Source organism: Coregonus lavaretus (assembly GCF_964263955.1).
Source record: "Coregonus lavaretus genome assembly, chromosome: 20".
Lineage (NCBI taxonomy): Eukaryota > Metazoa > Chordata > Actinopteri > Salmoniformes > Salmonidae > Coregonus > Coregonus lavaretus.
The window spans coordinates 30,922,669-31,055,267 of NC_140007.1; the positions used below are offsets into that span (position 1 = coordinate 30,922,669).

The following is a 132,599-nucleotide window of genomic DNA, read 5'->3' on the forward strand; positions in this document are numbered from 1 at the left end:
GTATTTTTATCTGTTTTTAAAAATCTGATTCTACTGCTTGCATCAGTTACCTGATGTGGAATAGAGTTCCATGTAGCCATGGCTCTATGTAGTACTGTGCGCCTCCCATAGTCTGTTCTGGACTTTGGGATTGTGAAGAGACCTCTGGTGACATGTCTTGTGGGGTATGCATGGGTGTCTGAACTGTGTGCTAGTAGTTTAAACAGACAGCTTGGTGCATTAAGCATGTCAATACTTCTTAAAAAAACAAGTAGTGATGAAGTCAATCTCTCATCTACTTTGAGCCATGAGAGATTTACATTAACGTTAGCTCTCCGTGTACATTTAAGGGCCAGCCGTGCTGCCCTGTTCTGAGCCAATTGTAAGTCCCTCTTTGTGGCACCTGACCACACGACTGGACAGTAGTGCAGGTGCGATAAAACTAGGGCCTATAGGACCTGCATTGTTCATAGTGTTGTTACACCCACCAGAAGGCAGAGTGGCGCTTTATTATAGACAGACTTCTCCCCATCTTAGCTACTGTTGCATGAACATGTTTTGACCATGACAGTTTACAATCCAGGGTTACTCCAAGCAGTTTACATTTTTACATTTACATTTTAGTCATTTAGCAGACGCTCTTATCCAGAGCGACTTACAGTTAGTGAGTGCATACATTTTCATACTGGTCCCCCGTGGGAAACGAACCCACAACCCTGGCATTGCAAGGGCCATGCTCTACCAACTGAGCTACTTGCTAAATTTCCACATTCATTACCAGATTTAGTTGAGGTTTAGGGTTTAGTGAATGATTTGTCCCGAATACAATGCTTTTAGTTTTTGAAATATTTAGGACTAACTTACTTCTTGCCAGCCATTCTGAAACTGACTGCAGCTCTTTGTTAAGTGTTGCAGTGATTTCACTGTAGCAGCTGACGTGTAGTGTTGAGTCATACATAGACACACAGGCTTTACTCAGAGCCAGTGACAGGTCATTAGTAAATATTGAAAAAATAAGGGGCCAGGACAGCTGCCCTGGGGAATTCCTGATTCTACCTGTATTATGTTGGAGAGGCTTCCATTAAAGAACACCCTCTGTGTTCTGTTAGACAGGTAACTCTTTATCCACAATATAGCAGGGGGTGTAAACCCATAAAACATTTTTCCAGCAGCAAACTATGATCGATAATGTCAAAAGCCGCACTGAAGTCTAACAAAACAGCTTTTTATCGTCAATTTCTCTCAGCCAATCATCAGAAATGTGTGTAAGTGCCGTGCATGTTGAATGTCTTTCCTTATAACCAGGCTGAAAGTCTGTTGCCAATTTGTTTACTGTAAAATAGCATTGTATCTGGTCAGACACAATTTTTCCCAAACGTTTACTAAGGGTTGATAAAAGGCTGATTGGCCGGCTATTTGAGCCAGTAAAGGGGGCTTAACTATTCTTGGGTAGCGGAATGACTTTTGCTTCCCTCCAGGTCTGGGGGCACACACTTTCTTGTCGGCTTAGATTGAAGATATGGCAAATAGGAGTGGCAATATCGTCCGCTATTATCCTCAGTAATTTTCCATCCCAGGTGGCTTGTCATTGTTGATAGACAACAATAATTGTTTCACCTCTTCCACACTCACTTTTCGGAAATCAAAATTACAATGCTTATCTTTCATAATTTGGTTTGTTATACTTGGATGTGTAGTGTCGGCATTTGTTGCTGGCATGTCATACCTAAATTTGCTAATCTTGCCGATTAAAAAAATCATTAAAGTAGTTGGCAGGATCAGTGCGTTTTGTGATGAATTAGCTATCTGATTCAATGAATGATGGAGCTGAGTTTGCCTTTTTGCCGTAAATTTCATTGAAGGTGCTCCAAAGCTTTTTACGATCATTCTTTATATAATTTATCTTCGTTTCATAGTATAGTTTCTTATTTTTATTCAGTTTAGTCACATTATTTCTCAATTTGCAGTACGTTTGCCAATCGGACATGCAGCCAGACTTTTGCCTCATCCCTCTCAACCATACAATTGTTTAATTCCTCATCAATCCACGGGGATTTAACCGTTTTTACAGTCATTTTCTTAATGGGTGCATGCTTATTAGTAACTAGAAAAAGCAATTTCACAAATGTGTCAAGTGCAGCATCTGGTTGCTCCTCAGTACACAGCACAGACCAGCAAATATTCTTATCATCAACATAGGAATCACTACATAACGTATTGTATGACCTCTTATACACTATATTAGGCCCAGCCTTTGGAACTTTGGTTTTCCTAGATAAGGCTACTATATTGTGATCACTACATCCGATGGATTTGGATACAGCTTTAAAGCAGATTTCGGCAGCATTAGTAAAGATGTGATCAACACGTTGATGATTTCATTCCTGTGCTTTTTGTAAATACCCTGGTGCTGGCACTGGTTACAGCTAGAAGCTTTTTCATGAGTGGGCTCCTTGATGAAAGCCAGTCAATATTAAAGGTCACCCAGAAAATATACCTCTGTTGATATCACATTCATTATCAAGCATTTCACACATATTATCCAGATACTGACTGTTAGCACTTGGTGGTCTATAGCAGCTTCCCACAAGAATGGGCTTTAGGTGAGGCAGGTGAACCTGTAGCCATATTACTTCAACAGTACTTAACATGAGATCCTCTCTAAGCTTTACAGAAATGTGGCTCTGTATATAGGCCGCAACACCGCCCCCATTGGCATTTCTGTATTTTCTGTAGATGTTATAGCCATGTATTGCTACCACTCAAAGGTATTATCTAAGTGAGTTTCAGAGATAGTCAGAATATGAATGTCATCTGTTACTAGGAAGTTATTGAGGTCATGAACCACGTTTCTTAGGCTACATCTGTTAATGTAGGCTATTTTTCGCACTTTTCTGGGATGCTTGATTGTTTTTATTGCTTTACTGGGAAGCTTATCAGAAGTAGACATGACAATGTTATTTATGTTTGAGCTGATAGTGCAGGGTGAGCTGCACACAGTGGACTTTCTACGAGGGCACACCACCTCAGTGCTAACAGTATAACTCTGGTTCATAAGCACATGATTACTGTATACAATAGCTGTAGGATCGACAGAGGCATTCAGGGGAGTTAGAGGGACATAAATTAGGTTATTTACATTGTGACTGCCAACGCCCCTGGGATAATGTACATTTTCTGCAGCATTACTACAACTCAGTGACACAATGGTATCCGAGCTAGGCTTGCGTCATTGATAAGTCATTGTCTCAACGCAGTCTTGAAATGTGTGGACAGAGTCCAGGAGCCAAGATGATTTGGATGTACTCCGTCATTCCCGTAGAGCATCTTATCTATAAAAGTTATTCCAACAGAGACCCAGAATGAGATCCCTAACAGTTGGTGATGGTAATAACCCACTTTTAGCACTGCTGAAGCATATAAAATGTTATGTTTTACATAAGCACAATTGAGTGTTTACATCTTGTTGCAAGACAAGCATGATATATATAGAGCAGAGATGGGTGCCTCTTTAACCCTTTTTAATAGTGAAGATAAAATGTGATAGACATGTTTGCTGTAATACAGAGCCTGATACAAAGTACTTTAAAGTATTCATCACAACCAGTTAGGTCAGGTATTTTATGTTAGCTGAGCCAATATATTTATATGCATGCCTATAATCACTTTAAGAGGAGTCTCTGGTGACATGATGAAAAATAAATACACTACATGACCAAAAGTATGTGGACACCTGCTCGTCGAACATCTCATTCCAAAATAATGTGCATTAATAGGGAGTTGGTCCTCCCTTTGCTGCTATAACAGACTCCACTCTTCTGGGAAGGCTTTCCACTAGATGTTGGAACATTGCTGCGGGGACATGCTTCCATTCAGCCACAAGACCATTAGTGAGGTCGGGCACTAATGTTGGGCGATTAGGCCTGGCTCGCAGTCGGCGTTCCAATCCATCCCAAAGGTGTTCGATGGGGTTGAGGTCAGGGCTCAGTGCAGACCAGTCAAGTTCTTCCACACCAATCTCAACAAACCATTTCTGTATGGAACTCGCTTTGTACACGGGGGCATTCTCATGCTGAAACAGGAAAGGACCTTCCCCAAACTATTGCCACAAAGTTGGAAGCACAGAATAGTCTAGAATGTCATTGTATGCTGTAGCGTTAAGATTTCCCTTCAATGGAACTAAGGGCTTAGCCCGAACCATGAAAAACAGTCCCAGACCATTATTCCTCCTCCACCAAACTTTACAGTTGGCACTTTGCAATGGGGCAGGTAGCGTTCTCCTGGCATCCGCCAAACCCAGATTTGTCCGTCGGACTGCCAGATGGTGAAGCGTGATTCATCACGCCAGAGAACGCATTTCCACTGCTCCAGAGTCCAATGGCGGCAAGCTTTACACCACTCCAGCCAACACTTTGCATTGCGCATGGTGATCTTATGCTTGTGTGCGGCTGCTCGGCCATGGAAACAAATTTCATGACGCTCCCAATGAACAGTTCTCGTGCTGACGTTGCTTCCAGAGGCAGTTTGGAACTCGGTAGTAAGTGTTGCAACTGAAGATCTTTACGCGCTATGCGCTTTAGCATGCGGCTGCCCCGTTCTGTGAGTTTGTGTGGCCTACCACTTCACTGCTGAGCCATTGTTGCTCCTAGACATTTCCATTCCACAATAACAACACTTAAAGTTGACCGGGAAGCTCTAGCTGGGCAGAAATTTGACGAACTGACTTGTTGGAAAGGTGGCATCCTATGATGGTGCCACATTGAAGTCAATGAGCTCTTCAATAAGGCCATTCTACTGCCAATGTTTGTCTATAGAGATTGCATGGCTGTGTGCTCGAATTTATACACCTGTCAGCAACGGTGTGGCTGAAATAGACAAATCCACTAATTTGAAGGGGTGTCCACATACTTTTGTATATATAGTGTATCTGGAAAGTGTCAACAGTCAAGACAAAGGCAAGAAGTTAGTACCCATTATCAATTAAAAAAATACACATTTACAATCTACAGCCTGAGGTAGTTATGCAGAATTCAATCTGAGACAATATATACATTTCATAGCAGTTTGACATTCAGACTCTGGAACTTTAATAGTTACCCCAATTTAACAGCATTATTCCCTTAACACAGACTACAGATATTCCTATGTCAGGTACATTTAGTAATTAATAATCAACAAAAAAATGTATCATGATTATTTACACGTACATACATTGGTGAGGGCAATTTCTGGACGATTTAATGGTTGAGGCCAAGCAAGAAACCCTACAGGCCTCTATGATCGTAATCTAAAAAGCGGATGAACATGATTTGATATGGAAATTAGTTTTGAATGTGTACCATCAGAAGAGTAAGCTGGTTTAACAGCAAGTAATTTCATAATGTATGGACACAGTCTAATTAGCCCTTTCTTCGCAATGGATCAAATATAATTGAATTAATCAATCATAACAACTGAAAAATATATATACTAAAGTAATACAAAAAAAATTGTCACGATCTCAAAGGTAAAACCATAACATTTCAGAGGACTGTTAACCATTTTAAATGCTTGACAGAATATTTTCTAATCATTATCACTGGTGGAGAGAAAGTTCCTATTTTCTCGAACTCAATTAAGGAATAAATACCAAAATCATGATGTGATGCAAGACAAGTGTTTTGAGGTATAACTCCTTTTATGAAACAGTACGTCCACATGGGTGGAGACGCACTTATTATTATAAGAAACAGAACAACATTCATCTTTTTTTCTTTCTTATCATGATCTAACTGATTATCCCATTTGTTTCATCATCATGTGGGATCAAAGAATAACCTCAATGTCATAAGCAACTTTTTGCAATTTTTCTCCTCTAGTTAACAACACAGGCCAAAGTTCCTCTTGAGGCACAGAATGTACTTTCTCTGCTGGGCCTGGATGCTTGACTCTCCTCTTTTTCTTCTTCTTAGAATGATCATGTTTGGTTGAGAGATCATGGCTTTTCTTCTTCTTGTTGTTGTTAAGCTTCTTAATCTGCTTGGGTGTGAGTGTGACCTGAATAGGAGGTGTGGGTTGCATCATGGACATGGACTCGAACCCAGGTCGAGGCTCGAGGTCGGGTCGAGGTATGCCGCTGGGGTACTCGTGGCGCTGGCAGAAGAGCACACCACACTTCCGGCAGCGGTATGCCTCCTCTTTGGCATGGATGGTGTGGTGACGCTTTAGGTTGTGGTGTGTGGTGAACGAGCGCTCACACTGGTCGCAGGGAAAGGGGCGCTCCCCAGTGTGAACCCGCTGGTGCTCAGTGTAATGGCTGCGGCTCAGGAAACGTTTCCCACACACACCACAGGGAAAGGGCCTTTCTTCGTCGTGGAACTGTTTGTGTCTCACCATCTGAGGAAAAGAGAAGAAGTTCTGGCCGCACACCTCACAGGTAAAACCTCCAACTGGGTTATCGTGGTGCGAAGGTGGCAATAGCAGAGTGGGGGGCCTTAGGGAAGGTTCTGGTACGATGAAAGGAGTCGATGGGACACTCCGTTTTTGTACTTTCAGGTTACCAGTAGATTCTGTTTGAAGAATAGCCATTGCAGCCTCACGCACTTTGAAAACTGCAGCACCTGCTGCAGCCCTCTTGCCCAACCCAATGGGCCCAGTTTCTTGGTCAGCCATGTATACCTACTCCACTCAACACCCTGGCAAAAAGATGAGTCAGACAAAATAAATTAGAGGTAAAAGGCCAGAAAACTCTGAAGTACAGTAAAAAGTGTTTTGATTGGCTTGATGTTAGCAGTGAAACGTGCCCATACCATAGGATATATACATAGTTGAAGTCGGAAGTTTACATACACCTTAGCCAAATACATTTAAACTCAGTTTTTCACAATTCCTGACATTTAATCCTAGCAAGAATTCCCTGTTTTAGGTCAGTTAGGATCACCACATTATTTTAAGAATGTGAAGTGTCAGAATAATAGTAGAGAGAATTATTTATTTCATCCCATTCCCAGTGAGTCAGAAGTTTACATAGACTCAATTAGTATTTGGTAGCATTGCCTTTAAAATCTTGTGTAGCTCAGTTGGTAGAGCATGGCGTTTGCAACGCCAGGGTTGTGGGTTCGTTTCCCACGGGGGACCAGTATGAAAAAAAAAATATGTATGCACTCACTAACTGTAAGTCGCTCTGGATAAGAGCGTCTGCTAAATGACTAAAATGTAAAATTGTTTAACTTGGGTCAAACGTTTCGGGTAGGCTTCCACAAGTTTAACACAATAAATTGGGTGAATTTTGGCCCATTCCTCCTGACAGAGCTGGTGTAACTGAGTCAGGTTTGTAGGCCTCCTTGCTCGCTTTTTCAGTTCTGCCCACACATTTTCTATAGGATTGAGGGCAGGGCTTTGTGATGGCCACTCCAATACCTTGACTGTTGTCCTTAAGCCATTTTGCCACAACTTTGGAAGTATGCTTGGGGTCATTGTCCATTTGGAAGACCCATTTGCGACCAAGCTTTAACTTCCTGACTGATGTCTTGAGATGTTGCTTCAATATATCCACATAATTTTCCTTCCTCATGATGCCATCTATTTTGTGAAGTGCACCAGTCCCTCCTGCAGCAAAGCACCCCCACAGCATGATGCTGCCACCCCCGTGCTTCACGGTTGGGATGGTGTTCTTCCTCAAGTCCCCCCTTTTTCCTCCAAACATAGCGATGGTCATTATGGCCAAACAGTTCTATTTTTGTTTCATCAGACCAGAGGACATATCTCCAAAAAGTACGATCATTGTCCCCATGTGCAGTTGCAAACGGTAGTCTGCTGAGCGGCCTTTCAGGTTATGTCGATATAGGACTCGTTTTACTGTGGATATAGATACTTTTGTACCCATTTCCTCCAGCTTCTTCACAAGGTCCTTTGCTGTTGTTCTGGGATTGATTTGCACTTTTCGCACCAAAGTACGTTCATCTCTAGGAGACAGAACGCGTCTCCTTCCTGAGCGGTATGACGGCTGCGTGGTCCCATGGTGTTCATACTTGCGTACTATTGTTTGTACAGATGAACGTGGTACCTTCAGGCATTTGGAAATTGCTCCCAAGGATGAACCAGCCTTGTGGTGGTCTACAATTTCTTTTCTGAGGTCTTGGCTGATTTCTTTTGATTTTCCCATGATGTCAAGCAAAGAGGCACTGCGTTTGAAGGTAGGCCTTGAATTACATCCACAGGTACACCTCCAATTGACTCAAATGATGTCAATTAGCCTATCAGAAACTTCTAAAGCTGTTTAAAAGCACAGTCAACTTAATGTATGTAAACTTCTGACCCACTGGAATTGTGATACAGTGAATTATAGGTTAAATAATCTGTCTGTAAACAATTGTTGGAAAAATTGTCCTAACCGACTTGCCAAAACTATAGTTTGTTAACAAGAAATTTGTGGAGTGGTTGAAAAACGAGTTTTAATGACTCCAACCTAAGTGTATGTAAACTTCCGACTTCAACTGTATGTATGTATGTATGTATATATATATATATATATATATATATATATATATATATATATATATATATATATATATATATATAGATATATATTTAGCAATTTGTTATACTAACGGTATTAAGCCATTGTTCACCTAGCTAGCTAGCTACCCAGTACATCTTCGTACCTTAAGACAAACAAACATGCTGTAAACTGAAATGCGTGCCAAGTACATTAAGACACAGCGATTGGTTGTAACTAGCTATCAAGGAAATTAGTGGGTTGTAGCTAGCTTGCTAGAATAGCTAATAACATTCGTGTTGGCTCGTTCTAGCTAATCGTTAGTTAGCAAGCAGCTCACGCGACGAGGCAGATGTTTCAAGAGGGTTGCTGGACCATCAATATTTGCACGTCTGCAATTCATATACACAAATATTATACGAAGAGGTGGCAGTTAATTGAAAAATACTTACAGAAAATAACGTTTAACACTATAAAGGTGTCAGATGAAATTGCACAAACGACAGCAAACTAGGCAACTTTCATGGCAGTCTCGAGCGCTTTATGCACGTTAGGTGCATCACTAACACACTCCCCCAGAAACTTAAGCACCCAATTTTGGTCCCCGTGAATGGCTGTAATGGTTCAGTTCCTACAGTACATGCATACGCCTTTACAAATGTCGATGTGGATCTATATAACAAATTACAATATGATGATATCTATATAACAGGTTTTACGTTTTTTTGTTTTTTTTTACACATGAACACACCTGCAACTAGCCTGAACAGCCGATAGTGGTCGCTATTTACCTGTTTTTAGACGGATCACTATAAAAAAAAATAAAAAAAATAAGGTAAATAGTGACCACTAGCGGCTGTTCAGGCTAGCCTGCAACCTGGCCGTGAAAGTGTACTTTGTCTTTGCTGTGTTTGAGAGCATCAACTCTGCTCAGGCGCGGAAGTAAGTATGATGGATTTGAGTATTATCACCGCGATGTTCTGAAATTACATCTGTGTGTAGGCTAATTTAATTGAAAATATAATTTAATCAAAATGTTAACATTTTCAGTCTTTCGCTCACAAGTTGGTGCTTGATGCAGATCTTCAAACATTGTCTGCAGAATACCAATGGTTGGGAAAAGACTTGAAATGCATTTATACTCCCTACTATTTAGGATTACACAAATTGCTTAATCTGACCCAAATAAAGCAGTGACGTAAATAGGCCTAGAGGAAGCAGTGGTGGGCACTAATAAAGTGTATATAAACATAGACATAACCTATCACTGGGTATTTCAGATGGTATAGTCATAACCAGGACTGCACAACAGAAAACATCAGAAGGCAGTATTGTTCACACATTTGTTTGTGTGTGTGTGTGTGTGTGTGTGTGTGTGTGTGTGTGTGTGTGCGCGTGTGTGCTTGAGTGAGTGTGTGCATGTGTGTGTGAATGAGACAGATACAGTACAGTGACATTATGTAGAGAGACATTATTTTTTTGAGTGGCCAATTGCTATTATATGTGAGAAGGAGAGAGGTCAATGATGAATGATAGGAGTAGTTTAACACCACCCCTCTGCACCTATGCCCCTGGGTGAGCTTCACAGTACTGTTCTGGGTGAATGCTACTAGGACTTCTAATAGACTGCACTCCAGACACAAGTGTGAAAATTGATCTATCAAATCAAATTGTATTTGTCACATATAGCGGGTGTAGCGAAATGCTTGTGCTTCTAGCTCCGACAGTGCAGTAATATCTAACAATTACACAAAATATACCCAATACATACAAAAAAGTAAGGAATGGGATTTAAGAATATATACATATATGGACAAGCAATGACAGAGCGGCATGGACTAAGATACAGAAGAATATTATAGAATAGAATGCAGTATATACATATGAGATGAGTAGTGCAAGATATGTAAACATTATTAAAGTGACTAGTGTTCCATTTCTTAAAGTGGCCAGTGATTTCAATAGGCAGCAGCAGCCTGTAATGTGCTAGTGATGGCTATTTAACAGTCTGATGGCCTTGAGATAGAAGCTGTTTTTCATTCTCTCGGTCCCAGCTTTGATGCACCTGTACTGACCTCGCCTTCTGGATGATAGCGGGGTGACCAGGCAGTGGCTCGGGTGGTTGATGTCCTTGATTATCTTTTTGGCCTTCCTGTGACATCGGGTGCTGTATGTGTCTTGGAGGGCGGGTAGTTTGCCCCCTGGTAATGCGTTTGGCAGACCGCACCACCCTCTGGAGAGCCCTGCGGTTGTGGGCGGTGCAGTTGCCGTACCAGGCGGTGATACAGTCCGACAGGATGCTCTCAATTGTGCATCTGTAAAAGTTTGTGACGGTTTTAGGTGATAAGCCACATTTATTCAGCCTCCTGAGGTTGAAGAGGCTCTGTTGCGCCTTCTTCACCACAATGTCTGCGTGGGTGGACCATTTCAGTTTGTCGGTGATGTGTACGCCAAGGAACTTGAAGCTTTCCACCTTCTTCACTGCGGTCCCGTCGAGGTGGATAGGGGGGTGCACCCTCTGCTGTTTCCCGAAGTCCACGATCATCTCCTTTGTGTTGTTGATGTTGAGTGAGAGGTTATTTTCCTGGCACCACACTCCCAGAGCCCTCACCTCCTCCCTGTAGGCGGTCTCGTCATTGTTGGTAATCATGCTGCTTCTGAAAGTTAAATCAATATCAGTTTCATTTTTTTCTCATTCTCATGCTGAGAGAAACAGCAGACCCCCACTGACACTAGTCTAGTACAAAACTGTATCTTACACTACTGTAACATTCTGTGTAATATATGATCTATTGAATGTGTTAGCTGTGGAGACACTTGATGAGATGCATAGATAATCTGCATCTTGTAGAGTATGGTGTGTGTGTGTAAATATTTATTCAATTGTGTTTACATAACAATCCAAACCAGAATTTGGTTCAGTGGCTCATTGAAAAAATGACTGTTGTATCAGCTTGTATCTGAAGATACCCCCCCCCCCCCCACCCCCCATCCCAAGTTGACACTCTTCCATCTGCCGCTTCCTCTTCTTGCCAATCTCAAAATTCCCTCAATAACCATGACTCTGTTATTTTTATTTTTGTACTGTGATTCTCTTTCTCCAACTCTCTATCTATCTCTTCCTTTCAAATCCCCCATCACCATCTGTACCTCAATACCTGTTTGGCTCAAGCATTCTGTGTTTTGAGCATGGAAAAAGGTTATTTATTGTTGTGGCAAGCAATCATAGTTGCCTGTGTGTGTGTGGGTGGGAGTGGTGGCTGGGTGGGTGGGTGGGTGGGTGGCTGGGTGTGTGTGTGTGTGTACTAGAGAGAGAAAGAGGTAGAGAGAGGTAGAGGTAGAGAGAGGTAGAGGTAGACTGTTTACATAAACAGTGGTCTGAAAGGTATTTCAAATAACCAATATTTTATCACCATCTCCCATCTGGCCAGATGGCACCCTGAATCTGTTGTTTTATTGTGGCATCATTCATGCCATAGTCAATCATTCATGCCATAGTCAAGGTGATTGGCCGTCTTTCTTTTCTCTTCCAAGTGTGATCATTCATATATGGTGTTTCCCTCCATTGCTCGCTCCATCTCTCACTACAGCCTGGTCTCATATACTAGACATAACATAGTAAATGTAAATCCGGGACACTCAAATAGTATGATATGTTAGGTTTGGTGTGGTTACATAAGACAGAAGGTTACTTAAGGTAAAAAAGAATGTAGGGTGGTTGGTCGGGTGTAAAAAAGAAAGTAGGTTGGTTAGTCGGCTTGGATGGGTGAGCGTATAACGCGAATGTCACGCTAGCAACCTAAAGGTTGCATGTTCGAATCTCATCACGGACAACTTTAACATTTTATCTAATTAGCAACTTTGCAACTACTTACTACTTTTTAGCCACTTTACTACTACTTAGCATGTTAGCTAACCCTTCCCCTAACCCTAACATTAACCCTTTAACCTAACTCCTAACCTTAACCTTAACCCTGACCTTAACCCTAATTCCTAGCCTAGCTAACATTAGCCACCTAGCTAACGTTAGCCTTAGCCACCTAGCTAACAAATCAAATCAAATCAAATCACATTTTATTTGTCACATACACGTGTTTAGCAGATGTTATTGCGGGTGTAGCGAAATGCTTGTGCTTCTAGCTACGACAGTGCAGTAATATCTAACAAGTAATATCTAACAATTTCACAACATATACCCAATACACACAAATCTAGTAAGGAATGGAATTTAAGAGTATATACATATATGGACAAGCAATGACAGAGCGGCATGGACTAAGATACAGTAGAATATTATAGAATAGAATACAGTATATACATATGAGATGAGTAGTGCAAGATATGTAAACATTATTAAAGTGACTAGTGTTCCATTTCTTAAAGTGGCCAGTGATTTCAATAGGCAGCAGCAGCCTCTAATGTGCTAGTGATGGCTATTTAACAGTCTGATGGCCTTGAGATAGAAGCTGTTTTTCATTCTCTCGGTCCCAGCTTTGATGCACCTGTACTGACCTCGCCTTCTGGATGATAGCGGGGTGAACAGGCAGTGGCTCGGGTGGTTGATGTCCTTGATTATCTTTTTGGCCTTCCTTTGACATCGGGTGCTGTAGGTGTCTTGGAGGGCGGGTAGTTTGCCCCCTGGTAATGCGTTCGGCAGACCACACCACCCTCTGGAGATCCCTGCGGTTGCGGGCGGTGCAGTTGCCATACCAGGTGGTGATACAGCCCGACAGGATGCTCTCAATTGTGCATCTGTAAAAGTTTGTGAGGGTTTTAGGTGCCAAACCAAATTTCTTCAGCCTCCTGAGGTAGAAGAGGCTCTGTTGCGCCTTCTTCCCCACACTGTCTGCGTGGGTGGACCATTTCAGTTTGTCAGTGATGTGTACACCAAGGAACTTGAAGCTTTCCACCTTCTCCACTGCAGTCCTGTCGATGTGGATAGGGGGGGTGCACCCTCTGCTGTTTCCTGAAGTCCACAAACATCTCCATTGTTTTGTTTACATTGAGTGAGAGGTTATTTTCCTGGCACCACACTCCCAAATTAGATTTCATAACATATCATACGTTTGCAAATTTGTAACATATTGTACGAATTGCAATTCGTAACATATCATACAAAATGGATGATGGACATCCACAAATAAATACATACCATACGAAACGTAACATATCATACTAATTAGAGTGTTCGGATTTACATTTACTATGTTACGTCTACCCGTGAGTCCAGGTTGCTCACCATCCAGCATCCCCATTTTAATCACCCTCATCCTCACCCCTCCTTGCCTCATCCCATAAGGATGGCTTAGGGGTGGAGGGGTGAAGGTAGTGGCAAACATGAGAAAAAATAGGAAAAGGGTGTGGTGTGTGTGATTTGATTTGATTTATTAGGATCCCCAGTAGCCGACGCCAATGGCGACAGCTAGTCTTACTGGGGTCCGACATATAACAAAAAAACATTACAGACAAAATACTTTACAATTGACATACATTTAAAAACATTAATATGTAGTGTGTGTGCATCTATCAGTTACACATACACTACCAGTCAAAAGTTTGGACACACCTACGCATTCAAGGGTTTTTCTTAATTTTTTATATTTTTCACATTGTAGAATAATAGTGAAGACATCAAAACTATGTAATAACACATATGGCCTCCCGAGTGGCGCAGTGGTCTAAGGCACTGCATCGCAGTGCTAGCTGTGCCACTAGAGATCCTGGTTCGAATCCAGGCTCTGTCATAGCCGGTCGCGACCGGGAGACCCATGGGGCGGCGCACAATTGGCCCAGGGTAGGGGAGGGAATGGCCGGCAGGGATGTGGCTCAGTTGGTAGAGCATGGCATTTGCAACGCCAGGGTTGTGGGTTCGATTCCAGTATAAAAAATAAAAATGTATGCACTCACTAACTGTAAGTCGCTCTGGATAAGAGCGTCTGCTAAATGACTAAAATGTAAATGTATATGGAATCATGTAGTAACCAAAAAAGTGTTAAATAAATCAAAATATATTTTATATTTGAGATTCTTCAAATTGCCACCCTTTGCCTTGATGACAGCTTTGCACACTCTTGGCATTCTCTCCACCAGCTTCATGAGGTAGTCACCTGGAATGCATTTCAATTAACAGGTGTGTCACGCCCTGACTCTAGGGACTTGTATTTGTTGAGTCAGGGTGTGTATTTTCTGTGTTGGGTGTCTGTTAGTTTCTAGATCGTTTAGATCTATGTTGGCCAGGGTGGTTCCCAATCAGAGGCAGCTGTAGCTCGTTGTCTCTGATTGGGGACCATACATAGGCAGCCTGTTGGCACAAGTTAGTTGTGGGATCTTGTTCCGTATAGGTATGTTATTAGTCTACCTTGGACTTCACGTATCGTTTGTTTGTTGTTTTGTTCGTGTTCAGTACGTTAATAAATATGTACGCTTATCACACTGCGCCTTGGTCCGTCTCATCCGTAAACGATCGTGACAGAAGATCCCACCAAGCCTGGATCAAGCAGCGTGACGAGGAGAGAGGATGGACTTGGGAGGAGATGAGTGAGAGTCTGGCAAGAGGGATGGAGGCCATGATCACGGGGGAGAGACAAGCCCAAACATTTTTTAGGGGGGGGGCTCACGCCGTGGACGACAAGGCAACAGGAGGCCGCGATAGAGCGGTTCAGCCGTTTAGCAGAGGAGGCCGCCAGATTAAGGGGGTCATTGGTTCAGAGGGAACAGAAGGAAAGTGTAGAGGCACGGCGAGAGGAGCTGGTTAGGCAGCAGAAGGAGCGGGGGTTAATGAAGGAACCCAGTCCTGCTCCTCGCACCAATCAAGTGGTGCGTGTCGCCAGTCCGGTCCGGCCCGTTCCTGATTCCCGCACAAAGCCAGTGGTGGGTGTTCCCAGTATGGTTCGGCCCGTTCCTGCTCCTCGCATCAAGCCAGTGGTGCGCATCGCCAGCCCGGTCCGGCGTGTTCCTGTCCCTCGCACCAAGTCAGTGGTGCGCGTCGCCAGCCCGGCCCGGCCTGTTCCTGCCCCGTGCACCAAGCCAGTGGTGCGCGTCGTCAGCCCAGTCCGGCCCATTCCTGCTCCCCGTACCAGGCCAGTGGTGCGCGTCGCCAGTCCGGTATGGCCCGTTCCTGCTCCCCGCACCAAGCCAGTGGTGCGCGTCGTCAGCCCAGTCCGGCCCGTTCCTGCTCCCCGCACCAAGCCAGGGGTGCGCGTCATCAGCCAGGTCTGGCCCGTTCCTGCTCCCCGCACCAAGCCAGTGGTGCGTGTGTCCAGTCCGGCACGGCCCGTGCCTGTTCCACCGGTGCCTGGTCCAGCACCGGTCAGCTGCTCCACTCCGGAGCCAGAGCAATCCGCTACACCGGGGTCCAGTCCATCCCCGGTCAGCGGCTCCACTCCGGAGCCAGAGCAGTCCGCTCCACCGGTGCCTGATCCAGCTCCGGTCAGCGGCTCCACCCCGGAGACAGAGCAGTTCGATCCACCGTCGTCGGGTCCAGCTCCAGTCAGCGCGCCGAGGTCCAGACCAGACCAGGGGCGCAACGGGGAGGTGGAGAGTAAGTGGTGGTCACACCCGGAGCCGGATCCGCCTCCGAGGCGGAATGCCCACCCGGCCCCTACCCTGTTAGGTTTATGTGGCGCAGTCGGAGTCCGCACCTTTGGGGGGGGGGGTACTGTCACGCCCTGACTCTAGGGACTTGTATTTGTTGAGTCAGGGTGTGTAGTTTCTGTGTTGGGTGTCTGTTAGTTTCTAGATCGTTTAGATCTATGTTGGCCAGGGTGGTTCCCAATCAGAGGCAGCTGTAGCTCGTTGTCTCTGATTGGGGACCATACTTAGGCAGCCTGTTGGCACCAGTTAGTTGTGGGATCTTGTTCCGTATAGGTATGTTATTAGTCTACCTTGGACTTCACGTATCGTTTGTTTGTTGTTTTGTTCGTGTTCAGTACGTTAATAAATATGTACGCTTATCACGCTGCGCCTTGGTCCGTCTCATCCGTAAACGATCGTGACAAGGTGTGCCTTCTTAAAAGTGAATTTGAGGAATTTCTTTCCTTCTTGCGTTTGAGCCAAATCAGTTGTGTTGTGACAAGGTAGGGGGGGGGGGGGGTATACAAAATATAGCCCTATTTGGTAAAAGACCAAGTCCATATTATGGCAAGAACAGCTCAAATAAGCAAAGAGAAACGACAGTCCATCATTACGTTAAGACATGAAGGTCAGTCAATTAAACATTTCAAGAACTTTGAAAGTTTCTTCAAGTGTAGTTGCAAAAACCATCCAGCGCTATGATGAAACTGGCTCTCATGAGGACCGCCAAAGGAATGGAAGACCCAGAGTTACCTCTGCTGCAGAGGATAAGTTCATTAGAGTTACCAGTCTCAGAAATTACAGGCCAAATAAATGCTTCACAGAGTTCAAGTCACAAGACACATCTCAACATCAACTGTTCAGAGGGGACCCTGTGAATCAGGCCTTCATGGTCGAATTGCTGCAAAGAAAACACTACTAAAGGACACCAATAAGATGAAGAGACCTGCTTGGGCCTTTGGTCTGGAGTCCAAATTGGAGATTTGTGAGACGCGGTGTGGGTGAACGGATGATCTCCGCATGTGTAGAACCCACCGTAAAGCATGGAGGAGGAGGTGTTATGGTGTGGGGGTGCTTTGCTGGTGACTCTGTCTGTGATTTATTTAGAATTCAAGGCATACTTAACCATCATGGCTACCACAGCATTCTACAGTGATACGCCATCCCATCTGGTTTGGGCTTAGTGGGACTATCATTTGTTTTTCAACAGGACAATGACCCAACACACCTCCAGGCTGTGTAAGGGCTATTTTACCAAGAAGGAGAGTGAAGGAGGGCTGCATCAAATGACCTGGCCTCCACAATCCCCCGACCTCAAACCAATTGAGATGGTTTGGGATGAGTCGGACGGCAGAGGGAAGGAAAAGCAGCCAACAAGTGCTCAGCATATGTGGGAACTCCTTCAAGACTGTTGGAAAAGCATTCCAGGTGAAGCTGGTTGAGAGAATGCCAAGCGTGTGCAAAGCTGTCATAAAGGCAAAGGGTGGCTATTTGAAGAATCTCAAATATAAAATATGTTTAACACTATTTTGGTTACTACATGATTCCAAATGTGTTATTTCATAGTTTTGATGTCTTCACTATTATTCTACAATGTAGAAAAAAGTAAAAATTAAGAAAAACCCTTGAATGAGTAGGTGTGTCCAAACTTTTGACTGGTACTGTACATGTCAGTACATACACACAACAAGTAGGTCACATGGGGGAGAGGCATTGTGCAGTGAGGGGTTGCTTTATTAGTTTTTTGAAACCAAGATTGCTGTTAACTTGCGCTATATAAGATGGAAGGGAGTCCATGCATTCACGGCTCTGTATAATACTGTATGTTTCCTTGAATTTGTTCTGGACCTGGGGACTGTGAAAAGACCCCTGGTGGCATGTCTGGTGGGGTAAGTGTGTGTGTAATTTGACTATGCAAACAATTTGGAATTTCCAACACATTCATGTTTCGTATAAAAACAAGAATTGACTCACTCAAGACAGACTAGCATGCATAGTATTAATTTTAGCCCTCTGATTACAATGAAGAGCAAGACGTGCCGCTCTGTTCTGGGCCAGCTGCAGCTTAGCTAGGTCTATCTTTGCAGCACTTGACCATATGACTGGACAGTAGTCAAGATAAGATCAAACTAGAGCCTGCAGGACTTGCTTTGTGGAGTGTATGTGTGTGTGTGTGTGTGTGTGTGTGTGTGTGTGTGTGTGTGTGTGTGTGTGTGTGTGTGTGGTAATGTGTAAGGTAAAGATGAGGGAGGACGATCATCCTCTCCATGTTATTGTTCCCTCATTGCCGCCACAGTCCCCACTCGCCTGGCTGATTAAGTCAATATTTCCCTTCTCTCTTGTGCTTTACGGTTAATTACATCAACCTTACTCTTTTCAGTCATTGACCGAAAGGACCCCAATTTATATTACACCTCTGCCTATTAGCCATCAATGACCTTTGTGCTTATTCTCCCATTACCTATCTGACATCCAGTCTGGATATGTTGTTACCTTGTTATATTAAGGTATGTTGACAGGCTGTTGTGTTTACAGAGGCAGTCCCACACAGCCCACAGGCTCAGCCTCAGCCATGTCTGCCACGCCATCAGTCAGCCGTGTGCTGAAGGGTTGAGCCACTACAATACAATTACAATTCATTTCACCCAGGAAAGGCAGGCAGTCTTCCCTCCCCCTCCACCTCTCCATCACTCTCCTCCATCTCCCTCCCTACCTCCTCTGGCACCCCCTGTCTTCCTCCACTGCACACAGAAATCCTCTCCATATTCTCTCCCTCTCTTTCTGCCCTCTCATCCTCTTCCCCTCTGCTCCCTCGTCTCTCATTTTCCCTCTTTCTTTCTTGTTACCCTGTCCCCCTGTCAACTGTAGGTTCAGAGAAATCCACTTAATGCAGCACAAAGGCCAACAGAGGAAAGGAGAGGTAGAGCATGCAAAGAGGAATAGAGAGGATATCAAAGGAGAGGGGGGGCAATAGAAAGAAAGGACCCTGAATAAACATAAACTGCGAGGGGAGGAAAGACTTGGAGAGGAACGAGCGAGGAAAAGAAGGGGTTTGATATTGCTGAGCTATCTGTGGTCCCCTAAATGAGGAATGAAGGGTGAAGCAGAGACTGGCGCTAATGATATATTGATCTGACACAGCCTGGGGTCACATAACTCTGATTGTGGGACTGGCTGAGAGAGAGAGAGATGTTTATTCCTTTTGTACTTTAACTATTTGCACATAATATGACATTTGAAATGTCTTTATTCTTTTGGAACTTTTGTGAGTTTAATGTTTACTGTAATTTTTTATTGTTTATTTCACTTTTGTTTATTATCTCTTTCACTTGCTTTGGCAATATAAACATATGTTTCCCATGCCAATAAAGCCCTTAAATTGAATTGAATTGAATCGAGAGAGAGAGAGAAGTAAAGCTACCCTTAAGAAAAACAGAATGTGTCATTTAGCCAATTAAACAAAAAAAAACTATATTTCAAGTGATAATTAGGCAGGTCTGATGCCGAAAATGAAATGAAATTCTTGCCTACTTCACCCATATTTTATTTTATTTTTGTACCGCTACATGGAAAAAAAGTAATTAACTACTGAAAACACTACAAAGATTTTAATTTAGTTCAACAACCACCAAGCTACTGCAAAATGTAGTTAAATTACTAGTTGAAGTACATGTAGTTCACTACACCCCAACACTGCAATTAACATCCCATCATGTGGTCCTCTGTAGCTCAGCTGGTAGAGCACGGCGCTTGTAATGCCAAGGTAGTGGGTTCGATCCCCGGGACCACCCATACACAAAAAATGTATGCACGCATGACTGTAAGTCGCTTTGGATAAAAGCGTCTGCTAAATGGCATATTATTATTATTATTATTATCATGCTTTGGGTCATGTATAAAAATGCCCAGGTGTCTGTTATTTTGGTTACCATGGCTAGAAGAAGAGATCTGTGACTTTGAAAAAGGGGTCTCAAAGGAGCATAGAGGGTTTAAAGAGTGTGTGTGTGTGTGTGTGTGTGTTTGTGTGCGTCTCAGTCACCAGATCTCAACCCAATTGAACACTTATGGGAGATTCTGGAGCGATGCCTGAAACAGCGTTTTCCACCACCATCAACAAAACACCAAATTATGGAATTTCTCGTGGAAGAATGTTGTCACATCCCTCCAATAGAGTTCCAGACACTTGTAGAATCTATGTCAAGGTGCATTGACGCGGTTCTGACGGCTTGTGGTGGCCCAACGCCCTATTAAGACACTTTATGTTGGTGTTTCCTTTATTTTGGCAGTTACCTGTATGAAGATAATAGAGCTAAACCTTTTACCCTGTCAAACATTCAAACACCCATTGGGTTAATAACAGCCTGCTGTTTGACTGAGAGCTGAATTACTCTGGTGTTCTGTTGTCATGCTGTCAAGAGCTCCAGCTCTTATGTTACACTAGCAATCTATACTAATAATATGGACCCTCAGTTTGACAGCTCCTCAGTCTCCACCCCCACCATGCATTTGGCTCAAGCTGATAGTAGAGCTTTTCAAATAACAGTGAAATGTTGTCTGAGGCATGTGTTCATTGAAAATGACTGAGAAGATCACATTGTGTATGAAGTACGTGTGTGTTTGGTCTAGGCCTATGTTGCAGTGAATTGAAATGAGTTCAGGGTCCAGATCTGTGTTCAGTATCATTACAGTTTTTGCCCATTGCTTACACACTAAAACCGAATGCTTAGACCAAAGCCTCAATACCTAAACTTCTTGTAGCATACCTTAAACACAGTGTAACCATAGCTTAAACACAATGTCAACTTTGCACTTTGTTTGCAATTCTGTAACACACTTATTGTGAAACACTACACACGTTTTCTTACATTAGACACTTTGTTCAAAAACAAAATCACCTGTTATCATTGGGAAAACACTCTGTTCAAAATGCAAAACTCATCTGGCAATTGTATGCACTTACATACACACCTGAAAACACTTACACTGAAAACAGAACACCAATCAGTCTGAGCCTTAGCACTACAAATAGGCCTCAGGTAAGCCATTTTTAGAACTTTGCAAGCATGGAGGCAATGAGAGTCAGAGTAAGAGGAGGACAAAGAGAGAGAGGAAGAGGATGTGGAAGAGGACGAGGACCAGTGCGGAGACGTATATCAGATGACATCAGGGCTACTCTGGTGGACCATGTGATAAATCATGGCCTGTCCATGAGGGAGGCTGGGCAAAGAGTCCACCCTAACCTCAGTCGCTACACAGTAGCATCGATAATAAGGACATTCCGACTGGAGAACAGGTATATCTTCAAATGTCTACTCCAGACTGTACCTACTGTATGTGTCACATGATTCTGTATCATATTACAGTATTACTGTACTAACTATACTATACAAAAATGGGTAGTGCTGTGAAGTACTGTATATGTAAAGGAATACCATTGTGATGTTGCAGTACTGTGTACAGTTTGAAAGTACAGTATGTGAAAAATAACCTAACCAATGACATCTTGTGGTGGCATTTTCTACAGAATGGTTGGACGACCTCCTCAAGGTGGAAGGGAACGGCTCTTCACTCAACAACAAGAGCTTGCCATCATTGAAATGGTGCGAGAAAACAATGCAATCTGACTTCGTGAGTTGCAACAACGCATAATTGCAAATGGAAATGAATTCAACAATATCAACAGGGTCAGCATTTCTACACTAAGTTGCATCCTACAGAAACATAACTTCAGAATGAAGCAGCTGTACAGGGTGTCATTTGAGAGGAACAGTGTCAGGGTCAAGGATCTGCGCCATGATTATGTGCAGGTATGTGTCACTTTACTTTACATACTATATATTGTGATGTGGGAATGAGGGTTTATGCTGCCACCTGCCCTGCCTGTAGCTTGTAGTTTTTGTCTATACTCACCCAACCCAGCCCCTACTTGTGTGAAAATATAGACATTATAGTTACTGTATGTGTTTTCAGTAACACTATTCAATATTTTCTGTTACAGACAGTTCTGGAGTTTGATGCCGCCGAACTGCCGCATGAGTTCATCTACGTGGATGAGGCAGGCTTCAATCTGGCCAAAACCAGGCGTCGGGCCGTAACGTAGTTGGACAAAGGGCTGTTGTAAATGTCCCTGGGCAGCGTGGGGGAAATATCACCTTGTGTGCTGCAATTAGTGTCCAAGGATCATGCCACTCTAGGTCCCTACAATACAGGAAAGGTCATTGCATTTCTAGATGCACTACATGCAGTTGTGCAGGACAGACCACAGCAGCCCAGGTTTGTTGTCATCTGGGATAATGTTAGTTTTCACCGGGCTGCTCTGGTCCGAGATTGGTTCAACAACCATAATCATTTCACAGTTTTATACCTGCCCCCTTACAGCCCCTTTCTAAATGCAATCGAGGAATTATTTTCAGCGTGGCGGTGGAAAGTATATGATCGGCAACCACATGCCCGCATGACTCTTCTGCAAGCAATGGAAGAGGCATGTGGAGACATTGAGGTGGGATCAATCCAAGGGTGGATTCGGCACACAAGGCGATATTTTCCCTGATGCCTAGCCCGTGAGGACATCGCCTGTGACGTTGACGAGGTCTTGTGGCCAGATCCGAACAGAAGGCGTGATCCATAAGCCCCCCCGACCCCCACCACACACACGCACACACACACACACACACACAAAACAAGTATATGTTTTTTCCCCCAATAGCAATTTATCCAGTAATTGTCTTGTTTTTTTACTTTTGTTTTGTTGCTAAATTTGATGTTAAACATTTCTGTAAGAATGTTAGTTTTTTTGTAAAAACCTTTTTGTAAATACTGTTTGATTACTGCAGAAATTCTACTTTTGAGTTTTACAGAAGACAATGACAATAAAATGACAATAAAAATAGAAACACAAAGACTGCAGTGTTTTATATAAAGCCCATCAGTGTGTTGCTGGTGATATGAAAGAGTAATTCAAATGTTGCTTGTGTGTATGGTTTTGTTGCAAGAATTACATTTTTAGAAAGGAGTGTTAAGTTTTGATTGCAGTGTTTCATTTTGGCATATATGTGAGTTGTTAATCTCCAAGTGCTATGTCTGATTGGCTTGTGTGTTGAGTTTTGACATAATGAGCCAAATTCTGCAAAAAGTGTGTAAGCAATAGGCAAAAACTGTAATATCAGAGCAACTCCCTGCAAGAGCTGGAGATCAGGCATTTAGTAGGGGAAGAGCCTCTGGGGAGCACATTAAGGTGAGATCACTGAGGAGGGAGAGAGGGAGAGAGGGAGGGGGAGAGGGGATTAATGGTGTTTTCTCAAGGTTCCCTCTTCATGTGTCGAGGTGTGTGTACACGTGTGCGTGTGCGTGTGTGTGTGTGTGTGTGTGTGTGTGTGTGAGTGTGTGAGTGTGTGAGTGTGTGAGTGTGTGAGTGTGTGAGTGTGTGAGTGTGTGAGTGTGAGAGCGAGAGAGCGAGAACAGCAAATGTATTCACCAGCAGAGGTGTTGCCATCAGAGTATTGATTCTGGAACACTTTGCTGAAATACAAATGAAACAAACAGATTGGAAAAATACATCAATTTACAGACGTGATGAAGAGAGAGACTCTTTAAGAGAAGATGTCTGGGGAGTTCCTGGAGTCTTAGACATGTTTATGCACTTAGAAGAGTCTGGGGTCACAGGGTTTTAGTATTCGTCTCCCTTGGAAATCTAATGAGCTATCAATTTAAATAGAGGTGTCTTGTGTCTTTGTTGTAAAATGAAATGGATGTACCCCCTCCGAGATAATAGCTGTAGTTCATTTCATAAAATGATCCCCTCCTATCCTCCCATTGGGTCCAGGCCTCTACAGTCTATAGAACCTGACGTGGTTGTACCTGTGGCTGTTTCTTAGGGTCTATGTGGTTCTGGACACTGTGGACAGGGGTCAGAGTAGGGATTAATCCAAGCGTAGGAGTTAAAGACTCTTGCATGTTGTGGTCCATTTTAGCACTTGAATTAATTAGTAAATTCTCTTTAAGCCCTCTTCCTTTTGCCTGCTACTAGTAATCTCTATCCCCACCGGAAGGACAACTCTAAAGCTGCCACCCCCCTACTTTCTACTTTCCACTTTCCTCTCTCCGTCTCTTAGTTTTTTCATGCTGTGCTGTCTTTGCCCTCCACAATCATTCTCTCACCCCGCTACTTCCGTCTCTCCCAGCTCTTGTCCACCCACCTCTCTTCCCCTCTCTCATGGTCTCTCTCTCCGCCCTCTGAATTCCCCTCTCTCATGTCTTCTCACAGTTATTTTTCCTCTCTGTGCTAAGATGCCACCAGCAGTGTTCGCAGCTGGGTTCTAATTCAAGGAAATTTAGTCATATGTACTACATATTGGATATTACTCATTTAAAAACTCTGAAAACCATCTTTCTCTCACCTCTCTCTCACTCTCTTTATCTCTCTCTTTCTATCTCTCTGTCAGAATCTTGATGAAGTCGTAAAAGGCCCATCCATCCCTCTTCCCTCATTTTTCCTGTCTACCCTCCCCCTCCTCCCCCTCCTCCCTCCTCCCTCCTGTGTCCTGTAACCATGTTACATCTGTTGTGACGCGATTATTCAAATGAGATGGGAATAGGGGATAGGGTAGAGTAGTGATGAACAAGGAATGGAGGATAGTGTTGTGTTGGCAACAGGGAATAGTCTCCCCCTCTGTTTTGTCTCTCAGACTAATTCAATTGACTTGATGGGCATGCAAAGCTATTAAGTGGAGCAAAAGCATTTACATGACCCAAACAACAGTCTCTTCATTCTGCAGTGATACACACAAATAATCCCATTTCTCTCTGTTTGATGCCACTCTACTGTGCTCTCTCTCACACACTATCTCTATAGTATCATCTGTCCTCTTTCCCCCTCTCATCTCCCCCTCTATATCAACAGCGTGACTCTGAAAAAGATCACTATCTCTGTCTCAGGGAAGTAGCTGTTCTTAGACCTTTGCTAGGCCCTCTTAGAAATTAATGACATCGTAAAAACTGTAACCATTGAACTGAATCCGATTGAATAACTTAGCATTTTTGCACTGCTCTCATACTGAAACTTTTTTGAAAATGTGTCCCTTGCCTGGCATGAATATATCACATTGTCCTCCTTTCCCCACTTCCCATATTTACTGACTGACTGGGGCTTTGGCCTGCTCTTCTCTCTTAAACTATTAATCAATAATAGATCCTATTTCCCTCTTTTTCTAGCCAATTAATTACTGTGAATCCTCCCATCTTCTGACCAAAGCTTCCTCTATTCAAGGTGGATTAAACCCATACACTCTGGGCCCCCATCTAAAAGGTAGATTTCCTCTCCTTTGCACTTCACCATTCATCATGAGTCTCTCACATCACCATTCCTCATGAGTCTCTCACTTCACCATTCCTCTCTTTCTTTTTCTCTCTCTGTCTTTCTCTCGATCTATCTCTCCGCCTCTCTCTTTCTGTCCCTGGCTGTCACAGAGCTCTCTGCCCCACATCTCCTTTTTCCTCTGTGAAATCTCTCTCTATAAATGACTCCCCCAGAATGTAACTGATTCAGTTTCAGGGGGACAGAAGCTCCGGCACACCTCGCTACTCTCACCCCCCTCAACTAGACACTATGACTGGGATACACAGGAGGTTGGTGGCTCCTTAATTGGGGAGAACGGGCTCGTGGTAATGGCTGGAGTGGAATAAGTGGAATGGTATTAAATACATCAAACACATGGTTTCCATGTGTTTGATGCCATTCCATTTGCACCGTTCCAGCCATTATTATGAGCCGCTCTCCCCTCAGCAGCCTCCTGTGCTGGGATCTCAGATGACAGGTCACTTCTCACACACACCACACACATGCAGACACAGACGCACACACCGGCACGTGCACTCACAGGCCGGGCACGCACACACACACACTGGCACACACACACGCGCACATGCCCACCTCAAACACACACTCAGACACAAATTGCACCTAGACACAATCACATCCTTAGAGACACAATAACATCTGACCTCTACTTTTTGTATTCCCTTTAGTCCCTATAATCAGTTTGTATTATTACACACACACCTCATGGTTCCCAGTAAAGTGTATTATTTACTGGCAGCCCTATCCTCCAAGTAGTAAATAAGTAATGAGAACATTGTTAAAATTCTGCTGGGATTCCATCGCGCTCTACATCCCAACCATCTCCTTTGCTCCTCTCAAAAAAGCAAGAGCAGGCTTTACTAGAAAGGTAGAAAAATCTCCTTAACATATTCCTCTCCCTCCCTCCCCTTCTCTAATCTCTCCTCCTTTACTACATCCACCCATTCATGCTTCTCAGACCTTTTATCCCTCACTCACCCAACAACACAGAAACTCTCTCTGTTTGAATCTCTCTCAAGTACTGTTCTCTCTCAGCTTTTCATTTACCACTCATGCATACATAATGATTTCAATTAGCATTTTCAAAGACAAGAGCTTATTAGTCCTTTCTTCCTCCAATAATGCGTTACAGTAATGGGCAAGAGTACAATTCTCATTCTGGATTTCAGTCAGGACAAACCTCATATTGTCAGTGTAAATTTAAAGGGGAAATCCGCAGTTGAAACAATAACAAAGCATACTCCCTGACACTGTTTCGTTAAAAAGCTGAGGGATGGGGCTGGAGAAATGTAACCGCTCTCAAATTCATAGACAGAGCTATGGAAGCAAGGACTGACCATCCATGACATCAACATTATAGTTTTAACCATGTTTTGAGGCTATGCAGTGTATGTTTATATTTATTTTGTTTACAAACATTTCAGTAAAATAAGAGTACAATTTGGGTTATGATGGGGTACGTCAGTTGAACTAACCTCATGAGGCATTTATACGTTATATTGTTCAAGGTACAATGGGTACATATAATTAGTTTATAAGTCCAAAAAGGGATGTAGCAACTGCAGATTTCCCTTTTAAAGAGTGTTAGAAGAAGGTTGAGATATATGCATATTAGCATTTGTGTTATATTACCTATTCAACATTGAGATTGAGTCTGGTCTGTATGTACACACTATATTTGGTCTGTATATGTACACAAGTACTGCATGTACAAATTCAGAAATGCTTCCATTATAGTTGGTTTCATTATGTGCATATTTGCAGATTGTAAGGCACAATGCACAGCAATGTCGAGACACCACACTAAAATTGCACTCCACTGGAGAGCAATAGAATGCAGACACACATACAGGACTGGTAAAGTGCCCCCATATGGATCATAACATACCGGTGGACAGAATGCTGACAGATATAGGGGGTGTAGCTCAATTGGTAGAGCATGGCGTTTGCAACGCCAGGGTTGTGGGTTCGATAAAAATAATGTATGCACTAACTGTAAGTCGCTCTGGATAAGAGCGTCTGCTAAATGACTAAAATGTAAATGTAAATATACAGAACACAGAGATAATGTTGACAAAATGCAGATATGGTACCAACAGACAAACTGTAGACATACAGACTGAACAAAAACACAGTGTGAGCATCGCCAGAGCAGAAGAACTGAATTCATGAATACATCCAGTCAGAATAGAGAAAGAGATGAACCACAGACAGAGGTCAGAGCTGCAGAACAAACAAGGTCCCATTTTCTACACCTGCCCTTCAGATAGACGAGGGACCATCGAAGTCCAAGGACGCACTATGATGATATAGAACCCCTCTATTTTTTCTGTTTTGCAGAATAGGCAGTTGATATTTTAGACATTTTTGTCTGCTGTTATTTTGACATTTTCTGTCAAGATAGAAATCTTCAGCAGCCTCTCATTTTGGAGAGGGTGACGCATGAGGATAACCAAGTCTGACTGAGGTCTGAGTGTAAGTGTGTGTGTGTGTGTGTGTGCTCAGTAAAATGTGGGGATCTCTGCAGCTTACTCAGACACGCTGAACTGAACTGTCTGTAAGCCTGTTGGGTCAGTCAGACAGACACAGACAGCGTGAAATCCTGTTTCAAACTGGCTCAGACAGACAGAGAGGGTCTATAGCTCCATATACCAAATACATAGCCAGTCAATGAGAATATTTCTATGTGTGGTCTGTATAGGGCAATGGTTTGTGACGGTGTTGCATTGTTATGGACAAATATGTGCTTTGATATATGCATTTTTATAAGAGTAAGAGTACTGAGGTGTGTGTGTGTGTGTGCGTGTGTGTGTGTGTGTGCGTGTTTGTGTGTAAGATTAACAGAGTGCCCTGAATATTGACAGTGTGCTGACGTTGGTCAAATAACTCACTCTGGTGAGAGAGGGGCAAAAAGAGAGAGAGGAAGACAGGAGAGAGGAAGAGAAGAGAGAAGAAGACAGGAGAGATGAAGACAGGAGAGAGGAAGAGAGGAGAGAGGAAGACAGGAGAGAGGAAGACAGGAGAGACGAAGAGAGGAGAGAGGAAGACAGGAGAGAGGAAGAGAGGAGATAGGAAGACATGAGAGAGGAAGACAGGAGAGAGGAAGAGAGGAGAGAGGAAGACAGGAGAGAGGAAGACAGGAGAGAGGAAGAGAGGAGATAGGAAGACATGAGAGAGGAAGACAGGAGAGAGGAAGAGAGGAGAGAGGAAGACAGGAGAGAGGAAGACAGGAGAGAGGGAGAGAGGAAGACAGGAAAGATGAAGACAGGAGAGAGGAGAGAGGAAGAGAGGAGAGAGGAATACAGGAGAGAGGAAGACAGGAGAGAGGAAGACAGGAGAGAGGAAGAGAGGAGAGAGAAAGAGAGAAGAGAGGAAGACAGGAGAGAGGAAGAGAGGAGAGAGGAAAACAGGAGAGAGGAAGACAGGAGATAGGAAGAGAGGAGAGAGGAAGAGAGGAGAGAGGAAGACAGGAGAGAGGAAGACAGGAGAGAGGAAGACAGGAAGACAGGAGAGAGGAAGAGAGGAAAGATGAAGACAGGAAAGATGAAGACAGGAGAGAGGAAGAGAGGAGAGAGGGAGACAGGAGAGAGGAAGAAAGGAGAGAGGAAGACAGGAGAGAGGAAGACAGGAGAGAGGAAGAGAGGAGAGAGGAAGAAAGGAGAGAGGAAGACAGGAGAGAGGAAGACAGGAGAGAGGAAGAGAGGAGAGAGGAAGAGAGAAGATAGGAAGACAGGAGAGAGGAAGAGAGGAGAGAGGAAAATAGGAGAGGGGGAGAGAGGAAGACAGGAGAGAGGAAGACAGGAGAGAGGAAGACAGGAGAGAGGAAGACAGGAGAGAGTAAGACATGAGAGAGGAGAGAGGAAGAGAGGAGAGAGGAAGAGAGGAGAGAGGAAGACAGGAGAGAGGAAGACAGGAGAGAGGAAGACATGAGAGAGGAAGAGAGGATAGAGGAAGACATGAGAGAGGAAGACAGGAGAGAGGAGGAGAGGAGAGAGGAAGACAGGAGAGAGGAAGACAGGAGAGAGGAAGAGATGAGAGAGGAAGAGATGAGAGAGGAAGACAGGAGAGAGGAAGACAGGAGAGAGGAAGACAGGAGAGAGGAAGACAGGAGAGAGAGGAAGAGAGAAGACAGGAGAGAGGAAGAGAGGAGAGAGAGAGGAAGAGAGGGAGAGAGGAGAGAGGAAGAGGGGAGAGAGGAAGACAGGAGAGGAAGACAGGAGAGAGTAAGACAGGAGAGAGGAAGAGAGGAAGACAGGAGAGAGGAAGAGAGGAGAGAGGAAGATAGGAAGACAGGAGAGAGGAAGAGAGGAGAGAGGAAAATAGGAGAGGGGGAGAGAGGAAGACAGGAGAGAGGAAGACAGGAGAGAGGAAGAGATGAGAGAGGAAGACAGGAAGACAGGAGAGAGGAAGAGAGGAGAGAGGAAGACAGGAGAGAGGAAGACAGGAGAGAGGAAGACAGGAGAGAGGAATAGAGGAGAGAGGAAGAGAGAAGAGAGGAAGACAGGAGAGAGGAAGAGAGGAGAGAGGAAGACAGGAGAGAGGAAGACATGAGAGAGGAAGAGAGGAGAGAGGAAGAGAGAAGAGAGGAAGACAGGAGAGAGGAAGAGAGGAGAGAGGAAGACAGGATAGAGGAAGACAGGAGAGAGGAAGACAGGAGAGAGGAAGAGATGAGAGAGGAAGACAGGAAGACAGGAGAGAGGAAGAGAGGAGAGAGGAAGACAGGAGAGAGGAAGACAGGAGAGAGGAAGACAGGAGAGAGGAAGACAGGAGAGAGGAAGAGAGAAGAGAGGAAGACAGGAGAGAGGAAGAGAGGAGAGAGGAAGACAGGAGAGAGGAAGACATGAGATAGGAAGAGAGGAGAGAGGAAGAGAGGAGAGAGGAAGACAGGAGAGAGGAAGACAGGAGAGAGGAAGAGATGAGAGAGGAAGAGAGGAAGACAGGAGAGAGGAAGAGAGGAGAGAGGAAGACAGGAAAGATGAAGACAGGAGAGAGGAAGAGAGGAGAGATGAAGACAGGAGAGAGGAAGACAGAAGAGAGGAAGAGAGGAGAGAGGAAGAGAGGAGAGAGGAAGATAGGAAGACAGGAGAGAGGAAGAGAGGAGAGAGGAAGACAGGAAAGATGAAGACAGGAGAGAGGAAGAGAGGAGAGAGGAAGACAGGAGAGAGGAAGACAGGAGAGAGGAAGAGAGGAGAGAGGAAGACAGGAGAGAGGAAGACAGGAGATAGGAAGAGAGGAGAGAGGAAGAGAGGAGAGAGGAAGACAGGAGAGAGGAAGACAGGAGAGAGGAAGAGATGAGAGAGGAAGAGAGGAAGACAGGAGAGAGAGAGGAAGAGAGGGAGAGAGGAGAGAGGAAGAGGGGAGAGAGGAAGACAGGAGAGGAAGACAGGAGAGAGGAAGACAGGAAAGAGTAAGACAGGAGAGAGGAAGAGAGGAAGACAGGAGAGAGGAAGAGAGGAGAGAGGAAGAGAGGAGAGAGGAAGATAGGAAGACAGGAGAGAGGAAGAGAGGAGAGAGGAAAATAGGAGAGGGAGAGAGAGGAAGACAGGAGAGAGGAAGACAGGAGAGAGGAAGACAGGAGAGAGGAAGACAGGAGAGAGGAAGACATGAGAGAGGAAGAGAGGAAGACAGGAGAGAGGAAGAGAGGAGAGAGGAAGACAGGAGCGAGGAAGACAGGAGAGAGGAAGAGAGGAGAGAGGAAGAGAGGAGAGAGGAAGACAGGAGAGAGGAAGAGAGGAAGAGAGGAAGAGAGGAGAGAGGAAGACAGGAGAGAGGAAGACAGGAGAGAGGAAGAGAGGAGAGAGGAAGAGAGGAGAGAGGAAGACACAGACAGCGTGAAATCCTGTTTCAAACTGGCTCAGACAGACAGAGATGTTCTATAGCTCCATATACCAAATACATAGCCAGTCAATGAGAATATTTCTGTGTGGTCTGTATAGGGCAATGGTTTGTGACGGTGTTGCATTGTTATGGACAAATATGTGCTTTGATATATGCATTTTTATAAGAGTAAGAGTACTGAGGTGTGTGTGTGTGCGTGTGTGTGTGTGTGCGTGTTTGTGTGTAAGATTAACACAGAGTGTCCTGAATATTGACAGTGTGCTGACGTTGGTCAAATAACTCACTCTGGTGAGAGAGGGGCAAAAAGAGAGAGAGGAAGACAGGAGAGAGGAAGAGAAGAGAGAAGAAGACAGGAGAGATGAAGACAGGAGAGAGGAAGAGAGGAGAGAGGAAGACAGGAGAGAGGAAGACAGGAGAGATGAAGAGAGGAGAGAGGAAGACAGGAGAGAGGAAGAGAGGAGATAGGAAGACATGAGAGAGGAAGACAGAAGAGAGGAGAGAGGAAGAGAGGAGAGAGGAAGACAGGAGAGAGGAAGAGAGGAGATAGGAAGACATGAGAGAGGAAGACAGGAGAGAGGAAGAGAGGAGAGAGGAAGACGGGAGAGAGGAAGACAGGAGAGAGGAAGAGAGGAGAGAGGAAGACAGGAAAGATGAAGACAGGAGAGAGGAAGAGAGGAGAGAGGAAGACAGGAGAGAGGAAGACAGGAGAGAGGAAGACAGGAGAGAGGAAGACAGGAGACAGGAAGAGAGGAGAGAGGAAGACATGAGAGAGGAAGACAGGAGAGAGGAAGATAGGAGAGAGGAAGAGAGGAAGAGAGGAGAGAGGAAGAGAGGAGAGAGGAAGACAGGAGAAAGGAAGACAGGATATAGGAAGAGAGGGGAGAGGAAGAGAGGAAGACAGGAGAGATGAAGACAGGAGAGAGGAAGAGATGAGAGAGGAAGAGAGGAAGGCAGGAGGGAGGAAGAGAGGAGAGAGGAAGACAGGAGAGAGGAAGACAGGAGTGAGGAAGACAGGAGAGAGGAAGAGAGGAGAGAGAAAGAAAGGAGAGAGGAAGACAGGAGAGAGGAAGAGAGTAGAGGAAGAGAGGAGAGAGGAAGACAGGAGAGAGGAAGACAGGAGAGAGGAAGACAGGAGAGAGGAAGAGAGGAAGAGAGGAAGATAGGAAGACAGGAGAGAGGAAGAGAGGAGAGAGGAAGATAGGAGAGAGGAAGACAGGAGAGAGGAAGACAGGAGAGAGGAAGAGAGGAAGACAGGAGAGAGGAAGAGAGGATAGAGGAAGACAGGAGAGAGGAAGAGAGGATAGAGGAAGACATTAGAGAGGAAGACAGGAGAGAGGAGGAGAGGAGAGAGGAAGACAGGAGAGAGGAAGACAGGAGAGAGGATGACAGGAGAGAGGAAGACAGGAGAGAGGAAGAGAGGAGAGAGGAAGACAGGAGAGAGGAAGACAGGAGAGAGGAAGAGATGAGAGAGGAATACAAGAGAGAGGAAGAGAGGAGAGAGGAAGACAGGAGAGAGGAAGACAGGAGAGAGGAAGCCATGTGAGAGGAAGAGAGGAGATATGAAAAGAGGAGAGAGGAAGACAGGAGAGAGGAAGAGAGGAGAGAGGAATACAAGAGAGAGGAAGAGAGGAGAGAGGAAGACAGGAGAGAGGAAGACAGGAGAGAGGAAGCCATGTGAGAGGAAGAGGGGAGATAAGAAGAGAGGAGAGAGGAAGACAGGAGAGAGGAAAACAGGAGAGAGGAAGACAGGAGAGAGGAAGAGAGGATAGAGGAAGACAGGAGAGAGGAAGACAGGAAAGATGAAGACAGGAGAGAGGAGAGAGGAAGACAGGAGAGTGGAAGACAGGAGAGAGGAAGACAGGAGAGAGGAAGAGAGGAGAGAGGAAGACAGGAGAGAGGAAGACAGGAGAGAGGAAGACAGGAGAGAGGAAGAGAGGATAGAGGAAGACAGGAGAGAGGAAGAGAGGATAGAGGAAGACATGAGAGAGGAAGACAGGAGAGAGGAGGAGAGGAGAGAGAAAGACAGGAGAGAGGAAGGCGAGAGAGGAAGACAGGAGAGAGGAAGAGATGAGAGAGGAAGACAGGAAGACAGGAGAGAGGAAGAGAGGAGAGAGGAAGACAGGAGAGAGGAAGACAGGAGAGAGGAAGAGAGAAGAGAGGAAGACAGGAGAGAGGAAGAGAGGAGAGAGGAAGACAGGAGAGAGGAAGACAGGAGATAGGAAGAGAGGGGAGAGGAAGACAGGAGAGAGGAAGACAGGAGAGAGGAAGACAGGAGAGAGGAAGAGATGAGAGAGGAAGAGAGGAAGAGATGAGAGAGGAAGAGAGGAGAGAGGAAGACAGGAGAGAGGAAGACAGGAGCGAGGAAGACAGGAGAGAGGAAGAGAGGAGAGAGTAAGAGAGGAGAGAGTAGGAGAGGAGAGAGGAAGAGAGGAGACAGGATAGAGGAAGAGAGGAATAGAGGAAGAGAGGAGAGAGGAAGAGAGGAGAGAGGAAGACAGGAGAGGAAGACAGGAGAGAGGAAGACAGGAGAGAGGAAGACAGAAGAGAGGAAGACAGGATAGAGGAAGAGAGGAGAGAGGAAGAGAGGAGAGAGGAAGATAGGAGGACAGGAGAGAGGAAGAGAGGAGAGAGGAAGACATGAGAGAGGAAGACAGGAGAGAGGAAGACAGGAGAGAGGAAGAGAGGAAGACAGGAGAGAGGAAGAGAGGATAGAGGAAGACAGGAGAGAGGAAGACAGGAGAGAGGAAGACAGGAGAGAGGAAGAGAGGAAGACAGGAGAGAGGAAGAGAGGATAGAGGAAGACGGGAGAGAGGAAGAGAGGATAGAGGAAGACGGGAGAGAGGAAGAGAGGATAGAGGAAGACATGAGAGAGGAAGACAGGAGAGAGGAGGAGAGGAGAGAGGAAGACAGGAGAGAGGAAGACAGGAGAGAGGAAGAGATGAGAGAGGAAGACAGGAAGACAGGAGAGAGGAAGAGAGGAGAGAGGAAGACAGGAGAGAGGAAGACAGGAGAGAGGAAGACAGGAGAGAGAAAGACAGGAGAGAGGAAGAGAGGAGAGAGGAAGAGAGAAGAGAGGAAGACAGGAGAGAGGAAGAGAGGAGAGAGGAAGACAGGAGAGAGGAAGACATGAGATAGGAAGAGAGGAGAGAGGAAGAGAGGAGAGAGGAAGACAGGAGAGAGGAAGACAGGAGAGAGGAAGAGATGAGAGAGGAAGAGAGGAAGAGAGGAGAGAGGAAGACAGGAAAGATGAAGACAGGAGAGAGGAAGAGAGGAGAGAGGAAGACAGGAGAGAGGAAGACAGAAGAGAGGAAGAGAGGAGAGAGGAAGAGAGGAGAGAGGAAGATAGGAAGACAGGAGAGAGGAAGAGAGGAGAGAGGAAAATAGGAGAGGGGGAGAGAGGAAGACAGGAGAGAGGAAGACAGGAGAGAGGAAGAGAGGAGAGAGGAAGACAGGAGAGAGGAAGACAGGAGAGAGGAAGAGACGTTGGTCAAATAACTCACTCTGGTGAGAGAGGGGCAAAAAGAGAGAGAGGAAGACAGGAGAGAGGAAGAGAAGAGAGAGGAAGACAGGAGAAATGAAGAGAGGAGAGAGGAAGAGAGGAGAGAGGAGGACTGGAGAGAGGAAGACAGGAGAGAGGAAGACAGGAGAGAGGAAGAGAGGAGAGAGGAAGACAGGAGAGAGGAAGACAGGAGAGAGGAAGACAGGAGAGAGAAGACAGGAGAGAGGAAGAGAGAAGAGAGGAAAACAGGAGAGAGGAAGAGTGGAGAGAGGAAGAGTGGAGAGAGCAAGACAGGAGAGAGGAAGACAGGAGAGAGGAAGAGATGAGAGAGGAATACAAGAGAGAGGAAGAGAGGAGAGAGGAAGACAGGAGAGAGGAAGACAGGAGAGAGGAAGCCATGTGAGAGGAAGAGAGGAGATATGAAAAGAGGAGAGAGGAAGACAGGAGAGAGGAAGAGAGGAGAGAGGAATACAAGAGAGAGGAAGAGAGGAGAGAGGAAGACAGGAGAGAGGAAGACAGGAGAGAGGAAGCAATGTGAGAGGAAGAGGGGAGATAAGAAGAGAGGAGAGAGGAAGACAGGAGAGAGGAAAACAGGAGAGAGGAAGACAGGAGAGAGGAAGAGAGGATAGAGGAAGACAGGAGAGAGGAAGACAGGAAAGATGAAGACAGGAGAGAGGAGAGAGGAAGACGGGAGAGTGGAAGACAGGAGAGAGGAAGACAGGAGAGAGGAAGAGAGGAGAGAGGAAGACAGGAGAGAGGAAGACAGGAGAGAGGAAGACAGGAGAGAGGAAGAGAGGATAGAGGAAGACAGGAGAGAGGAAGAGAGGATAGAGGAAGACATGAGAGAGGAAGACAGGAGAGAGGAGGAGAGGAGAGAGAAAGACAGGAGAGAGGAAGGCGAGAGAGGAAGACAGGAGAGAGGAAGAGATGAGAGAGGAAGACAGGAAGACAGGAGAGAGGAAGAGAGGAGAGAGGAAGACAGGAGAGAGGAAGACAGGAGAGAGGAAGAGAGAAGAGAGGAAGACAGGAGAGAGGAAGAGAGGAGAGAGGAAGACAGGAGAGAGGAAGACAGGAGATAGGAAGAGAGGGGAGAGGAAGACAGGAGAGAGGAAGACAGGAGGGAGGAAGACAGGAGAGAGGAAGACAGGAGAGAGGAAGAGAGGAAGAGATGAGAGAGGAAGAGAGGAGAGAGGAAGACAGGAGAGAGGAAGACAGGAGCGAGGAAGACAGGAGCGAGGAAGAGAGGAGAGAGTAAGAGAGGAGAGAGGAAGAGAGGAGAGAGGAAGACAGGAGAGAGGAAGACAGGAGATAGGAAGAGAGGGGAGAGGAAGACAGGAGAGAGGAAGACAGGAGAGAGGAAGACAGGAGAGAGGAAGAGATGAGAGAGGAAGAGAGGAAGAGATGAGAGAGGAAGAGAGGAGAGAGGAAGACAGGAGAGAGGAAGACAGGAGCGAGGAAGACAGGAGAGAGGAAGAGAGGAGAGAGTAAGAGAGGAGAGAGTAGGAGAGGAGAGAGGAAGAGAGGAGACAGGATAGAGGAAGAGAGGAATAGAGGAAGAGAGGAGAGAGGAAGAGAGGAGAGAGGAAGACAGGAGAGGAAGACAGGAGAGAGGAAGACAGGAGAGAGGAAGACAGAAGAGAGGAAGACAGGATAGAGGAAGAGAGGAGAGAGGAAGAGAGGAGAGAGGAAGATAGGAGGACAGGAGAGAGGAAGAGAGGAGAGAGGAAGACATGAGAGAGGAAGACAGGAGAGAGGAAGACAGGAGAGAGGAAGAGAGGAAGACAGGAGAGAGGAAGAGAGGATAGAGGAAGACAGGAGAGAGGAAGACAGGAGAGAGGAAGACAGGAGAGAGGAAGAGAGGAAGACAGGAGAGAGGAAGAGAGGATAGAGGAAGACGGGAGAGAGGAAGAGAGGATAGAGGAAGACGGGAGAGAGGAAGAGAGGATAGAGGAAGACATGAGAGAGGAAGAGAGGATAGAGGAAGACGGGAGAGAGGAAGAGAGGATAGAGGAAGACATGAGAGAGGAAGACAGGAGAGAGGAAGACAGGAAGACAGGAGAGAGGAAGAGAGGAGAGAGGAAGACAGGAGAGAGGAAGACAGGAGAGAGAAAGACAGGAGAGAGGAAGAGAGGAGAGAGGAAGAGAGAAGAGAGGAAGACAGGAGAGAGGAAGAGAGGAGAGAGGAAGACAGGAGAGAGGAAGACATGAGATAGGAAGAGAGGAGAGAGGAAGAGAGGAGAGAGGAAGACAGGAGAGAGGAAGACAGGAGAGAGGAAGAGATGAGAGAGGAAGAGAGGAAGAGAGGAGAGAGGAAGACAGGAAAGATGAAGACAGGAGAGAGGAAGAGAGGAGAGAGGAAGACAGGAGAGAGGAAGACAGAAGAGAGGAAGAGAGGAGAGAGGAAGAGAGGAGAGAGGAAGATAGGAAGACAGGAGAGAGGAAGAGAGGAGAGAGGAAAATAGGAGAGGGGGAGAGAGGAAGACAGGAGAGAGGAAGACAGGAGAGAGGAAGAGAGGAGAGAGGAAGACAGGAGAGAGGAAGACAGGAGAGAGGAAGAGAGGAGAGAGGAAGACAGGAGAGAGGAAGACAGGAGAGAGGAAGAGACGTTGGTCAAATAACTCACTCTGGTGAGAGAGGGGCAAAAAGAGAGAGAGGAAGACAGGAGAGAGGAAGAGAAGAGAGAGGAAGACAGGAGAAATGAAGAGAGGAGAGAGGAAGAGAGGAGAGAGGAAGAGAGGAGAGAGGAGGACTGGAGAGAGGAAGACAGGAGAGAGGAAGACAGGAGAGAGGAAGAGAGGAGAGAGGAAGACAGGAGAGAGGAAGACAGGAGAGAGGAAGACAGGAGAGAGAAGACAGGAGAGAGGAAGAGAGAAGAGAGGAAAACAGGAGAGAGGAAGAGTGGAGAGAGGAAGAGTGGAGAGAGCAAGACAGGAGAGAGGAAGACAGGAGAGAGGAAGAGATGAGAGAGGAATACAAGAGAGAGGAAGAGAGGAGAGAGGAAGACAAGAGAGAGGAAGACAGGAGAGAGGAAGCCATGTGAGAGGAAGAGAGGAGATATGAAAAGAGGAGAGAGGAAGACAGGAGAGAGGAAGAGAGGAGAGAGGAATACAAGAGAGAGGAAGAGAGGAGAGAGGAAGACAGGAGAGAGGAAGACAGGAGAGAGGAAGCAATGTGAGAGGAAGAGGGGAGATAAGAAGAGAGGAGAGAGGAAGACAGGAGAGAGGAAAACAGGAGAGAGGAAGACAGGAGAGAGGAAGAGAGGATAGAGGAAGACAGGAGAGAGGAAGACAGGAAAGATGAAGACAGGAGAGAGGAGAGAGGAAGACGGGAGAGTGGAAGACAGGAGAGAGGAAGACAGGAGAGAGGAAGAGAGGAGAGAGGAAGACAGGAGAGAGGAAGACAGGAGAGAGGAAGACAGGAGAGAGGAAGAGAGGATAGAGGAAGACAGGAGAGAGGAAGAGAGGATAGAGGAAGACATGAGAGAGGAAGACAGGAGAGAGGAGGAGAGGAGAGAGAAAGACAGGAGAGAGGAAGGCGAGAGAGGAAGACAGGAGAGAGGAAGAGATGAGAGAGGAAGACAGGAAGACAGGAGAGAGGAAGAGAGGAGAGAGGAAGACAGGAGAGAGGAAGACAGGAGAGAGGAAGAGAGAAGAGAGGAAGACAGGAGAGAGGAAGAGAGGAGAGAGGAAGACAGGAGAGAGGAAGACAGGAGATAGGAAGAGAGGGGAGAGGAAGACAGGAGAGAGGAAGACAGGAGAGAGGAAGACAGGAGAGAGGAAGAGAGGAAGAGATGAGAGAGGAAGAGAGGAGAGAGGAAGACAGGAGAGAGGAAGACAGGAGCGAGGAAGACAGGAGAGAGGAAGAGAGGAGAGAGTAAGAGAGGAGAGAGTAGGAGAGGAGAGAGGAAGAGAGGAGACAGGATAGAGGAAGAGAGGAAGAGAGGAAGAGAGGAGAGAGGAAGAGAGGAGAGAGGAAGACAGGAGAGGAAGACAGGAGAGAGGAAGACAGGAGAGAGGAAGACAGAAGAGAGGAAGACAGGATAGAGGAAGAGAGGAGAGAGGAAGAGAGGAGAGAGGAAGACATGAGAGAGGAAGACAGGAGAGAGGAAGACAGGAGAGAGGAAGAGAGGATAGAGGAAGACAGGAGAGAGGAAGACAGGAGAGAGGAAGACAGGAGAGAGGAAGAGAGGAAGACAGGAGAGAGGAAGACAGGAGAGAGGAAGACGGGAGAGAGGAAGAGAGGATAGAGGAAGACGGGAGAGAGGAAGAGAGGATAGAGGAAGACATGAGAGAGGAAGACAGGAGAGAGGAGGAGAGGAGAGAGGAAGACAGGAGAGAGGAAGACAGGAGAGAGGAAGAGATGAGAGAGGAAGACAGGAAGACAGGAGAGAGGAAGAGAGGAGAGAGGAAGACAGGAGAGAGGAAGACAGGAGAGAGAAAGACAGGAGAGAGGAAGAGAGGAGAGAGGAAGAGAGAAGAGAGGAAGACAGGAGAGAGGAAGAGAGGAGAGAGGAAGACAGGAGAGAGGAAGACATGAGATAGGAAGAGAGGAGAGAGGAAGAGAGGAGAGAGGAAGACAGGAGAGAGGAAGACAGGAGAGAGGAAGAGATGAGAGAGGAAGAGAGGAAGAGAGGAGAGAGGAAGACAGGAAAGATGAAGACAGGAGAGAGGAAGAGAGGAGAGAGGAAGACAGGAGAGAGGAAGACTGAAGAGAGGAAGAGAGGAGAGAGGAAGAGAGGAGAGAGGAAGATAGGAAGACAGGAGAGAGGAAGAGAGGAGAGAGGAAAATAGGAGAGGGGGAGAGAGGAAGACAGGAGAGAGGAAGACAGGAGAGAGGAAGAGAGGAGAGAGGAAGACAGGAGAGAGGAAGACAGGAGAGAGGAAGACAGGAGAGAGGAAGAGACGTTGGTCAAATAACTCACTCTGGTGAGAGAGGGGCAAAAAGAGAGAGAGGAAGACAGGAGAGAGGAAGAGAAGAGAGAGGAAGACAGGAGAAATTAAGAGAGGAGAGATGAAGAGAGGAGAGAGGAGGACTGGAGAGAGGAAGACAGGAGAGAGGAAGACAGGAGAGAGGAAGAGAGGAGAGAGGAAGACAGGAGAGAGGAAGACAGGAGAGAGGAAGACAGGAGAGAGAAGACAGGAGAGAGGAAGAGAGAAGAGAGGAAAACAGGAGAGAGGAAGAGTGGAGAGAGGAAGAGTGGAGAGAGCAAGACAGGAGAGAGGAAGACAGGAGAGAGGAAGAGATGAGAGAGGAATACAAGAGAGAGGAAGAGAGGAGAGAGGAAGACAGGAGAGAGGAAGACAGGAGAGAGGAAGCCATGTGAGAGGAAGAGAGGAGATAAGAAGAGAGGAGAGAGGAAGACAGGAGAGAGGAAAACAGGAGAGAGGAAGACAGGAGAGAGGAAGACAGGAGAGAGGAATACAGGATAGAGGAAGAGATGAGAGGGGAAGAGAGGAGAGAGGAAGACAGGAGAGAGGAAGAGAGGAGAGAGGAAGACAGGAGAGAGGAAGACAGGAGAGAGGAAGAGAGAAAGAGAGGAAGAGAGGAAGAGATGAGAGAGGATGACAGGAGAGAGGAAGACAGGAGAGTGGAAGACAGGAGAGAGGAAGAGAGGAGAGAGGAAGACAGGAGAGAGGAAGACAGGAGAGAGGAAGACAGGAGAGAGGAAGACAGGAGAGAGGCAGAGAGGAGAGAGGAAGAGAGGAGAGAGGAAGAGAGGAGAGAGAAGACAGGAGAGAGGAAGAGAGGAGAGAGGGAGAGAGGAAGACAGGAGAGAGGAAGACAGGAGAGAGGAAGAGAGGGGAGAGGAAGACAGGAGAGAGGAAGAGACGAGAGTGGAAGAGAGGAAGACAGAAGAGGAAAGGAGAGAGGAAGAGAGGAGAGAGAAAGACAGGAGAGAGGAAGACAGGAGAGGGGAAGAGAGGAAGACAGGAGAGAGGAAGAGAGGAGAGAGGAAGACAGGGGAGAGGATGACAGAAGAGAGGAAGAGAGGAGAGAGGAAGACAGGAGAGAGGAAGACAAGAGAGAGGAAGAGAGGAAGACAGGAGAGAGGAAGAGAGGAGAGAGGGCGACAGGAGAGAGGAAGACAGGAGAGAGGAAGACAGGAGAGAGGCAGAGAGGAGAGAGGAAGAGAGGAGAGAGGAAGAGAGGAGAGAGAAGACAGGAGAGAGGAAGAGAGGAGAGAGGAAGAGAGGAAGACAGGAGAGAGGAAGAGAGGAGAGTGGAAGACAGGAGAGAGGAAGACAGGAGAGAGGAAGAGAGGAGAGAGGAAGACAGGAGAGAGGAAGAGAGGAGAGAGAGGAAGAGAGGAAGAGAGGAGAGAGGAAGAGAGGAGAGAGGAAGACAGGAGAGAGGAAGACAGGAGAGAGGAAGAGAGGAAGACAGGAGAGAGGAAGAGAGGAGAGAGGAAGACAGGAGAGAGGAAGACAGGAAGACAGGAGAGAGGAGAGAGGAAGACAGGAGAGAGGAAGCCAGGTGAGAGGAAGAGAGGAGAGAAGAAGAGAGGAGAGAGGAAGAGAGGAAGAGAGGGGAGAGGAAGACAGGAGAGAGGAAGACAGGAGAGAGGAAGAGACGAGAGTGGAAGAGAGGAAGACAGGAGAGGTAAGGAGAGAGGAAGAGAGGAGAGAGAAAGACAGGAGAGAGGCAGAGAGGAGAGAGGAAGACAGGAGAGAGGAAGACAGGAGAGGGGAAGAGAGGAAGAGAGGAGAGAGGAAGACACAGACAGCGTGAAATCCTGTTTCCAACTGGCTCAGACAGACAGAGAGGGTCTATAGCTCCATATACCAAATACATAGCCAGTCAATGAGAATATTTATATGTGTGTTCTGTATTGAGCAATGGTTTGTGACGGTGTTGCATTGTTATGGACAAATATGTGCTTTGATATATGCATTTTTATAAGAGTAAGAGTACTGAGGTGTGTGTGTGTGCGTGTGTGTGTGTGCGTGTTTGTGTGTAAGATTTACACAGAGTGTCCTGAATATTGACAGTGTGCTGACGTTGGTCAAATAACTCACTCTGGTGAGAGAGGGGCAAAAAGAGAGAGAGGAAGACAGGAGAGAGGAAGAGAAGAGAGAGGAAGACAGGAGAAATGAAGAGAGGAGAGAGGAGAGAGGAGGACTGGAGAGAGGAAGACAGGAGAGAGGAAGACAGGAGAGAGGAAGAGAGGAGAGAGGAAGACAGGAGAGAGGAAGACAGGAGAGAGGAAGACAGGAGAGAGGAAGACAGGAGAGAGAAGACAGGAGAGAGGAAGAGAGAAGAGAGGAAGACAGGAGAGAGGAAGAGTGGAGAGACGAAGACAGGAGAGAGGAAGACAGGAGAGAGGAAGAGGAAGACAGGAGAGAGGAAGAGATGAGAGAGGAAAGACAGGCAAGACAGGAAAGATGAAGACAGCGAGAGGAAGAGAGGAGAGAGGGAAGAGAAGGAGAGAGGAAGACATGAGAGAGGAAGACAGGAGAGAGAGACAGGAGAGAGGAAGAGAGGAGAGAGGAAGACAGGAGAGAGGAAGACAGGAGAGAGGAAGAGAGGATAGAGGAAGACATGTGAGAGGAAGAGGGGAGATAAGAAGAGAGGAGAGAGGAAGACAGGAGAGAGGAAAACAGGATAGAGGAAGACAGGAGAGAGGAAGAGAGGATAGAGGAAGACAGGAGAGAGGAAGACAGGAAAGATGAAGACAGGAGAGAGGAAGAGAGGAGAGAGGAAGAGAGGAGAGAGGAAGACATGAGAGTGGAAGACAGGAGAGAGGAAGACAGGAGAGAGGAAGAGAGGAGAGAGGAAGACAGGAGAGAGGAAGACAGGAGAGAGGAAGAGAGGATAGAGGAAGACAGGAGAGAGGAAGAGAGGATAGAGGAAGACATGAGAGAGGAAGACAGGAGAGAGGAGGAGAGGAGAGAGAAAGACAGGAGAGAGGAAGGCGAGAGAGGAAGACAGGAGAGAGGAAGAGATGAGAGAGGAAGACAGGAAGACAGGAGAGAGGAAGAGAGGAGAGAGGAAGACAGGAGAGAGGAAGACAGGAGAGAGGAAGAGAGAAGAGAGGAAGACAGGAGAGAGGAAGAGAGGAGAGAGGAAGACAGGAGAGAGGAAGACAGGAGATAGGAAGAGAGGGGAGAGGAAGACAGGAGAGAGGAAGACAGGAGAGAGGAAGACAGGAGAGAGGAAGAGATGAGAGAGGAAGAGAGGAAGAGATGAGAGAGGAAGAGAGGAGAGAGGAAGACAGGAGAGAGGAAGACAGGAGAGAGTAAGAGAGGAGAGAGTAGGAGAGGAGAGAGGAAGAGAGGAGACAGGATAGAGGAAGAGAGGAAGAGAGGAGAGAGGAAGAGAGGAGAGAGGAAGACAGGAGAGGAAGACAGGAGAGAGGAAGACAGGAGAGAGGAAGACAGAAGAGAGGAAGACAGGATAGAGGAAGAGAGGAGAGAGGAAGAGAGGAGAGAGGAAGATAGGAAGACAGGAGAGAGGAAGAGAGGAGAGAGGAAGACATGAGAGAGGAAGACAGGAGAGAGGAAGACAGGAGAGAGGAAGAGAGGAAGACAGGAGAGAGGAAGAGAGGATAGAGGAAGACAGGAGAGAGGAAGACAGGAGAGAGGAAGACAGGAGAGAGGAAGAGAGGAAGACAGGAGAGAGGAAGAGAGGATAGAGGAAGACGGGAGAGAGGAAGAGAGGATAGAGGAAGACGGGAGAGAGGAAGAGAGGATAGAGGAAGACATGAGAGAGGAAGACAGGAGAGAGGAGGAGAGGAGAGAGGAAGACAGGAGAGAGGAAGACAGGAGAGAGGAAGAGATGAGAGAGGAAGACAGGAAGACAGGAGAGAGGAAGAGAGGAGAGAGGAAGACAGGAGAGAGGAAGACAGGAGAGAGGAAGACAGGAGAGAGGAAGACAGGAGAGAGAAAGATAGGAGAGAGGAAGAGAGAAGAGAGGAAGACAGAAGAGAGGAAGAGAGGAGAGAGGAAGACAGGAGAGAGGAAGACATGAGATAGGAAGAGAGGAGAGAGGAAGAGAGGAGAGAGGAAGACAGGAGAGAGGAAGACAGGAGAGAGGAAGAGATGAGAGAGGAAGAGAGGAAGAGAGGAGAGAGGAAGACAGGAAAGATGAAGACAGGAGAGAGGAAGAGAGGAGAGAGGAAGACAGGAGAGAGGAAGACATGAAATAGGAAGAGAGGAGAGAGGAAGAGAGGAGAGAGGAAGACAGGAGAGAGGAAGACAGGAGAGAGGAAGAGATGAGAGAGGAAGAGAGGAAGAGAGGAGAGAGGAAGACAGGAAAGATGAAGACAGGAGAGAGGAAGAGAGGAGAGAGGAAGACAGGAGAGAGGAAGACAGAAGAGAGGAAGAGAGGAGAGAGGAAGAGAGGAGAGAGGAAGATAGGAAGACAGGAGAGAGGAAGAGAGGAGAGAGGAAAATAGGAGAGGGGGAGAGAGGAAGACAGGAGAGAGGAAGAGAGGAGAGAGGAAGAGAGGAGAGAGGAAGACAGGAGAGAGGAAGACAGGAGAGAGGAAGAGAGGAGAGAGGAAGACAGGAAGACAGGAGAGAGGAAGAGAGGAGAGAGGAAGAGCGGAGAGAAGAAGAGAGGAAGAGCGGAGAGAAGAAGAGAGGAGAGAGGAAGACAGGAGAGAGGAAGAGAGGAGAGAGGAAGACAGGAGAGAGGAAGACAGGAGAGAGGAAGAGAGGAGAGAGGAAGACACAGACAGCGTGAAATCCTGTTTCCAACTGGCTCAGACAGACAGAGAGGGTCTATAGCTCCATATACCAAATACATAGCCAGTCAATGAGAATATTTCTATGTGTGGTCTGTATAGGGCAATGGTTTGTGACGGTGTTGCATTGTTATGGACAAATATGTGCTTTGATATATGCATTTTTATAAGAGTAAGAGTACTGAGGTGTGTGTGTGTGCGTGTGTGTGTGTGCGTGTTTGTGTGTAAGATTAACACAGAGTGTCCTGAATATTGACAGTGTGCTGACGTTGGTCAAATAACTCACTCTGGTGAGAGAGGGGCAAAAAGAGAGAGAGGAAGACAGGAGAGAGGAAGAGAAGAGAGAGGAAGACAGGAGAAATGAAGAGAGGAGAGAGGAAGAGAGGAGAGAGGAGGACTGGAGAGAGGAAGACAGGAGAGAGGAAGACAGGAGAGAGGAAGAGAGGAGAGAGGAATACTAGAGAGAGGAAGAGAGGAGAGAGGAAGACAGGAGAGAGGAAGCCATGTGAGAGGAAGAGAGGAGATAAGAAGAGAGGAGAGAGGAAGACAGGAGAGAGGAAAACAGGAGAGAGGAAGACAGGAGAGAGGAAGACAGGAGAGAGGAATACAGGATAGAGGAAGAGATGAGAGGGGAAGAGAGGAGAGAGGAAGACAGGAGAGAGGAAGAGAGGAGAGAGGAAGACAGGAGAGAGGAAGACAGGAGAGAGGAAGAGAGAAAGAGAGGAAGAGAGGAAGAGATGAGAGAGGATGACAGGAGAGAGGAAGACAGGAGAGTGGAAGACAGGAGAGAGGAAGAGAGGAGAGAGGAAGACAGGAGAGAGGAAGACAGGAGAGAGGAAGACAGGAGAGAGGAAGACAGGAGAGAGGCAGAGAGGAGAGAGGAAGAGAGGAGAGAGGAAGAGAGGAGAGAGAAGACAGGAGAGAGGAAGAGAGGAGAGAGGGAGAGAGGAAGACAGGAGAGAGGAAGACAGGAGAGAGGAAGAGAGGGGAGAGGAAGACAGGAGAGAAGAAGAGACGAGAGTGGAAGAGAGGAAGACAGAAGAGGAAAGGAGAGAGGAAGAGAGGAGAGAGAAAGACAGGAGAGAGGAAGACAGGAGAGGGGAAGAGAGGAAGACAGGAGAGAGGAAGAGAGGAGAGAGGAAGACAGGGGAGAGGATGACAGAAGAGAGGAAGAGAGGAGAGAGGAAGACAGGAGAGAGGAAGACAAGAGAGAGGAAGAGAGGAAGACAGGAGAGAGGAAGAGAGGAGAGAGGGCGACAGGAGAGAGGAAGACAGGAGAGAGGAAGACAGGAGAGAGGCAGAGAGGAGAGAGGAAGAGAGGAGAGAGGAAGAGAGGAGAGAGAAGACAGGAGAGAGGAAGAGAGGAGAGAGGAAGAGAGGAAGACAGGAGAGAGGAAGAGAGGAAGACAGGAGAGAGGAAGAGAGGAGAGTGGAAGACAGGAGAGAGGAAGACAGGAGAGAGGAAGAGAGGAGAGAGGAAGACAGGAGAGAGGAAGAGAGGAGAGAGAGGAAGAGAGGAAGAGAGGAGAGAGGAAGAGAGGAGAGAGGAAGACAGGAGAGAGGAAGACAGGAGAGAGGAAGAGAGGAAGACAGGAGAGAGGAAGAGAGGAGAGAGGAAGACAGGAGAGAGGAAGACAGGAAGACAGGAGAGAGGAGAGAGGAAGACAGGAGAGAGGAAGCCAGGTGAGAGGAAGAGAGGAGAGAAGAAGAGAGGAGAGAGGAAGAGAGGAAGAGAGGGGAGAGGAAGACAGGAGAGAGGAAGACAGGAGAGAGGAAGAGACGAGAGTGGAAGAGAGGAAGACAGGAGAGGTAAGGAGAGAGGAAGAGAGGAGAGAGAAAGACAGGAGAGAGGCAGAGAGGAGAGAGGAAGACAGGAGAGAGGAAGACAGGAGAGGGGAAGAGAGGAAGAGAGGAGAGAGGAAGACACAGACAGCGTGAAATCCTGTTTCCAACTGGCTCAGACAGACAGAGAGGGTCTATAGCTCCATATACCAAATACATAGCCAGTCAATGAGAATATTTATATGTGTGGTCTGTATAGAGCAATGGTTTGTGACGGTGTTGCATTGTTATGGACAAATATGTGCTTTGATATATGCATTTTTATAAGAGTAAGAGTACTGAGGTGTGTGTGTGTGCGTGTGTGTGTGTGCGTGTTTGTGTGTAAGATTTACACAGAGTGTCCTGAATATTGACAGTGTGCTGACGTTGGTCAAATAACTCACTCTGGTGAGAGAGGGGCAAAAAGAGAGAGAGGAAGACAGGAGAGAGGAAGAGAAGAGAGAGGAAGACAGGAGAAATGAAGAGAGGAGAGAGGAGAGAGGAGGACTGGAGAGAGGAAGACAGAAGAGAGGAAGACAGGAGAGAGGAAGAGAGGAGAGAGGAAGACAGGAGAGAGGAAGACAGGAGAGAGGAAGACAGGAGAGAGGAAGACAGGAGAGAGAAGACAGGAGAGAGGAAGAGAGAAGAGAGGAAGACAGGAGAGAGGAAGAGTGGAGAGACGAAGACAGGAGAGAGGAAGACAGGAGAGAGGAAGAGATGAGAGAGGAATAGAAGAGAGAGGAAGAGAGGTGAGAGGAAGACAGGAGAGAGGAAGACAGGAGAGAGGAAGCCATGTGAGAGGAAGAGATGAGATATGAAAAGAGGAGAGAGGAAGACAGGAGAGAGGAAGAGAGGAGAGAGGAATACAAGAGAGAGGAAGAGAGGAGAGAGGAAGACAGGAGAGAGGAAGACAGGAGAGAGGAAGCCATGTGAGAGGAAGAGGGGAGATAAGAAGAGAGGAGATAGGAAGACAGGAGAGAGGAAAACAGGAGAGAGGAAGACAGGAGAGAGGAAGAGAGGATAGAGGAAGACAGGAGAGAGGAAGACAGGAAAGATGAAGACAGGAGAGAGGAAGAGAGGAGAGAGGAAGAGAGGAGAGAGGAAGACAGGAGAGTGGAAGACAGGAGAGAGGAAGACAGGAGAGAGGAAGAGAGGAGAGAGGAAGACAGGAGAGAGGAAGACAGGAGAGAGGAAGAGAGGATAGAGGAAGACAGGAGAGAGGAAGAGAGGATAGAGGAAGACATGAGAGAGGAAGACAGGAGAGAGGAGGAGAGGAGAGAGAAAGACAGGAGAGAGGAAGGCGAGAGAGGAAGACAGGAGAGAGGAAGAGATGAGAGAGGAAGACAGGAAGACAGGAGAGAGGAAGAGAGGAGAGAGGAAGACAGGAGAGAGGAAGACAGGAGAGAGGAAGAGAGAAGAGAGGAAGACAGGAGAGAGGAAGAGAGGAGAGAGGAAGACAGGAGAGAGGAAGACAGGAGATAGGAAGAGAGGGGAGAGGAAGACAGGAGAGAGGAAGACAGGAGAGAGGAAGACAGGAGAGAGGAAGAGATGAGAGAGGAAGAGAGGAAGAGATGAGAGAGGAAGAGAGGAGAGAGGAAGACAGGAGAGAGGAAGACAGGAGCGAGGAAGACAGGAGAGAGGAAGAGAGGAGAGAGTAAGAGAGGAGAGAGTAGGAGAGGAGAGAGGAAGAGAGGAGACAGGATAGAGGAAGAGAGGAAGAGAGGAGAGAGGAAGAGAGGAGAGAGGAAGACAGGAGAGGAAGACAGGAGAGAGGAAGACAGGAGAGAGGAAGACAGAAGAGAGGAAGACAGGATAGAGGAAGAGAGGAGAGAGGAAGAGAGGAGAGAGGAAGATAGGAAGACAGGAGAGAGGAAGAGAGGAGAGAGGAAGACATGAGAGAGGAAGACAGGAGAGAGGAAGACAGGAGAGAGGAAGAGAGGAAGACAGGAGAGAGGAAGAGAGGATAGAGGAAGACAGGAGAGAGGAAGACAGGAGAGAGGAAGACAGGAGAGAGGAAGAGAGGAAGACAGGAGAGAGGAAGAGAGGATAGAGGAAGACGGGAGAGAGGAAGAGAGGATAGAGGAAGACGGGAGAGAGGAAGAGAGGATAGAGGAAGACATGAGAGAGGAAGACAGGAGAGAGGAGGAGAGAGGAAGACAGGAGAGAGGAAGACAGGAGAGAGGAAGAGATGAGAGAGGAAGACAGGAAGACAGGAGAGAGGAAGAGAGGAGAGAGGAAGACAGGAGAGAGGAAGACAGGAGAGAGGAAGACAGGAGAGAGGAAGACAGGAGAGAGAAAGAGAGGAGAGAGGAAGAGAGAAGAGAGGAAGACAGAAGAGAGGAAGAGAGGAGAGAGGAAGACAGGAGAGAGGAAGACATGAGATAGGAAGAGAGGAGAGAGGAAGAGAGGAGAGAGGAAGACAGGAGAGAGGAAGACAGGAGAGAGGAAGAGATGAGAGAGGAAGAGAGGAAGAGAGGAGAGAGGAAGACAGGAAAGATGAAGACAGGAGAGAGGAAGAGAGGAGAGAGGAAGACAGGAGAGAGGAAGACAGAAGAGAGGAAGAGAGGAGAGAGGAAGAGAGGAGAGAGGAAGATAGGAAGACAGGAGAGAGGAAGAGAGGAGAGAGGAAAATAGGAGAGGGGGAGAGAGGAAGACAGGAGAGAGGAAGAGAGGAGAGAGGAAGAGAGGAGAGAGGAAGACAGGAGAGAGGAAGACAGGAGAGAGGAAGAGAGGAGAGAGGAAGACAGGAAGACAGGAGAGAGGAAGAGAGGAGAGAGGAAGAGCGGAGAGAAGAAGAGAGGAAGAGCGGAGAGAAGAAGAGAGGAGAGAGGAAGACAGGAGAGAGGAAGAGAGGAGAGAGGAAGACAGGAGAGAGGAAGACAGGAGAGAGGAAGAGAGGAGAGAGGAAGACACAGACAGCGTGAAATCCTGTTTCCAACTGGCTCAGACAGACAGAGAGGGTCTATAGCTCCATATACCAAATACATAGCCAGTCAATGAGAATATTTCTATGTGTGGTCTGTATAGGGCAATGGTTTGTGACGGTGTTGCATTGTTATGGACAAATATGTGCTTTGATATATGCATTTTTATAAGAGTAAGAGTACTGAGGTGTGTGTGTGTGCGTGTGTGTGTGTGCGTGTTTGTGTGTAAGATTAACACAGAGTGTCCTGAATATTGACAGTGTGCTGACGTTGGTCAAATAACTCACTCTGGTGAGAGAGGGGCAAAAAGAGAGAAAGGAAGACAGGAGAGAGGAAGAGAAGAGAGAGGAAGACAGGAGAAATGAAGAGAGGAGAGAGGAAGAGAGGAGAGAGGAGGACTGGAGAGAGGAAGACAGGAGAGAGGAAGACAGGAGAGAGGAAGAGAGGAGAGAGGAAGACAGGAGAGAGGAAGACAGGAGAGAGGAAGACAGGAGAGAGAAGACAGGAGAGAGGAAGAGAGAAGAGAGGAAAACAGGAGAGAGGAAGAGTGGAGAGAGGAAGAGTGGAGAGAGGAAGACAGGAGAGAGGAAGACAGGAGAGAGGAAGAGATGAGAGAGGAATACAAGAGAGAGGAAGAGAGGAGAGAGGAAGACAGGAGAGAGGAAGACAGGAGAGAGGAAGCCATGTGAGAGGAAGAGAGGAGATAAGAAAAGAGGAGAGAGGAAGACAGGAGAGAGGAAGACAGGAGAGAGGAAGAGAGGAGAGAGGAATACAAGAGAGAGGAAGAGAGGAGAGAGGAAGACAGGAGAGAGGGAGACAGGAGAGAGGAAGCCATGTGAGAGGAAGAGAGGAGATAAGAAGAGAGGAGAGAGGAAGACAGGAGAGAGGAAAACAGGAGAGAGGAAGACAGGAGAGAGGAAGACAGGAGAGAGGAATACAGGATAGAGGAAGAGATGAGAGGGGAAGAGAGGAGAGAGGAAGACAGGAGAGAGGAAGAGAGGAGAGAGGAAGAGAGGAGAGAGGAAGACAGGAGAGAGGAAGACAGGAGAGAGGAAGAGAGAAAGAGAGGAAGAGAGGAAGAGATGAGAGAGGATGACAGGAGAGAGGAAGACAGGAGAGTGTAAGACAGGAGAGAGGAAGAGAGGAGAGAGGAAGACAGGAGAGAGGAAGACAGGAGAGAGGAAGACAGGAGAGAGGAAGACAGGAGAGAGGCAGAGAGGAGAGAGGAAGAGAGGAGAGAGGAAGAGAGGAGAGAGAAGACAGGAGAGAGGAAGAGAGGAGAGAGGAAGAGAGGAAGACAGGAGAGAGGAAGAGAGGAGAGAGGAAGACAGGAGAGAGGAAGACAGGAGAGAGGAAGAGAGGGGAGAGGAAGACAGGAGAGAGGAAGAGACGAGAGTGGAAGAGAGGAAGACAGAAGAGGAAAGGAGAGAAGAAGAGAGGAGAGAGAAAGACAGGAGAGAGGAAGACAGGAGAGGGGAAGAGAGGAAGACAGGAGAGAGGAAGAGAGGAGAGAGGAAGACAGGGGAGAGGATGACAGAAGAGAGGAAGAGAGGAGAGAGGAAGACAGGAGAGAGGAAGACAAGAGAGAGGAAGAGAGGAAGACAGGAGAGAGGAAGAGAGGAGAGAGGAAGAGAGGAGAGAGGGCGACAGGAGAGAGGAAGACAGGAGAGAGGAAGACAGGAGAGAGGCAGAGAGGAGAGAGGAAGAGAGGAGAGAGGAAGATAGGAGAGAGAAGACAGGAGAGAGGAAGAGAGGAGAGAGGAAGAGAGGAAGACAGGAGAGAGGAAGAGAGGAGAGAGGAAGACAGGAGAGAGGAAGACAGGAGAGAGGAAGAGAGGAGAGAGGAAGACAGGAGAGAGGAAGAGAGGAGAGAAGAAGACAGGAGAGAGGAAGAGAGGAGAGAGGAAGAGAGGAGAGAGGGCGACAGGAGAGAGGAAGACAGGAGAGAGGCAGAGAGGAGAGAGGCAGAGAGGAGAGAGGAAGAGAGGAGAGAGGAAGAGAGGAGAGAGGAAGAGAGGAGAGAGGAAGACAGGAGAGAGGAAGACAGGAGAGAGGAAGAGAGGAGAGAGGAAGACAGGAAAGAGGAAGAGAGGAGAGAGGAAGACAGGAGAGAGGAAGACAGGAAGACAGGAGAGAGGAGAGAGGAAGACAGGAGAGAGGAAGCCAGGTGAGAGGAAGAGAGGAGAGAAGAAGAGAGGAGAGAGGAAGAGAGGAAGAGAGGGGAGAGGAAGACAGGAGAGAGGAAGACAGGAGAGAGGAAGAGACGAGAGTGGAAGAGAGGAAGACAGGAGAGGTAAGGAGAGAGGAAGAGAGGAGAGAGAAAGACAGGAGAGAGGCAGAGAGGAGAGAGGAAGACAGGAGAGAGGAAGACAGGAGAGGGGAAGAGAGGAAGACAGGAGAGAGGAAGAAAGGTGAGAGGAAGACAGGAGAGAGGATGACAGTAAAGAGGAAGAGAGGATAGAGGAAGACAGGAGAGAGGAAGACATGAGAGAGGAAGACAGGAGAGAGGAAGACATGAGAGAGGAAGAGAGGAGAGAGGAAGAGAGGAGAGAGGAAGACAGGAGAGAGGACGACAGGAGAGAGGAAGGCAGGAGAGAGGCAGAGAGGAGAGAGGAAGAGAGGAGAGAGGAAGACAGGAGAGAGAAGACAGGAGAGAGGAAGAGAGGAGAGAGGAAGAGAGGAAGACAGGAGAGAGGAAGATATGAGAGAGGAAGAGAGGAGAGAGGAAGACAGGAGAGAGGAAGAGAGGAGAGAGGAAGACAGGAGAGAGGAAGACAGGAGAGAGGAAGCCAGGTGAGAGGAATAGAGGAGAGAAGAAGAGAAGAGAGAGGCAGACAGGAGAGAGGAAAACAGGAGAGAGGAAGACAGGAGAGAGGAAGACAGGAGAGAGGAATACAGGAGAGAGGAAGACAGGAGAGAGGAAGACGGGATAGAGGAAGAGATGAGAGGGGAAGAGAGGAGAGAGGAAGACAGGAGAGAGGAAGAGAGGAGAGAGGAAGAGAGGGGAGATGAAGACAGGAGAGAGGCAGACAGGAGAGAGGAAGAGAGAAAGAGAGGAAGAGAGGAAGAGAGGAGAGAGGAAGACAGGAGAGAGGAAGACAGGAGAGAGGAAGACAGGAGAGAGGAAGACAGGAGAGAGGAAGAGAGGAGAGAGGAAGACAGGAGAGAGGAAGACAGGAGAGAGGAATAGAGGAGAGAGGAAGAGAGGAGAGAGGAAGACAGGAGAGAGGAATACAGGAGAGAGGAATACAGGAAGACGAGAGACGAAGAGAGGAAGAGAGAAAGAGAGGAGAGAGGAAGAGAGGAGAGAGGTAGACAGGAGAGAGGTAGAGAGGAGAGAGGAAGATAGGAGAGAGGAAGAGAGGAGAGAGGAAGAGAGGAGAGAGGAAGACAGTAGAGAGGAAGACAGGAGAGAGGAAGAGAGGAAAATAGGAGAGAGGAAGAGAGGAGAGAGGAAGACAGGAGAGAGGAAGACAGGAGAGAGGAAGACAGGAGAGAGGAAGACAGGAGAGAGGAAGAGAGGAGAGAGGAAGTCAGGAGAGAGGAAGAGAGGAGAGAGGAAGAGAGGAGAGAGGAAGACAGGAGAGAGGAAGAGATGAGAGAGGAAGACAGGAGAGAGGAAGAGATGAGAGAGGAAGAGATGAGAGAGGAAGAGAGGAAGACAGGAGAGAGGAAGAGAGGTGAGAGGAAGAGAGGAGAGAGGAAGACAGGAGAGAGGAAGACAGGAGAGAGGAAGAGAGGAGAGAGGAAGACAGGAGAGAGGAAGAGAGGAGAGAGGAAGACAGGAGAGAGGAAGACAGGAAGACAGGAGAGAGGAAGCCAGGTGAGAGGAAGAGAGGAGAGAAGAAGAGAGGAGAGAGGAAGACAGGAGAGAGGAAAACAGGAGAGAGGAAGACAGGAGAGAGGAAGACAGGAGAGAGGAAGACGGGAGAGAGGAAGACAGGAGAGAGGAAGAGATGAGCAGGGAAGAGAGGAGAGAGGAAGACAGGAGAGAGGAAGACAGGAGAGAGGAAGACATGAGAGAGGAAGAGAGGAGAGAGGAAGAGAGGAGAGAGGAGAGAGGACAACAGGAGAGGAAGACAGGAGAGAGGAAGACAGGAGAGAGGAAGAGAGGAAGACAGGAGAGAGGAAGACATGCGAGAGGAAGAGAGGAGAGAGGAAGAGAGGAAGACAGGAGAGAGGAAGACAGGAGAGAGGAAGACAGGAGAGAGGAAGAGAGGAAGAGAGGAAGAGAGGAAGAGGGGAAGAGAGGAGAGAGGAAGACAGGAGAGAGGAAGACAGGAGAGAGGAAGACAGGAGAGAGGAAGAGAGGAGAGAGGAAGAGAGGAGAGAGGAAGACAGGAGAGAGTAAGACAGGAGAGAGGAAGAGAGGAAGACAGGAGAGGAAAGGAGAGAGGAAGAGAGGTGAGAGGAAGACAGGAGAGAGGCAGAGAGGAGAGAGGAAGAGAGGAGAGAGGAAGACAGGAGAGAGGAAGACAAGAGAGAGGCAGAGAGGAGAGAGGAAGAGAGGAGAGAGGAAGACAGGAGAGAGGAAGACAGGAGAGAGAAAGAGAGGAAGACAGGAGAGGAAAGGAGAGAGGAAGAGAGGTGAGAGGAAGACAGGAGAGAGGCAGAGAGGAGAGAGGAAGAGAGGAGAGAGGAAGAGAGGAGAGAGGAAGACAGGAGAGAGGAAGACAAGAGAGAGGAAGAGAGGAGAGAGGAAGACAGGAGAGAGGAAGACAGGAGAGAGAAAGAGAGGAAGACAGGAGAGAGGAAGACAGGTGAGAGGAAGACATGAGAGAGGAAGAGAGGAGAGAGGAAGAGAGGAGAGAGGAGAGAGGACAACAGGAGAGGAAGACAGGAGAGAGGAAGACAGGAGAGAGGAAGAGAGGAAGACAGGAGAAAGGAAGACATGCGAGAGGAAGAGAGGAAGAGAGGAGAGAGGAAGAGTGGAGAGAGGAAGACAGGAGAGAGGAAGACAGGAGAGAGGAAGAGAGGAGAGAGGCAGAGAGGAGAGAGGAAGAGTGGAGAGAGGAAGACAGGGGAGAGGAAGACAGGAGAGAGGAAGACAAGAGAGGGGAAGAGAGGAAGACAGGAGAGAGGAAGACAGGAGAGAGAAAGAGAGGAGAGAGGAAGAGAGGAGAGAGGAAGAGAGGAGAGAGGAAGACAGAAGAGAGGAAGAGAGGAGAGAGGAAGAGGGGAGAGAGGAAGACAGGAGAGAGGAAGGCAGGAGAGAGGAACAGAGAGAAATACATAAATAATGTAAAATATTTCCTATTTTGTAATAGTTGTTTGTGGGCTATAATTTTCTTTTTAATATTTGTTCATTCTTACAGTGTTCAGTTTGTTGTGAGTCACTGCTTTAATCCTCCCTGTCCCCTGGTCTGTGTCTCATGGCTCTACTTGGCTCTAAAACAATTGGTAATGTGACTGTTGCAAATGTGCCGACAGAGCTGTGTTTAGAATTGAATTTAGACAATGAACAGTACTAAAATGCAGAGAGGGAGAGAGGGTCAAGGGAAGTCAATGAAAATATATCAATTGAAAACAAAACAGGTGCATATACACTGTATATCTGTTGTCAGCATTTAAACCTTTTTGTTATCCACATGATTGCAGCATTTACAGGTTTGTATTGTTTGCATTTTGAATGCCGTACTGCCGAAAGCTCTCTCTGTCTCCACCCCCACCCCCTCTTTTTTCTCCATCGCCCTCTCTCTCCCACACAGTCATGTACATCACATTCCTTGGCTGTGTTCCATCTTTAAATCCATCCCATCATACACCTGTTATCCAATTGTTCTGTCTCCTCTCTTTTCCTTCTTCAAATTTTCTTCCTTCTGTGTGTCAGTGCTTCAACTCATTTAAATTCACAGGCGGTCAGAGTCTCTCTACCTCCTTTGGCCATTTCTGCTTGTCTTGTACAGTACATTATCCCATGTCATTCTTGGTACCTTATCATTAAAGCAATTGATACTTGTAATCCTCCCAAGGACTGAAGGACACCCAGGATACATACAGTATGTCACAGATATATGAATATTGACAAATGTTTATTGACAGTGCACCTTGACTGTCCATTATTTAATGTAGATTTCTCTCTCCTTCTGTTCTACCTGCATGGTGTAAACAGATCATCAGGCTTTCTGGAGCATGCCCTGTGTTTCCCACAGAGAGAGAGAGAGAAAGAGGGAGAGAGAATGGAACAAGAGAGAGAGCAAGAGGGGGAGGAGGGGTAGCAAATGAGGTGTGGGCAAAAATATGGGGAACTAGGGGAGGGGGACTAGGGGAGGGGGCCAGAGCCTACCCCTGGAAAGCCAGAGAGAGAGAGAGAGAGAGGGAGAGAACAGTGTTGCATCCAGTAGAATCCTATTCAGCAGCAGCAGACATGCTTGATAGTGCGGTGTGTTAATCAGCAGGCTCCTTACCGCTGGGCAGGAACGCCTTTGTGTTTCCCACTGCAGTGGGGGAGCGCATTTACTATCGTGCCTGATGGGAGAAGCCAAGACAATCCTCCAATCAGCCGTCAGTGATTTCTATCATCTTCTGAGTGTGCTGATTGTGATTTATATCCAACCTGAGAGAGGCACAGCACTTTACACTCTGGCTCTATAAACCACCTGGATGGATTCCTCCCAACGCTTTTGTTCCTAATTGTGGATTTTTTAAAGAATGACCAACAGACAAAAGGTGGATTATTACTACAGATCTGGTGCCTCACATTCTTAATTTGATGTTATTTTCTTCCTGCAGTAGAAGATGGATAAAGTTTCTTTTTTTGGGCTCTAGTTTGAGCTTTGTTTTTGTTTGTGAGGACACAGAGTGACAGAAGTCCTGCAAGAGGAAATACTCTCATTTTCTATCATTTCTCATCACTACATTTTGCATCTCCTCTCCTTCTTTCCTCCCTGAGTCTGTAGAATCCTGTATGAGTCCATACCTGTTAGACTCATTCACATGACAGACTGTGGGTCTCAAACTAGAGGTTTTACAATAGTGGCCAGGTAAGAATTAGAATTCACATACATCCTCATGCGATGAAAGGCTGTATGTGGAGCTGAAAATGGTGAGTGTAGGAACCGTTGGGACATTTGACACGCCTGTTTGGCTTTCAGCACCTGCTGTGACTGTCTAACACAGTTCTACAGCTAGACTGGTCTTGGCTCTAGTGCTTACTGCCTAGCCTAACAGACTGGAAGGGGTTGTTACAAGTGTGTGTGTGTGTGTGTGTTGATCTTTTATATTGGAGTTGGTTATTTATTGTGTGTATGTGGCAGTGTCAAGGATAACACTGAGTGTCTGGAGATAGTACAGGTGGGTGCAGTCAGTGAGGCTTTGAGGTAGGATTACAGAAGCTAACACCTTGTTTCTGACAGGAGCATGGCTGGGCAGAGGTTTACTTTTCAAAGCGTACAATGTTGAGTGGTGTCCAGACTGCAGGGTCTCCTGTAGGAAGTACTGATGAGACTTAAAGGTTTAAGCCAGGTAATGACACAGACAGAGAGTGGGTAGAGATACAGACTCTGTAAATGGTTACAAGGTTACAGTATAATGCAGTACGTTTCCACTTCAGCATGCATTATCTTAGAGGCTAATTAGAGAATGGGTGCAGGATTTAAGTCAATACACTGAGCTAGTCCACTTAAACAGGTGAAGGATGAGTTGAATGAGAGATAGGAATGAGAGAGGAGGAAGAGACAGACTTTCAATGAACACATTTCAATGAGGAAAACAAAGCCCCTTAAACCTAATCTTTCAAATGAAAAGCACATTATTTTACACATGGCTTATCATTGGTGGTCTTAATGGTGACTAGTCTTGATTTCTCCAATAGTCCTGCAAACACAACATGCAATTGATCCCTTAGTGGATTTGATATTGATTTTTGCACATGACTGAGTAGGAGGGTTCCTGTTCTCTGCCTAACAGGCATATCATTTAATTATAATCTTCCATTCAGTGACACCTCAGAGCAATAGCCTCCAGTGTTCCAGTTGATTGGAAATACCCTGGTTTATTTAATCAATGAGCCATAACTGTCAAAAGAGCTGGCTAGAAACCTGAAAGAACACCTGAAGCTGAATCTACCAGTCTGTCTCACACACCTTCAGCAGACAACTGTCTACTTTCCTCAAACACTCCACAGTGATAATTTACATGACAAACATTTTGTATGTAGACGTGTTCAGTGAAACAGCTTTATCCTGAAAGTGGTTCTTAGCGTCTGTTATTCTGACAGATACACAACGTCAAGCAGAGAGGTGTAGTTGAGACAGCGGTTTCCTCATGTGTTGTTGCCTCACTGTGATACGTGTGCAGGTGTGAGAGTTATTGGGTTTCGTGTAGCCAATACACACTGCTAATCTTATCTCGACAGCCAGGGCTTGAGATTCAGGCAGTAGGATAGATTGTTCAGTGGGCAGATTATCTCTCTCTCCTCTTGGTCTGTTTCAATGGAGGTAAACCAGAAGATGTCAATGACCCCAAGCACCAATGAAAAAATACTGAGGAGTCCATTGATCCTGAAAAGGTGAAAGTACCAGAGCAAAAGAAAAGTGAAACCTGAGAAAAAGGCCTTCAGATGGATAACTTATCACACAAGCCAGACTCGAGCAATCCTTCTAAACCTGGAAAGTGAAGAAGGTGGGAAACTCGAGTGGGAGTGTTAGGGAAAAAAGAGGGAGAGAAGTTCTTTAATATCGTTGCCTGTTTGCTGAAACTTAGAAAGAGTTTATTTAAAAGAGTGCTGAGGATTAGCTGAGCTGAGCGTGAGACCAGGGAAAGGCGTGGGCGAGTTCACTTTGAGTTCCATTGGGAAAAACGTCTCAGCTAGTTGAGAGAGACAGTTCACATGGTGAGACTGTTCAACAGAAATTAGGCAGAATTAGGCTGCATACACTTTAGATCTAGGTCACACACATTATTATTATTGACAGATGATTTAATAATTATTGAATAGTTATGATGGACTGTCTTAAATACATTACAACACAATAACACTGATCAACTGTCAGTCTTTCCTTCCAACCCATCCTCAGCTCCCTTGTCAACTTACTCATCTCTCAGTCCACCCCCCCCCCCCCCCCCGTCCCGTCCCCGTCCCCCCCAACCCCCCCGTCCCGTCCCCGTCCCCCCGGACTCACCAGTCCAAAAGTCATAATGGAGTCATGTAAAACCTAACCTGAACATAACCACTCCACACTTATGAAGACATACAAAGATATTTGTACTCTGCGATGGGGACAGAAACAGATGGGAGGACATCCAAAACACTTTTCTAAATGTATGGATTAGGTTTGGATTGTAAAACTTGAAATCTGAAAAGAGGAGAGGAACAGGCCTGTTTTTGGGGACAGAGAAACTCTGGCATCCATAATCCACAGTGCCCTGACATAAGACGGGTTGACAATCAGGACCTGTAGGTCCGTGGGGAGCTCTATGACTGCCACACCGAAAGGGAGAGAGAGGTGTTTTGAGGTACTGTTCTCCTGGACTGGTTTGGCCCCGCCTGGCCTGAGTCCAGGTCACCATGGGGTGTAACATGTGTGTGGTTCAGAAGCCTGAGGAACAGTACAGGGTCATGTTCCAGGTGAGTCTCTTTCTCTCTCTCTCTCTCTCTCTCTCTCTCTCTCTCTCTCTCTCTCTCTCTCTCTCTCTCTCTCTCCTAGCCTACTGTAGCACCAAGCCTCTTAACATTCTCCTCTCTCCTCCTCTCTTGTCTCTTGATACTGCCGCAGCCTTTTCATATTGACACCTCTCTGATACAGTGGCTATCTGTCTGCAGTCTGGTGACAGTATGTGTTGTGTGTGGACATACAGTGCCTTCGGAAAGTATTCAGACCCCTTTACGTTTTCCACATTTTGTTATGTTACAGCCTTATTCTAAAATGGATAAAAAATATACAAAATCCTCAGCAATCTACACACAATACCCCATAATGACAAAGCATAAACAGGATTTTAGAAAAACAGAAATACATTATTTACATAAGTATTCAGAACCTTTGCTATGAGACTCGAAATTGAGCTCAGGTGAATCCTGTTTCATTGATCATCCTTGAGATGTTTCTACAACTTGATTGGAGTCCACCTGTGGTAAATGAAATTGATTGGACATGATTTGGAAAGGCAAACACCTGTCTATATAAGGTATCACAGTTGACAGTGCATGTCAGAGCAAAAACCAACCCATCAGGACGAAGGAATTGTCCATAGAGCTCAGGGACAGGATGGTGTCGAGGCACAGATCTGGGGAAGGGTACCAAAAACTTTCTGCAGCATTGAAGGTCCCCAAGAACACAGTGGCCTCCATCATTCTTAAATGGAATAAGTTTGGAACCACCAAGACACTTCCTAGAGCTGGCCACCCGGCCAAACTGAGCAATCGGGGGAGAAGGGCCTTAGTCAGGGAGGTGACCAAGAACCCGATGGTCACTCTGACAGAGCTCTAGAGTTCCTCTGTGGAGATGGGAGAACCTTCCAGAAGAACAACCATCTCTGCAGCACTCCACCAATAAGGCCTTTATGGTAGAGTGGCCAGACGGAAGCCACTCCTCAGTAAAAGGCACATGACAGCCCGCTTGGAGTTTGCCAAAAGGCACCTAAAGACTCTCAGACCATGAGAAACAAGATTCTCTGGTCTGATGAAACCAAGATTGAACTCTTTGGCCTGAATTCCAAGCGTCACGTCTGGAGGAAACCTGGCACCATCCATACGGTGAAGCATGGTGGTGGCAGCATCATGCTGTGTGGATGTTTTTCAGCGGCAGGGACTGGGAGACTAGTCAGGATCGAGGCAAAGATGAACAGAACAACGTACAGAGAGATCCTTGATGAAAACCTGCTCCAGAGCGCTCAGGACCTCAGACTGGGGCGAAGGTTCACCTTCCAACATGACAACGACCCTAAGCTTCGGGACAAGTCTCTGAATGTCCTTGAGTGGCCCAGCCAGAACCCGGACTTGAACCCGATTGAACATCTCTGGAGAGACCTGAAAATAGCTGTGCAGCAATACTCCCCATCTAACCTGACAGAGCTTGAGAGGATCTGCAGAGAAGAATGGGAGAAACTCCCCAAAAAACAGGTGTGCGAAGCTTGTAGCGTCATACCCAAGAAGACTCAAGGCTGTAATCGGTGCCAAAGGTGCTTCAACAAAGTACTGAGTATAGGGTCTGAATACTTACAGTGAGGGAAAAAAGTATTTGATCCCCTGCTGATTTTGTACGTTTGCCCACTGACAAAGAAATGATCAGTCTATAATTTTAATGGTAGGTTTATTTGAACAGTGAGAGACAGAATAACAACAAAAAAATCCAGAAAAACGCATGTCAAAAATGTTATAAATTGATTTGCATTTTAATGAGGGAAATAAGTATTTGACCCCTCTCCAAAACATGACTTAGTACTTGGTGGCAAAACCCTTGTTGGCAATCACAGAGGTAAGACGTTTCTTGCAGTTGGCCACCAGGTTTGCACACATCTCAGGAGGGATTTTGTCCCACTCCTCTTTGCAGATCTTCTCCAAGTCATTAAGGTTTCGAGGCTGACGTTTGGCAACTCGAACCTCCTGTCCCCTTAGCAGAGAAACACCCCCAAAGCATAATGTTTCCACCTCCATGTTTGACGGTGGGGATGGTGTTCTTGGGGTCATAGGCAGCATTCCTCCTCCTCCAAACATGGCGAGTTGAGTTGATGCCAAAGAGCTCCAATTTGGTCTCATCTGACCACAACACTTTCACCCAGTTCTCCTCTGAATCATTCAGATGTTCATTGGCAAACTTCAGACGGGCAAGTACAGTGAGGGAAAAAAGTATTTGATCCCAAGTACTAAGTCATGTTTTGCAGAGGGGTCAAATACTTATTTCCCTCATTAAAATGCAAATCAATTTATAACATTTTTGACATGCGTTTTTCTGGATTTTGTTGTTGTTATTCTGTCTCTCACTGTTCAAATAAACCTACCATTAAAATTATAGACTGATCATGTCTTTGTCAGTGGGCAAACGTACAAAATCAGCAGTGGATCAAATACTTTTTTCCCTCACTGTATGTAAATGTGATATTTCAGTTTTAATTTTTTATAAATTAGCAAACATTTCTAAAAACCTGTTTTTGCTTTGTCATTATTGGGTATTGTGTGTAGATTGATGAGGGGAAAAAAAGTAATACATTTTAGAATAAGGCTGTAACCTAACAACATCAAGTCAAGGGGTCTGAATACTTTCCGAAAGCACTGTATCTCGAGTCATGCTCAGCCACAGCTCAGTCACAATGCTCAGGTGGCACCACCTGTAGCAAGAGAGACGGGCGTCAATATGCTGACGTCATATAGGTCTAATCTCAGTCATCCATCACAACCAACTGACAGATAATTTGCATGCTCAATTGTTTCAACACCCCATCACATGAACAAGCTGTGCATGTATTAATTACAATTATCAAACTATTGATGAACGATTCAAAGCAATAACACCCACAAGCAATTACAGAGGTGCTCACAGTAAAATGACCATGAACAATGTAATTACAACCACCATAATGATGATGGACTATTAGAAAACAAAAACCTAATGAGAAAAATAACAATATCATCATTATTATTGTGACAAAACGAATAATGCAGGAATATTCATTATTATCTTTGTATCTGACAAAGTTGCATAATTCATTAAATGGAGGCATTGTAGCTCAGCGCCAAAATAGTTATTGTCAACGGGGTGCACTGAAGGGTTGCCACGGTTACAGTCTCAGCAAACAGCAACATTTGGCAACTGAGAGATCTAGGTGTGCTCACATGTACCATGTGCATGTAGCTTTTGCTTAGTGAGTTTGTGGTAATGCCTGTGAGACTGAATAAACACACCACATAAAAAGATCATGCCCAGGAATCAGCTTCAATATCCATATTCTCATGTATCAGAAGTATCACAACATGCATAGGGATGTATACTGTATGTATTGTTATACTATTGTTATGGTTGTATGTCGAAGAGTCAGGACATGTGAGTCTGTGCCAGTTATCAGAGTTGCATCTGGTGCCTGAGGCAAAGCCAAGGAAGAGAACAACAGGGGACGACATGACTGCAAGTGGTAGACTAATGAGTCAGGCAAAGGAAAGGAAAAGACAGAATGGGAAAAAGAAAAGGGGGAGGGAAGGAAGGAAGGAAGGAAGGAAGGAAGGAAGGAAGGAAGGAAGGAAGGAAGGAAGGAAAGGGCTATTTTTCTGCTGTTTGCCCTCAGACGACAGGAGTAATTGATTTGAGCGCTTCACAGAGCAGGGATGAATAGGTAGGCTTGAGTGACTTCGCTGATCCACCGGGTGTTAGTGTGTCTGCGTGCGTGTGTGTATGCGTGAGTGCCTGTGTGTGTGTGTGTAGTCTGGAGCATGTAAGGGAGACTGGCGGTAAATTCATTGACCCTATTACAGAGGTCAGCCTTGATGACAAAGACCACATAAACAGATAAAACTACACTTTATGGAACAGCACGGACTGTGAAGAGACACACACACACATACACACACAGGCACACGTACACGCACAGCATTCGCAAACACATGCTAACACACTCTACACACACACATTTTAATATTGTTATTTTGCTGTATTATTGATTTTGTATTGTGAATATGTTATGGTAGAGTAGTGTGTAATAAGGTGTTGTGTTATGTATTGTTTTATTGTATGTAAATTGTGGTTGGACCCCAGGAAGAGTAGCTGCTGCCGTGGAAGCCGCTAATGGGGATCCGTAATAAATACAAATACAAATGCAGGGTCAGTGTGTATTGATATAGTGGAAACATCGAATCACTTCACTGATCAAGCGTTCAAACAATTGTGTAATAAGCGGTGCATAAAGGTATGCCCAAGGGAGTGAGCTCTAACAACACAAAAGGTGTTCAGCTTTTATAGACAACTAAATCCACTGGCAGCCTGTGTGAGCCACTGTCTGAGATCCAGACAGGGAGTGGTGGGGAGTAAAACAGTGGTGGTATATCACTGACTCCTCTGCCTGGGCAGAAGACCGCTGTTCTCTGTCCCGTCTGGGTGATGTAGCATGGAACCTGTTTGTATGCACTGTGGTCCAATCAGTCTGTACCCAATGCCTCTAAAGAGTAGAAAGGCACAAGAGAGCCTCTGCCTGGATAAAAGGAGCATACACCAACACAGAACTGAGACACATACACCACTGTTCTATTGGCAGAAACATGGTTACCGTCAGTGCTCCCATGCAACCTGGTAAGGCCAGATGGCAAAGGGGTGCCAAGAGGAGCACATAGGCATGTAGCTAGACCATCAGCATTCCAAACAGAATACACTGACGGTTTGATAGTAAAATATCTTATCCTTTCATCCAAAGGCTGAAATGTTCATTTAAATAAAATTATTAAATTAAAAGAACTCACCACATGTCAAAATTGTAAATACAGAATTTCTAACAGAACAGATGGTTGATTGGTCTAAAAACTCCATGATGCCAAATAAAAGAGAACAATTTCACGGTTTTCTTAAACACTGCATGTCTCTTGAGGTTTTGTGCTTTGTTCTGGGCCTGGTTTCCCAAAAGCATCTTAAGGATGAACTGAGCCTTAAGATGCTTTTGGGAAACCGGGCCCAGGGATTTTCACAAACATGCATAAATACACATCCAAATTAGACTCAGTGAAACAAGTAATTCTCTGCCATTCATGTACAGTAAATGCAACATTACACTGACATTACAATGCAACATTACACTGACATTACAATGTAACATTACACTGACAGTGTTAACAGCAATGCAAGAGAAGAAACAGACAGTTTTGTCTGTCTGACCCAATGATTTATACACTAGATGACTGATGGGTGCGCTGTGTTGAAGCCCCTGTGCCTCCATCATGGCACTCCTCCACCTTGTAAAAAATATTTTGGAAGCTATAGAAATGCATTTAATGTCTACATTTGTTTTTGCCACGTTTATTCTGTTAGACACCTTAATGCAGCCTTTCTTAAAGTATGCTACATTTACATTTTAGTCTTAAGATAGCTAGGTGGGACAACCACATATCACAGTCATAGAAAGTACATTGTTCCTCAATAAAGTAGTTATCAGCTAAGTCAGTGCTAGTAGTACAGGGGGGAATAAGACTGACTGAGATGTCTTTTTTAAGATACTCTTTGAAGAGGTAGGATTACAGACATTCTCGGACGATGGGCAGGGGGAAGCTGGTTCCACCATTTGGGTGCCAGGACAGAGAAGAGCTCTGACGAGGCTGAGCAGGAGTTGACTTCCTGTAGGTGTGGGATGGCCAAGAGACCAGAGGTGGCAGAACGGAGTAGAGTTTGAGCATAGCCTGAAGGTAGGGAGGGGCAATTTCCTTGCTGCAGTTCCCCTTGCTGGTTTGAGCATAGCCTGAAGGTAGGGAGGGGCAGTTCCCCTTGCTGGTTTGAGCATAGCCTGAAGGTAGTGTAGGGATGGGAAGTTCCCCTTGCTGCTCCATAGGCAAGCACCATGTTAATGTGGGTCACAACATATCAGAATGAATAAATAAAAAAACATTACTGTTGAGAGTTAGAATAGTAGAATACACAAGGTGCATTTAAAAATTGTGATTGTGCCTCAGTACATTTTGTCTTGTTATGTCAGTCACTGACAGTCACTCAATTAGCCATGTTAGCTAACAATTTTTAGATTGTTAAATTAGTCTAGCCATTTATCTAAACTTGAAGTAATTATGGCCGAATACTGTCACGTTGTCAGGCGTCAGTGTGTAGCGGTAGGACGGAGTTAGGCGCAGGACACAGAGTTAGTAGACAACGTACTTTACTCCTAAATAACAAATGAACATAAACTCCACGCAGGGAGGACATCCCCAATAATAACACCAAACATAGAACAAACAAGCACACAACACAGTGGGAGCCAGAGAGTTAAATAGGGAACAAATCATAGCCATACTGGGAACCAGGTGTGTACAATGAAGACAAAACAAGTAGAACACAGAAACATAGATCGGTAGCAGCTAGTACTCCGGTGACGACGAACGCCGAAGCCTGCCCAAGCAAGGAGGAGGAGCAGCCTCGGCTGAATCCGTGACACACGTGCCAAGGGGCTCCCATTGATTTTGCCAGTCACTCTCACTCAGATATCATATTAACATGGCATAAGTCATGGCAAAATGGGTAGAATTGCAGGAAATTAGCTGTAAAACTGTTTTTTTTTTTTTCTGCCCTATGGCAAAACGAGTAGAATTGCATAAAATGTGTTATACAATTGCAACATTTTCTCTCCATCCAATGGCAAAATGTGTAGAATTGCAGAGCACTAAAATGTTCCTCTGTGAGGTGGGGGGCCCCCTCCCCTCAACCAAACCTAGCTTATGGCACCGGAAAGGGGTCATGTTTTCATAAGGAAAACACAGAATTTCTCATTTAGGGCCGAGGCTGAAAAAATTGAAGAACCCCTGCCTTAATACATAAACTACTTTGAAATGAAATTATGTGAGCTAAACATTGAACAAAAAATATATATAAAAAAACATTTTCCTTAAAGTACAATGAACAAAAATATAAATGCAACATGTAAAGTGTTGGTCCCATGTTTCATGAGCTGAAATAAAAAATCCCAGAAATGTTCCATATGTACAAAAAGCTTACAATAAAAGACCACTTTAAAATGTGTCATTTTGTCACGGTGGGGTTGCTGAGGAGTATTTCTGTCTGTAATAAAGCCCTTTTGTGGGGGAAAAACTCATTCTGATTGGCTGGGCCTGGCTCCCCAGTGGGTGGGCCTGGCTGCCAAATGGGTGGGCCTATGCCCTCCAGGGCCCACCCATGGCTGCACCCGTGCCCAGTCGTGTGAAATCCATAGATTAGGGCCTAATTTATTTATTTAAATTGACTGATTTCCTTATATGAACTGTAACTTAGTAAAATCTTTGAAATTGTTGCATGTTGCATTTATATTTTTGTTCAATATATAATTTTTAGAGATTACTAATGCTACTATCCCCACTACAACAAAAAATACTTAAATACATGTAATTTTGTCCTTTTTAATTTAAATACTGTAGAATTCCATTCATTCCTATGGAGGACTGCTGCTACTGGGGAGTGCCAATATAGCTGACCGGTGGCTTCAAAGCCTCTCAATGGCCAGTACATAGCATCAGCAATCCATGGTTTACGTACAGCATTGGTCTGAATACATGCTTCTCTTGCTGGAGGAACTTATTAATGCGTTGCTGGCTGGTGCCATGTCTTACACAGTACACACCGACATTTGTATGTCTGCCTCCCTATGTGTTTGTATTAAGCATTAGTTTAACTATTAGTTGTACTATATGTGTAATGCATAGCAAACTAACCAGAACATGAATATACCTACACAACACGGTGTGAGCCCAGTCTCCATTTTGTGCTGCACCAAACACCCACCCACCCCCCTTCAGTCTACCCCTCCATCTACCCACCCCCCTTCAGTCCTCCCCTCAGTCTCCCCCCCCCCCCCCCCCCTCATGTCTCTCTCTCTCCTCTCTCTGTAGAATGGGTTTCAATGGGAGGCTGTTGCCATGGCAACTGTAGTCATTAAACAAGCCTAAAATGTTCTTTTTCACACTGACACGTTCTGACATACACACTGTGCAAACACACACAGATAGCCTGCTGACATATTTACTGTGAGCGTGTACGCATGGGCATGTGCATGCACACACACACACACACACACACACACACACACACACACACATGGATCACAGATTGTATTATATTGACATACACCACAACAATGAGTACAGTGATATGACAACTTGACAATGAAATTGACTTTGCCCTCTGACAGACTATCTAAGCCAATATCTGTCTCTCACATTCTCTCCCTTTCCTATCTGATCTGCTCGTCTTCTTCTCTTCCTCTCAGTATCTGTGAATTGATTGACTTCTTCTCTGGCTACAAATATCCAAACGGCTCCACATAGTCACACATGCCCATTCCACTTTCTGTCTCTCTCTAAGAAATACTAAGTCTCAACACAGCAATATTCACACATAGACAAATATAAACCGGAGCAACCTGATTACTTCTCAGTGAGGGTTCGGGGTCTATGGGCATCCAAAGAGAATTATCTGTAAACGGAAATATCTGTTGACTCTCACTAATTGGCTTGGTACTCACCTCAAAACCCTATTATTTGTCCACTCATCTGCCTCTTTACCATGGTGTCTGGGAACACCTCTCTCTGGTAAAGCTTATGTGTATGATTACAGTTTTTCTCAATTGCTAAAACACTAAACCCTATTGTCTGAATCAAATGCTCAGTTGCCTGAACCCACTGATTGAATCAATCACTCTTTTGGCAAAACCATAAGCACTTTTCACCTGTTTAGACATAACTTGCCAACACATTTTCATTGTGATGCACCCGTGCTGCATAATGGTGAGCACAGGTGACAAAAGTCAAACACAATTAGAGCACAGGTGTCACCACTTGAACACAACAACTCAAAATTGATCACACTTGTGGCTAATGATGTGAGGGAACATATACAGTAAGCCAGTTCAGAGAGCACTGGTTTGTGAGGCCCTACAATGCATAGAAATCTGAGAGGAAGAGTTCGTGTGAGAGGAGGTCGAGTTGGTCGAGGTGGTCAGCGAAGACAAAGAACAGTAATATCTGATGAAATCAGAGCTACTGTGATTGACCATGTTCTTGTCCATGGTATGAGCATGAGGGAGGCTGGACAAAGGGTACAACCAAACATCAGTAGATTCACTGTGTCCACCATAATCCGAAGATTTAGAGAAGAGAACAGGTAATTACCTTTTTTTGACATTATAGTACAGTATGTAAATGTTGACAGCAATTACTGTATGACATACTATATACTGTACCACAGTATACTGTAAGTAAATATATGTTTCAGTACATCACTGTACCAATGTACTGTAGTATTGTAATGGAGGGTTGGTCTAACTGTTTGTAGGCCTAGTATTCCATGTATATTTTTTGTAACTCCATGTTCTCTTTTTGTAGAATTGAAAGACTGCCACATGGGGGTGGGAGGACAGGTATGTTCTCCCCACACCAAGAGACCCTAATTGTTGATATGGTCCTTGAGAACAATGCCATTAAACTGAGCGAAATTCAGCAGAAGATCATTGAGGACCATTTAAATTTTGAGGGTATCAACAGTGTCAGCCTCTCTACTGTTGATCGTGTCCTCAAGCGCAACAGACTGCGCATGAAACAGCTATACAGAGTGCCCTTTGATCGCAACTCAGACAGAGTCAAAGAGCAAAGATTCCAGTATGTACAGGTTGGCATATATCCAGACACATTCAATGTTGATTACTCTAAGTAGTGATTTACTGTAGTGGCCTAAATCACTTTTTCCGTATCACTTACAAAACTATATCTATTTCTACAGAGGGTTTTTCAACTGGATGCAATGGAAAGACCCCATCAATACATCTACATGGATGAAGCTGGGTTTAATCTCACCAAAAGGAGAAGGAGAGGCCGTAATGTGATTGGCCATCGGGCCATTGTTGGTGTTCCTGGGCAGCGTGGTGGCAATGTCACATTATGTGCTGCCATCAGCAATCATGGGGTTGTCCACCATCATGCCAACCTGGGGCCCTACAACACTCACCAGCTCCTCATTTTCCTCAATCACATGCGAGATGCTTTGTTAGGGCAGCAGGATGAGCATCCCATCTATGTTGTTGTTTGGGACAATGTGAGTTTTCACAGAGCCCTCCAGGTTAGAGAGTGGTACAATATGAACCAAGGTTTTATCAATCTTTGCCTTCCACCGTACTCCCCTTTCCTAAACCCCATTGAGGAATTCTTCTCCTCATGGCGGTGGAAGGTATATGAACGCCAACCTTACACCAGGGTAAATCTCCTGCAAGCCATGGGACTTGCCTGTGGTGACATAGGTGTGGAGGCATGCCAAGCCTGGATACGGCATGCCAGGGGTTTTTTCCCCCGTTGCCTGGCCAGACAAAATGTGGCCTGTGATGTGGATGAAGTCCTGTGGCCTGACCCAGTACGGAGACATGATGCTGTGGCTGAGTAATGCACTTATTTGTATATTTTTGTACTTTATTTGTATATTTTTGGGCTTACTGTACACAAGTGGCAAACGCATAAGATTTCTGTTTGTTTTTACAAGTGCTACATGTAAATGCACAAGATTTCTGTTTTGTCTTTTTGTACAAGTGCTAAATGCACAGGTTTTTTTTGTTTTGCAACATGCATTTAGCCTACAGTGAACAATAAACGTTTATTTCACCAGCTTTATGTCCTGAGCATTGTGTTTTCTATTTTTCTACGTAGTGTTTAGTGACTGTTCAGTAGTGTTTTTTATTTTGATTGACTCGGGGCACGATTTGACAACATAGTTCAGTTTTGAGCACAGATTGAACTGTTTTGAGGTGAAAGTTTGGTTTTGCAAGAAGAGTCTGAGGTTTTGTGAATGTAGCTTGAAAATTGGGTTTTGTGTTCACAGTTAAGAGAAAAGGAGAGCAGCTTTCAAGAAATGTGTCTTAGCAATCGAGAAAAACTGTAAGTGTGTGTGTGTGTGTGTGTGTGTGTGTGTGTCAACAGCTGTGTTCTAGTTCTATCACCTTCCTGCTCGACAGGCTTCTGATTAGGTTGGAGGTCATAAAGGGAGGAGAGGGGGTTTATGGGTTGTATGTCTGGTCTAGTCAGACGTCAGTTTTAGCAGAGAGAGAGGTCGAGAGAGAGGTCGTGAGAGAGGTCGAGAGAGAGAGAGAGAGAGAGAGAGAGAGAGAGAGAGAGAGACATAATGGTGGGAGGAAGATGGAACATAGGGGAAATACATTTGTTTTCTTGGACAATAACAAATACATACAGCTCCAAAATAAGTTTGTAGAAACCAACAAAAATACATCTGCTTACTGGTATGCCTCCAGTATTGCTATTTACCCAAATACTAGTTCTTTTAATTTGTCCAATTGTTTTAGCAGTACTTTAATCAATGGCAGCTCATCGTTGTCCATGTGTCTGAGCTCCACCGCTGCTCTATGTAAATGTTCCCTTGTCATATCAAATAGCTGGGGTTGGGATCAGAGGGCACTGAACATTTCTCCAGATTAATTGATTTTGTGAAGAGGTGACTTTTACAACCTTCAAAGCATGGGAGATGAGAAAAATCAATTACCCAACAAGTAGAATTCAATATGTGGAGGGCACATGCAGGGCACGGTCAGCATGAAGCCTGAACACAAATATGGAAGAAACCATGCAGACTTATTATAATTAATTTTTATGCATATTTTTATAGTATTGTAAGTATTCATTGGGAAGAATGAAGCTTATGATTCGATACATTTTATAAATACTCCTTTACTGCTCATATGTTTGGGTGGGTGTTCACCACCCATTCCCAGTCTTTATCTTCATTTTATTTTATTTTTTTTGTCATTTAGCAGACGCTCTTATTCAGAGCGACTTAAGGTGTCAGCATTCTTCAGTTCGGCAATAGTACTGTTTGTCCATTTTGAGAAGCCTTAACTCAAAATAGTCAGAATTAATCTAAGATAACTGAAATCTGTCATTGATTTTGACGTTTTTGTCAAGGAGATCTTAGTTGCGCAAATTTGCTCCTGTAAAGGCGTCCGCATGCTTCCCAGCCAAAACATTTGGGAAGAGTTTGTGCATATATTATGATGACATTTTGTGAGGTTTCTGTCACAATGTGACATCTAACTAAGATGTATGGTGCAGTATTTCTAAATGTAAAACTGTGGATGAAAAGGAGTGGTCTCTGGTTGAAAAACAACAAAGACTTTACCGATGAATCCCTACTGTTGACCAATCACCGACGAAGGGGTGTGGACTTCGGCTATCAAACATTTTTGTGTGCCTGAACAACCAAAAAAAATACTTACCGAAGTCCAAAACGAACAAAAACGTCACAAAATGTGGTCATAATATATGCACTAACTCTTTCGAACTGTTTCGGCTGGGAAGCATGTGGATGCCTTTACAGGAGCAATTCTTCCCCTCCCACAGAGTCTGGTGTACTGTAGATAACATATCAATCTGCAGCTAAAATGTCTGAGATAAAACCTCATTAAGCCTCAACCACTAACACATCTCCCTGGGGGTTCCTCTGTGTGTTTAAAATATTTACCAACAAGCATGGAGTTGTGAGACATTCACACCCTCATTATTTACTTACAATCTACTATTCCTCGAAAGCTCCTTCCTTCACTCTCTCTTTGTCCTTGTCTTTCCTCACCCTTCATCATTTTACCTCCCCTTCCCCCTGTGCTGCTCTCCATCAGCGTATCTCCCTCGCTTTTCACTCACCCCTTTGAACTCCCTGCTTCTCTTTCATCTCCCTCTCTCTTTCTCCCCTTCCCCTCGTTCCACCGCCTCCCCCACCCTCCCCTACCCTCCCCCACCCTGTCCCACCCCCCTACTGTGCTACTCCAAATATTGTAGGGTATGAAAGGAATATATAATGTATCAATTTGCCTGTTGTTACATACACCTTTAGTGAAGGAATTATCAATAAATACCCTTCGCTCTGTCACCGGCAATTCGACTTGACTGTGATTGGATACTATGGGACACTGCTACACTTTTAGAAAAAAGGGTTCCAAAAGGGTTCTTCAGCTGTCCCCATAGGAGAACCCTTTGAAAAATCATTTTTGGTTTCAGGTAGAACCCTTTTGGGTTCCATGTAGAACACTCTGTGGAAAGGATTCTACATGGAACCCAAAAGGGTTCTACCTGGAACCAAAAAGGGTTCTTCAAAGGGTTCTCCTATGGGGACAGCTGAAGAACCCTTTTAGGTTCTAGATAGCACCTTTTTTTCTAAGAGTGTAAAGTCAGAGGTTATAGGTTATGAACTCAGCTGACAAAATTGACCAGTGGCTGTATAATGCATCACAACATGTCAAGATTAATTATCCTTCCAATCTAATGCACAACAACCATTAACCTGTACGAAGCCAACCTCAAAGCAATCTCACTGCCTCTCATTGATAATTAATGCAGCGGCACCCCCCTACATCCTTTTTCTGAGTGTTCTCAGACCTGTCAGTCATTGCCACAGGGCTATTCTTCTATATACCCTATCCCACATTGGTCCTGATGATGGTGTATCCTGTGTAGACAAACTAAGGGAATAGGAACCAGACAAAGAGAGAGGGGAAGAAAGAGTAGACAATACAAGAAAAATGCTTGATTCAGTAGCATGACAAGCTTTTGTAGGGGACAATTCCATTGACAAATGAAAAATACAGGTACGCTTCACACTGTTAACTCCATTTGGCATGGCCTGAGATGCCATGCAAAAAATTACGTTTCTTATTTGTCTTCAATTGAAATAACTAATTAAAAGGGAGAGAGAGAGACAGAGATGTATGGCATGCCATTAGTATGGGAAGGACAAACAGGCAGGAGAAAGAAGCAGCTCAGCGAGAGCGAGAGCGAGAGAAAAGAGATGTGGAAATCCCCAGACAGCCAAGGTCAGTGTGTGACCATGAGCGCACTAACATAATGTCTGTCTGCGTGGGTGTCTGTCTGTCACTTAGACCACCTCAATACTGTCTACAGCTCTCCATTAAAACACACACAAACGCACACGCACACACATAAGCACGTAGTCTATGCACACACGCACAGCTGTGGGCTCATGACATCAACCAGTGGATTCTATGAACGCCAAAAAGCGCATTACCATTTAATAAAAGAGGGGCATAAATGGTTGTAAAATGATTCACCTCTGAACAGATTTAATGTTGTGGGGTCTTGCATCAGTTGACCACGATCACTGCTTCTCCTCGGAGCCAGTTCAGTCACCCCCAGAGCAACATCCCTGCTGTTTCAATCAGATTCCTCCAGCAGATCTACACCCACTAATCCCTAATATTAAATCCCCCTTGATCTGCAGCAGACACCCCTTCAAATGAGGAAGTACCATGGTTGAACATGCCCAATGGTACAACTACCTGGGACAAAACAATCTGTGTCTCTGGTGGATTTGCAGTGAATGTACTAAAAGAAAAAGCCTGCAAAGCATTTTACTCCATAAGAATAAAATTATCAAAAAATAATAATATCCAGATCTGGTGCAAAATATTCAACAGTGTAATTTTACCAATTGCACTGTATGGAAGCAAGGTTATGGGTCAAACCTGTAATTACGATTATAAGCATTGGGAGAAAAAACTAATAGAAAATGTACATACAGAATTATCTTAAATAGCCAAAAGAAAGTACCAAATAATGCATGCAGAGTGGAACTCTGAAGATTCCTTTTAATTGTAAATATAAAGAAAAGGACAATTTTGGCACCATTTGAAATTAAGCCCCAAAACATCCTTACAATTCAAAGCACTAGAAACCCAAGAGCTGAACCCTGAAAAGGGTCACCTATGTCAGCTGTTAAAACGCTAAACAACCGTATTATCCAAACACACAGGGAAATCAATCAGATTGTTATATACGATTGAAATACTTCAGGGAATTAATGTAACCATCATCCATTTACATTTTGTTGTTTATTTATTAGACATTCTTTCTTTTTATAATATTTTTTTTATTGAATTAAATGTATCGACCGAAGATTACACAACATAACAGCGGTTGTGTTGTACCTGTATACATGATTATATGTACTATTATTATTACTACTGAAATGAACTGTATTTCATTATCCTCATTGCATCCTCACTGTCTTTACTGAAATGCTGTACCACTAAACTAGTTTGGCAATATATACAAATTGTATTTCATGCCAATAAAGCAATCACAGAGAGAGAGAGAGAGAGAGAGAGAGCGAGAGAGAGAGAGCGAGAGAGAGAGAGCGAGAGAGAGAGAGAGAGAGAGAGAGAGAGAGAGAGAGAGAGAGAGAGAGAGAGAACTGACTTCACAGACATGTAGATATAGGGAACTAGAGAGGGTTGATCTATTAGGCTGGGTTGGCACATGTTGATTTACACAGAGATTTATTCTATCCCTTACAAAAAAATATTGCAATTTTGAAACTGCAGGAAAAGTGCAGTAACTGCAGTCGAGTGTGGTATTTTGGAAGCCGTGTTTGCAGAATAACTGCAGTTACATTGCAAAATTACTGTTATAAAAATAACTGTTATTTTGGACACAGTATTTGTAGCATACTGCAGTTATACTGCTCTCAAACTGCAATTATACTGCACTCTGACTGCAATCTTTTTTCGCAAGGGATGTGAGTTGTGTTGGTTGAAAGAAAGAGGATCATGTACAGCATGGTTAGACACATGCAGAGGGAGTTAGGACTAATACAAGGATTAGCCTGCCAACAGGCAATCTATGATCTCAACCAATATTAACCCATTTCCTTACAACAACATAACACTTTCACTTTTCCCACTGAACCTACCCTATTAACTTTCATTTTCTCTTCTCTAATGATTCCATTCCTCTCCCTCTCTCTCTCCACAGAATGGTCAAATAAGTAACATGCTGTGTTCTTTAGATGGAGAAGGTCGATTGAAGGTCTCAGTATAACGTTTTTATTCTCCCCCGCTGTATGCGATTTTTAGTTGGGGGGGAGGGGGGGGGGGGTGTATTACTAATATACACTGAACCTACACATTTCTCTATGTGTTGAGGTGTATTGTGTTATTCTCTGTTCTCTTAATTGATGACTGAATGACTGAAATTGGCTTTGTGTTTTAGGTCTGTCTGTATGTTGTGTTCATCTATTCTCCTCCTCAGTCTTTGTGTTGTGGTTCCTTCTAACCTGGTCTGTCTGTGTCTAGTGAGAGCTCCGCTATTGTGGCTCAATAAATCTACTATCTATTATCCTGTTTGGTCTTTATATACACCTGTTTTGTAATCACACACCAGTCCAATCTCTACCACCCACCCTTGATCTTTCTCGCTCTATAAATTGCTTGTTTTCCTTTGTGTTACTCTCTCTCAATGTCAGTACATCTTCCTCTGTATGTGCCATGTCCTTGTACTCCTTTGTGTTTAATCATCCACCACTCCCCTACTCTTCCTTTCTTCTCCCCCTTTCTCCACCATCTCCTCCTCTTTAACCTCTGATCTCCCTCTGGCTAACCTTTGAACCCTCCCTCCTCTAGGTGAATGGTAAGGAGCTGTCTCGTCTCTCTGGGGATCCCACCCTGGATGTGCAAGACCCCTTGCTGTCTCACGTGTTAAGGAGGGGGGCCCGGCGGCGGGCGGGACATGCAGGGCGACTAGCGGGGCTAGACGGGACAGTAGCAGTGACAGGGGGGATGACTGACTGTGTGGACAGCGGCACTCAGACTGACATCAGCTTCCAGCACATGTTGACCCTGGGAAGGACCGCCCACAACCCATGTGGAGCCCCGCCCCCTCACCCGCCCCCCTCTCCTCCGCTGCCACCCATCCTGGAACCCTACCTGCTCAACGAGCTGTGAGTGGAGAGAGAAAGAGAGAGAGAATGTATGTGTGTGAGAGAGAAAGAAAGAGAAGGAGGGAGAGAGAGAGAGAGAGAGAGAGAGAGAGAGAGAGAGAGAGGGGGGGGAGTGAGAGAGAGTGAGAGAGCAGAACAGAGAGAGAGAGGGAGAGAGAGAGGGAGAGAGAGATAGGGAGAAAGAGGGACAGAGAGAGAGGGAGAGAGAGGGTCAGAGAGAATTTGTGTGTGTGAAAGTGAAAAAGAGAGAGAGGTGGGGGGGGGGGGGGTGGAAGAGTTTGAGATTCAATTTACCCAAGATGTTTGAATGCGCTGCAGTCTGTATGTCTGACAACAAAAAAATTGGGACACATGACATATTTTCTCTCATATGTTTTATTCTCAGTCTCCTAGAGCCTGAATATTATGACCCCAACAACTACTTTGACATCACTCAGCAGGAGGGGGATCTCAGACAGGATGAGTTAGAATACGAGGTAAGTCTCAATCGTCTTGTCAAATCAAATTGTCTACCATCTAATTCAACAACAATCCCATTCTTCATGCCCTCTCTATCTCCATTACCAGTGTTCAGGTGTTTAACTTGTCACTCAAAATGCCACACATTTCAATAGGAGGTGGAGCTGTATAAGTCTCGTCAGCAGGACAAGCTGGGGTTAACAGTGTGCTACCGGACAGACGATGAGGAGGATCTGGGGATATATGTGGGCGAGGTGAGGAGGATGGGAGTGAGGATGAGGGTTATCATTGCTCTGTTTGCCAGCTAACCTAATCCTCTCTCACTCCAGGTCAACCCCAATAGTATAGCTGCTATGGATGGCCGTATCCGAGAGGGAGATAGAATATTACAGGTAAGAGAACATTAGGATTGTTAAGAGAACATTTCAGACAAAGTTCTATATTATAGCAAGTCTATGTAGAAAAAAGGGTCAAAGTACATTTATGATGTGATTCTGTATCAGATAAACGGGGTGGACATCCAGAACAGAGAGGAGGCGGTGTCCATTCTGACCAGGGAGGACAGTACCAACATCTCCCTGCTCCTGGCCCGGCCCGAAATAGAGGTGAGAACCTCTCCCAGAACAAAACACCCAGCATCTGACATACAGATGTAGGATCTTAATTTGATCACCCTGTTACAGGATAATTTCCTGCAAAGAAGGACATTTAAAAAGGTTTAAAAAGGTTTCTGAAGTTTGTAATTTCCTGCTGTAGCAAACTGCTGATTATTTTCCTGCTGTAGCAAACTGGCTCAAATTCCATACAAAACATCCATAACCACACCAACTACAGTATGTTACGTACACGTCTTTTTCACAACAAGAGCACCATTTACAATTTTCTTTCAAGTACAATTCAACATAGATCACCAAATTGATCAACATAGAATCAAAGGCAGATCAGATTGGTACCTCTATAACAAGGGGACATTCATGTAAAGGAAATAAGACTGGAGTTCTGCATCTCCCCCTACACTGTTTACCCAGGAGACAGGAAAGGTGAGAGGAGTAAAGAGGGAGACAGATGAGAGGACCGATAGGGGGAAATGGAGCGGGGGCGGGACGGATGGACAGCGAGCGTTAGGAGGAGGGCGAGGAGAGGGAGAGCCTGCTTGTTTTCAGTACGTGCCAATGTGGCATTGCTTTGTTTCCCTCAAGGTCACAGCTCGACAGACCTGAGGACACAGTCCCAGGACATCCCATAATATACACACCTCCAGATGGGGCAGAATAGTTTACCCTTTTTATACTGAGAGTGGTGCATTAGGCATAGACACAAACACAACACACGAGTTTGTACATGTTCTCTGAGACACACAGAAATTGGAATGCAGCCCACATTCAGCTAGAGGGCAGATTTAAGAGAGGGCCATTCAAATGTAGGTTGCTACCCAGACAGTCACGCACTGCACGTACCCTCATCTTCCTTTACTCATGTGGCGCCCTCCAATCTGCAGAGAGAAATGAGATGCAGGGTAGGCTAAAACTGAGATAGGATGACAGGATTCATATTGATAAAGCATTGTCTCACATAGGGAGGTGAGAGGGGGGGGAATCATCAGAGGGAAATATATGAGCAGAGATTAAAGGGGCAGTGCAGTCAAAAACATGATTTCCTGTGTTTTATATATATTTCCACACTGAGGTTGGAATAATACTGTGTTTTATATATATTTCCACACTGAGGTTGGAATAATACTGTGACATTGTGAAAATGATTATCCTTTTAGTGTAAGCGCTGTTTGAAAAGGCCGCCTGAAATTTCAGCTCGTTTGTACGGGTGGGTTTTTTGGACCGCCGACATCATCAGGCGGTATAAGTTAATAGACCAATAACAAAGAGAGTTTGCCCTCCTCTCTGCCAATAACAGCTAGTTTTCGGGTTATATATTCCTCCCATTAGGCTCCGACAATTAGGCCCCTCACTCAGGCCACTCCCATACAGTCCCAGCAAAATTCTTGCTTGAAAAATTGCTTTTTTGCTAAGAAGCTATTTTTGTCTCTTTTTGACTATTTTAATTGAAAACAATCACAGTAAGGTATTTAATTGTTACCCAGAAATGATTTGATATTGAGATAAAAGTGGCTGAATTGGACCTTTAAGGGTTATTTCACCTGTATTGGGAAAATAGATGAATAAATAAATACATACATAAAGGAGTTGTTAGAATAAGAATAATCCAAAAGCCTGAAACTAATTAAATTAAAAGAATTACAATTAAAATCAATTAAATGTGGTCAACTCCACTCTAAGGCGTGAATTGTTTGCTGAATTAAACCAGAATATTTACATACACATTTTATCAATATATCAGAGGATCTGAATAGAGGGAGCCTATCAAAACAAGCCATTTGTAATTATCCTACCTACACTATTCACTAGTAGTAAAAACACACTGAACAGACTGGTAATGTGTGTGTGTGCATGCGTATAATTGGGTGGGTGTGCATGCATGTGCATATATTTACCTTTAGGCCCAATTTACCTATTCATCCAGACAGCTCAGTGGAAAATACCCCTAAGTACAAAAATGCCTTTAAAATGGTAATGAACTCACACATTAACTTGGCTCCTTCGCCATCTAGTGACTGAGATAAACAATGACAGACATACAGTGGGGGAAAAAAGTATTTAGTCAGCCACCAATTGTGCAAGTTCTCCCACTTAAAAAGATGAGAGAGACCTGTAATTTTCATCATAGGTACACGTCAACTATGACAGACAAATTGAGAAAAGAAAATCCAGAAAATCACATTGTAGGATTTTTAATGAATTTATTTGCAAATTATGGTGGAAAATAAGTATTTGGTCACCTACAAACAAGCAAGATTTCTGGCTCTCACAGACCTGTAACTTCTTCTTTAAGAGGCTCCTCTGTCCTCCACTCGTTACCTGTATTAATGGCACCTGTTTGAACTTGTTATCAGTATAAAAGACACCTGTCCACAACCTCAAACAGTCACACTCCAAACTCCACTATGGCCAAGACCAAAGAGCTGTCAAAGGACACCAGAAACAAAATTGTAGACCTGCACCAGGCTGGGAAGACTGAATCTGCAATAGGTAAGCAGCTTGGTTTGAAGAAATCAACTGTGGGAGCAATTATTAGGAAATGGAAGACATACAAGACCACTGATAATCTCCCTCGATCTGGGGCTCCACACAAGATCTCAACCCGTGGGGTCAAAATGATCACAAGAACGGTGACAAAAATCCCAGAACCACACGGGGGGACCTAGTGAATGACCTGCAGAGAGCTGGGACCAAAGTAACAAAGCCTACCATCAGTAACACACTACGCCGCCAGGGACTCAAATCCTGCAGTGCAAGACGTGTCCCCCTGCTTAAGCCAGTACATGTCCAGGCCCGTCTGAAGTTTGCTAGAGTGCATTTGGATGATCCAGAAGAGGATTGGGAGAATGTCATATGGTCAGATGAAACCAAAATATAACTTTTTGGTAAAAACTCAACTTGTCGTGTTTGAAGGACAAAGAATGCTGAGTTGCATCCAAAGAACACCATACCTACTGTGAAGAATGGGGGTGGAAACATCATGCTTTGGGGCTGTTTTTCTGCAAAGGGACCAGGACGACTGATCCGTGTAAAGGAAATAATGAATGGGGCCATGTATCGTGAGATTTTGAGAGAAAACCTCCTTCCATCAGCAAGGGCATTGAAGATGAAACGTGACTGGGTCTTTCAGCATGACAATGATCCCAAACACACCGCCCGGGCAACGAAGGAGTGGCTTCGTAAGAAGCATTTCAAGGTCCTGGAGTGGCCTAGCCAGTCTCCAGATCTCAACCCCATAGAACATCTTTGGAGGGAGTTGAAAGTCTGTGTTGCCCAGCGACAGCCCCAAAACATCACTGCTCTAGAGGAGATCTGCATGGAGGAATGGGCCAAAATACCAGCAACAGTGTGTGAAAACCTTGTGAAGACTTACAGAAAACGTTTGACCTGTGTCATTGCCAACAAAGGGTATATAACAAAGTATTGAGAAACTTTTGTTATTGACCAAATACTTATTTTCCACCATAATTTGCAAATAAATTCATTAAAAATCCTACAATGTGATTTTCTGGAGAAAAAAAATCTCATTTTGTCTGTCATAGTTGACGTGTACCTATGATGAAAATGACAGGCCTCTCTCATCTTTTTAAGTGGGAGAACTTGCACAATTGGTGGCTGACTAAATACTTTTTTTCCCCACTGTACCTCTAACATGTTGTATGAGGTTCAAAAGAGTACAATAAAATAAACCTGCTTAATTCTCATATGCTTCTTTTCCCACCTCAATGACACCTTCAACTCAATGCAACAACGGCCATCAAACAACATAAACACATTATGTGAAACACCTTCTACAACTCAGAATGACAACCAGCTGGACCCAGATGAACTGGAGCTGGAGGTTCTGGACAATGCCGTCCATCTGCCAATCCCCCATCAGCTGAGGAACGGGGCCTCCGTGCTCGATGCAGAACCAGGGGTCGTGAGTGGTGGTGGTGGTGGGGTGGGGGGCCGTGGGTGGGGTCACCGTGACTCTCCAAGCCTGCTCCACACGGTGCTGAGTAACAGCCAGGAGCTGGACAGCGGGGTGGGCCGTACGGACGAGAGTACCCGCAACGAGGAGTCCTCAGAACACGACCTGCTGGGAGACGACCAGACCAGCGCCCCCACCACCAACGCCACCAACACCCCCGGCAGCATGCGCAGGTTCCACTCTGGCCGGGGGGACAGGGACACCCCACCCCTGCTCCATGGTCACTCCACAGAGTTCCACTTCAGCACGGACTCTCTGCTGGGCCTGGACTGTCTGGGTGGGGGAGGAGGAGGAGGGGGGGGTGTTGACCTGGCAGGGGAGAGGGTCTACGCAGCTGACCCAGTGATGATGATGCCTGGCCTGACGGAGGAAGAGTGTGAGCGGTACAGGGAGCTCCTGGAGATCAAGTGCTACTACGAGAAAAACGGCAACGCTCTTCTGCTGCTGGGGGAGCATGGGGGTCACGGGCAGGGGGGCGATGGGGGGGTTCCTCTGGATGTGAACAGGAATGAGAGCCTGATGCAGCATGAGATGGCCCTCCTGGAAGAGGAGCTACGCCACCTGGAGTTCAAGTGTCGTAACATCCTGAGGGCCCAGAAGATGCAGCAGCTCCGGGAGCGCTGTCTGAAGGCATGGCCTCTGGAGGAGGAGGAGGAGGAGGAGAGCGGGGCAGGAGGTGGGGCCGGGGCTGGGCGGGTGGCTCTTCTGGTTAGCGAGGAGTCCCGTCACCATGAGCTGTCAGACATTAATGAGCTCCCTGAGAGGGAGCGTTCCGACAAAGACAGCACCAGCGCCTACAACACAGGAGGGGAGAGCTGCAGGAGCACCCCTCTGGTCAGCGAACAGTACCCCTCCCCCTCTGCACATGGCCGCAGCAGCCTGGAGGGGGGAGACTCTGCCTCTTTACAGTGTCGGACCCCCAGCCGGCACAGGGAGAGGGGAGGCACGAGGGGAGAGAGGGGGCAGGCTAACCTGAACCAGCCTTACTCCCCTAACTCACACAGGAGGGGAGCGGAAGCAAAGACCTCCAGCCTGGGTGGGGCCAAGTTCAGATCCCTATCCCGCGATGGGGCGGCCAGGAGGGGGTCGGACGGAGGCGCGGGACGCCCCAAAACCAATGGGACAGTAGAGGGAAGGGGAGGAGGACGTAGCGCTGAGAACAGCCCTTATCTGTCCCGCCGCCACTCTGGCTCCAGAATCCCCCAGCGCTACCAGAGCTGCATGCAGCTGAGGTCCCCCTGTACCTCCGAGGGCCTGGAGCGACCCAGGGAGGGCAGCGAGAGTCCCATGAGCCTGGGGAGCACATGCAAAGACATCCACCAGGGCCCTGTGTCCAAGCCCTCCTTACCCATCCCCCCTCCCCTCCCGCCACTGGCTTCGCCACGTATGGAGTGGAAGGTCAAAGTACGCAGCGACGGCTCCCGCTATGTTGCCAAGCGGCCCGTTAGGGACCGCCTCCTGAAGGCCCGGGCCATGAAGATCCGGGAAGAGCGCAGTGGCATGACCACAGACGACGACGCCGTCAGCGAGATGAAGATGGGCCGCTATTGGTCGAAGGAGGAAAGAAAGCAGCAGTTGCTGAGGGCCAGGGAGCAGCGCAGACGCAGGGAGTTTATGATGCAGAGCCGGTTGGACTTCCTGAGGGAGAGGGAGTCGAGTGGCGGTGGACAACACGGGGCTCCACAGGGACAGGAGCCCACTACCATCCTGGAGCTGAGCCACAGTAGGAGCCAGAAGAAACGGAGCCGTAGGATCCTGGACAACTGGATCACCATCCAGGAACTACTGGCGCACGGGACCAGGGCACCTGACGGGAAGAAGGTCTACAACCCTCTGCTGTCAGTCACCACTGTCTAATGTAGAGGGGAGAGGAGATAGATAGGTATAGAGGGAGGAAGACCAAGAGATAGGAAGAGAAGAGTGGAGAAGTAGTTTGTGGAGGGGGTTGATTTAGAGGAAAATAAATCCAACACAATCTGTGATCTGTCACTTCCATAGAGATCAATAGAGGACTCATTGTTATATCTGTGCCATTATAGCGTTTGTGACAGCATGGGCAGCTCCATTGAGGCTATAACCCATAGGAATCCCCACCCAGTTGACTACTTTATGGCGGAAGCCTTCAATGGCAATATCCATGCTTAAACAGGTTATATCCATGATTAGTTTTTTTTTGTCTCTATGGTCACTGCACATAGGAGAGAGGGAGAGAAAGGGTGAGAGATGGAGAGAGACCGCACCACCTGCTGCTTAGTCACCACAGCCTGTGAGGAGAGAGGGAGGAAAAGTATAGTGCAATGTAGAAGAGCAGAACATAATTAAGCAATAAGGCCCGAGGAGGTGTGTATGGCCAATATACCACGGCTAAGGGCTGTTCTTATGCACGACGCAACACGTCGTGCCTGGATACAGCCCTTAGCCGTGGTATATTGGGCATATACCACAAGCCCCTGAGGTTCCTTATTGCTATTATAAACTGCTTACCACCGTAATTAGACCAGTAAATAGTATTTTTCTTTCTCATACTCATGGTATATGGTCTGTTATAAACTGGGTCGTTTGAGCCCTGAATGCTGATTGGCTGACAGCCATGGTATATCAGACCTAAAACCACGGGTATGAGAAAACATTTATTTTTACTGCTCTAATTACATTGGTAACCAATTTATAATAGCAATAAGGCGCCTCTGGGGTTTGTGGTATATGGCCAATATACCACGGCTAAGGGCTGTATCCAGGCACTCCACGTTGTGTCGTGCTTAAGAATAGCCCTTAGCCGTGGTATATTGGCCATATACCACACCCCCTCGTGCCTAATTGCTTAAATATACCACGGCTTTCAGCCAATCAGCATTCAGGACTCGAACCACCCAGTTTATAATTACCGATATAACCTATATTGCAAGCTGTCATTTCTGCCTGAGGGAAAATGATAAACGTAAGCAGGGAGGCAAGACAAGTGAAAAGAAAGCTCTGGTGAAATAAACCAACCTGTAGTTATTGACCATTCTTATAAGGACAGTGCCTCGTATGCCAATTTATAAGCTTGTGTATGGCATTTACATACAGATTATACAAAGCACATTGGCCAAGAACACCGTAAAGAACAAAGCAGAGCCTGGGCCGTATTGACTAATGAATGAAACTCTGACAAGCATGTGTTCTCATATGAATACATTGAGAAGCACAGTGAGAAAAAAGGCACACCAAATCCCTCAGCACATAAAACCACATGTCTGCTGGTTGAGACGTGAGGAAATCTTCTTGAATGAGTCTTCTGATGACTGGTACGATCGTATTCTGCAATGGAGTTACTTATTCATACAGTATGACAGAACAATGCGTTGTAGTAAGTGGTTCTTTAACATTTAGTTACTTGCATGTTGACTATAAATGTGAAAAGTAACAACTTCTAAAATATACTTTAAAAAGTTACAAAATCTTGGTGTGAAATTGTGGACGTGATAATGTGACATGTTCTTCACTTGTTCAATTCTTAGACTAGAAAACTGTGTGGCCCTGTTTGTTCAGTATACTGTGATGTCTGGTCCATAAGCGTTTTACAATAAAAGCTTTTCTATATAAATTGTTAATGAAAATATTTAAGTGATGTTGTCCTTTGAATTGTTTGCGTAATTTCTGTCATACTGTGATACAGCAACATGCTCAAAACTGTCCCAAGGGAGATGCCAGGAGCTCAGGACCACCATGACTACCCCTGTGGTTTAAGTTCACGCAACACAAAGGGTGTACTGATCCATTCAGCACCAGAAATATTTTTCAATATTCTGTCAAATAATTTAATGAAAAGGACAAGAAAAAGGACAGGAGTCAAAAGATTCCTCAAACAATTCTAAACCTTTATTTTCTAACGAGTGAAAAACAAAAAGGTAACATTGAAATGAAAAGTTTATACACAAACTCATGACAACCGCATGTCTGCAATATCAATATCAATAATAATAATAATAAAATAATTTGAACCCAGAGACAAAGTAAATTGTGATAAAGTGAAGTGTTAGTTTAGTTTGGAAGGAGAGGGAAGAAAGTTCAGGAGCAGACTGAAAAACAGGACAGAGAATAAAATAATTAGTCTGAGGAGGGGAAATCATAGAATGAAAAGAGTCAGTGGTGACAGAGAGAGATAGAATGTGAGAGAGGTGAGAGGTACAGATACCTATTTTGGGAAAGTAGCACCAAAAACATGAATGCCTGTTTTTCACACTTCCGAAAATATCCAAATGGGCTTTATTGAAAATGCAAAGTCCCCTCCGACAGCCCAGCCTTGAACAAGATACAATACAAAAAAATACAAGCGTTACCATGGTGACCATCGTCACCTAGGATCCACTGTCATTCACAACCTTCCAATGAACTGAACTTCAGCTTTAAGTTAGCTTCATGTCCAAACCCCCAGAAAAATGTATCATGAAATAATTCATTTCTACTTCAGTAAGTGGGTATGTGGGTCAACTTAACTGGACCTCCCTGTCTGTCTGTGTTCGACAGGCTTGTGTCAAACTAGCATTTAAAATAGCTGAGAACACATAGCATATTGACTGACTGACAGATTGACTGACCTCAGAGAACTGGATCGCTAATCAAGACCAAGAGAACTGCTCTCCTATGACAATGCCAGCTCGCACACTCCGAACACTTTCACTGGGAGGATGGAGGGAGGTAGATAGAGAGAAAGAGAGGGAGGGGGTATAAAGTACAGGGCAGAAGAGAGAGGAATGTGCTGGTATGTTACAGAGGGATGGAGAATGAGACGGAAGACTGTAGAATATAGATGTAGGAGCTCAAAAAGAGAATCACTGTGTTAGTGTTTGAATGTGATAGTGTATGAGAGGAGGGGGGGTAGACAGGGGAGCTGTAGACCGGGGGGTAGACAGGGGAGCTGTAGACCGGGGGGTTGACAGGGGAGCTGTAGACCGGGGGGTAGACAGGGGAGCTGTAGACCGGGGGGTTGACAGGGGAGCTGTAGACCGGGGGGTAGACAGGGGAGCTGTAGACCGGGGGGTAGACAGGGGAGCTGTAGACCGGGGGGTAGACAGGGGAGCTGTAGACCGGGGGGTAGACAGGGGAGCTGTAGACCGGGGAGCTGTAGACCGGGGGGTAGACAGGGGAGCTGTAGACCGGGGGGTAGACAGGAGAGCTGTAGACCGGGGGGTAGACAGGAGAGCTGTAGACCGGGGGGGGGGTAGACAGGGGAGCTGTAGACCGGGGGGTAGACAGGAGAGCTGTAGACCGGGGGGTAGACAGGGGAGCTGTAGACCGGGGGGTAGACAGGGGAGCTGTAGACCGGGGGGTAGACAGGGGAGCTGTAGACCGGGGGGTAGACAGGGGAGCTGTAGACCGGGGGGTAGACAGGGGAGCTGTAGACAGGGGAGCTGTAGACCGGGGGGTAGACCGGGGGGTAGACAGGGGAGCTGTAGACAGGAGAGCTGTAGACCGGGGGGTAGACAGGGGAGCTGTAGACCGGGGGGTAGACAGGGGAGCTGTAGACCGGGGGGTAGACAGGGGAGCTGTAGACCGGGGGATGGCCTGCATCTTTCTTTCCACAGTTTGACACTGTCTTCCGGCCCAGAATGAGCTGTCCATTCTATTTCTCTCCAAACGTTTGGCCATTCTTTACTTCAGAGTTGCATCTATAACCATATCACAAGATCTGAGTGAGAGGAATAGAGAGAGAGAGAAGCATGAGTTAAACTGCTTAACCTTTTTTCAAACAAGTATTGTAACTAATGTCTACATTTCTTGAACTAAATTGAGGAGGGCCTAATAGAAAATAAACAAAAATAACAAAACAAAAGCGAGGAGGTCAGTTACCTAGGGGTGTGTCTGGATGGGTATGTGAGGGGGTGTGTGGTTGAGGTGCCGGGTCTTCTTGTACTCCGAGCCATCCTGGGACCGGGGTCCTCCCTCCGTCCCTGTGACGCCCCTCTGGCTCTTCCTCTTCCTCTTGGAGTCCTTAGCCCGCCCCCCACGGCCCACTCCCTTCTGCTCCTGGAGCTCAATCTGAGGACAGGGGTCAGGACAAAAACATGACATACACTACATGACCAGAAGTATGTGGACACCTGCTTGTCGAACATCTCATTCCAAAAATCATGGGCATTAATATGGAGTTGGTCCCCTCTTTGCTGCGATAACAGCCTCACCTCTTCTGGGAAGGCTTTCTACTAGATGTTGGAACATTGCTGCGGGGACTTGCTTCCATTCAGCCACAAGAGCATTAGTGAGGTTGGGCAATGATGTTGGGCGATTAGGCCTGGCTCGCAGTCGGCGTTCCAATTCATCCCAAAGGTGTTCCATGGGGTTGAGGTAAGGGCTCTGTGCACGCCAGTCAAGTTTTCCACACTGATCGACAAACCATTTCTGTAAGGACCTCGCTTTGTGCATGGGGGCATTGTCATGCTGAACAGGAAAGGGCCTTCCCCAAACTGTTGCCACAAAGTTGGAAGCAAGGAATCGTCTAGAATGTCATTGTACGCTGTAGCGTTAAGATTTCCCTTCCCTTCGGCTAGCCCGAACCATGAAAAAACAGCCACAGACCATTACTCCTTCTCCACCAAACTTTAAAGATGGCACTACGCACTTCTCCTGGCATCCGCCAAACCCAGATTCGTCCATCGGACTGCCAGATGGTGAAGCGTGATTCATCACTCCAGAGAACGCGTTTCCACTGGTCCAGAGTCCAATGGCGGCGAGCTTTACACCACTCCAGCCGACGCTTGGCATTGCACATGGTGATCTTAGGCTTGTGTGCAGCTTCTCGTCCATGGAAACCCATTTCATGAAGCTCCTGACGAACAGTTCTTGTGCTGACTTTGCATCCAGAGGCAGTTTGGAACTCGGTATTGAGTGTTGCAATCGAGGACAGACTATTTTTATGCGCTACGCGCTTCAGCGGTCCAGTTCTGTGAGCTTGTGTGACCTACCACTTTGCGGCTGAGCCGTTGTTGCACCTAGACGTTTCCACTTCACAATAACAGCACTTACAGTTGACCGGGGCAGCTCTAGCAGGGCAGAAATTTGACAAACTGACTTGTTGGAAAGGTGGCATCCTATGACAGTGCCACGTTGAAAGCCACTGAGCTCTTCAGTAAGGCCATTCTACTAATTTGAAGGGGTGTCCACATACACTATATATACACAAAAGTATCTTCCCACACAAAGTTTTAAAGTAATTGAGCTACTAATTATTACTAAATCGGACATTTCAACAACACCATAGGAGTTAAGCTAATACAACATACACAGCTAAAGCTAGAGGTTTCCTGGTCTCTCACCAGTATGAGTGTTCTGAGTGTGTGTCTGTGTGGCGCTAAAGCAGCCTGCAGGACCCTGTGGATGGTACTGGTCTGGTCCAGAGACACCTCCAGCAGGTCTCCCTCCAGCTGTAACTCCTCCAGCTGGGTCCTGGTGGTCGGGGACAGCTCTATCACCGGGCCTTTTAGTGACGGGACCAGCGGCAGAAGAGAACCCACACCTGGGTGGAGGTACAGAGGGATACACTCAGATACATGGTGTGTGTATACAGTACAAAGGGGTACAGTCAGACACAGGGAAAAAGTTACATCATGGACTGGAGTTCAAATGTTGTCTACTAACCTGTAACATTGTGGTGAGACTTTACTTTCTTGTTTACGCCATTTTCACATCCAGCCTGCGTGCCGCCGTTCATCTCTTTCTTCAGCGTCTTCTTGGGAGAGTTCTCCTCTGTGAGGTCTATCACTCCATCTCCTTCTCCTACCTCTGAATCTGACAGCACTATCACCGACTCAGAGTTCCCTTTCTTCCTGTCCTCTTCCTCCTCCTCTCCCTCCCTGTGTGGCTGGTTCTGTTTGAGCTCCTGCAGCCTCTCTAGTGCCCCCTGTATCTCGGGGGTGTCCAGTGCCTCCTTGGCACGCCCCTGCCAGGTGATGGCCCTCTCTGTGAGACACTGCAGGGCCTCTCCCTCTGGCAGACGGACAGGCAGCCTCTGGAGCGCCACCAGCAGGGCCAGGATGGTCTCCAGACGCGGGCGCCGCGAGCGCTGGCACCGCGGGCACAGGAAGCGTGAGTCCCAGTCCCACCAGCAGAGGGGGTTGGTGGGCAGCCCTGACGAGGAGGGCAGGAGGGAGGGGAACGGGACACACCCACCGTGGAACCAGTCTTTACACAGGTGGCAGCGCAGCAGAGGGGGGTGAGGAGCCCGGCCACACACGCACACTGACTGAGGAGTGCTGCTGCCTGTTGTCGTGTGGTTACTGTCCCTGTTCTCAGAGTGGAGGGGTGTGTCTAGCTCCATGGGGTCCTCCCCCCACCTCCCACCTCCGTTCTCCTTGTCCTCCTGCTCTGTCTTTACCTCTTTCTCTGCTGTCTTCTCCACACCTGGTTTAGACAGGTTGACCTTCTGGAGCCTCAGCAGAGCCTCTTTCTCCTGGTGCTCTCCCTCTTTAAACGCCGTCACCTAGACGGGGACAGATACGGATTATGCACTGTCCTGTACTTTTAAGTCATTGTCTCATGTCTCGTCTAGTTATTGTCTCTGCCTGTTGTTTGTATGAGTCTGTGGCCCCGCTGTAGCCCTAAAAGAAACTGCCTTAACGGGACAAATCAAGTTGTTTGAATTTGGTTATGACATACCGACACTGGCAATGTTCACTCCAACTTTTTCCAGCACTGAGCAAATTTCATGTCTGCTGAAAACTGTGAAAATGATGTGCAACTTCCACGCGCGTTTACTGTAAACACTGAGGCTGTACCCGCTTTAAGTTAGTTTCAGACAGTGGTCAAGTAGGCTACTGTGGCTATTTGATCATAATGTAGGCCTATCAGAGTGGCCTACCATCAAAAACAATGGAGAAGATGCATCTCATAACATTTTTACATGGAAATAGCCGTTCTATCATTTAGACAGCTAATGTGTAGTGTTCAATGTAGGCCTACATTCCATGAGACTTTTGAAAAAAAACGCAGGACTTGACATGAACCTGTTTATCCACTTGTCCTTTAGACAAGGAGGTGACTGAAAATGTTTTGTTTGATGCAAGAAAGCACTTTACAAAATAAAATGCATTATTATTCCCATACCATTATTACAGAGAATAAGGCAAATTATACTACCCTCTGCCTCTTGGCTACTTAGCTTATTCAAGCCTGTCTCAAAATACAACACTGCCCCTTTAATACAAAAAAAGCTCTTTACCAGACTGGCTTTTCAAAGATGTCTAGAAATGTACACGTTTTGTGCTCTTGTAGGAAGCAATCACTCCCCTATTGCTGACTACAAATTATCTATAACTGGGCTAATAACTCACTAACTAGCAAAGGATATGAACAAAATGTGCACGTGGCTACATGCAGCTCTCGCTTTGATCTCAAAACAAGCCCATCTACTCACGACCGCTCATCCTGTAAACACAGTCCAGTCAAAGTGAATGGCACAGATCTATATATAGCAAGAGTCTAATTGCATATAGGCCTACTGCAGCTCTGATTGGTTATGCCGCATCGGTCTGTGTAGAGTACGGGCTGAGTCGTGCGTGTCAGTGCAATATAATCCTACTCTAACGGGTTCTGCCTATAACAAAATCTCTTGCATAGTTCGTTTTGCATACTAAGTCTTGCATAGTTCGTTTTGTTTCGGTATGTCGCATTGAAAGTGGCTAATATTGCGTTGATTCTATCACAATTCTCACAGTAAAGGGAAACGTTGATAGTGTTAACCTCTATGGGATCCGTGTCCCGTATACGGGACAGTTGAGCTAACGTGCGCTAATGTGATTAGCATGACTGTTGTAAGTAACAGCAAATGTTCCAGGACATAGACATGTCTTATATGGGCAGAAAGCTTAAATTCTTGTTAATCTAACCGTACTGTCCAATTTACAGTAGCTATTACAGTGAAAAAAGACCATGCTATTGTTTGAGGAGAGTGCACAACATCAAAAAACGTATCACGGCAACTGGTTTGATACATTCACCTCTGAAGGTAAATAATGTACTTACATTCAGTAATCTTGCTCTGATAGTCCCCTGTAGCTCAGTTGGTAGAGCATGGCGCTTGCAACGCCAGGGTTGTGGGTTCGTTTCCCACGGGGGGGCCAGTATGAAAAAATGTATGCACTCACTAACTAAGTCGCTCTGGATAAGAGCGTCTGCTAAATGACTAAAGTGTAAAATGTAAATGTGTCATCCTAAGGGTCCCAGAGATAAAATGTAGCATAGTTTTGTTTGATAAAATCCATTTTTATATTCAAACGTAGGAACTGGGTTCTACAGTTTGAAACCCTGCTGTCTCTGGCTCCACACCCACCCCGCCATCTAGATGTGTGAAAGTTAGTGTATAAGCTAATGATACATCATGTATGACATTCCTGGGAGTGTGTAAACTTACATTTTGTATTACCATATCATTTTTGTATGTTCTCTATAGTTACAGTGGGGAAAAAAAGTATTTAGTCAGCCACCAATTGTGCAAGTTCTCCCACTTAAAAAGATGAGAGAGGCCTGTAATTTTCATCATAGGTACACGTCAACTATGACAGACAAATTGAGAAAAAAAAATCCAGAAAATCCCATTGTAGGATTTTTAATGAATTTATTTGCAAATTATGGTGGAAAATAAGTATTTGGTCACCTACAAACAAGCAAGATTTCTGGCTCTCACAGACCTGTAACTTCTTCTTTAAGAGGCTCCTCTGTCCTCCACTCGTTACCTGTATTAATGGCACCTGTTTGAACTTGTTATCAGTATAAAAGACACCTGTCCACAACCTCAAACAGTCACACTCCAAACTTCACAATGGCCAAGACCAAATAGCTGTCAAAGGACACCAAAATCAAAATTGTAAACCTGCACCAGGCTGGGAAGACTGAATCTGCAATAGGTAAGCAGCTTGGTTTGAAGAAATCAACTGTGGGAGCAATTATTAGGAAATGGAAGACATACAAGACCACTGATAATCTCCCTCGATCTGGGGCTCCACGCAAGATCTCACCCCGTGGGGTCAAAATGATCACAAGAACGGTGAGCAACAATCCCAGAACCACACGGGGGGACCTAGTGAATGACCTGCAGAGAGCTGGGACCAAAGTAACAAAGCCAACCATCAGTAACACACTACGCCGCCAGGGACTCAAATCCTGCAGTGCGAGACGTGTCCCCCTGATTAAGCCAGTACATGTCCAGGCCCGTCTGAAGTGCATTTGGATGATCCAGAAGAGGATTGGGAGAATGTCATATGGTCAGATGAAACCAAAATATAACTTTTTGGTAAAAACTCAACTCGTCATGTTTGGAGGACAAAGAATGCTGAGTTGCATCCAAAGAACACCATACCTACTGTGAAGCATGGGGTTGGAAACATCATGCTTTGGGGCTGTTTTTCTGCAAAGGGACCAGGACGACTGATCCGTGTAAAGGAAAGAATGAATGGGGCCATGTATCGTGAGATTTTGAGTGAAAACCTTCCATCAGCAAGGGCATTGAAGATGAAACGTGGCTGGGTCTTTCAGCATGACAATGATCCCAAACACACCGCCCGGGCAACGAAGGAGTGGCTTCGTAAGAAGCATTTCAAGGTCCTGGAGTGGCCTAGCCAGTCTCCAGATCTCAACCCCATAGAAAATCTTTGGAGGGAGTTGAAAGTCTGTGTTGCCCAGCGACAGCCGCAAAACATCACTGCTCTAGAGGAGATCTGCATGGAGGAATGGGCCAAAATACCAGCAACAGTGTGTGAAAACCTTGTGAAGACTTACAGAAAATGTTTGACCTGTGTCATTGCCAACAAAGGGTATATAACAAAGTATTGAGAAACTTTTGTTATTGACCAAATACTTATTTTCCACCATCATATGCCAATAAATTCATTAAAAATCCTACAATGTGATTTTCTGGATTTTTTTTTCTCATTTTGTCTGTCATAGTTGCTGTGTACCTATGATGAAAATTACAGGCCTCTCTCATCTTTTTAAGTGGGAGAACTTGCACAATTGGTGGCTGACTAAATACTTTTTTTCCCCACTGTATGTACTTGAAAATGTATCAATTGACCAATTCAGCACATTTGGGCAGACTTGATACAAAATAGTCTAGTATTGCAATGCTTCACTGGATCAATCTGAAACGTTGAACACACTGCTGCCATCTAGTGGCCAACATCTAAATTGCGCCATCTAAATTGCGCAATATTATATTGTGGCCTTTCTCTTGCATTTCAAAGACTATGGAACAAAAACAACAAGAAAACACATGTTTTTTGGTTTGTATTATCTTTTACCAGATCTAATGTGTTATATTCTCCTACATTAATTTCACATTCTACAAACTTCAAAGTGTTTCTTTTCAAATGGTATCAAGAATATGCATATCCTTGCTTCAGGTCCTGAGCTACAGGCAGTTAGATTTGGGTATGTAATTTTAGGATTTTTTTAAAAAAAGGGGCCGATCCTCAAGGAGGTTACCTAAGGGGGAAAACTCTAGAAAGTTGAGCGAAGTTCAATCTCGTGCTTCTCTGCGCGGGCTAATATCTCTTCTGCGCGGCAATCCCGGAGGAGCTGCGCGCCCGTGCGTAGCTTAGAGGGAACATTAGACACTGGTAAATAACACACTAGAACCTGACAGCCAGAATGTCTGGCTAGGCCAGACTCTATACAGACTCACAATGGCGCCAGGGTCCCTGAGGTCCTGAGCAGAGAGGCCCAGAGTGTTGGTATCTGGGTCATCTAATGCATCGGTCTCTTCTTCCCTCTCCTTACGTTTCTCCACACACGGACACAACACCTGCAGCAAGAAAAGGTTGTGATGATGCCGTTAGTAAGAGCCACACTTTCACAGACACAAATTACAATAAGGGCTAACACACTAACAATATTCACATGCACCCAAGTTTTAGAGAGTTCAAGTCAGTCTCTCACTCTTTCTGGTGTTCCCTGAAGTGTGACTGATTGATATGTGCAGCAAATCCCAATCGTTTTAACCACTGTTAATAAAGAACTAAAAGGCTCACACACACTCTCCACCCCTAGCCTCTCTGACCTGTAGCAGGCTGTGCTGGCTGCTCTTCTTCAGGAAGGTCTTGGAGGCCTTGTCTCTCCAGGAGTGGGCGCTGGCTACCTGCAGCTCCAGCTGCCTCAGCTCCTCCATCCTGACAGGCAGGTCCCTCCCTATCGCCACCAGGCCCTCCAGGTCATCCAGACATGGGTAGTGCTCCCCATTCTACAGTACACGCACAGGAGGTTAACAGAGGACAAGCCAGGGTTACGTTCAGCAGGGCACAATTTTGTTTAACATTCACATGTATTATGTTGAACAAACATGCCTCTCTGACATCTACAATAATTCACGTCCGCTGTATTCATGCATTTTCTATCTGCAACATTACACAACGTTTGCCTATTGAACGTGGTTATAAGGTTATAATAGACAGTAGGAGTTGGTTCTACTTGCCTGGATCTCCTCCAGGTCAGTTACCCAGGCCTTGGCTCGGCTCAGACAGCCCTGGAGAGACAGGATGTTGGGCAGCTTGACTGGGATGAGTTTGGCCTCGTTCACTATGGCCTCCAGGGTGGACAGAGGGTGCTTCTGCCTGCAATCACGCCGTGAGAGAAAGGGGACATTAGGAAGAGCAGACAACCTGAGAACTTGAGTGTGTAAATGAGAGACGAGAGAGAGACCGATTGAGTGAGACAGTGAGGAGATAGAGAGAAAGAGAATGGAAAAAGTGATTCAGTATGAGGCCTCTGTGTCCCTCACCGTTGCTCTAGACAGATCTGGGCCTTCTCCTCCCATCGTTCTGCTATAGTCAGGAGCTCCTGAAGCTCTGCCATGGCTGTTTCCACTGAGACACTCTGGGGCACACTGCAGCCCACCTCCATCAGGTTCCTGAGGACCGCCAGGGTCATCTCACCGCCCTCGGGCCCCAGGGTCCGCCGCACCTCACCCAGCCAGCGGCCCTGCTCCTGCAGCCCCTTGAGGAGCTCACACTCTGGGGCATCGACAGGCAGGCCAGCCCCCTGCTCCAACAGGGCCTGCAGTTGTTCTGGTGGAGCGGAGTCTCGCCGCCAGTCCCTGTCACTCACTAGAGCCCGGGCCTGAGTCTGGAACTCTTCAATTGTACGCAGGACCGCCTGAGAGAGAGAGAGAGAGAGGGCATTAAAAAGGAATGAGAGGAAGTAGGGAAAGAAGAGAGATGTGGACATTAACAAAGTTCCAGCTACAGCAGGTTTACTGGTTTCCTCTGGTGGTCCAGCTGGTGGATACTGACCTGTACGTCCTCCAGCTGGCTCATCACACAGGGCAGGTTCTCCATCTTCTCCACTAGAGCCTTCAGCTCTGCCAGCGTCATCCTCCTACAACACATACACAACAGTGTGTGTTACTGTGAGTGTGTCACTGAGCAGTTCAATGGAGTTGTGGGTATGGCAGCGTTAGATATGATTTAGGTCATGTGTGTGTGTTACCTGGTCTGTGTCTTGTTGAGGAGTTCAGTGCTTGTCTGCTGACAGTGCTGTGTGTCAGTGAGGACAGTGTTGAGTCTCTGGAGCAGCTCGTTGTCAGGGAACTTCTTCTCTGCTGCCTCCGCCTTCAGCACCTCCAGATCTGTGATGCCTGGAGTTAACACACAGTCAGTGTCATTACACACTTTTTGGAACATTTGTTAGTTATTTTCACCCATCTAACTCACACAATTCTAGATCAGCATGTTCTACCTTCTTATCTTATGGGTTGGGTCTATGGCATTTCTCACCTATCTTGTTGCCCGCTTCCTGCTCCATAGCCTCTTTCACTCTGTTGGCCCAGGAATCAAACACCTCGGCTCGCACTTTGAGCCGATGTAACATGGCAAACAGCTCATCCAGAGTGTACCTGTACCTGGTAGGGAGGAGGAAGAAGAGACAGGTGAGGCACTAGTGGTAAAGAAACGATACATGAGAGAAAGAGACTGACAGACCGACATACACACAGATGGACAGACCGAGGAAGTCAGTATTACCGGAGGTAGAGTTTGTCTGTGGGGCAGTTACAGAGGTCCTGTGTGTGGTAGAGACAGACGAGGCGTTCAGGGCAGTTTGAACAGGCCAGGGCAGACAGGAAACAGGTGGTCTTGCAATTATCACACTGCCTCTCGTCATCAGGTAGCAGCTCGAACGCCTCCCTCTCAGCCTCTGTGATGCCCTGAGAGAACACAACACACAGGGCTTTAGGAAACCACAACACACAGGGCTTTAGGAAACCACAACACACAGGGCTTTAGGAAACCACAACACACAGGGCTTTAGGAAACCACAACACACAGGGCTTTAGGAAACCACAACACACAGGGCTTTAGGAAACCACAACACACAGGGCTTTAGGAAACCACAACACACACACGAGCAACACTGTATATAAGATAACACATTCAGTATTACGCAACATACCACAACAAACAATATTTCTGAAAAACTCAAACCAAACACAGACAATATTACGCAAGAAACCACAACAATCAATTGCTCACACAAACCACAGTCATTTTATTGATTGCTCAAGTCAGTGACCAAACCACAATGAGTCCTATATGAGGCCCAGACCAACCACATATAGTCCTGCGTCTCTCACACACGCTCAACTTCAGTTATCAGTCTCACCCTCTCCAGCAGGCCCTTGCGTAGTTTCCTCTCCTCCTGGACGATGATGAACATCTCTCTGTGAGTAGCGGCGGCCAGGTTGAGGTCCAGCTTTTCTGGGCAGGCGGCCATCTTACAGGTCAGCTCCTCGTGAGAAAACACACAGTACCGCCGCAGACGACGGTAGTGCTCGATACAGGAGCGCCCCGCAGGCAGCTGACGGAGGGAAGGGAGACAAAGAGGGAAAAAGAGGGAGAAAGAGAAAACCAAAGGGAAATTAAGAATTTTGAAAACAGCACATAAAACACCCATTTGAATAGAGGCATACCCAGTCTGCAGTGCAGAAGTTGACAGCTTCAGCAAAATTATATCCCTGATTGAAGCCGCTGTGGTAAGCCCTGGGGAAAGTGATGACAAACTCGCCAGCACACTGGTTGGTGCGTACAACCTGTCAATCAAATGGAAAGGAGGTTATCAGCATGGACATTTCTCTCAGTATTATCGCTCATCATCACTTTAATTTGAAGATGTGTGCAATGTGTACATGTGTGGGCGCAGACTGTGTGTCTGTACATGTGTCATTACTCACTGGGACCCCGTGAGACATGAGGATGTTGGGGTTCATAATAGTGACCAGCTGGTGGAGGAGGTCAGGCTGGAACTCAAACAGCTCTGGGGTCAGCTTCTTCATCACCTCCTCTAACCGTTCTGCTGCTACAGAGGGAACCCCGTACCACGTCTTAGGCTCACCCCTGCAGGAGGAGAGGGGACAGAGGAGGGAGAGGAGAACAGCGAGGGGGGAGAGGAGAACAGCGAGGGGGGAGAGGAGAACAGCGAGGGGGGAAGAGAAGGGAAGAGCTTTAGTCACACTAACCATATCTATCAGTCAGTACATCTATAATCATCTACAGATTAACTGCCTATTCATTTAACATGTGTCCTGTACTGTGTAGTAGTTAGTGTCCTATTTACCAGTGCAGGTAGTTGATGGAGTAGCTCCAGTGGTCTTCGATGTGCCAGCAGAAGGCTGAGAAGACCATGCCCACGTACAGCCAGGGCACCTTCATACCAGAGATATCGGCGTTGATGTGGCACAGCACAGACTGCTCCAGCACCGGCATCACATTCAGGTTCCAGCCGCTGCGGGCATAGTCCTGGAGACAGAGGACAAGGAGAGGGTCATGTACAGGCAATGGTTTAGAGGAACTGTATATTGTGTTACATGAAGTTATAGTAAATAACTTCGTAAATCCCTCAATTAGGGGAAACAGAACCATGTAGAGAAAAAATATTAACACATACAGGATTGAAATGAGCAGTTTAATTAAGGAGAGACAGAAAGGAAGATCGTTTAGTAGCTAGTTACCGCTTCCTCTTGTGAGAGGTTCTTCTTGCCATTGTTCATGGGGAATCCACTGCCAAACTCTTTAGAGTGGATGTCTGCTCCATACTCTACTGTCACATCCTCCTCTATGCTACTGACCAAGCGCCAGAACTCTCTCTCCACCAGCTCTGTAGGAACCATCTACACACACCAAGGTTGTTACTAACATACTGACAAGATAAAAACTCAACCGATTGATCAGAATGAATAACAGTTTCTCTCCACATCAGAGTAAAGCATTCGTCTTTTAGGTTTGTACAGGTCTACTTACATGGACAGGCATGTTGAAGTAGTCTGCTTTGTATGTGTCTGCCATCTCCCCAAAACTCTGCAGGGTGTACTCTCTGGTAGCCTGCTCAAAACCAAAGGCCTCCGCAGGCCTCTTACACTCCTACAGGGAAGGGAAGTGAAGTAGAGGAGAGGCAGACATGAGGGCATTGAAGAGATGGATTGGATGGAGGCAAAGAAAACAATTACCATAAATACAGATGAATATAATACAAAGTTTATTCCCAGTGATTTTCCTGACAGGTTTACTTAAGTGATAATTACCCTCAAAGCAGGTGTTTGGAGGATATATTGGCACGTGCCAATATATCCACCAAACACCGGCTTTGAGGGTAATTATCACTTTTATACAACGGGTTACCAACATATTCAAATAATGATCGACATATTTTCATTAAAAATATTATTTTGATGAATTTAATTCATACTATTTCATCATTCTACAAGATATAGTCCCGACAAAAATCTAGGGTTGCTACCCAAGCCGGCTGGTCGTTCTATCGGTTAGGTTGCCAGAGACGCGGCCCAGTCGTTAAGTATTTTTGTTCTGTATCTATAGACAGGACCCAGTCCTTCGTTCTAAATGTTCTATTGCCATAATGGCTGGCAACGTTCTTATCCCTTGCTTGCTAGCTAGATAACTACGGCTAACTTAGTTACGTCAAACAGTGCAGCCAGAATAACAACAAATTAGCTTCATTTGCATATGCTGTTTTCTAATGACATTTATTTGGATAAATTGATAAAACAATGAGCTAATGATGCGATTTCACCTGTCATAGAAAATGTGTTATCTCGTCAGGACACTGTTGTTCAGAGGAGTTAACCAACAACACAGCTAACACAATCACTTCAAACTGAAGCAGGAGAGACTACAAACTAGATGCATTTCGTTTTTTCCTGTTTTCTATTGACATTACTTTGTATACATCTGGCTGAGAAAAGCTGCCTGCCTGTCTCGTCCCGACCCCTACAGGAACAGCTGGAGATAGAATTTCAATATTGAAACAATTTTGCAAACGTCAGAGACAGACAGCAAGCTTTATACATATCTCCGCTGTTGAAAACCAATTGCTAGCCTAAATGAAATGGGAGATCATGTCTAGATGCTTTTTATAGTGGAGATCAAGTTTCTAAATGTTCTGGCTGGGCTGATGAGACAGTGGATTGAGCAGTGAGATGGAACAGAGTAAAAAGGCATTTCAATGTCATAGCTTTAGCAGTTTTAACCAATCAGCGTCCAGGATTAGACCCACCCATTGTATAAACGTCAAGCCTGTGTTCGATAGACATAGTCCTAACTCTCTTGACCAGGCCATCAGCCTGGGTTCCATCCTTCACACACTTTTCCCGTACAAGTTACATCTACCAGAAAACTGCTTCACCATGTTTCCATCCAGTTTTTATGGGAGTAAAGTCATGCCATAAGTGTGATGGAAACAGGAAGTGTCGGTACAATTTTATAAATGACAATTTAAAAATGATTTCTTGCGCAATTGACGATAGAATAACCATGTTGAGGTAAAATTGCAGTCAAGCAATGCTATGTTGTGTGGTCCTAAAATCAAGTCTTAATTTGTATGCTAGTGACAGGTGCATAGCTGCCAATTAAAAAAAGAAATGATATTTTCCATCCATCTTCATATAACCTAACCTGTCCAGTCTCCACTTTATCAGCAAACTGTTGTCTAAACAGCATGCGCGAAAACCAGATTGGGCAAGTTTGCCATTTATCGCAACAGTTTGTGACAAAACTATTGGTAGAGTGGAAAATGCAATGGAAACACATTAATCTCATGTTTTTTATTCAGTACATAAAAAGTATGCACAAAAGTATTTTATGTGCACTACGTCATCACGCACAGCCTTTTATTCACAACAAAGTCAGTCTGATGGAATCACCTCTGGTGGGGATATTTTTGTATGCAGACTTTATAATATTTGGATGATCTACTGACTCCCCACAATACGCACAGAGGCAACAGCTTAAAATAGACTGCGGCTGGCTGCACCCACATAGAAGGATGTTTGTTTGACACAACAGGATGCTGTGGGTCTCCATGACTCTCTCTCTCTCACCTCAGCCACACATTTGGGGCAGCGCCAGTTGCCCTTGGGGGCCTCAGTGAGGGGGGGCAGCAGACAGAAGGTGTGGTAGTTGTCGTCACAACCGTCACACAGCAGGAGCTTCTCATCCTCGTCGCCACGGCCACACATCCGACACACAAATGAATCCACCTTAGCAGAAAACAGAACAGATTAGCGAGATGGAATTTAAGTTCTCCATTTAAATTGACAGTAAAAAGCATGAATTGACGCACACCTAAAGATGTTGGAAAGGTGCTGACTAATGGAATAGTACATTTAAATGTTTTACCCATTAAATTGGGAGCATATATTGTGAGTATACCAAACATTAAGAACATCTTCCTAATATTGAGTTGTACAACCCCCCCACCCACCCCCCGCCTTCAGAACAGCCTCAATTCGTCAGGGCATGGACTCTACAAGGTGTCAAAAGTGTTCCACAGGAATGCTAGCCCATGTTGACTGCAATGCGTCCCACAGTTGTGTCAAGCTGACTGGATGTCCTTTGGGTGGAGGACCATTCTTGACACACACGGGAAACTGTTGAGCGTGAAAAACCCAGCAGAGTTGCAGTTCTTGACACAAACCGGTATGCCTGGCACCTACTCCCATAGTCTGTTCAAAGGCAATTCATTATTTTGTCTTGCCCATTCGCCCTCTGAATGACACGCATACACAATCCATGTCTCAAGGCTTAAAAATCCTTCTTTAACATGTCTCCACCCCTTCATCTACACTGATTTAAGTGGATTTAACAAGTGACATCAATAATGGATCATAGCTTTCACCTGGTTAGTCCATCTCATGGAAAGAGCAGATGTTCATAATGTTTTATACATTCCATGTAGTGTTCAACTATCTTTATTTTTCCATTTAAATTGTCATCCTTATGATTAGATTATCTATAACATCTGATTTAGGATCAGATAACATAGAGGGCAGGATTCCCAGACAGAATCTCCTGTGATCACGCTCCTTAGTCCAGGATTAGTCTTAATCCATGTCTGGGTAACCGGCCCATAAGGGTAAATTGAAGCTAGGCCACTTACAAACTGGGGGTTGCTGAGATTACGTCTCAGCCTCATGGTCATCTTGGTGCAGGGCCCATCACCGTTAGGGTCGTCTTGGTCCTCTTCAGCATGTCCGTCTCCACCATCAACATCATCTTCCTCTTTCTTCTTGACATCAGGAGGAGGAGGCGGTGTGGGGGTGGCTGTGCTGGAGTCTCCCTCTTTCTCTTTGACCTCTCCAGGTTCCTCCTTGTTCTGGACAGCAACAGCTGCATCACGGACAGTCACAGTCTGAGGCAGCTCTTCTGGAAGGAGATCAGAGAAGTGGTCAAACACCAGCAGTAACCTTACCCAGCATTCAACACAGAATGACTTGATAAGAGACTGCATCTGAAATTGCACCGGATTCTACTTTTTCAGACACACCCAGTGGTGAGGGAGGGAAGGGTGTGAGTTGTGTTACCTTTCTTGGGGATGCTCTTATTCCTGGGAACCAGTCCTAGCCCCATCATCTTAGGACCTGCCCCGTAGATCTGTAGTTTCTTCAGCTCAGGGTTCTTCTCTATGTCCTCCTCCGTGGGATCAGGCTAGGGGACAGAGGTTAAAGGTCAGTATGGAGATGTGGAGGTAGCAACTCCAATACACTTTCAACTATACTGAGAGGGAATGGAGAAGCAGAATGGTCAAGGGATCAGGAGAGAGTAAGGATGAGGGAGAATAGCAGCAACTGAAATACTAGAGAGGATTGGCTAAGAGAGTAGAAGCTCTCCCAGTACATCTGTGACAATTGAGCGTTATTAAACAAAAGGTAAAGACCCACCACTGTGTTATGGCAAAAGCACCAAAAACACACACTTAGCAACAAAGGAAACTCATTTGGAGAACCAACATACGAGTTTCAACTGAGCTGAACAGAGTGGTTGAGGGAATATTCAAAAAAAAATAAACACCAACCAGAAGGTTGTGAGGCATCATCTGCCTCAGTTCCTAAATCTGTAAAATTGTGTTTCTAACTTCTGAAGGGGCAATGCTTGTGGGCATATGCTTTTACATATTCCAAATATTTTACTTACTACCAAATGAAACAGTCTTGTCAGGGTTCTTGCCAAATACAACCTTCCAGTTTTTAACTGAGCGGTGCACTCTAATAGAACACATGCAGTCACAATAGCACTGCAGCAGACCGGAGAATGGAAGCGTTATTAACAGTCACAACAGAAAGCAAGGACGCACAGAGACCTAGCAGTAAAGCCACCCAAGAAAAGTGCTAATGAGAGCGAGCGAAAGATTAACACTGATTTCACAAACAAGGACAGGTGAGACAGCTTAATGCTGATGCATTTTCACAGGTTGTTGCCAGGAACAAACAGTCACTGAGTGGGTGAGTGAGTGGAATAAGGGTGAAAGACAGCTAAAGCTTGATGCCAGGCTGTTGAATGGTGACGTTTGTTAATAATTAGGAGAGCAAAGGGCGCCTGCCACAAAAAGAAGATCAGGAGAGAGAGAGGGGTTTGTTTCTAAAGAAACAGAGCCAACTAGAGAGACGTGGCGAGAGGAGAGCCGGGAAGGAGCGAGAGCGGGCACGCGCATTGCGTTCAAGAGAGGCAGTACCGATGCAGAGATGTGTTGAGAGCCAGTGGTGAGAGGGTGGGGGGCAGAATCCTCTGGACCCTGCATGGGAAGACAACAGCAACAATGGACTGAGACAGGACCAAGAAAAAAAACAGTCATTGAAGGTAACAGGGCAGAGTGGGAACAAGGCATATGGAGAGATGGATATAACATAGAATATTCTAATATATAGGCCTAGGTGTGGGACAACAATGTGTTTGCCAAATATTGTTGTGCTTTTATTGATAACGTCACAAGCACTTTTTGATCTGTATATAACGGAGCACTCAGAATGCAATGAGAGCAGCAAATGAAACAAGTACAGGATGCATACTTGGGTTTAAAACAAAACCATATCATCAGACTCTTACTGTGGGTAATAAAGATTCATCTGATGACATGTTATTTATATCACTGACTTAAAAAAAACATAACATCTGGAGTAAATCTGGACTATGGGGAAGCAAATCAAAGGTCTCACCGCACTACAACTTTAAAAGCAAAATGGTGCAGGAACAGAATGCACCAAATGGGTGAAAGATACGGGTACAGATAGTTACAATTTTCAATGGTAGGCGTGACAAGATGGACAACCAGTATGTTGAAAGAGACACAGAGAGAGAGCGAGAGGATATAGCGTAACATATAGTGTATAGTGAGATCTAGTGTAACATGGGGCAAGAAGCAGCAGACACCATAGCAACAACATGGCAGCAAACAGAGCAAGCAAGCTGGATGTATTCTAAGTGCATTAACGGCTCTTCATCTAGCCTAGAAATAAACATTTTCCAATTTGGAGCGGAAGAGCTGAAACTCAGATTAAATTAATTTGTATTAATGACTCATTTGGCCTATTGACATTTAAATCAGATTATATTATTTTATTATTTTATGTTATGAATTCGACAATAACATACACTACATGACCAAAAGTATGTGGACACCTGCTTGTTGAACATCTCATTCCAAAATCATGGGCATTAAAATTGAGTTGGTGTTGGCCCCCCCTTTGCTGCTATAACAGCCTCACCTCTTCTGGGAAGGCTTTCCACTAGATGTTTGAACATTGCTGCGGGGACTTGCTTCCATTAAGCCACAAGCATTAGTGAGGTTGGGCACCGATGTTAGGCGATTAGGCCTGGCTCGCAGTCGGCATTCCAATTCATCCCAAAGGTGTTCGATGGGGTTGAGGTCAGGGCTCTGTGCAGGCCAATTAAGTTCTTCCACACCGATCTCGACAAACCATTTCTGTATGGACCTCGCTTTGTGCACGCGGGCATTGTCATGCTGAAACAGGGAAGGGCCTTCCCCAAACTGTTGCCACAAAGTTGGAAGCACAGAATCGTCTAGAATGTCCTGGTACGCTGTAGCGTTAAGATTTCCCTTCCCTTCGCCTAACCATGAAAAAACAGCCACAGACCATTATTCCTTCTCCACCGAACTTTACAGTTGGCACTATGCATTGGAGGAGGTAGCCTTCTCCTGGCATCCGCCAAACCCAGATTCGTCTGTCGGACTGCCAGATGGTGAAGCGTGATTCATCACTCCAGAGAACGCGTTTCCACTGCTCCAGAGTCCAATGGCGGTGAGCTTTACACAACTCCAGCCAACGCTTGGCATTGCACATGGTGATCTTAGGCTTGTGTGCGGCTGCTCGGCCATGGAAACCCATTTCATGAAGCTCCCGACGAACAGTTCTTGTGATGACGTTGTTTGCAGAGGCAGTTTGGAACTCGGTATTGAGTGTTGGAACTGAGGACAGACAATTTTTACGCACTTCAGCACTTGGTGGTCCCGTTCTGTGAGCTTGTGTTGCCTACCACTTCGCGGCTGATCCGTTGTTGCTCATAGACCTTTCCACAATAACAGCACTTAGTTTTTTATTTATTTTTTATTTAACCAGGTAAGCCAGTTGAGAACAAGTTCTCATTTACAACTGCAAGCTGGCCAAGATAAAGCAAAGCAGTGCGATAAAAACAACAACACAGAGTTACATATGGAATAAACAAAAACGTACAGTCAATAACACAATAGAAAATATATATACAGTGTGTGCAAATGTAGTAAGTTATGGAGGTAAGGCAATAAATAGGCCATAGTGCAAAATAATTACAATTTAGTATTAACACTGGAGTGATAGACGTGCAGAAGATGATGTGCAAATAGAGATACTGGGGTGCAAATGAGCAAAATAAATAACAACGTAAATAATAATATGGGGATGATGTAGTTGGGTGGGCTAATTACAGATGGGCTGTGTACAGGTACAGTGATCGGTAAGCTGCTCTGACAACTGATGCTTAAAGTTAATGAGGGAGATAAGTGTCTCCAGCTTCAGAGATTTTTGTAGTTCGTTCCAGTCATTTGCAGCAGAGAACTGGAAGGAATGGCGGCCAAAGGAGGTGTTGGCTTTGGGGATGACCAGTGAGATATACCTGCTGGAGCGCATACTACGGGTGGGCGTTGCTATGGTGACCAATGAGCTAAGATAAGGCGGGGATTTGCCTAGAAGTGATTTATAGATGACCTGGAGCCAGTGGGTTTGGCGACAAATATGTAGTGAGGGCCAGCCAACGAGAGCGTACAGGTCACAATGGTGGGTAGTATATGGGGCTTTGGTGACAAAACGGATGGCACTGTGATAAACGACATCCAATTTGCTGAGTAGAGTGTTGGAAGCTATTTTGTAAATGACATCGCCGAAGTCAAGGATCGGTAGGATAGTCAGTTTTACGAGGGCATGTTTAGCAGCATGAGTGAAGGAGGCTTTGTTGCGAAACAGGAAGCCGATTCTAGATTTAACTTTGGATTGGAGATGCTTAATGTGAGTCTGGAAGGAGAGTTTACAGTCTAACCAGACACCTAGGTATTTGTAGTTGTCCACATATTCTAAGTCAGACCCGCCGAGAGTAGTGATTCTAGTCGGGTGGGCAGGTGCAAGCAGCATTCAATTGAAGAGCATGCATTTAGTTTTACTAGCGTTTAAGAGCAGTTGGAGGCCACGGAAGGAGTGTTGTATGGCATTGAAGCTCGTTTGGAGGTTTGTTAACACAGTGTCCAATGAAGGGCCAGATGTATACAAAATGGTGTAGTCTGCGTAGAGGTGGATCTGAGAGTCACCAGCAGCAAGAGCGACATCATTGATATACACAGAGAATAGAGTCGGCCCGAGAATTGAACCCTGTGGCACCTCCATAGAGACTGCCAGAGGTTGACAACAGGCCCTCCGATTTGACACATTGAACTCTATCTGAGAAGTAGTTAGTGAACCAGGCGAGGCAGTCATTTGAGGGGGGCAAGTTGCAGCGGAGGGTGCAGAGCTGGGGGCCGGGGTAGGGGTAGCCAGGTGGAAAGCATGGCCAGCCGTAGCAAAATGCTTATTGAAATTCTCGATTATCGTAGACTTATCGGTGGTGACAGTGTTTCCTAGCCTCAGTGCAGTGGGTAGCTGGGAGGAGGTGCTTTTATTCTACATGGACTTTACAGTGTCCCAAAACTTTTTGGAGTTAGTGTTACAGGATGCACATTTCTGTTTGAAAAAGTTAGCCTTTGCTTTCCTAACTGATTGTGTATATTGGTTCCTGACTTCCCTGAAAAGTTGCATATCGTGGGGGCTGTCCGATGCTAATGCAGTACGCCACATGATGTTTTTGTGCTGGTCAAGGGCAGTCAAGTCTGGGGTGAACCAGGGGCTATATATTTTCTTAGTTCTGAATTTTCTGAATGGGGCATGCTTATTTAAGATGGAGAGGAAAGCACTTTTGAAGAACATCCAGGCATCCTCTACTGACGGAATGAGGTCAATATCCATCCAGGATACCCGGGCCAGGTCAATTAGAAAGGCCTGTTTGCTGAAGTGTTTTAGGGAGCGTTTGACAGTGATGAGGGGTGGTCTTTTGACAGCAGACCCATTACGGACGCAGGCAATGAGGCAGTGATCGCTGAGATCCTGGTTGAAGACAGTGGAGGTGTTGACCGGGGCAGCTCTAGCAGGGCAGAAATTTGACAAACTGACTTGTTGGAAAGATGGCATCCTATGACGGTGCCCCGTTGAAAGTCACTGAGCTCTTCAGTAAGGCCATTCTACTATAAATGTTTGTCTATGGAGATTGCATGGCGGTGTGCTTGATTTTATACACCGGTCAGCAACGGGTGTGGCTGAAATAACCAAATCCACTAATTTGAAGGGGTGTCCACATACTTTTGTATATATATTGTATCTGCAAAATGAAAAGTTATGTGGTTTTTATTGCCAAAAGAAGAGACGGGTATTATTATACTGAACAAAATTATAAATGCAACATGCAACAATTTAAAAGACATTACTGAGTTACAGGTCATGAGGAAATCAGTTAATTGAAATAAATAAATTAGGCCCTAATCTATGGAATTCACATGATTGGGAATAAAGATATGCATCTGTCGGTCACAGACACCTTTAAAAAAAAGGGCCTCAATGGGCCTCAGGATCTCGTCACGTATTTTTGTGTATTCAAATTGCTATCGATAAAATGCAAATGGTGTTCGTAGTCCGTAGCTTATGCCTGCCCATACCATAACCCCGCCGCCAGCATGGGGCACTCTGTTCACAACGTTGACATCAGCAAACAGCTCACCCACACGACGCCATACACAGGGTCTGCGGTTGTGAGGCCGGTTGGATGTACTTCCAAATTCTCTAAAAACGAAGTTGGAGGCGGCTTATGGTAGAGAAATTAACATTACATTCTCTGGAAACAGCTCTGGTGGACATTCCTGCAGTCAGCATGCAAATTGCACGCTCCCTCAAAAATTGAGACATCTGTGGCATTGTGTTGTGTGACAAAACTGCACATTTTAGAGTGGCCTTTTATTATCACCAGCACAAGGTGCACCTGTGTAATGATCATGCTGTTTAAACAGCATGATCATGCTGTTTAAACAGCTTCTTGCTATGCCACACCTGTCAGGTGGATGGATTATCTTGGCAAAGGAGAAATGCTCATTAACAGGGATGTAAACAAATTTGCATACAATTTGAGAGACATAAGCTTTTTGTGCATATGGAAAATGTCTGGGTTCTTTTATTTCAGCTCATTAAAACACGGGACCAACACTTTACATGTTGCGTTTATATTTTTCTTGATTATATGGGCGTATGATACAAGTTTATCTCCATGACTACTATTCAAGTTCTAACAAAATCCATCACTGATAGTCTACATAGATAATAACATCTACGAATGTAACATGATTTGTGTTAATGGCAGGTGTTGTTCTCCCAAGGTATTACACTAACTGAGATCTGAAATAACCAGAGTAGAGCACTAGTTTCACTTCCAGTTCTCAGAAGGCAGTACATCACCCAATGAATACATTTGGCTATTTATAGATCATGGTTGTTGATTATTCAGTTGTGGAATGTGAGAGCTTACATTAATGATCAACACGATCATGGCAATGAGTCAAAATAACCAACTTCTGTTAAGATCTGTGAAAAAGGTTTTAACTATCACACACACACAACGTGAACTATACACACAGGTTGATAGTGTTAAAAGGGAATATATTGGTAATTGTGGATTGTGTGCCGTAACTCACGTCTGGCTGGAGACGATTGGCTCGGCGTCCGTAGCTGCTTATCTTGGAAGGCTGGACAGACTGGCGTAGGGGGATGGAGTGGGGCTTGTATTCTCTATCCACCTCATCTCCATCATATAGCTTTGGCTTAGTCTGCTACACACACAAATCCTGGGGTTAAACCCTCTTCTACATTCATGACTATGGATGGACACCATTTATTAACATTGCAACTGGCTAAACAAATAATGAATGCAAGTCATGTAAGTGAAATTCTGTTTGATAGATCATAAGTTGACAGATCGCCTGTGTAGGCGCAAAAGAGCAGGAGCAAAGTGGGTGAGTGTAGCGTTACCGGCAGACTGGCCCCAGCGTGAAACACCTCAAAGGGGTAGACAATCCTCTCGTAGTGTGAGCGCAGAAGGGAGCCAATGTTCTTGCCAGTGGGGTAGCCAAGCTTCTGGGCCACACGAGCCCAGCGTCGCTCCTTACTGACTATATCAAACCCTCCCTCCTCTATCACAACCTACAGCACAAAATAATACAGTAAGTGTCCAGTCAGCTCAGTTTTACTGGCTTAAGTACAGTTGGAGAGTGTTAGCAACAGAAAGATCTAACACAATTTTGAAAATAATCTCTTATTTTTTAGTTATACTGAAGTAAGACATGCTCCGGCACCTTGGACAGACTGAAAAGGTCCAAGATACGTCTCTCGATGTTTGGGATCTTGAGGGAGGATCCCTGGATCTCCCAGAACTTGGCAATCCGATCCAAGTAGTTCAGCTTGACTCGTGTCTCCGCCTGAGGAGAGCGGGATCAGGAGTGAATATGATTAGATGGACTGAAAACAAAAATAGAATATTTGATTCAAACAGAAAAAGTGACTTCTAGAACAGTTACTCAATACCAAGACTCAACCATTCAGTGATACAACATAGGATGGAGAGAGACAAACCTCCAGCTCATTGAGTCTCTGTATACGGGGTGTGAAGTGGAAGCTATCCACCTCCACAGCGAAGGGTGGCTGCCAGTCCTGTAGTGGAAAGGGAAAGCTTTGATCAATGTCTGTTTGATGTAAACACTTGTCATTCCATCTCCTGCAATAACTCAATCCTTTGCTCAGCTTGTCAGAGAGAAAGAGGACATTAGTTTTGTTGTGTGCTAGACACAAACAACACAGTGAAACTTACATCAGATTGGTTAAGGTTGGAGGAAAACAACCGTATTCAACTCCACAGGTTTCAATGGGTTAAATGACAGATGTGTGTCATCAGTAAACACTTACAGCAGGAGGGCGAATCTTGCAGATTCCAGACTTCTCTGCAATTGGACGGATCTTGGCAATGTAGCCCAGGGGATCCTGAAACTCCTCCCATGACGGTTCGAACACTGGGCACTCCGGAGGAGGCACAAAGTCTTCCCCCTCCATCGCCCTGGCAACAGGTAAGGTCAAGAATCAGCATGTCAAGTCACCACACAATGAAGCTACTTACTTAGCTAAGTAGATTGGCAGTCAAATGAACTGTCACTATGAGAAGTCTAGGCACAATCTGTAAGATTTCCTGCTAATCAATGGTAATTTCAATTTTTGATATAGGTCCTATATAATATAGCTACCCATTGATTCTTGAAGAATACATTTATACATGTCTTAAGGATGGAACAACTGTCTTAAGCGCTTATCAGAGTCCAAAGCGTGTACACGTCCACACAGCAGTGTTCTAGAAAATTGGATGGTTGGCTTTCATTCTTTTGGAATTCTCTGCGCGGCTCAAGCAATTTCTCGACCTGTCACCACATTCAAATGAATAAAGGACGCGTACGCAGAGACGTGTTTGTTGGAGATTTTGGGAAGGTGTTCGGTTGGGCTGTGCGTCTCCCGCAGACGGTGGTCTCACAGCCGTGTAGCTATGTCACAATTTTTATTTTATTTCACCAGGTAAGCCAGTTGAGAACAAGTTCTCATTTACAACTGAGACCTGGACAAGATAAAGCAAAGCAGTGCGGAAAAAAAACAACAACAACACAGAGTTACATATGGAATAAACAAAACGTACAGTCAATAACACAATAGAAAATCTATATACAGTGTGTGCAAATGTAGTAAGTTATGGAGGTAAGGCAATAAATAGGCCATAGTGCAAAATAATTACAATTATAATTTAGTATTAACACTGGAGTGATAGATGTGCAGAAGATGATGTGCAAATAGAGATACTGAGGTGCAAATGAGCAAAATAAATAACAGTATGGGGATGAGGTAGTTGGGTGGGCTAATTACAGATGGGCTGTGTACAGGTGCAGTGATCGGTAAGCTGCTCTGACAACTGATGCTCAAAGTTAATGAGGGAGATAAGTGTCTCCAGCTTCAAAGATTTTTGCAGTTCGTTCCAGTCATTTGCAGCAGAGAACTGGAAGGAATGGCGACCAAAGGAGGTGTTGGCTTTGGGGATGACCAGTGAGATATACCTGCTGGAGCGCAGACTACGGGGGGGGGGGGGGGGTGTTAGAGGGATTTGTCTAGAAGGGATTTATAGATGACCTGGAGCCAGTGGGTTTCGCGACGAATATGTAGTGATGGCCAGCCAACAAGAGCGTACAGGTCACAATGGTGGGTAGTATATGGGGCTTTGGTGACAAAACGGATGGCACTGTGATAGACTACATCCAATTTGCTGAGTAGAGTGGTGGAAGCTATTTTGTAAATGACATCGCCAAAGTCAAGGATCGGTAGGATAGTCAGTTTTACGAGGGCATGTTTAGCAGCATGAGTGAAGGAGGCTTTGTTGCGAAATAGGAAGCCGATTCTAGATTTAACTTTGGATTGGAGATGCTTAATGTGAGTCTGGAAGGAGAGTTTACAGTCTAACCAGACACCTAGGTATTTGTAGTTGTCCACATATTCTAAGTCAGAGCCGCCGAGAGTAGTGATTCTAGTCGGGCAGGCAGGTGCAAACAGCGTTCGATTGAAGAGCATGCATTTAGTTTTACTAGCGTTTAAGAGCAGTTGGAGGCCACGGAAGGAGTGTTGTATGGCATTGAAGCTCGTTTGGAGGTTTGTTAACACAGTGTTCAATGAAGGGCCAGATGTATACAAAATGGTGTCGTCTGCGTAGAGGTGGATCTGAGAGTCACCAGCAGCAAGAGCGACATCATTGATATACACAGAGAATAGAGTCGGACCGAGAATTGAACCCTGTGGCACCCCCATAGAGACTGCCATAGGTCCAGACAACAGGCCCTCCGATTTGACACATTGAACTCTATCTGAGAGTAGTTGGTGAACCAGGCGAGGCAGTCATTTGAGAAACCAAGGCTATTTAGTCTGCCAATAATAATATAATAATAATATGCCATTTAGCAGACGCTTTTATCCAAAGCGACTTACAGTCATGCGTGCATACATTTTTTGTGTATGGGTGGTCCCGGGGATCGAACCCACTACCTTGGCGTTACAAGCGCCGTGCTCTACCAGCTGAGCTACAGAGGACCACATAATAATAAGAATGCGGTGATTGACAGAGTCAAAAGCCTTGGCCAGGTAAATGAAGACGGCTGCACAGTACTGTCTTTTATCGATCGCGGTTATTATATCGTTTAGGACCTTGAGCGTGGCTGAGGTACACCCATGACCAGCTCAGAAACCAGATTGCATAGCGGAGAAGGTAAGGTGGGATTCTAAATGGTCGGTGATCTGTTTGTTAACTTGGCTTTCAAATACTTTCGAAAGGCAGGGCAGGATGGATATAGGTCTGTAACAGTTTGGATCTAGAGTGTCACCCCCTTTGAAGAGGGGGATGACCGCAGCAGCTTTCCAATCTCTGGGGATCTCAGACGATACGAAAGAGATGTTGAACAGGCTGGTGATAGGGGTTGCGACAATTTCGGCGGCTAATTTTAGAAAGGGTCCAGATTGTCTATCTGTGTCTGTGGGCTCTGAATTATACTTTACCCATCACCGAAACCTAAGATTGTATTAATCCATTGTTTATGTAATCTTTGTAAACAACACATTCTATGTAATACATGAATAGCTATCATAAAAATATATGTTTGTCAATAGGAGACAAGAAATGTGTTGAGACAAGTTCAAAATTAGGCTAAGGGGCAAACAATCACATGGTCTTTTTCCCTATGGGATTACCAGTTATTAAAAAGTTAATAAGTACAGTTCCATAACTCTAATTGGATACATTAACAGCGCTTTAGAGTATGTTTTTCATCTGATCAAACAAAGGAAAAGGGGCCCAAGGGAGACAACCAACAATTTTGAATGGCCATTGTTTCACAAATGTTACATGATTCTTCTACTTGTGAATAACGTTTTTGAGTAGAATCCTGTTCTGATATTTGGAATGTAGTAAAACTGCGTTTAGACAGGCAGTCCAATTATTTACTTTTTTCCACTAATTGGTCTTTTGACCAATCACAACAGATATTTTCACATCAGATCTTTCTCAGAGCTGATCTGATTGGTCTACAGACCAATTAGTGAAAAAAAGATCAGAATTGGGCTGCCTGTCTAAAACACAGCCTAAGACACCAAAAACCCAAACCTGTTGTTAACCCAAAATTGGGAGAAGTTCTATGTAACTGGTCACCCCTCCCCCTACCTTAAAGCCACAGCAAATATTTGTGTCGTGGATATGTCCCATAAGATGCATCAAGAGGTCAAATTGGTGTTTGTCATCAACAGAAAATAATACACTTACTAACTTTACTACAATTGATTTCACAAGAACTGAGGTATGTTGTCTAAGAAGGCCTCCTACATTTCCTTTCAATAGAAAATAATGATAAAGACATTTGAGGAAGCTTACTACTCAAATGTTGGACAGATTCTCAAATTATTAAGTCCCTAATCTCAACATAGACGTCACAGGGGTTAAGGCTAAATTACTAAAATGGAAGGCCTGATTGCATTCATCCACTTAAACATTATTAGTAAGACTAAATATGGGAGCAATCCATCCAAGTTAGGTAACAAATGAATATTGTCAGTGTCAAACACCACAAAATATGGGCCATTTGGCACATACATAGGTCCTTGGTGACAAACTAGGAAAATCCCAAAGAGTTTGATTTTTTGCAGTTAAACTAGTTAGCTAACTTACTCGATAAGAACTATGTATATCTAACGTTATTTGACTAACTCTATAGACTTACATCATATAAGAAAGCTGGTACTTGGACAGCAACTCCTCCTGACACGTTCAGCGTGGTCAAAGACGAAATAATGGCCTCAGATGTCACCAATAATTGCCCGTTTAGGTGTCTTGAAAGCTCACGGGGTCTATTGTTCAACACTGGGTCACGATTAGGGTGGCTGAAGCGAACGGTCGTTATGGCCTCCACTTTTCAGCCCACCGGTCTCGGATATCACTGCAAATTGGCGTGGAAGTTTCACTGGAAATATTGGTTCCTTCTGTTTTGGACCTGTCCCAAGCCAGATGTGAATGCTTTATTTTGTATCAAAAGATTTCGGACAATCCCGTAGACACTTCCTTCTCCTGAGACTATCCTCCTCACTTTGTTGTTGTTTAGCTAGCTGTCGTTGGTTAGCTAGCAAGCTAGGTCCAGCTAGCTCACGTAAAGTTGGCCGTTTTCAGCCTCGCTTCCCCCATAGATCCACTTCTATTTATGTAGAAGTGTAAAGATGATCCACTTCAAAGACTCGTTTGCTTGTAAACGAGTGACTGTGAGAATTACGTCCCCATCAAATCAATTTGTGACCAATTTCGCTATCCCCCGTTCATCCTGTCCGTGTTAGACGCCATCTTAGTTTCATCATTGCCTAAGCACAACCTTAAATCTCTCAACTACTGACTAGGACAGATGAGTTTTTTGAGCGGAAGAGAGGGTAGGAATTAATCCCTCCACGTTCGTTCGTTTATAGAAAGTAGTCCATAGACGCATTTTCTCTTATCTTGACCTATTTCATGAATTATGATACCCATTCACTGTTTTACTACTATACGCATGGCTACATACAATTAGTATATAGTTTAAAACGTGTGCTATTATTCAATGAATAAGAATGGTGGCAGACGGTACTGCACATTAATTCAGATGTGGAGGAGGATGGCAGAGGTGCATTATGCATGCACGCAGGTACGTGACACGGAGTAATATACCTACTGGCACCTCTTGTTATCAAAACGCCGTTGGCGGTGATGTTAGATTACTTTTTGATGTCTGATTTGAGTTTTTATTTATTTTTATAATTGGTGATCTGCTTAATGCTGGGAATTGTTTGTCTGATAAAATTAAGTATAAATGAAAGAAATTAACTGTTTACCTCTCAAATGTACACTACTTAAACACAACAAAACTGGATGAGTGAGCCATGCCTATTATAATCTAGTTTTAAACTGAAGTCACAAGTCAGTACCTATATTAGGATATAGGCTATCTGGTGTTGGATACTTTTTTATAAAGTACAAAGAAAAGGCTATGTTGTCCAGTCCCAGGGACCTCATTCTGTATCACACCTACAATCAGTCTCAGGAATAATACCTGTTCCAGGAACATCACGTCCCAGGGACATCATGATCATCGGTGGCAGAAATTAAGTTTAGCCACTAGATGGTGCTGTTGATGACATTGTAAAACAGGGTTTAGAAAGTCCAACTATAGAGCTGTGTTCATCATCCATCACATTTGCAGACATTTATTCTGTCAAGACATCAATAAAAGACAGAAGATTGCTTCACTGCAAGGACACTTTTTAATATGTCAGAAGCAATAAATATTCACATCTCAATTCTCTATTCTTTCAGTTTACACTTACTACATACACAAATTAATTTTTGTATGTTTAAAATAATATCAATTAGTGCTCTGACATACAAACACTTCATTACTTCAATTTAGTCTCTCACCTTCAGTCTAAAATAAAAATATTTCAATATTCAATCGGACCAAAGTCCCCTGCTCCTCTTTCTTTCTCACACACACGCATGCACGCACACACACACACACACACACACACACACACACACACACACACACACACACCTTAATAACAAAATGAAAATATTTATTTCCAAAGTTATTAAGTATTTGTAATATAATATGTACATTCAGGTTTATACAGTACAATCCATCCAATAAGTGCAGATATATTCATGCAAGAGGGGTCACAAAGATTTTAGACAGGAAATAGCCAACACAAAGCTTCAACATTAACCATTTTTCCCTGACTCTTTACCCATACTCTTATTCTGGATTATAAAGTTAATCTGTCTCTTAATTTTAACAAGTATTGTCTAACATTTCTAACTACATCTCACCATCCTAAAATTAAATTATTCCCTTTTGTCACTTCCTTTGTCCCTTCTTCAACCTAGCATTATTCAAACACAGTGCAATAGAAGGACAGAGAGAGGAGGTTAAAAAGGGGGTTGACAGAGATGATAGAGGAGAAGATAAGCAAACTTGTTTGATCTAATGACAAGCCCATTCTGTAAGGTTGCTGGGATGAAGGGTATTAGGGTGGTGGTGAGTTCTCTGAGGACTGGCAAGGGGGTATGGGAGGAGCGTTTTTTTTTTTTTAAGAATGCCATTTCTGACTTTAAGACACCACGTGTGCAAAACCACAAAACTGCATTACAAAGCGTGCTTGTTCAAAGACATAAACTGTCCAAACACACGCCATGTGAGAAACTCTCAACAAGACCTGATGCTTGTAAGCGAGTCTCCTGATAATAGGGAGGACATAAACGGCAGGGTCACCAATTAAATGAGAGTCATTGTATATGACCAGGTCAAAGGTCAAAGCCCTTAAGGGGATCTTTGAAGGGGTCTGAGGGGGAAAGCATTTATTCAAAACACATAAAACGACATAAACATAATTTAAAATGGTCCCCTATCTGTTAAGGTGAATTTTGACTCCAATGACCCAATTTTTAGAAATTGTGTCACTGCAAGTTCAGAAAAAATGGAAGGAAATAGAGAGGGTACACAGCTATATTAGAACAAAAATAGTCATAAATATGAACTAATATTTTCAACAATCAATAATAATAACTGATAATAGAAGTTATCGATGGCAATCATCATAGAGGACAAAAAGAAATCACACTTTATAACACCCTCATTACATATCAAAAGTATGAGTGAATTAATACGTGTATATATCCTCTGTATAATCATTTATAATCAAACATCTAATCAATCAATCAATTATTTATATATAATTAATCACTGGATCAAAACAGTTATGTTATTAGACAATATTCATCATACTCATAGCAAGTATATATGTAACATTTATTCAACAGCAAAAAAAGCTTAAAAACATTCAAAAATATGATTGGTAGTTTCATTAATACACACACCCCATAGGGAATGCATGTAAATCTTATGAAATCAGATGACTTCGCTTAACATGTAAAAGACCATAGAGCCTAAGACTGCTATTGAACCGTGCAATAGTCATAAAAGTTTAAGACAAAGCAACATTTCTCTGAGGTCTACATTCAAAAAGGATACCTTTCAGTGATGAAGACCTGCTATGGAAATTGACAAAGACATTAAGCTGAATAAATTATTGCAAAGTCAAGGGAAATTTTTTGCAACTATCCTAAATGGCTGTTTACAATGCACAACCCTGCTGGAATGTATTTAGTGTTGAAGCCTTTTTCATATCCAGGTGGGTGGAGTTGGTCTTTCTATCGGTCCTTATCTCGACAACCCAGAACCAAATCTTGCATGCTTCCGTCATTACGAGAGACTAGCTTTGTCCAATTGATAACGTTGCACGATTACATGTTGGTACCTGTGTTTAAAACAGTTTCAAGCTCATGTCTTGGCAGAGTCCAGAGTTTCCAATAATACTTCAGAGAGTGAAACACTGGGTTACAGGCCCTCTACTGTCCATTTACTACTAGCATCGGTTCTATGGCTATAGAAATTGTTAATTGTGTGTGTGTGTGATGCTTTTTCCTGCCTGCGACCTCATTGCTCCTACCTGTGACTCTCCCTTATGAGTTTGTGTGCTGAGAGCTCATAGAATACACCTGAGAAACTGCAACAGAACCACCTATAGTCTCTATCCAACTGTAGTATACACTCAGTGGCCAGTTTATTAGGTACACCACCAGTTCACAAAAATGGATCGCTTCTACAGACAGTGATTCATGTGGCTGTGGTTTGCTCTATAAAGCAGGCAGACAGGCATCGAGGCATTCAGTTACTGTTCAATTGAACGTTAGAATGGGTAAAACGAGTGACCTAAGCGACTTTGAGCGTGGTATGATCGGCGCGCCGGATCCAGTATATCAGAAACGTCCGCCCTCGTGGGCTTTTCATGCACTACAGTGTCTAGGGTTTACAGAGAATTGTGCGACAACATCCAGATAGCAGCAGTCCGCTGGGCGAAAACAGCTCGTTGATGAGAGAGGTCAAAGGAGAATGGCAAGCTAACAGGCGGGCCACAAACAGACAAATAACGGCGCTGTACAACAGTGGTGTGTAGAACGGCATCTCGGAACGCACAACTCATCGATCATTGTCACGGATGGGCTATTGCAGCAGACGACCACCCACATCGGGTTCCACCCCCATCAGCTAAAAACAAGAAGAAGCGGATACAGTGGGCACGCCATCACCAACACTGGACAATTGAGGAGTGGAAAAACAACGCCTGGTCCGACGAATCCCGGTTCCTGTTGCGTCATGCTGATGGCAGAGTCAGGATTTGGTGTAAGCAGCATGCGCCCATGGCCCCATCCTGTCTGGTGTCAACGGTACAGGCTGGTGGCAGTGGTGTAATGGTGTGGAGAATGTTTTCCTGGCACACGTTAGGTCCCTTGATACCAATTGAGCTACGACTGAACGCCACAGTGTATCTGAACATTGTTGCTGACCAAACCCAATAGAGCATCTTTGGGATGAGATGGAACGGGCTGTTCACAGCATGAATGTTATGCCGTCCATTCTGCAGCAACTGCGTGATGCCATCGCATCAGCATGGACCAACATCCCTGTGGAACATTTACGACACCTTGTAGAATCCATGCGCTGAAGAATTCAGGCTGTTCTGGAGGCAAAATGGGGTCCGACCCGGTACTAGATGGGTGTACCTAATAAACTGGCCACTGAGTGTATGTGTAATATGCATGATTGTGCTAGCCTTTGCCTTTACTATATACAAACATATTTGTGTGCATACATGTGGGCGTTTCTTGCTTTATGTGTATTGATTCTGCCTGTGTGTGCTTGGGTTTCCTGTACTGTATGTGTGAAGGTATGTTTGTGTATTCAGTTATATGCATGCTATTCAGCTCCAACTGTCTCTCTTGCCCTATCTATCTACATGTGTGGGAAGCGGAGGTGAAAGTAGCAGAGGCGAAATAAGTTGCGTTTCTTCTTGTCACTGGCGCTGTTGTTACTGCTACTGCTGTCCTGCTCACCTCTACTAGCCCTGGCTCTATCCCTGGCCCTAGCTCCGCCCACTTCCTCCATCGTGCCCTCTGACCTCTGCCCTCTGTGCCCCCACGTTCTGTTCCTCACACCACCGTGCTGATCCGGTTGATAGGTTTGGATTTGGAGCTGCCCCCTGTGCCAGTCGCCCCAGCCCCCGTCACCTGGGGCCCCTGCTGAGGCTGCCCGGGGTGCTGGGGGGGGTGAGGGCAGAGAGGGGTAAGAGGGGTAAGGGGGATAGAAGGGGGGGGTAAAGGGGAGTGGGGGGGGGGAGGGGGGATGGAAGAGAGAGGAGGGTACAGGGGCTGATACTGGGCGGCGGACGCGGCGTGATGGACGTTGACGGAGGCGGGCGGCTGCTGGTGCTGATGTTGGTGGGGCAGCGTGCCAAAAATGAAGTGAGACTGATGTGGGTGGGGGGTGGGGTGTGGCGCGGCACTGAGGGGATGCCCGGGGTGGGTGTGGGAGTGTGCGTGGGGGTGCGGGTGGGAGTGAGACAAAGTCAGAGGAGGTTTGCTTGGCACAGCGCCCCCCCTGATAGATTGTGTGGTCTGCGTGTGGTACAGGGCGAACTGGGGGTTCTGGGAATGTTGGGAGTGAGGAGAAAGGGGGGGAGGACAGCCCACCGCTATGTTGCCGTAGCGACCCTGCATGCCATGCTGGGAAAACTGGGAGAGATGGGCCAGCTGCTGGAGCTGGGCGTGAGGGGGGCCAATAGGAGGGCGACAGGGGAGCGGCCCTCTCTGAAGGATATGAGGGGGCACGCCCCCGCCTGGCAAGGGAGGAGGGCCAGCTTGGACGTGGTAGCGATGGTGATGGTAGTAGGGGGGAGGGGGCTGCACAGCGGCCGTGTGGCAGTACTGCGCATGCAGGGCCTGGATCTTGGAAGGGCCCCCCTCCGACTGGCACAGAGATGAAGGGGAGTGAGGAGGGGGCCCTCCCGTAGTGGGTGGTGGGACAGGGGCGGGGTAGGGTGGCCCCGGTGGTATAAGGGGACTTGGCGGTTTGGCGCGTTTGCTGCCGAATAGAGAGCCCAGGAAGGAGCCCGTATTGCCCCCCCCAGGGCCGCTCCCCACCCCTGCTCTCTCTACACTGCTGGGGACCCCCCCAACTCCCATCCCAGCAGCGGTGTGTTGTTGCCCCGGCCCACCCCCCACCCCCGTTCCGGGGCTCAGGATGGGGCGATGCGGCCGGTAGTCTTCTGTAGGGTAGCAGCCTGGGACCACGCCCGGAACCGGGTAACGCTGGTGGGGCCGGGGGCTGCTAATGATGGAACCCTGAGGAAGAGGAAGGTCAGTTGAGGAGGAGCTCTGCAAAGAAGATATGATATGAAGTAACTCATACATACAGTATGACATCATATCACAAATCACTGGAACACTGCAATGAGTATGTCACTTTACAATCATCACAACACCTGCACACCAACAACAAATCAATGAAACAAACAAACAATGCAAGAATGGAGAAGAACAAGAGTTGAGAACAAGAACATGCCATACAGGTCATACAAAACACATTCCAGAACACACACATGCACACATCCGTCACACACGTCAGTCACACACGTCAGTCACACACGTCAGTCACACACGTCAGTCACACACGTCAGTCACACACGTCAGTCACACACGTCAGTCACACACGTCAGTCACACACGTCAGTCACACACGTCAGTCACACACGTCACACAGAGAGCCTGCTAATGAGGGGTCAGGGTCAAGGACCAGGGGAATGACACATTTATGGCTCTATTAAAGGTATGTACTGGGATGGCTTTGCTTGAGGGATACGCATTAAAGGGGAAGGTGCACAATTCAGTTAGTCCATTCAGACTTACTTCCATGGTACTGTCGAGGGAGCCAACACTGTTACTGCGACCACGTTTCCCTGCACCCAGCCAGGAAGAGGCAGGTTGCGGAAGAGGGGAAATACAGTAACATAATGTTTCAGAGTGAGCTTGCAGAGATGCAGCAGATACTGTGTATTCATGTGCCAGAGGAAATAGATTAGATGCAACTAGGAGGCGAAGCAAGGGAAGAATCTCAAGCAGTCCCATGGGTAGGGTACCCTCTCAGTGTCTAGACTCTAGTGTCTGAAGAATTTCTGTTAATTCTTATAAAGAACCCAGTCAGTCAGTAAAAATAGCATATTGCATATCTCTATAAATCGGCAGGATTAGTGAGAGTATTTTATTAGAATAAGACACCATTTTCAAGAGGGAGTGGTTTGTGTGTGTATGTGTTTATGTGTGTGTGTGTTTATATGTGTGTGTATGAGTGTGTGTATGTGTGTTGGTTTGTGTGTCTGTGTGTGTGTATGTGTGTGTGTGTGTGTGCGCGCATGTGTGTGTATGTGTGTGTGTGTGTGTATGTGTGTGTATGTGTCTCACCTCCGTCTGATAGGTCTCGGAGAGATGAGCTGAGCGCGGAGCGTTTCAGTCCCTCTCCTGCAGAGTAGTTGTCATCTAGACTGGGCCTTCCCAGGGTGCCGTTCACCACCTCACCCTTCACCCCCACTCCGCCTACAACCAAGCCGGTCAGCAGGCCAGTCCGCATCACGCCTTTCTGCTTCTCCAACTCAGCTACGTAGAGAAGGAGAGAGAGAGGGAGAGATCGAAAGAGAGATTGACATTAGAAATAGTTAATATCACTGTCTTTCTTCCTGTTTTTCACTTACAGGTGGACAGGGTAAGATACAGGAAAGCAATAGCCACTCTGTTACACCATGGAGCCACACACCAATACACAAACAGCCGTAGTTCCCCATAATGACCAACAGGGGGAGGTGTACTCACACTCTACTCTGTACTTCTCCATCTCCTGCACCTCAGCTATACTCTCTCTCAGGTCACTGACAAAGCGGGTGCGGTCCTGCTGACTGGGTGCCATGAACACGATAAGGATCTTACTCTCCCCACCCAGCACCGCTGAGGTCAGGCGGATACCGTGGAGGTAGTCTGGGTGACAGACAGAGAGGAACATAAAAACACAAAATGTATCATATGGCTGTTAACTTTATGATCTATGATGACAGGCATAGACATATAGATACACACACACACACAGAGTGAAGGGAGCAAAAGGGTTTCCTAGTGTACAGAGGAGACAGTTAATGTAGTATCTAGATGGATGGTTAAGTTGAGTAAAGAATATGAGGAGCAGGCAGAGAAGGGAACAGGGTCTCACAGGAGTTCTGGAACATGTGGACTTGCATCTCCACTAGAGGGAAGGACTGTCTGAAACTGTACGTCACAGAAGTCTTCTTCTTCTGGAAAATCTTAGTCACCTGAGGAAGCACATGGAGAAGATATGGTTGTTAAGGTAGGGGAAAAGAGGAAATCATTGTTTAGGATAGCCTGGTGGTCTCCAACTTTACATAGCCATAGTAGGAGGCTCTCATAGGAGTTCCCATTGTGATGAGGACGTGTTACAGGAAGCCTTACCACCAGCAGGTCATTGAACAGGAAGACCTCCCGTTGGTGAACTCCTGTCCTCTGGGGTCGGTTGGGGTCAGGCACCTCATAGAGCTGACAGCAGCATACCAGCCTGCGATGTGGCAGAGACATCACCTACACAAAACACAAAAATAAAACTAGTTTAGTATTAAATCTCCTTAAGGCTGAGCAGTAACACAAAGAATGAACTAGTATTACAGCTTGGCAAAGCTGTAACACATAGCAACAACAGCTAGTACTACACAGCTCCTCGCAAGCTAAACAGGTACATGACACGGGGCTACAGTTACATTTCAAGCCCAGACAACTCACAGGCTTTTTGCCTACTATGACTCTCTCCACTGCCTGCACTTGGGACACGTGGTCGTCATTGGTCCTTAGCTCCCACTTCTGGATGCGCTGGTAGATCCCAACCAACAGGTCCCTGGGAATGTCCTGGCCGTTGTCCACTCCTAAAATACATGCAGGGAAAGAGAGAGGCTGTTATGTGTTCATGTATAAATGCACCAGTCTAGTTCCTGCTGTATTCAATTATTTTGCTAATTTGATTGAAATAACTATTTGATTGAAAGACTCAAGACTTGCATTATCTGGGAGGTATGAGGGGCATGAGTCATGACCATGAACTCATACAAGCCAAAAGGATGAGACAAATGCAGTGGCAATAGTCATAATTGATCACAGTACGCTGCTACATTATAGTCTGGGGGCCAACCTGAGAATTGTATTTCTCCCAACACCAAGGGGAGCCATATGCTAAGTTTAATGTTACGTGAGTATTTTGTTTGTGCGCATGTGTATGGATGTGTTTGTTCCAACGGCACCTCTGAGGTTCTTGATGAAGTCCTCTATCTTCATTTTCCTCTCTGCCTTAACGTTGGGGCTGTACATATCCGTGTTGAGGAGGATGATGGCGAAGGCCAGGATGAAGATTGTGTCTGGGTTCTGGAACTGGCGGACCAGCGTTGGGTTACACACACAGTACCGCTGACTGGGGAGAAAGAAGAATATGTTGTAAAATCTTAAAAGAGAGAGTAGTAGAGTAGATTTCAGAGGGACTTCCTAAAACAACACACATTCTCTATCACTCTAACAACGCAATAGAACCATGAGTTTGGCAAAGCAAGACTATTGAACACGTAAACAGGAATACAGTATACACACCTGAAAGCCTCTATGAGCCTCTCTACTTTCTGGGCTTCTCCTTGAACTCTGATCTGAGCCTGGAACTTCCTCAGAGCATCGTCAAGGTCCATCCCCGAGAAGTCCATCTCGTCCACCACACAACTACAACACACACAGTCAACACTGTAAAAGTAGCCTCTCCAAGGACTTTTTTAAATACAACTTTTAATTGGCCCATCCATCATCCCCCACACCCCCCCCGCTTCGGAGGACAAAAGTTTTACATTTTTGTTTTACACTTTTGTTACACATACAGTACATTTTACTTACATTTTACATACAGTGCCTTGCAAAAGTATTCATCCCCCTTGGCGCTTTTCCTATTTTGTTGCATTACAACCTGTAATTTAAATGGATTTTTATTTGGATTTCATGTAATGGACATACACAAAATAGTCCAAATTGGTGAAGTGAAATGAAAAAAAGTACTAAAAAATAAATAACGGAAAAGTGGTGCGTGCCTATGTATTCACCCCCTTTGCTATGAAGCCCCTAAATAAGATCTGGTGCAACCAATTACCTTCAGAGGTCACATAATTAGTTAAATCAAGTCCACCTGTGTGCAATCTAAGTGTCACATGATCTCAGTATATATACACCTGTTCTGAAAGGCCCCAGAGTCTGCAACACCACTAAGCAAGGGGCACCACCAAGCAAGCGGCACCATGAAGACCAAAGAGCTCTCCAAACAGGTCAGGGACAAAGTTGTGGAGAAGTACAGATCCTGCCAAGAGAGGGCCGCCCACCAAAACTCATGGACCAGGCAAGGAGGGTACAAAGAGAGACAACAAAGAGACCAAAGATAACCCTGAAGGAGCTGCAAAGCTCCACAGCGGAGATTGGAGTATCTGTCCATAGGACCACTTTAAGCCGTACACTCCACAGAGCTGGGCTTTACGGAAGAGTGGCCAGAAAAAAGCCATTGCTTAAAGAAAAAAATAAGCAAACACGTTTGGTGTTCGCCAAAAGGCATGTGGGAGACTCCCCAAACATATGGAAGAAGGTACTCTGGTCAGATGAGACTAAAATTGAGCTTTTTGCCCATCAAGGAAAACGCTATGTCTGGCGCAAACCCAACACCTCTCATCACCCAGAGAACACCATCCCCACATGGTGGTGGCAGCATCATGCTGTGGGGATGTTTTCCATCGGCAGGGACTGGGAAACTGGTCAGAATTGAAGGAATGATGGATGGCGCTAAATACAGGGAAATTCTTGAGGGAAACCTGTTTCAGTCTTCCAGAGATTTGAGACTGGGACGGAGGTTCACCTTCCAGCAGGACAATGACCCTAAGCATACTGCTAAAGCAACACTCGAGTGGTTTAAGGGGAAACATTTAAATGTCTTGGAATGGCCTAGTCAAAGCCCAGACCTCAATCCAATTGAGAATATGTGGTGTGACTTAAAGATTGCTGTACACCATCCAACTTGAAGGAGCTGGAGCAGTTTTGCCTTGAAGAATGGGCAGAAATCCCTGTGGCTAGATGTGCCAAGCTTATAGAGACATACCCCAAGAGACTTGCAGCTGTAATTGCTGCAAAAGGTGGCTCTACAAAGTATTGACTTTGGGGGGGTGAATAGTTATGCACGCTCAAGTTTTCTGTTTTTTTGGTCTTATTTCTTGTTTGTTTCACAATAAAAAAGATTTTGCATCTTCAAAGTGGTAGGCATGTTGTGTAGATCAAATGATACAAACCCCCCAAAAATCAATTTTAATTCCAGGTTGTAAGGCAACAAAATAGGAAAAATGCCAAGGGGGGTGAATACTTTTGCAAGCCACTGTATATACTGCATATAACATTCTGTTGGTGGCAAGAATTTTGTGTTGAATCATGTGTTTTTCAGTTCATACACCATGTGCCTGAAATCGGTACATGGAAAATCTCTCCCCAGCTATTTTGCAACCTTTATGGCACAGCTGTCAACATTTTGGTCCTCAAATGAAACTGGTTTATATTTCTATTTATGCCAATATTTCCCCCTCAATTTTGGTCTTTAATATAGTGCAGACAGACAAGTTCCCTACCTTCTCCCCCTTCCACATGCCTCCTCCATTTCTGCGGTAATGCTGCAATCAGTTGGTTGTAACTTTGGATTGAGCAAACATTCCCATATATTTTTGGATAGCTGCATGTGTGACATAACTCCACCATTCCTATTCATAATATCATTAATAAATATAATACAATGAAATAAAATCCATAAAGAATGCTTTTTTATTTATTTTTATCAATCAGTATATTTGAGTTTAACCATAATATTTGTTGTAATATTTGTTCTGTCTTATCTGGAGGATGAAATTGAAATTGTAACCAGCTTTGTATGGCTTGTTTCAATTAACCGAATGTGAGAAGTTGTAAATATTTAAACAGCCTTTCTTAGTAATCTACTGGAGGACCAGTTTAGGTTTAAGTAGAACTTTTGTATGAGTGAAGCTTTTAGTGAGAGGTTTAATGCTTTAATATTTAATAATTTCAGCCCCCCAAACTCATATTCATTATATAAATAGGCAAGTTGAAGTTTGTCTGGCTTAACGTTCCAAATAAATTATTTTGTTATAATGTTTGAGTCACTCAGACAGCATAAGCCGGGGCGGCAGGTAGCCTAGTGGTTAAGAGCGTTGGGCCAGTAATTGAAAAGTTGCTGGTTGACTAAAATGTAATTGGTTTGAATCCCCGAGCCGACTAGGTAAATATTCTGTCGATGTGCCCTTGAGCAAGGCACTTAACCCTAAATGCTCCTTTAAGTTGCTCTGGATGAGAACGTCTGCTAAATGACTAAAAAATATAACATAAGCCATGGCAAAATGTGTAGAAATGCAGGAAATTTGCTTTAACACTGCACATTTCCTCTCAGCCCCATGGCAAGATGTGTAGAATTGAAGGAAATTTGATTTAAAACTGCACATTTTTCTCTCAGCCTCATGGCAAAATGTGTAGAATTGCAGGAAATGTCCTTTAACACTGCACATTTTTCTCTCAGCCTCATGGCAAAATGTGTAGAATTGCAGGAAATGTGCTTTAAAACTGCAAAAGGTTATCTCCGCCACATGGCAAAATGTGTAGAATTGCAGGAAATGAGTCTAAAAAATGTTTGACCGCACCATTGGCCACGCCCATGGCCACGCCCCCACCATGCCCACCCCCTAAGCCCCATTTTGATATCCCCCCAAAATATGTTTTTATTGCCGCATACACCAGAGACGTGCAGTGAAATGTGTTGTTTTACAGGGTCAGCCATAGTAGTACAGCACCCCTCGAGCAAGGTGCAAAAAAACTACACAACTGTATTATATTCCTTCTCTTTTAGTCAGGTAAAGACTGATCGTCTTTTCTTACAATCTGCTAAGCCATTACAATTATAACTAGCTATATTTATTTCACCACTTACCATAATGAGATACAAGTTTCAATTATACTTACCATAATTCATGCCTGTAAAATTACTGCCAAAAAGTACCATGATGATAAAGCTGCTAGATATCCAGTGCATTCGGAAAGTATTTAGACACCTTGACTTTTTCCACATTTTGCTACGTAGCCTTATTCTAAAATTGATTAAAAAAATAAAAAATCATCAATCTACACAATACCCCATAATGACAAAGCGAAAACAGGTTTCTATAATTTTTTGAGTTTGCCTAAAGGCACCAAAAGACTCCGACCATGAGAAACAAGATTCTCTGGTCTGATGAAACCAAAATTGAACTCTTTGGCCTGAATGCCAAGCGTCACATCTGGAGGAAACCTAACACCATCCCTGAAGCATGGTGGTGGCAGCATCATGCCGTGGGGATGTTTTTCAGTGGCAGGGACTGGGAGACTAGTCAGGATCAAGGGAAAGATGAACGGAACAAAGTACAGAGAGATCCTTGATGAAAACCTGCTCCAGTGCGCTCAGGACCTCAGACTGGGGCGGAGGTTCACCTTCCAACAGGACAATGACCCTACGCACACAACCAAGTCAACGCAGGAGTGGCTTCGGGACAAGTCTTTGAATGTCCTTGAGTGGCCCAGCCAGAACCCAGACTTGAACCCGAAAATAGCTGTGCAGCGATGATCTGCAGAGAAGAATGGGAGAAACTCCCCAAATACAGGTGTGCCAAGCTTGTAGCGTCATACCCAAGAAGACTCAAGGTTGTAATCACTGCCAAGGTGCTTCAACAAAGTACTGACTAAATGGTCTGAAAACTTATGTAAATGTGATATTTCAGTTTTGTATTTCTTAAAAACCTGTTTTTGCTTTGTCATTATGGGGTATTGTGTGTAGATTGATGAGGGAAAACAACTATTTCATCAATTTTAGAGTAAGGCTGTAACGTAACAAAATGTGGAAAAAGTAAAGGGGTCTGAATACTTTCCGAATGCACCGTAGCTGTACCTGAGATTTCCAATGTATGTAACTGTCCTCCATTGTCTCTCCCATAAAGAGTTTCCCCCATCTCGAGAAAAGCCCTAACACCCCCCTCCCAGAATCGTACATCTTGCACCTTCATCACTTTTCTAACCACTGAGTGCAATACACTCCACCTGTCCCATACTTATCCACGTTTGTACCCCGGATGCCACCCAACCTAAACCTAAACGCCTGATGGATGTGGGCAGTAGCAACAAAGAAAAGGCCCAGAACTAGAAAAACAAAACAAAATGAGCACGAAACCAGCACTAACAATTCAAAGCCAAAACACAGAAACCAACCAAAGCAATCAATATCAGCAAAACATTAACTGACAATAATACTCCAAAATCTTGAATACAAGAGAAAAAGGAAAGAATAGATCATGTATCCTCTCCAATTGAAAAAAACCCCTCCTCCCTTCATCTTAATTAAATAAATCGATAAAATATACTGAACAAAAATATAAAACGCAACATGTAAAGTGTTGATCCCATGTTTCATGACGCACAAAAAGCTTATTTCTCTCAAATTGTGAGCACAAAATAAGCTACGGACAACGAACACAATTGCATTTTATCGATGGCAATTTGAATGCACAGAGATACCATGACGAGCTCCTGAGGCCCATTATCATGCCATTCATCCGCCTCCATCATCTGTTTCAGCATGATAATGCACGGCCCCATGTCGCAAGGATCTGTACACAATTCCTGGAAGATGAAAATGTCCCAGTTCTTCCATGGCCTGCATACTCACTAGACATGTAATCCATTGAGCATGTTTGGGATGCTCTGGATCGACGTGTATGACAGCATGTTGCAGTTCCCGCCAATATCCAGCAACTTCGCACAGCCATTGAAGAGAAGTGGGACAACATTCAGGCCACAATCAACAGCCTGATCAACTCTATGCGAAGGAGATGTGTCGTGCTGCATGAGGCAAATGGTGGTCACACCAGATACTGACTGGTATTCTGATCCACGCCCCTACTTTTGTTTTTGGGTATCTGTGACCAACAGATGCATATCTGTATTCCCAGTCATGTGAAATCCATAGATTAGGGTCTAATGAATTTATTTAAATTGAATGATTTCCTTATATGAACTGTAACTCAGTAAAATCTTTGAAATTGTTGTATGTTGCGTTTATATTTTCGTTCAGTGTACATATTAGCAAGAACCTTAACTACTAGTAACACCCTAAAATTAAAAATTAAAGGATAGAATAGATTTATAGAAATGTATCTCCTCCATTCCCAGACTTACTCCAGTACGTCCTTGTTGAACTGTTTTTGCCGGTTGCCGAGGAATTCTCCAATCATCTGTCTGCTCAGGCCCTTTCTCTCCAGAATGAAGCGAGCGATCCCAACCGGAGTGTCGGACACAAATCCTCGCTCAATCAGGTACTGGATCCCTTTCTCTGGCTTCCTGAGAACCAGAGAGACCAATCAGAAAATGACAAGTCACAACAAAGAGAACGACTCCCCTTACCCTCCCGGTGACACTATATCCTGACTTCCTACTTTTCCTATTTTGAAAGTTTTACTTTCTATGATTGTGATATGTGGCTGTTTGTTTTATGTAGTTTAAATGTAAAATATTAATGGATTGCAAATGTCTTACTTATTGAATAGGTTGAGTCCGATGCGGTACTGGCGTCTTTGCACCACATCGTTGTTGAATGGCGGTGAGTCCCAGCTGTGTCTACTCTCTCTCTGGTAGGTCTGCTTGCCCAGAGGGGGTAGGGGCTCCCTCAGGCTGTCCTGAGATGAGGAGCCAGAGCTGCAGTTAACTGTCTCGTTGGAGTTGGTGGTGGAGTTGAGAGAGTCGTTGTCCCCGTCAGACAGACAGGGCTGCTCAAGGCCACCAGGGGGCAGCGCAGCAGAGGAGGAGGAGGACAGGGGGGTGGTGGGGGGCTGCTGGGGGGAGGAGGAGGACGAGGGGGTGTCTGGGTACTGGTGGTGGTGGTGAGGGTGGTGGTGATGGTGGTGTGCCACGTGGTGGGGGATGTGAGTGGGCAGGGGGGGGCCCCGGCCAGGGGCCCGGGTCTGGCCCTGCGCTGCGACTGTGGAGACAGGGCGGGGAGTGTTAGGGGAGTGTTTGAGTGTTCCCTGAGGAGAGCCTGCTCCTCCCGCTGGCTCCTGCTCGTAGATCTGTCTGCTGAGGGACCCACGGTCCGAACGGTCGCTAGTGTCCACGGAGCTGTCGCTGGGGGGCTCGATTGTGAGCAGGGGCAGGTGGGCGCCCCTTAGACGGTAGTCTCGACACTCCGTGCAGGGGGTGCTGCGACGGCTATTACTACTACCCCCTCCCTCAGTATCCCTGCTGTCCTCACGGCCCCCCACGCCTCCCCTGGGGCCCCAGTACTCTGTGTCTGTGCTGCTGGGGGTCCGGTCCAGAGACAGGGGCGAGGAGGGCATACAGTCATCCATGTATAGAGTGACATCACTGTAGGAGGTGGCTGTGCTGTCTCCGTGCATGCTGAGGCCTCCTCCCCCTCCCCGGGATCTCTCACCCAGGCCTCTCCGGGATGAGGGGTTACTGCTGCTGCTCCACACACACTCCCCAAAGTCATCACTGATGCCTCCACCCTCCCTGCTGCCCTCTTGGGAGTCATCCCGCCCGCCACGGCAGGTCAGGGCGTCATCTATGGAGTCAGCCAGGGACTTCACCTGTACATAGTGAAAGTAAGCTCAGTACAGTAATAAGGTACAGATACTCAACCGGCAGTGTGACAAAACAAAGACTCCAACAGGAATAGAATATAATAGAATCTTCAACTGAGGATTAATTTAACCAGCCACACGATTCAACATATTACTGCTATAGTTAAAGAACCAGCTGTCTGACTGACCTGTTTGGAGAAGGAGTCTTCCAGGTGTGTGTAGTCTCCTGTCCGCTCTGTGTCAGGTGAATGAGGAGGGCCAATGCCCACACTGTGTGTGAAGTTTGTCTGTGTTCCGGCCCCCTGCTGCTGCGCCTGGCGGTCGTCAAACGAGTACTGCAGCCGCATGTTGGACAGGATGATGCGTCGCGTCATGCGGCTCTCGGAAGCCGAGTTGCGGAGGCGCTCAAAGTTCTTGTTCATACGATACTGGCGGAAGGCCGTCTGGATGGTCCGGGCTGCTCTGCGGCTCACGAAGGAGCCACCGTACTTCCTCTCCAACATCTCCACCTGGAAGAGGAGACAGAACAGGGGACAGAGCAGTTATAGACAGGGCTACCACAACACTCACTGCCAGTAATGCATGTTATCACGCTTGTTCTTTCTCTTTCTCTTTCACTTTCTCTCTCACTCAACTGTAACCACACCTCAGGGCAGGCCTACATGTACCTTCTTGTCCTGTAGGTCAGTAGAGAGCTCATAGCTGTCAGAGAGACTGGCCTTGCACCTCTTGTTCTCCTCCTCCTCCTGCTTGCGGAGGGCCAGACTGGCAGGCTGATGACGTGTTCGCAGTGCCCAGGCAAGGCTAGCCGAGCTGGGAGGGGCCACACACGGAAGCCCCCGGGGGCCTGGAGGACCAGGACCCCTATTGTTTTCACTGTAGCGCTCTGTGCCACGCAGGTACGCTGTGGTCTGGCTGTAGGGGCCGTCTGAGTGGGCCCCTGGCGGCTCCACACACTGGGTTTCTGCTTCCACACTGGGGACAGAAGGATGAATGAGAGGGGAAAGGGCTTGATGAAAAGGGGGCACACCCTGGCCCAGTAATCTCCAGCCCCAAACGATCTCCAGCCCCAAACACAGATGTATTGTCACTAACAGGTAAGTCACATACATGTACATATTAGACCTGTGTAGCTGGGGCGGCAGGTAGCTTAGTGGTTAAGAGCGTAGTGCCAGTAACCGAAAGGTTGCTGGTTCTAATCCCTGAGCCGACTAGGTGAAAATTCTGTCAATGTGCCCTTGAGCAAGGCACTTAACCCTAATTGCTCCTGTAAGTCGCTCAGGATAAGAGTGTCTGCTAAATGACAAATAAAAATGATGGAAGAGTACCAAACTTACTCACACACATTCACACACTGGCACGTTGTACTTAGCTTCTCACCACAACAAAGATCATAATTGACTCCAGCTATTCTAAATAAGTGTTTTTATGTGCAGCAAACCTTTCAGTCACACCGATGGTTATAAAACAACATGTGATCAGCATGACCCATTCCTTCAAAACAATGTTCCTTCCACTGGAGCTGACAGAATCAAGTGAAGTTTCCTGCCTTGTGAACCAAAGTCCTGCAGGTGACAGGGTCTCTGCCCTTTCTCTCTCTCTCTCTCTCTCTCTCTCTCTCTCTCTCTCTCTCTCACTATTTCTTTGTCTTTTTAGCAGCGAGTCTTTCTCTCTTTCTGTCTCACATTCTCTCTCTGTCATACAGGAAAATAACAGGTATTTTCACATTACGGCAGTCATTAGCCATAAACACACTCCACTGCCACATGCCACTAACTCCATACCTGACCGGAAAGACCTGGTCTTTACAATAAGCTCACACGCATGCATGCATAGGACTGTACTATTGACAAATACAATAGATTATGAAACAACCACTTATACATATAAACGTTAACTTCTTCTACTAGGCCTGTACAGTACTACAACACACACGTGTCTGATGTAACCTACATAATGAACTACTGCACAAAATAAATAGAGATAGACAACACATAGGCATGTAGAAACAGAAACAGCCTAAGCAAGCAGCCTCTCATATACAGTAAAGCCCAACAGTCTTCTCAGGCCTGATCTACCAGGTAATCCAACAGCTACTCCACTGTCCTGCTCTCTATCCCATGTAGCAACAGTCAGCCAGTCCAGTCAGCCAGTCAGTCAGTGAGTAACCACTTCACCACAGTCACATGCCCCTGCCTCGACTTCCTTCCCTGCCACACCCCCTCTGTCCAGGCGCTGCCCTATGGTTCTTTCTCAATCCCTGAAGAAAACATAATGACAGAGCAGAGTCACAGGGAAACTAAAACTGGCAGTATGCAAATGTATGTGGTGAAAGCTATCTTC

General features: G+C 45.7%; 3 protein-coding genes across 4 annotated transcripts in view; 1 reads left to right on the forward strand and 2 right to left on the reverse strand.

Moving 5' to 3' along the window:
- Positions 1-58,657: 58,657 nt before the first annotated feature.
- Positions 58,658-82,439, forward strand: LOC311147555 (PDZ domain-containing protein 4-like; the record flags this gene model as incomplete). The annotated part of the gene is made up of 8 exons (XM_084184306.1): positions 58,658-58,717; positions 74,573-74,626; positions 75,220-75,536; positions 75,922-76,012; positions 76,151-76,249; positions 76,325-76,387; positions 76,499-76,600; positions 80,412-82,439. The coding sequence occupies 8 exons, from the start codon at positions 58,658-58,660 to the stop codon at positions 82,437-82,439; spliced, it is 2,814 nt and encodes a 937-aa protein (XP_084040432.1).
- Positions 82,440-84,421: 1,982 nt separating this feature from the next.
- Positions 84,422-113,921, reverse strand: LOC311147790 (lysine-specific demethylase 5C-like). 2 transcript variants are annotated; one of them, XM_084184570.1, is made up of 28 exons: positions 113,292-113,921; positions 109,411-109,558; positions 109,081-109,158; positions 108,804-108,926; positions 108,481-108,651; positions 108,147-108,281; positions 102,567-102,626; positions 101,419-101,542; positions 100,995-101,260; positions 99,937-100,095; positions 97,841-97,960; positions 97,552-97,710; positions 97,158-97,339; positions 96,775-96,937; positions 96,514-96,633; positions 96,207-96,401; positions 95,570-95,751; positions 95,324-95,448; positions 95,037-95,184; positions 94,841-94,925; positions 94,330-94,703; positions 94,024-94,162; positions 93,613-93,792; positions 93,238-93,357; positions 88,200-89,040; positions 87,878-88,077; positions 86,415-86,603; positions 84,422-86,253 (listed from the first exon to the last, which is right to left on the reverse strand). In XM_084184570.1, exons 1-27 carry the CDS (start codon positions 113,294-113,296, stop codon positions 86,415-86,417), a joined length of 4,791 nt encoding a protein of 1,596 aa, XP_084040696.1. In that variant the 5' UTR covers positions 113,297-113,921; the 3' UTR covers positions 84,422-86,253. The 2 variants fall into 2 exon arrangements, with proteins under 2 accessions (XP_084040696.1, XP_084040697.1); XM_084184571.1 differs by lacking the exon at positions 102,567-102,626 and having other exon boundaries at positions 113,292-113,378.
- A 4,688-nt stretch (positions 113,922-118,609) lies between these two features.
- The window catches only part of iqsec2b (IQ motif and Sec7 domain ArfGEF 2b), a gene marked incomplete at its 5' end in the record, with an annotated part of 54,167 nt that continues 40,177 nt past the window's right edge, over positions 118,610-132,599 (reverse strand). Inside the window, 13 exons of the mRNA XM_084184653.1 lie at positions 118,610-119,827; positions 120,391-120,440; positions 120,943-121,134; positions 121,348-121,509; positions 121,739-121,838; positions 121,996-122,121; positions 122,320-122,459; positions 122,832-122,998; positions 123,172-123,294; positions 128,857-129,018; positions 129,214-130,262; positions 130,445-130,765; positions 130,925-131,231. Of these exons, the coding sequence (XP_084040779.1) occupies positions 118,637-119,827; positions 120,391-120,440; positions 120,943-121,134; positions 121,348-121,509; positions 121,739-121,838; positions 121,996-122,121; positions 122,320-122,459; positions 122,832-122,998; positions 123,172-123,294; positions 128,857-129,018; positions 129,214-130,262; positions 130,445-130,765; positions 130,925-131,231 (4,090 nt within the window). The 3' untranslated portion in view covers positions 118,610-118,636. The remainder of the gene's footprint in view (positions 119,828-120,390; positions 120,441-120,942; positions 121,135-121,347; positions 121,510-121,738; positions 121,839-121,995; positions 122,122-122,319; positions 122,460-122,831; positions 122,999-123,171; positions 123,295-128,856; positions 129,019-129,213; positions 130,263-130,444; positions 130,766-130,924; positions 131,232-132,599) is intronic.

What these genes read in the sequence shown, in the direction of transcription:
- LOC311147790 (XM_084184570.1), bottom strand. An exon ending in TCCATCAACTACCTGCACTG is followed by an intron (nt 96,938 to 97,157) that starts GTAAATAGGACA and finishes CTCCTCCTGCAG; the next exon opens with GGGTGAGCCTAAGACGTGGT. An exon ending in GTCTCACCACAATGTTACAG is followed by an intron (nt 88,078 to 88,199) that starts GTTAGTAGACAA and finishes ACCTCCACCCAG; the next exon opens with GTGTGGGTTCTCTTCTGCCG.